This window comes from Periophthalmus magnuspinnatus, chromosome 7 (assembly GCF_009829125.3).
Source record: "Periophthalmus magnuspinnatus isolate fPerMag1 chromosome 7, fPerMag1.2.pri, whole genome shotgun sequence".
Lineage (NCBI taxonomy): Eukaryota > Metazoa > Chordata > Actinopteri > Gobiiformes > Gobiidae > Periophthalmus > Periophthalmus magnuspinnatus.
In genome coordinates, this window is record NC_047132.1 from 16,317,508 (window position 1) to 16,436,119 (window position 118,612).

The 118,612-nt window shown below is 39.0% G+C and overlaps 1 protein-coding gene across 1 annotated transcript; it reads right to left on the bottom strand.

The window, feature by feature from the left end:
• Positions 1-2,491: 2,491 nt before the first annotated feature.
• Positions 2,492-110,673, bottom strand: soga1 (suppressor of glucose, autophagy associated 1). Its single transcript, XM_033968835.2, has 24 exons — positions 109,476-110,673; positions 97,659-97,760; positions 97,464-97,586; positions 77,809-77,958; positions 30,407-30,469; positions 23,568-23,735; positions 22,248-22,401; positions 21,517-22,063; positions 21,044-21,371; positions 19,989-20,207; positions 17,073-17,195; positions 14,755-14,847; positions 14,369-14,599; positions 13,117-13,215; positions 12,875-13,042; positions 9,363-9,506; positions 8,937-9,050; positions 7,874-7,938; positions 7,584-7,707; positions 6,064-6,582; positions 5,550-5,811; positions 4,190-4,399; positions 3,489-3,820; positions 2,492-2,811 (listed from the first exon to the last, which is right to left on the bottom strand). The coding sequence occupies exons 1-24, from the start codon at positions 110,409-110,411 to the stop codon at positions 2,665-2,667; spliced, it is 5,421 nt and encodes a 1,806-aa protein (XP_033824726.1). The 5' UTR covers positions 110,412-110,673; the 3' UTR covers positions 2,492-2,664.
• Between the last annotated feature and the right edge of the window lie 7,939 nt (positions 110,674-118,612).

The window sequence follows — 118,612 nt, forward strand, 5'->3', positions numbered from 1 at the left end:
TCCTTTGCTCTGACAACAGTTTTGCATATATTTTTCAATAATGCTGATACAAAATCGAGTCCAAACTGTGTACTGTGTGCTGTGCTCCGTGCTTTACTGTCTGGTAATTGGTAACTTTGAAAGGGTTGTGCACTTTTTACACATTTTTGTGAGAATGCCTAAGCCTGGACATGTACACCAATGACTCACCAAAACTCCCTGTTGGAATAATAGAATAAATACCACCACCAAAAATGACAAAAATGCTTATAATGAACAAAAAACTTCCTGAAATAAGCCATTACTGGCGTAAAAGGTGTTCTGTGTACAGACCCATATGGTACAGAATGGTATTAAGCTATATACAGCAGAATGTCTATAAATATACTTAAATCCTAATGCTATTTAGTTTACACAAGGCCTGTCCGGTTTGTAGATGAAATCCTGTTTTGGTGTGAGCTGAAAAACTTTGAAATGACAGGCACTTTCAAATATCAGGAAAGGAACAAAACATTTACATAAAAAAAAGAAAGAAATCAAATCCAAATATGGTCTGTGAAATGAATAATATTTAGCTTGTGTGCAAATGTTAGTACTAGTACAAATTTTCACACTTAAGTGAAAAAATGGCCCTTTATAAAAATGAAATCTAATTTTACCATAAAACAATTATAAAACAATTATAAAGGTAGTTTGTATTTGGAAAGCTACATTCAATCACTTGTTCATAAAGTAGCCAGACAAAAAAACAAATATGCAAAATCAAAGGTAAAAAAAAAACCCAAAAAACAAAAACATAAATATATATATAAAAAAATTAAATATTCCTGAATGGAATGTGTAAAAAAAAAACACCAACAAAAAACAAAAAAACAAAAAAAACAAAAAAACAACAATTCATGAATAAAGTTAGCTATGCATTGGACCCACCACTTTGATTAAGGAGATTTTTTATCATTGAAAAATCTTTGAAGGGTTAAAAATGCCCAGTAAAATCTCAAAACGAAATCAGCAGAAAGTTAAAATTTGCAAATTCCGAAAACAACATTTTCATGGTACCAATGCAAACCCAACCTGCACTTCATAAACCCAAATCTTGTACAGAACATGATCATTCAAGTAAACATTTTTTGCACTAGAAACAATTAAAATGAACAAAAACGTATAAAATGTTCCAAATCAGAACATGGAGAATTCCGGTTTGTGAAAAGGTAGGTCCATTTTGTTTTGAAGTGACATTAAAAAGAGTTCATAGAATACCTATAGCAATGCATGCTTTTCAGAGTAATAATTAGAAGCCATATGCTTTGTGCTAATTTCATTTAACCGTCCCATAAAAGTTTGTGGAGAAAGTCTCATCCTGCTTATTACAGATGGTTGAAAATCCAACATGGCTGCCAGTCCAACAATGCTAAAAAAATCTGTAGATTGAGTGTAGTCATGGACTTTGACATCTTTGTAGTTGATGAGGTTGTGGTTATGCTTCTGTGCTGCTGGTAATAAAACAAAATCAGATGTACAACCCAGTCTTCTCTGACTTATCTGCAAATGATCTTTGATAAATCTGATGTCCCCAAATACGAAGTAGACATGTCCAAATCAAATAGAGTTTTTACTGATAACAATTCTAATGCTGATTTATTCTGAATTACAAAAACACTGGACATGATGGTGAAGTTGTTTGTTTTATAATTTGGTGTTTTACTTCTCAAGATGATTATCCAATCATAAAGCAAAATGAGCCTCACAGGAGTCTCTCATTTGCGTTGCCAGTTTCAATAATGAAATCCGGTTGGTTTAAACCTAAAATGATTGTGAATACTCATTACCTAAACCCCAGCACTTGCAGCCAATCACTAATCAGTGCCTCTACTGCTGCAGTATATGCTGTCCATATGGTGGGGATGAGAAAAACTCTACATGCAGCTTAAGGCAACCCAGGTTCAGTTGTGACAGTACCCTTTATAAAACTGTAAGACAGCAGGCTACATACAGTTCCTTTAAGAACCTAGTATTTTTGTTCAGTACCTTTTTAAATAATAAAAATAGTCGGGGGGGTATCTGACTATACGTATTTTCTCTCTGCCAACAATAGAAACTCCAAAAAAATATATGTAATAAACAAAATAACATTGTTAGAAAGCTGATTTAGTATATATTTCTCCTTTAAACAGTAAGAAACACTATCTATTTTTCTGGTGGAGGTTCTCCATGAAGATGTTACTGCTTTGCCTGGAGTATGCCACTGTATGGCATTAAGGTAGACACCACCAGGTCAAGTTACAAGTCAGATCTGTGGATAATAAATAGATACATATGTTTAATGCAGTACTATGGAACATTCCAGGCAAAGCAATAACACATCTATGGAGACAAGCAGAAGACAGAATCCCCATACCTGAAATTACTTGAATTGAGCAGTCCATTGGAAAACTTATTTTGCCCATTTTATAATAACTAGTAATAATAATTAAAATAGCTTCACCTATGGAGAAAAGTCAGAATGTTTTGTTAAGACTGGGTTGCCAGATCTGATGTTGCATGTCCCGTTGTCAGTATGTGGCAGTGCGCTTGTGAGTGAGCTTTCTCTAACACTGGCAGTGCGTTTGTGTGGCCTAGTCTGAGGTTGTGTAGCAGTGGCAGTGGTGTATTGCTCAGGTGCACAATGGTGGGAGCTGGCATAAGTCACTCAGTACTGGTCTCCCCTTTCTCCTCTGCACATATGCTGGACAGGGAGGGGGCGGAGTCTTGGAGGCGGTGCTTGCATTGACCCAGAGAATGGCGTCCACTGGATCTCGACGGCCGGGAGAAGCCACAGTCACACAATGCATCCTGGGAAAAAAGGTAAGACACATTATAGCACAGCATGGTTAATAATTATACAGTTAATCTAATTTAGTTGTTCTGGATAGTCAGGATTAAAATCAAATGACTATTTTCTGATGATAAAGGGGCTGTACATGATTTCTTTTCCATGTATTTGAGCAAAATGTGTTGTGCTCCAGTACAGATATATGGTTTAAGCAGCGTTTGATGTCAAAGTAAGTCAGCTGTGTAATATTTGCATATAATAATGAAGTGTTTTACTGTCTGATAATCAGGAAGTCCACTGGTAGCATACTAGTTGTTCTTAGCATTACTGCTCTGCCTTATGAAAATGTGAAAAACGTTCAAACTCTAACCTGGCTCATGCCAGATTGATGCTCTGTGATTGGTCTGCCCGCTGCTGGGCGAATTTGAATCATTCTCGCGAGTTTGTGAACTCACAAATACAGTATCTCCAGATCTTGCTGTGCAAGGTAATATTAACTAATTTATTTATTTATTAACCTTTATTTAACCAGGTGAAAAAAAACACTGAGACTCGGACTGTATAAGCTAAGTGAGGAATAACTTTGGACCACTGCACACTGTATATATAATGGTTATGTAATGTACTTTTTTAATATTGTGTGATATAATTCACATGCTCTGTAGAGGACATTACACAGTACTAGTTTTATTCTCACCTCTGCCCCAGCTGTACCTCCTCCCATGATGCAGCCCATCTCCTCTCCGGCGGTCTGCCTCATAAACCTCTTGTTGACGATGCGTGTGACTGGGTCTGGAGCTGCCCCAAGTCCTGCCAGTGCCCCCAACCCCACCGCACTCGTCCCTGCTGAAAGGCATTCCGGCTTGGGTTCATCTACCCCTACCAGAGCCTCCCGCTGGCACCTCTCCCCGGACCCGGACAATCCTGCCTGGGTACGGCCACCAGACACGTCCCTGTACATGTCCTGGAGCCCACCGTATCGTTCTCCAGAGGGTTTACCCGCCGCAAGGGGCTGACGAGCTGGACTCACTGTTGGATTCAAAAATTGTGATGAAAAGTGGCTTAGTGATAATAACAATAACAACAACAATACTACTACTACTACTACTACCACTACCACTACCACTACTACTAAATGTATTAATTTATTTATTACATAAACGCCAAAAGCGTTTCACAACTCTTTTATATCTGCCATGTATTGTAGACTCTGTATAGTCTAGATAATGGCTAACAATTAATAAAATAGTCGATTAGTACTGATTATTCAGATTAATTGTCACAGCCTACCTATATATCTATATTATAGATATTTGATTGTATAGAATATTTGACAAGGTAAACTATTTTTGTGAGTAGTGTTGTTTTTGTTCACACTTTTATTATGGCCTGATGTACCTGGCTCTCCCCTCCACAGGCTCTCAGTGCTCCCTGTGTGCTCCACTACACTGAAGAGGCTGGAGAGGCCGTCTGTTAGCCCACTCAGGACGGGACTATCCCGGGTGGTGGTGGAGCGGGCCCAGGCTGAACCTCCAGGTCTCTGCTGCAGGCTCCATAGGCTCCTGTCTCTGGACGAGGAGGAGGATGTATCCAACCGCGAGGTGGAGCCTAGAAATTAGATGTAATAAAATGATTTGTTTTAGGAAATATGGAAAAAAGTTGGTGATTTTGATTTCAATTCTTGCCATTTTGCTAAGGTGCCTGACCAGACAACCCCTTCTACATTCTGTTCCATTCTGGGTCTGGAATCGGAGCATGTGCCTCAAATGTGGAAGATATCTCATCTTGAAAATTTTCATGTCATTCAGAACAAAATATATAACCTTTTTTTTTTTTTTTATTGATTAATAAAATGTATATTTTATTAATTATAAATAAAGAGTTTGGTGCTTCAATTGTTGATTCTGAAGAATTCCACAGTGTTCCTCTTCTTTCTGGCTGGTCAGATAATGGGTTAGTACAATAGGCAAATAATGGTGGGTGTTACATAGCATTCTTCTCAATTTGCATGTTTTTTTGCATTTCTTTGCATCATATGCTGATTTCCTCAGGTTGCTTATATCTCCCCTTTAAAACTAAAACAAGCATACTATGTACTTGTGAGAAATATCCTGGGTCAAGATCTGGAGTTGCAATGAGATCAAATGAGGAGAGGTGACAATAATTTTCTCTACAGGGACAGAAAATGTATTACCTTAAGTTTTTATAATAAAATCTTACTACCAAATCATGACACACAATTCATCTTTTTTGGTTTGTTTTAGTAGCATTGCATTTACTAGTAATAATAGGAAATGGCTTGAATTGATAGTTTAGAAACTAATATGTAGTACATTCAGACCAGTTTGGGAAATTTTGTTTATCCAGTTTATTTGTGCATGTTTTTGAACCTCAGATTAATGGAGCAAGATCAAGAGTCTAACCCACAACCTCCTAATTGAGAGGAGGAGACATGGTACCAAAAGACATTCACATGGTAAAATGTTCAAATTTTAAAGCCGGGGTTTTGTCTAATTATGGAGAATTGCTACATGGGAGCATGGGTGATGGGCTTGCAGGCTGAATCATGGATAGAGTCGTACTGCTAACCCCGAGGAGGGTTTGAATAGTGCCCGGGAGAGATCACAAGATTATTCAAACATGCAAAGATGACAAAACTACCTCAGGCATGTTTTTAATTAGGGACATTATAACACAGAAGAAATTTCCTGAAAAAATACATATTAAAGTTCCTCATCTAAAACAAAAGTACAGAGACCTGAAGACACTCGGCGCTGCAGTTTGGGTGACCCGTATTTCGGTGAGCAGCAGGGTCTTTCGATGCGCCCGTGCACCTTGTCCAGGGAGGTGGAGATGTGCCTGGAGCGGGCTGAGGCTAAAGGGTTAGCTGTGGAGGTGGTGGGCCGTGGAGACCAGACTTTAGACTGGAGCCCTCTGCTGGTGGGAGGGCAGTCAGTCTGCAAAGCCACACTGACGCACAGGAGAGAGGTCTGGGTGGAGCGTGACGACGTGCCAAGGACCTAGAAGAGGAGAAAAGGCCATGAAAATAATAGTGTGAAATAGTTATAAAGTCTACAGAATTTTGACTTCTAACTTGTAAGACATTTTGTGATGTGGTGGAATCATACTAGGGCCGCAAACAATCATTGTTTTGTTTGTTTTTTGCTAGCCATATTTGTTTTGATTCGGACAAACCGGGCATGTCCCTGATTGGCTAATTCACCTGTCAATCATGTCCATCTGAACTCGGGGAGATACACCATTGAACATACCGGACTTCCTGGTTCCTTGCTGGACTTCCTCTCCAATGAAGACGAGCGAATGGCCTGACGCACACAGTTGGTCATCTCCTTCATGTCGTCGCTAAGATTGGCTGAAATCTCTACCATTTGGAAATCGGAGAACGGAGAAGAAGGAGGCAAACCGCTCACTACACTGTTAGCAGAAGCCGGGACTGACATGGCTCTGCTCTCCAATAACTCCTTGTGATGCGTGGACAGGGAACTAAGCCACTGCTCGTATGATGAAGAACCTTGGACATTCAGACCTCTAGACCCAGATTCCGGAGCGGTCATACCCGGAGAGGAGCAGCCGTTCTGCGCTGGCAGCTGCTCAGATAATCTCTGTTGGCTCCGGAGCTGTTCCATCCTCCGGACAGTAGGGGGGCTGTAGTATATGCGGATGCCAGTGCGGTCCGGGGCTGTGTAGCTTCTCTGCGCAGAGTCCAGATCCTGCTCTGAGCTCAAACTGGAGCCGTCCCAAGTTTTACAGGTGTTGCCCACTTCTGGAGTCTTTAGGAAAATATAAGAAAACAATACTTTACATACATTAGTAAGATGTACAATTGATAAATGGTTCTGATAATATTTTTGGACTTCCTTTCGTGGTTGAGCCACTTTCTTATCTTAGTGGAGGTGTTATTGATACTTTGCAGTCACATCATGTTGGGGGTGTTCTACATGCATGTGTATGGCGGAATGTTCAAGTTTCCATGGTGACACAATGCACACATTAGCAAACACTGCCGATTTTCAACCACAAATGTGAGAGTGACGATCTGAAAAACTGTTGGCTAAAGCTAGATAGCGTGTAACTGTAATGTTTTTGAGAGGGACTTGTTTAAAGGCAGAGGAGTGCCTACAGTTAGCATCACACCCCAAGGTGCAGCTGTATCAATTGTTTTGCCCAGGATGTACCACAGTATGACATATTTTGAGTGTTAAAAACACCCATATTGGAATAAATGATAGATTACATAACAAAGCAACATCCTCACAGACCAGCAGGTGGCGCCCACCCATTCGCTAAGTCAAAGTTTGTGACTCATGCTTGTTTGAGTATTCCTTATTTTATTTCTATGGGGTAGTAGCTGCTAACACGTAACATATTTAGATCACCATGTTAACATTTATTGTTTAGAAAATGCTCTATTCGCTGAAAACAACATATTAACATGTTTTATAATTTGATTCGCTTTTTTGTACTGAGTCTCCCTTCCCTTTACTCTCTACATTAAGTTACTCCCCTTTTGCTATCACAGCACAATCAGCATGCACACTGCTAATGAAACTACTGCAGATTGCATCAGGTTTGTCAGTTTGTTATGTACATTTTTGTTTCATGCTTTTGTATATTTAAGGAGGATTGTCATGTGGGAGCCTGGATGATGCAGACTTATGAGCTGAGCATTGCACGGGATCTTACAGCTAACAGCTCTTTGAGCACCTAAGCCAAGAACATACAGAACAGTGAAAGAGTGAAGAAAATGTACATTTAGACAATAATCTCTCACCTCATTGGTCAAATTTGTCCAATTCTTCCTGGTGATGTCATAGGGCTCTGGGCGAATCAGAAGAGACATTTTCTCCAACTTTTCCGCTGCCCCATTCACCTCCAGGTCTGACATGGATTTGGTCCTTATTTTTTATATAGAAATGTAGAAAAAGAAAGAAATATTCACAAATTTAAGTGGGGAAAAATATGTTTCAGACTTTTATTTTTCTGACCATTTAAGACTATTTGCATGTATATACAAAAAACTAAAAATATTGTCTACATAATTTCAAATTGTTTTAATATTACCTTGGAGAGGCAGAGCCGTTTTGGATGAGTCCTTCAGCAGACGAGTCACTGCCTTGTGACTTAGGCTGTTATGAGACACAAAATCTTACTATTCATTTTATTTATTTATTACAGCATTTGCCTCGACTTTTTACACACATGCTCAAACACAAAAATAACTGTTACTACTATATACTATACTATAGTACTATATAAATTGGAATTAAAGGTAGATTATGTAACTTCCTGGAGATGGCACATCATTTCCATGATTCCATGATTTCATGAATAGAAATTTTAAACCATACTTTGGAACATTCTCCAATAAGCACATACATAACAGATTTTAGCCATTGGGACAACATTTCCATGGAAACAAACGGGAGGAACCCACCTCTAAGCCACATGCTAGCTCATTTCAGTCAACAAAAATTTAAAAAAGGGGTAAAATGTTACTATGGCTTTAATTTAGGATGGAATAAAAGTAAGTTCTTATTTGTCACTAAACATGCAAGGTATACAACACAAATACACATCAGTTAAGGGAGTTAGTTCCTTGTACTGCACATGGGGAAAAAAAATCTGCACAAACTACGTGCTTTACACAAGACATGCCTGAAGAGGGCAGTATTGTCCTGTCTAAAATATTTCCAATTCTGAGATATGGCATTTCTCATTTCTGAGCCAGACTGGACAGAAGAAAAGCAAATCTGATCCATCCATCCATTTCAGTTTGTATATTTGGTTCTCTCAGTGACTAGTTATGGTTCAGACCTGATGTAATCTTTGTTTTCTTCTCTAATGAGCTAGTCAATTTAGACCAATGGTAAAATGACATATGACAAGATCTTTGTCTAGCGTCTCTATTTTCAAGTAATGCAAGGAATTACTGGCCGTAGTTATAACATTATCTAAGGGAACTTAAGTAATAAACGATCAAATACAAATTAGATCTCAGCAATAAGTGATGAAGCTCAACAATTTAACTACATTAATGCCCTGTAACTACATTATTGGCTTATTACCATATTCACAGTCATTACGTAATCACGGGTAGAGAAGTCCGATGGTCCATAGACAATACCTTGTGGTGTCCTGTGGCCTCCCTGAGTCTCTGCTCCCACTGGGCTCTCTCTGCACCAAACCTCTCCAACAGGTCCAGCTTTTCCCGGCTCCAGTTCCTCTCTCCGATCTGGAGCTGCACCGGCAACAAAATAAGAATATCTTGTTTGAGTAAAGCAGACAAACCAGACAAAAACTGCAAAGTTAAGTAAAATAGATAAAATTATATAAATATTACAGGTATGCTTGAACACATTTCTCATGGATAGCTATAACACTGTCTAAATATTGTTACTAGGTTATAAAATATTATTTCTGTCAATATTTCCCAGTCCTATTTATTTATGTTATTTGTTGAAAAAAGTGAAGAAAAAAAATGGACTCTTACTTAGCTGAATGTGAGTAATGCATATCCCATGAGAAAGAATGCAGTTGTCACTTGTCTCACCTGTTTGGTCAGGTCCATAACTGCAGCGTAGGACTCTGCTAACAGGTGCTGGTGCTCCTCGCGTTCTTTCTTTAGCGCCACCTTCAGGTCAGGGGCTTCCACAGCATCAGCAGAGCTCAGGGGTTTACCGGCTTTAGTCTCCAACTACAAGACAAACATTGACAAAAAATTTACACAATTAGATATGCAAATTGAGTTTGTTTTTAAGCTTTTAATTATAGTAAGACACAGAGTAAACTAACCAATATATATATTTTTTGATTATATTTTCTGAAATAAATAACCACATACACACACACACCCCCACACACACACTAATCAAAGGTTAAATGTGCATAGAAATGTAATTCAATTAAAATGATTAAAGGTCCTGCAATGGATTTTTTTCCCATGTATTTGAGCATATATATATATATATATATATTTTTTTTTTTGCTTTATATTGTATAAGCAACTCTTGAGGTCAAAATATGTCTGCTGTGTGCTGTCTGCATCTAATTGGAAAGCATTTTATTGTCCGATAATCAGAAGTGCACTGTTAGCATATTAGTTGTTAGCATTACCGTGACAGCAAAACTCCGCACTGGTCTCTGAGAGTTGCGAAAAGCACTTATAAACTCATCGAGGTGAATAACTAAGATGTTCGGAATGCATAAGCGCTGAATAACTTTGGACCACCGCAAACCGTTTAAAATGAACTTCTGTTTTTCATGTTTTTAAGACAAAAATCACGCACACCACATTTAGTACATATATATAATGTGTATGTGTGTTTGTTACTGATAAGATTTTCTAATAGAGACAAACCACACAAAATGACTTCATCTGTCATACGTGGACACCCTGCCTTGTGGTGTGGTTATAGCGGTTACTGCGTTTTTCTGATACAGCCTATAAGCTCCGCCCCCTTCCTCTTTATCTACAGCCGGTTTCATTTGTGAAGTGGTTTTGATGAATGAGCCCCACGGACCACAGCTGCCCCCGCACTGAGAACAGGTGCTCCAACATGGCAGATACCCACAATATGTCAACACAAGAAACCCTCATTCATCTTTAATCGGATTTTCCACTAGGGTATTGCCACAACAAATCACTGAATACTGCGGTAATTTATGCATTAAATTTGGGCTTACAAGGGAAGCATGGGAACCCAAACGCATTTTATTTGCTTATTTAGTTGTAGAATTGCTCATTAGATCTAGCCCTGCTGTTCTAGTACAGGGTTATGCTAAAGAAGTATATGAAATAAACTTTATGTACTTTGATCTCTACTTTTTTAAAAGGTAATACAATCAAAACATGAAGTTGCCAGTGCCTTAACCTGCAGAAAGAGGACACATACAATTCTTTTGTACCAGGCCTAGTTAAAAAATAGTCTAATCTTTTGTTATAATATTGTAGAATAATGTCCTCCACAGTACATCAGCTTCAGAATATAAACCTGATGTACTGTGACAGAGACATTAGATGAAGTTTTAGCCCGTTTCTAAAGCAAAAGACAAATTCAAATCTGTCAGCTTCATTGTGATAAAAGAATTAAGCTTCCAACTTTTTCCTCGAAATTGGATCGAAACGGAATATGTCATTTTAGCATCGTGACAACACTATTCTATCTGTCAGTGATTTCAATATAATAGAACTGGGTTGTGCAGCCAATTTAACAACATTCACTTTCATTTATTATCACGGTTACTGCCAAATGGCCATCAGGCTAAACTTGACGGCCAAAACATAACCAAAATGCCAACTCTCATCACTTCTTCCTTCTAAACTGCTCGCTCTAATCTAATCTTGACGCCTTGATGCCTTGTTTATGGAGGTGAACAGTGTCGATAATTCCCCTGTCTGTTCCAGTGTGGAGTTTTTGGATTGAGACGTGGGATGGGGAGCAGCAGAGGGGAGGAGGAAGGGAGGGGCTGGAGCAGAGCCAGGAGGCGGAGGTGCCGATGATGTGGTCGGATGAGTGGACATTTATCAAATCTCTCCAGCATCCATACACGCGTTAGGTTTCTGTTCTATTTGGGGACATTACATTGACCTACATTAATGTCCTGGAGACTCATCCTTACCTTAATCATAGTTGTTGATCTAATAATAAAAGACTTATGTCATGTGTGAATACAAGATGTAAGTGTTGGTATTTATCCACACTGTGATAAATACCCACACACACACATTCAGTGCAGATACAGGGGGAGAGTGGTGCAGCTGTTGTCTTTGGGACAGGGTTTGCCTACACTGGTGTTTCCTAAGAAGGGGTAGATAGTGGATTTTTTAAAGGTGCATTATGTAAATTTTCTTATGAGGATACAGGCTTGACTGTTTTCCATAGAGATGTTATTGCTTTGCCAAGAATGATCAACATCATGCTGAAACACACAGCTGTAAACACAATCAGGCATTGAGTTGTTTGTTGCATGTTTAGAGCCGGAGTGACAAACCCGAGGCGAGCGAGCCACATGCAGCTTTTTCCCAATCAGAAGTGCCTCATACTAGATTTGATAAATGTTTTCCTCACTCAAGAATAATACGTTTGCAGTCTGGGAATTACTTCTTTTAAAAAAGATCATAAAACTGAATAAAAATATTACATTTAAAATGCCCTTAAAAAAAATACCTGCTTTGATTTTATAGTCCTTCATTTTTCTTTAATGCTTTTTGTAATATAGGACTTGCCTCAATAGTTTTAGGAGTCTGTGTTGTGAATAATAATAATAATAATAATAATAATAATTCAGCACTATAAAAAAAAAGAAATTAGTATATGGTAATCCACAGTTCTCCCACAACGTTGGATGAGCATAAACTTTCCCCGAGTTACTCTACTAATGAAGATTCGGCAGTGTGTATGTGTCTCCCAGCCCCTGGTGTTGGCAGAGAGTCAGTCTGTGGTGTGGCTCTTTAAACCAAGACAGATTAAATTTTGGCTTTTGGTCACTGAGCAGTTATCCACTCCTGGTTTAAAGAGGCTTAGCCCCCAAATTAGGAGGCTGGTGTTTTGATTCCTGATCAGATGTGTGCCTAATGTCATGTCCATGAGCAAGACAATTAATCTAATTTGCTTAAAGAGGAGATATTTTACTTCTATGGGGTATTAACTGGTAACAACACATTTAGATCACTGCGTTACCTTTTAATGAAAATGCTATATTTGCAGAAAACAACAGCTCTGAATCTCTCTTCCCTTTGCTCTGTGCACTAAGTTGCTCCTCCTTCAGAGCACTATCACAAATGCATCTCACTAACAAAAACATCGCATCAGGTTTGCCAAGTTGCTGCGCACAGTTTTGTATCATGCTTTTGTATATTTATGGAGAATTGTCATGTGGGAGCATGGATGACGTAGGCTTAGGGCCCGGGAGAGATCGCTAAATTACTGAAAACATGCATGGATGACATCTAAAACCTCTTCAGGCATGTTTTGATGAGGGAACAACGTTATAACACATTAGAAAGCTCAAAAAATGCATGTTGCATAATACCCCCGTCTTTAAGTAGAGTCTATACTGCACCTGTAAGATGATATTTTTCAGCTCGGCACGCTCCACTTCCCATGATGCCTTAGCCTTAGCGAACTGCTGTGTTAGCTCTTGGGATCCCTGTCTTTCCTGATGTAACTCTCCACTCAGGTCCTGCAGCGCCACCCTCAGGTCAGCCAGCGTACTGCTCACTGCGCTTGACTATAGGAAGAAACAAATAAATTGGTTAGTTTAAGTACTGTAGACATGATAGCGCAGTGAAGTAGTATTTGTACCTTTATAGTAGGACTGACAGGGTGTGCGTCTGCCGCCTGGTGGGAGGGGCTACAATTCTCTTCATCCAATAAGAGATAGAGGTCCTTCAGGCTGTTTATCTGAATAACAAATCAGAACGTACATTCAGTTACAAACATTAAATCTTCAACAGTGGAAATTCATATTTTTTGTTTTAGTTTTGTTGTTTTTTTTCTAATTATGACCGTCGTGTATGTTATATTGTTTATACATATTTTATATCTATATTTTCCAATTAAATAATATAATATTTATGGAGGTAAATATTTACTTTGGCTTGAGTCTCTTCCATCTATTTGGTACACCCTGACGACCAAAAGGTATTTAGACAAGACAACCAAAATATTCTCTTTTTTGGATGGTCAGTTGAAACCAATGTAGAATGTTTATTATTTGAAAAAAGTGGTATATAAAGGACATATGCAGTTTGTCAATTTCTTTTGTCATTTCGACTTCATCATTACAAAAGCACAAGTCAGATACACTTCATACAAAACAAACTGAATTATCACCAAATGTACTTTTTTGTCTTACTTAGAGGAGTTATTACCCTTCTATGGGGTATTAAACTGTAACACATTACATATTTAGATCACCACGTTACTTTTTATTGTTTTGAAAATGCTATATTTGCCAAAAAACAATATATTAACATGTTTAGTAAGTTTCACTTTAATTTTTGATGCTCTGAGTCACCTCTCTTTGCACAATACAATCAGTGCACGACCTGATAATGCAACTACCACACATCAGGTTTGTGGAGCTGCAGTGTATTGTTTTGTACCATGCTTTTGTATATTTACGGAAAATCACCCCACGGGAGCATGGGTAACGCAGGCTTGTGGGCTGAACATTGAACAGAATCATACTGCTAACCATGAGGAGGGTTTGAATAGTGCCAGATGACAATGACAATGCTGCAAATCCTTGGCCTTCTCTCAATGAACTTCGTGATTAAATAACCTGAAAAAGTTTTCACTTCACTGGTGTGCCTTGGCAGGGTCACAAAATTCCAAAGAGTGCACAGTAGTGACCAAAGCAAAGGATGGCTATTTAAAAAAATCTAAAACATGTTTTTTTTTTACTATATTACATATTAATTTATAGTTTTGATGCTTTAAATAATAATCTACAATAAATGGTAATAAAAATAAAGAAAGAACAAAAATGTAAAAGCCTCTCCAAACTTTTGATTGGTAGTCTGGGAAATGAGGACATTGTTTAAACCCTGACCTCCAGCACGTCCTTCCACTGGGCGTCCTTTCCTCCCTGGATCCTCCACTGCTTGAGAAGGCAGCGCAGCTTGAGGCTGAGCAGAAGTAAGGTGTGTTTGAGGTGCTGGGACTCCTGAAGCAGAAGGTTCCTCTCCTGGGCCCACAGCCTCTGGTGCAGCCGGGCCTGCAGACCCACGCTCTGGAGCTGGAAGTCCCTCCTCACCAGGGCCTTGTGCTGCTCCTCCTGCAACTGGAGAGCCATAACTTCAGTGTGTATGATGTCTTTTATACTGTTGACTCTAGAGATGGTATCACTACACAGTTTGTTCATTGAAAACAGAAAAAAAATGTATTTAAATGGCATAGTATGTACTAAACATGCACTAGGATTACTTGAAAACTGACCTGTGTGATTTTATGAGTGAGTTCTGTGTGAGACAGCCTCTCTCTCTCCAGCACCTCCTGAGTCTGGGACAACTGCACCTGAAGATCTGAGCACTGGAAGAGAAAAAGCCACGATATCAATGTGGAGAAAAACATTGATTGAAAACAGATTGCAGTGAGCTTCAAGTGTTTTTTTGTTCAATTTCCATTTGGCTTGTTTCAAAGTTAGCAAGTTCCACAAAAATGAATTGTGTAAATGTTTGATTTCTAAAAACAATTCTAAAATGTACAAAAATAAAATATGACATCAGCTACCTCTAAGCAGGACAGAAAGTCAAATATATTTCATTGCATTTTTTTCATGTAATAAAGAAAACAATTGTTTAGCCTTAGTATATATTGTAAAGGCAGCTCAGGGTCAAAATGAGACAACTATGTGCTGTCTGCATCTAATTATAAACCATTTTATCATTTGCAAACCAGGAAGAAAGGAATGCTAACAGCACACCATGGTTAGCATTACCATGGCGGAAATGTGAAGTTGTGAAAAGTACACATAAACTATTTGAAGTGAATAATTAGGATGCTACTAATGCATTGTGAACCTTTTTTTTTTTTTAAAGATTCACATAGAACTAATACTTGTGTATTCTAATGCATACTACTAAACAACATTTCCTTGACCCACTTATTTACAACAGTGTTTGTGTCCCCATACTACAACCTAACACAAATAGCACAAGAGGGGGTCATGTAGCAAGTCATGTAGCAAGTCAGAAAGGTTCCGCAGTGGTCTTTAAATCACACCTCTGTTTCCCCCCTAACCTCCCCACGCCTGCACATGGAGCATTAGCTCTGGGTGTGATCTATCGACCCAGCCTTGCACTGCTAATGTTCCCCCTTCACCCCATGGGGACAAAATGTACTGACACTTTCAGCAAAGAGGCACCACAGCAAGATACAGCTAATAAACAGCTGCTTGTCTCCATGGAGATGGTATTGCTTTGTCTGGAGGGTTTTCACCGTATAGCATTAAAATGATCTATATCTTGCATTTATTCAGTTGCAAGTGTTTTTTTGTTTTTTTTTTATCCCATGAAAGGGTCAGACTCACCTCTCTGACCTGTAATCTGGAAACATCACCTACTTGTTTTTCAGGAAACTAACAAGTTAAAGCCATACTGGGGAACTTAATGAAGGTGTAGTTGTTTTAGTTATCATATAAACTTCTCCAACAACCACATTTCAAACAGAGCTGCTAAACTCTGCAGTGCTCGTGGACTTAAGAAGAGAGGGAGTGCGGAGCCGGGTGTGGTCTGGACATATCAGGAACAATGTGATTGGTCTAACAGGTATGCACACTTCAAACTGACTGTTCATATGATTTATTCATCCAGAAGAACATTTTCAGGTAAGAAAACATTTTGTGAATGCCAAAAATTTTCACAAGAAGACCTTAAGTACAAATTTGTTTGTAAGAAGCTTCATGTATGAGGCTCAGTGCAATTAAAACACCCACAGTGTAGTTCCACTTTAATATCCCTCTCTTTAGCATCTTCTCTTTTTAGTATCTATTTTGTCTTATGATTCAGTGCCATTCACAATCCCAGTGATACACACACACACACACACACAGGCTGGTTACTATAGAAACCGCCTGCAAAGGTCAAACAAACAGAGCCCTTGATTTGCTCTGAGCGACTGTGCTTAATGATGACAGCTCTGTTTGTGCATGAGTGTCTGTTGCTGAGACAGAAGTGTCCCACGTGAGCCACCGTACATGTGTTTGTGTACAGATGAACTTTAATAACCTTTGTGCATAGTGAGAATACACTATAGTACAGCATAAAGCTAGTATTTCAAATAACATCAGCATTTTCTTGTAATTATTTTAGTGAGATGGGGCAAGAAATCTACCCAGATAAAAAAGTAAAAAGATGAGATTTTATTTTTGTAAGTTTCTTATGAAAATATGATTTAATTTATTATATTTTCCCCATTTGAGAAACAAAAACTATTGGACGGTTAAATTAATATCAACAGTATTTTGTATTTTATAAAGTTTTGATGCCATACTGCTGGACCAGGCAACATCCCCATGGAAACAAGCAAGTCAAAAGTTAGTGCACCTATAAACACTGCAAAACTCCTCAAGTTTTCCTGCTACTTTTTTGCACTGCACCAAAAAGAGATACAGCTACTTTTCAATGCCAAAGACTTTTCCAACACAGGAAAGATGTATTTGTCTTGCTCAAAGGCACCACAACAATACTAACTGCAAACATCTATGTAAAAACAACTACTATGCTTGTAATTGAGTTAATTCCGTTAGAACCTACCTGTGCGTTTTCTGACTCTTGCTCTGGTTGTACATTGTCCAAATCTGGGGCCTCCTCTGATTGGCTGCCTTCCCGGCGTTGACCTCTAACATCCGGTTCTGATTGGTCCCTAGAGTCAGGCTGCTGTATGCATGCATGGGCACGTTAATGACCAAACAAAACGAGACAGAAATGTGTAGGAGGAACCGTGTGAAATTAAAAGAACCGAGGGAGGGATGACCAAAGTTAAACAAAACAAAAAGTCAATTAAAAAAAGTACAAAATGTAATGTGAAAATTTTTTGAAATAATTAAAAATAAAACAAAAAGGGGTGATCATCACAAGACAAAAAACAGGATGTAGAGGAAAAAGATTTTGGTCAGAGACGAGAAGGAGAGAGTGGAGAAAAGGAAGAAGAGTAGGATGGACGGAAGGATGAACGGCTGAGGAGAGAGGAGACGAGGACGACAAGGAGGCAAGGAAGGAAGGAAGGCATTAGGATGAAAGTCAGAAAGGGACCGATGACGGGGCAGAAGCGGGGTCAAAGGTGACATGGTGAGGAGAGGTGAGGAGGGGTGGGAGAGGAGGAGTGAGACGCAGCCCAGCCACAGACAGAACGAAAGGAGCGAAGAGGGAGAGAGGAAGGGAGAAAGGAGGGAGGAGAGGAGAGATAGCAGGGAGTTGGAATTGGCCTCAGATGGAGCAATTAAGAGCGTGTTAAAACTGGATCCAAACCCAGTAAGAAACTACAAAATTCAATCACTGTTTGTCATTTGAACATTAGGCAGATTTTGAAGAGTAACAATTTTATTTTGTACATTTAAATTCTACATGTGTTTTTTAATTTAAAAATACTAGTCCACATAAAAAATAAATTAAACTGTTAAATAAATATAAGGATAAAACAAAATTTACAAGAAAACATTTGGAACTTTGAGTAATTATTGGCTATCCGAATAAACATCCTTTCTTCAAAAATTTGAAAGAAATTAGCACTTTTTAAACTGATTAAAAAACAATTGTATTTTACATTTTTTAATACAAACAAAACATGAAGCCAATAAACTCAACTCACACATTTTGTACTGGTTCATCAATCTTAGTCTTAGTATATAATCCCACCCTATACATTGGAAGACAAATGGTTTTCATCACAAACGTGAATGTGACTCGTTCTATATAAGACATATTGTGCATTTTTCATACTTTGTTCATACTTGATACCATTGTACTGAGCCATAATACTGGCCTATTGCTATGTCTTGGTGCAGTAAATGATGTGTCTATAGCATGCCTGTTATGATGGAGTGTTTTAATAAAGCCCAGATAAAAAGTAGCTGTGTGTGGACAGTTGGCCCAGTGGCTCCATGTGAGGCTCTAAGTGCAGGTCAGGGGCAGGCCATGCAGAGGACACAGGTGTACGACTAATACAGATTTACAGTACTGCTCAAATCAAATATAATCTAGCTACAGATAAACTGAGACTGATGGAGCGTATTTGGGAATGGCAGAGTTGTGCATAATCCCAAAAGTTAGCAGTTCTTTTTGCAGCTATTGACATTTCATATACTGATGTCCTTAGGCGAGACACTAAACTTAAAAGCAACATATTATGTGCAATTGAAGATTTTATTTTGTTATAATGGGTATTTTACTCAGAGTTGTATTTTAAATAAATTGCATGCTGTGTTTCAAAGGCTGATCACATCTAAGTAATATATAAAGCTTTTTCAGGGACTGGCCTCATGCTGTTGCCCAGAGTCCGAACTAAACAACAGTGTTTCAGTTTTATGCAGCTGGACAAGTCTTCCTGAAAATGTGAGACAGGCCTCTAATTTCACAATGTTTAAATCCAGGCTCAAAACAGTTCTGTTTAGCTGTGCATATGACTGAATCATTTTTATTCTGCACTCTTCTCTTTTAATGTTCATTTTATGATTATTTATGTTTTTATTTTTCTGTACTGTGATTTTATTGCCATTTTTATTCTGTAAAGCATTTTGAATTACATTACATTGTGCTATACAAATAAACATGCCTTGCCTTGAAGCTTTGAGTTTCTATAAAAACACTATTTGAATAGCCTTTGTGCAGTGTGCTAGCTCGCTCACTGTGTCTCAAAGCAAATACGAGCTTGTATTCAAATATAAAATATAAAACAAATAACCACACTGTGGGTCCATTAACTTATATTTATATTGTCATTGCATTTTTTTTGTCTTTCTAAACCTTTTTTAAATACATTTGTTTAGATTTGAGCATGTTATGTAAACCACTCTGCACTGGACGAACTGAGCATGTGCTGATGAAAGCTGTTAGTCGGCCACAACTCAAAATATAGCAAAAGGTTGAAGGAAAAAATATACAGTGCTAAAATATATACTAACACAAGCAAAATCTAGAAATAAAATAAAATAATTATAATTTAAAGTGCATATGACAATTTTGTATCCTTTTTTTTTTTTTTTTTTTTTTTTTAAATATAGACAAATCAAATCTGGTGAACTTTATCATTTTACTTCCTGGTTGGACACAGCAGCAGATGTGACATACATAGAGGTAACTCCAGTATAGCATATCTACCAACCATAATGTTAACAAGGGCCAAATCTTGTCTATATAACACAATAGTTATCATTAGACAAATAAAAACTGATAAAAAAACGCCTCTATTTTGTTAAACTGATGCTCATAAATTGTCCCTACATTTGAAATAGAATTATCTGTGTTGACATAGGTAGAGGTATTAAAAGGTTTTAAAACTTCTTGTTTTTTGTAGTTTTTGGATCAACTTTTTTCTACAAACTCCAAATTAACTGATGTAAAACTAATATAGTATACATATTTACCACATTCACTGTTCCGCTAAACCTATATATTTAGAAAAACACAAAAAACTGTCATATGCACTTTAAGTATCTGGTGTTTCGCATGTACCTTATGAGCAGCTATGTTCGCTTCAGAGCAGATTGTAGTGGCAGCCAAAGAAGCGTCCTCTGGTGTGATAGTGGCTCCTGACCCAGCTCCAGGAGGGGGCGCTCTGCTCAGCCCGTCCACCCGCTCCACGAAGGCCTGCAGCTGGGAGTGAAGTGCCTGGAGCCTGCCGGTCAGGGCTCCCACCAGGGGCCGGTCAGACAGGTCAGACAGCTCAGAGATCTGCAGAGGAGCAGAGGTGTCAGAACAGAAGAGAGATAAAAGAGGAGATGATACAGCTGAGGAATGGGACAAGTAGTGAAACAAAAATATAATACAGACAACTGTGCAAAAGGATAGCTCTGAAGTTTATCAAAGTATCTGTCGATCTTAGTGGGTCCATCATGATGAGATGATGGACAAACTTTTATTATGGCTATCTGTGTAATCTCTCAGTCGTCCAGGTCTAATCCATAGCAAAAGAAAAAGAAAATCTGCCAACTGGACAAATTGTAGGAATGAAGACGTTTTTATGAGCAGTTTTCACAACTTTCAGAGGTCAGAGTGGTGTTTTGCCCCGGTGGTAATGCTAACAACAACTGGCATGCTAACAGCACATTTCCTGGTTGTGATGATTCTGGAAATCATAACTGGAGTTTTTACCCAGAAGTCAGCAGATTTACTAAAAGGAGTGCACCTGATTTTTTATTTAATCTTGTCAAAAAATGCGCTTTTTACATCATGCAATGGTAAAAGCTGCTAAATAAGGAAAACGATTTACATAGTATTTTGTGAGGTAATAACTAATACAGACAGGGTCACCTTGTTTCATCTAATCAGGATTGTTACTAAGAAATGATTCTTAGTAACAAGGAAACCAACTGCCTGACCACAACATGACACATTTTTGACTCATGGTTTGAAATCAGGTATGTGGCTTTTAAGTCAATGTTTGTACTTTAAAATGCTTCCACATATGAAAATAATGATCCACAGGTATCATGCAGTACAACTATATGGAATATTAGTGCATATTACTGTCCAAAGATTATGTCAAGCTTTCTCAAAAAAAATTATACCTGGCTGTTGTTACTCTGCGATTTGTCCTGGTCACATGACTCAGCTTCCTCCTCCTGATTGGCTGCCCCTTCTTTGCTCTCATTGGTGCAGACCTTGTGGTAGAGCGACGGGGACTGGAGGCAGCTGGACTCTGGGGAGATAAGGAGCTGGATCGCTGTGGAGACCAGCCGAGCCTGGTCCCTCATGGAGAGCAAAGCATCATGGTCCTTCTGCACCAGCGGAACAGGAAGTGAGGAGGAGTCAGCGCTGTCCTCGCTCTTGCGTTTGTGTTCTTTCAAGTCAGAGGGGTCGGTCTCACCCCCTACTGGCTCACGACGAGATGGTGGACTGGAATAAACATTCACGGAATTATTTGTACTTGATAAGGAAAAGTAAACACAGGATACAAAATAAAAGTAGTAAAATAAGATAATACAGAAATGGCAAGCAAACAGCAAACAATACAAATTTAATTATGATTTTTCTTGTTTACCTCGGCAGACACTCAGCGGAGTCCCCTGCCTCTGCGTCTGTCTCCAGGTTGAGTCTCAGGGTGGAGGGGGCAGGGGAGGAGGTGGGGTTATAAGAGGCCAGGTCACACCTCTGCAGATTCGACAAGAGCACTCTGTTCTCGTACTGCAACTTCTTCACCTTCCCACTCAACTCCCCGATCTGTAACCGAGCCAATCGCAGCTCCTCTTCCTGCGAGGGGGCGTTGACATTTATAAGCACCGCCCCTTCCTGTATGGAGTGCACCGGGCTATCGTTGAGCAAGCCATCTGTTAAAGAGGCCAGTGAGTTGGATGACAGGGAGGGCGGGAGTTCGGATTTGTAGCGGTTGATCTCGTTCATGAGAAGTTTGTTCTGCTCCTCCATCTCCGTGAGGGAGCGTCGTAAGAGCTCTGCCTCCTCCTCGACGAACTGAAGGTGACGCTGTAGCTCCATCACGTTTTCAGAGGAAGCTCCGCCTCCGAGAACCATGGCCCCGCCTCCAATGCCGAGTCCGGGGCTGAGACTTCCTGTCAAATCTGGAGAAATGTCTGGAAAAACACGTATGAATATGATTTGTCTGTTATTGACGTTCATATCTTTAATCACGGACAAAATAGTGAAATAAAAAACACCATGATGTAGAGTGAGTTAATATGAACATTTTAAGACCAAAATGCTGAGGCTCTAGTAGTTTAGCTAGGTCCATTTATAGATACAGTCTGTGGTTCCTACCCTGTGGTCCCTTCATGTCATCCATCTCTGCTCGGAGCCCTCTGTTCTCAACCTCCAGCTCCACAATCCTGCGGCTTAACAGATTCGCCTCCTCTTCCACCAGCTTCAGGTGAACGCGCACCTCGGCTTCGCGCGTGTGTGGAGAGTCTGCCACCTGCACACAGCAAATACATATGTAAGTGAGCAGTCTATTTTTACTATTTAGTGCTTTTGTTGTGCATCAAACATTGGTTAAAAGATTGAATGAGATTTGGAGAGGTTATTTTATAACTAATGCTTTCCTGACCTGCCAGTCCCTTCTATACTTTGTATCCAGAAGTGTATAAAAGGGGGCCGAGAACATGAAAAACCTCCATTCTAACTTTGGACGGACCAGCCACAGACGCTAATTTTTAACACGAAAAGCTCTCAAATCCAGAAGACATCTCCTCTCAAAAATCCTCGTATCATTCAGAACAAAATGCATACTGTGTCTTAGTCCTCTACCTTGTTTTTCGCCCTGTAAGCTGCCATGTTTGGTTTGACACAAGCGGAACATGCATCTCTCTGATTGGTTAATCTGCCTGTCAGTCACGCCCAACTGTAATTGAGGAGATAGGAAATGACTCACCAGACCCATTCGTCTTTGTAAAGTGTTTAAAGCTTGTGGTTCTGGCTGGCCAGGTAAGACTAATGTGAGATTGATCTATGTAGCTGTCAGTAATGGAGAACGCCATGGCAAATAGTCCAAGCTGATTGGTTGAAGCATCCCAACAGTGCAACAAGCCAGAAAATCCAGTTTTTGTTAAATCCATTAGAGAGTAAAGCGAAGACATCTTTCCCTCCACAAATGCACAGAGCACTTCCTTCTACGTGCTTTTCAGAAACTTAATAGTCTGAATCTCTGCTAAAAGTACATCTGTCTGTATCGCTCTGTTTGTTTTGATTCGTTTGTGCACTTCACCTTTGGTTTCTGCCCAAACCAAAATGCTGCCTTGTGATTGGTCTGAACCACTGGCTAACTGGGCAGAAGTTCAATTGTTCAGTTTGATTGTTTGATAAATAATCTTATTTTATAGTTCATCTGAGACAATAAAACCTAGCTGCAGTCTTCACACCACACACATAATAATTATTAGCAAATTAAATTATTAAATCCATATCTGGACCTCCCTCTCTCCTCTTGACCAGTTCTTGCCTTGTTCTCTTGTATCTCACTAATTCTCTCATTAATCTTCACCAGTGCTTACATCTCTCTCTGTACCTCTCTCCACACTGCCCCCTTCAGTCATAAGCCCTGAACTGCTCGGTATTGTCGGTATTATCAGCACATGTGGTCACCTCCTCCACAGTGAGGCTGGCGTCCACGTCTCCGTACAGCGAGCGATACTTGGACAGCTCCTCCCTCATGGCCTCGCTCTCCTTCACCAGTTTGGTCAGCTTCTTGCACATCATGGCCGACTCCTCTTTGGCAAAGTGCAGCTGGCATTTCAGGTCTGAGCTGTCCTCCTAGAATACACAATGAGAGAAAAAGATTGGATGTAATTAACTGTAGAGATGTAGTTGGTTAAAGGGACTATATTACTCAAATTTCCTCATCAATAACAGACCTGGAGTTTTGTTTTCTCTCATTTACACATGTTTAACACACAAATCCTGGATATTTAGGCTGAGTTCACTCTGCGTCCTTGTGATGCTATGTGGTAGTACATTACATACAAGTGCTCCACTGTGTTTTCAAACACCATACACCTTCACAAGAATCATTTGGATGATTTCAGGTCTCCGGGTGTGTTTTTAGATGGGGTAACATCATAACATGGCTTAAAGCTCACAAGAATCCATTTTGTGTATAAATCTTTTAATTTATATGTTGCTGCATTGGAATAATTAGAAAACTGATTTATGCAACAGCTTGTAACATAGCGTTCTGTTTAGATATTGTGTTAAGACATTCAAAGTGAGAGATTAAAAACACACAAACGCATTAAAGGCATTTCCATGGAGACAAGCAGGTCTGCGGAGAGGAAACCCTGCTCACAGTACGAATGCATGTTTCTGAAAGTTGTTTTTAAGCAATAAAAACACTCACGATAAATGTAAAATATATAGGTTTAATGGCATCCTGTGAAACATTCCAGACATTCCAGGCATTATTTAACATGGGTAAGTGGGAAAACTTCATTTTACTGTACAAAGCTGTATATGGATGAAAAAATAACTTCTATAACTCAACATAGATACAAACATTAATTCACTGCAGTTCCTTTAATAATACTGTAGATTTCTGATAGTTTTCTGAGGATGATACAGCTTTTTTGTTAATGTTTCAGTGGCATGGCTTTACTTATTGTCTACTATCGTTAGAGGCACATATCACGATACATGTATGCAAGTGTAAGTGCTTATTAAGTTTTGTTGTTGTTGTTTTTTTTGTTTTTTTTTTTCTATTTCCATTGCCATCGACGTTATAACTTTTAAGGTTGTCTCCCTCTCTACGAAACATATTTTACTTTTTGCTTTTACTATGCCTCTCTCTTTACTTTGACAACTACAAACCTCTGTCTTGTATCCCATATTTAACCCGCTTTGTAGGACCTTTTAATGTTCCTTTCTCACATGTACCGTAAATTTCGGACTACAGAGCGCACCTTGATATAAGCCGCACCAGCTAAATTTGAAGAGAAAATCAATTTTGTACATATATAAGCCGCACCTGAATAAAAGCCGCAGGTTTTCATATTGTAACATGAGACATTTACACAGAAAGACGGTGCACCGACACGCTTTTTTTTAAAACTGTGCCTGAAAATTGGCACCAACACGACAACAACACGGGATGAACACATCTGCAGGTTTAGAAAATAAAGCTGCACCAACACGGAAAATCTGCTTTTATTTCCTCTGAAAACTTTTGTCGTCTTTTTACATTGACCAAGTTGGATTCATTGATGTCGAGCTTACGTGCAGTGGCTCTATTTCAGGGGTCGGCAACTCGCGGCTCCGGAGCCGTATGCGCCTCTTTCAGTCTTATACTGCGGCTCTGCGTGGCTTGGGAACTGACACAGACACAGCTCACAGTCCTGCGTAAAGAGCCCTGATTTTCAGACGCTGTGCGCACAGGGGTCAGGAGCAACTTTGGCCCGTCCCTAATGACACACTAATAAGCTCGTCCGTAGATGTATCATGAAAATCCTGCTGGAAATCGCCACAGAAATCTATTTGATGTAGTAGCAAGTTTATTATCTGCTCTTGTCTCCGCGATGACGTATCACGTATAACACATCAGACACGACGCACACAAGTAGAGCCACAAGCGAGTGAAAATGAGCCAAAACAAAAGTCTTTGGAGATCTTTTTAACAAAGGGGAAAAGGACAACTGAGGAGCCAGAAGAAGAGACTACGACCTCCAAGAAAAAGAAAGATAAATTTAACAGACAATGCCTACTTAAAATCTGGGTTTGTCGCTACAGGTGACTCTCACGCACAGTCCGCTCTGCGTAACATACGGGAAAAGCAAATAAGGCAATGAAACCTTCAAAACTGCTTTGGCACATGGAGAATAAGCACCTGGGATTAAACGATACGCTACGAGTTTTTTTGTTGTTGTTTTTTTAAAGAAACTGCGGAGCAGAGTAGACATAATCACATAATCAGCACAGGGCTCCCTCTGATGCAGCGGTTTGGTGAGTTGTATTTTTTTAATGCACTTAAGTTGTTTTTGCCATATTTATCTGCCACGTGTAGAAGGCTTGTCCGTGAAAGTAAAACCTACATTATTCCGTTACATTATTGTTATTATACAGTGTTATCTTCATTTTAGATGTCAAAAAGTATTTGCGGCTCCCAGTGTTTTATTTTATGTGGAAAGTGGGTCCAAATGGCTCTTTGCGTGTTAAAGGCCGACCCCTGCTCTGTTTCCTTTCTGTTTCTTTATCTTAAAAACTGCATCATATCCATTTCATGATGCGCAAAATGATCGTTCAAAATCAAAACTAGTGAATTCTTCAGAGCAGAATCTTTCCCCACGTCTGTCTCACTTTTACGTTTACAGCTAGAGAGCGCCCCCCAGGGGCCGTTATCCAGTATAATTCCATATATAAGCCGCACTGCTGTAAAAGCCGCAGGGTTCAAAGCGTGGAAAAAAAGTAGCGGCTTATAATCCGAAATTTACGGTAAATATGCACTCTATGCTGTAAATATTCATGTTTGCAAAATAAAAAAGATACAGGGTCAACAATACAGGATGTCCCAATACATGAAAGTCCTCTAAAACTAGTATTAAATGTTTACTAAATACTTTTTACAACCCTTTTACATATTGGTGGGTTTCAGATGACATTACAGCATCCTATAGGCCAATAATAATGAATACAGATGAGGGCAGCTAAAATTATTATTGCTAAATTGCAGATTGTTGTAATACTTGCAGTTCTTGAGTCTAGTCGCTAATAGAAATAATAAGGTTAAACATTTGTACATTTATGTTTTGGATATTTCATGACAAAGTACAATGTAATCCATAGGAAAAACTGTCTCTTGCCTCCATCTGGAAGTATGACATCATCGCCACTAGTCCTTTTATTCCCGCTGTGGTGAACGTTTAAACAATAATTTACTATAATTGATACGAATTTGAAAATGTGCGGGCATTTCTCAATATTATTAATTTTAAACACTGTTATTGTGTCGCTCTCGTAGTATTTTGTCCAGTGACGATGCCTACGGTGTGTTGGTTGAAGTGAGCGCTGTATTTGTTTAACAGTGCAGTCTCCAGATGTTTGGTTCCATTTAAGGCAGTGGTTTGGATCAGACCACAGACACAGACGTCAGGGAGAGAATTCAACCCACAACTGACCTACTAAATGTTTTTATAGATATTTGAAAGAGAAGAGGTAACTATTAGGGGATTTGGGTTTAAAGTAATATGTTCCAGGCAAATGGGAGGTTGGATGTTTCCCACTTGGACCAGAGTTCTGACTTAAAGGAGCTGTACCTGACGTCTTGAAATGTGAAAAACACTCATTTATTTTAACTGGTTTGCATTGGTCCAAGTTATTCCTCATCTTATGCATTCCGAGCATACAAATAATTCAGTCGCTTTACACAACTCTGAGAGACTAGAGCGGAGTTTGCCTTCACGATAATGCCAACAACTAGCATGTTAAACGTGCCATTCCTGATTAACAGACCATAAAGCGCTTTATTAGTAGATGCAGGCAGTACACAGCAGACTTATTTTGACCTTAAGAGCTGCTTATACACTATAGCTGTACAGGTCCGAGACAGTTTGCTCAAATACATGGTAAAAATCGGTTCAGGCCCTTTAAGAGAGATTCAGATTGGTTGATTTTGTATATAAACATGGTTAATGCAATAACTGTAACATAGTTTACAAGTAGGAATTATGAGATTGAGACTGGTATCCCAGAAAAGCCAATGATTCAAAATTGGAACTACCACAAGGCCCAGTGGATAGTGGGAAAATAACTGTAAAATCCTTGTAAAAAGCTGTGGTAAAACTGGCTTTTGAATAAGACTTTGGGTGCTCTAATGCTTTGTTCATAGTTACATGTTTCTGAAAACTTTTGATGTGTATTGGCATTGTCGACGTACACATTATACTGCCTACTACACACTGGATGAGTACTGTGCAGGAAATATAAACTAAACATTGAGCAAATTATCAATACATGTTTGGTGAAAAGGGGGTTTACGGAATGGAAAATGGTATAAATGCTTCCATTGTTCTTAGGATTTTGGAGTTGAGACAGTAACACATTAATTTTAAGGCTTGAGGTAATAATTTGCTCGAATAGTGGGGCCAGTATAATAACAATTATAAATGGTCTGATAAGGATTTGTGAGACAATACCGATGTCTTGTCTGTTTGTCTTGCTTTCGTGGCTGATAACCGACATTTGCATTGTTATTATGGTTTTAAAATCTATAACAAAGACTAAATTTCTATACATTTATAGTGATGTTTAAAAATGGACTTATCGCTCTTGTAAAAATCATAACAAAATTACTTTATCTGCAGTCTGAATTCATATTGTCTGCCAAAAAAGACAATTCTGATGCACTGAGGACAAGCTGAAATGACACATGGGCGCACAGAGAATGGGGCAGTACAGATAAAATACTGGGGCCAAATATCGGCAAAATTCTTGGACCGATACAATACAATTACAATCCTCTGAATCAGTGGTGGAAGAAGTGCTCTTTTGTTACTTAAGTGAAAATACAGATACTGGAGCAAAAAGATACTCAAGTAAAATAAAAGTATCATGTGAAAAAAAAAAAAAAAAAAAAAAGAAAACTTAGATAAATGTATTACCTGTACTTGAAAATGTACTTAAAGAGTAAAAAGTAAAAGTATTTCACGCATATTTTGTGGTCTTCAAAAGCACTGATTTTGATAAAGATTTGTGCTGAATTTTGTTAAACAGAAAAAATATATATGATAGCCCATCCCTACCAACAATTATGTGTAGTATTATATAAATATTACTTTTATTACTTTTAAACCATGTTATAGCAATGTTCCCCATCATTTGCCTATTCAGAGTTGTATTTTGTGAACTACACTAACAAGTTCAAGCAACATTCAATAAGTCTTGCCCATGGACAAAATAACAGCTGACAGCAAGGATCCAACCTCCAACCCTCGAGTAGTAAATGTGCAAATGTCCAGTCAAAGTATCCTTACAAACTGGAATATTTCATTTGTTTTTAGTTTAAAGCTAGATGCCAGTTTATCAAAACCTCTCAGAAAAAATATTTTAAAAATCCTTCCTGTCCCATATCTAAACTTCCAAACAGAGGAGAGGAATCATGTTAAACCCAAAACCTGGAGATGAGCTGAAAGATAGCAGGAAAAAGAGAGGAGAGAGGAGTGGAGAGAAGGAGAGAGATGGAGAGGGACACAAGGAGAGATGAGGGTGGAGAAAGCAGGAGAGAAGAGGAGAGAGAGGGAGAAAAGGGGGGAGAGAAGGGGAAATAAGGACAGAGTAAAAATGCTGAGGTAGAGTCTTCCTGCCGCCTCCCGCTATAAGAGAAAAGATTAACCTGAAGAATACAGGTCATACACAGGGGACATTATTGAAAACATCCAGTGACCCAAAACAACTTCCCACCATGAAGCCAAGGATATAGGAACGGACAGACGACAGGTTAAGTAAGGCAATGGTGTGCAAGACAAATAGACTTAAATAGCATCTTTGTCACTAAGTAATTTGTCCTTTGCATTTGACCCATTTTTTCATCTCAGTTCAGACATCAAGTGAATATTTATTACACAACATACATGCTTTGAAGAACATACGTTAAATGTCTGCTCGCTAACTGGTTTAAAAAAGTACAATCACAACCAGTGTCTGAACTTGCAGATAGAGGATAAACACATTTTTTAATTTTCATTCTCAGTGTATAGACAGCCCAAACCTCGTGTGAAAGTCGAGAACTGGAATTCACTCACTGAGCTGCTTCATGACTGTCCTGGGGTTTAAGTAGTGACCGTTCAGATCCGACAGAGTCCTTTTAGGTTTAAACCAGATTTCAGCAATGAAACTGGCAGCCCAAATGAGAGGCTCGTGATGAGAGAGGCTCATTCTGTTTTCTGATTAAATGTTTTATTTAATTTCTTTTAAAATTAAGAATAAGTCAGCATTGCATTCATTATCAGCTATACTAGATGTTTACCTCATATCTAGAGACATAGGTAGGCCATGTGTATGAAGTTTGAAATAAAAATGCTAAACTTAAGAGCATGTTAAATAAACAATGGTAGCTGCAAAATGAAGGACATCATAACTACCCCAATACTTGTAATCCAGTAAAAACTATATTGTTATTACTGGTACTAACCAATTACAGTAGGGGTCGAAAGGGATGGAAATAGGACAGAGTGGTTCTTAAAAATGTGAAAGTCTGAGGTTTAAAACATTTATATCACACAGACAAAACTATACAGTAAGCAAACTGAAACATCTTTTGATTTCCAAATTTAAAGACACCAGTTAGCCAGCATTGTCTACTAACACCCAGAGATCCAAAACACCAATATCTGGACGAGCAGGGTCTGATGTGGGTTAGTATTTGAAGTATCTAAAGGTCTTGTTGTGTGCTGCAGTCTGAGGAGGTTTATCAGTAAATACAGCTGTGTGGATGCACCCACCTGAGGGCACGGCTTCTTCTCTGCTTTGTTGTTGGCTCGTGCTCCTCTTTTTTTCTGGGAGCTCTGCAAAAGATAGAAAAGAAAAGTTTAGCTTAAAATATGGTTTCAAACAACCAGGGTTATATTTTTAAAGATGCATTATGTAACTTTTTTTGCTAGAGAGAGAGACAGAGAGATAGAGAGAGAGGCAGACAGAGAGAGACAGACAGAGAGACAGAGAGAGAGACAGATAGAGAGATAGACAGACAGAGAGAGATAGACAGACAGAGAGAGATAGACAGATAGAGAGAGACAGACAGACAGAGAGAGAGAGAAAGAGGCAGAGAGAGAGAGAAAGAGGCAGAGAGAGAGACAGAGAGAGACAGACAGACAGAGAGAGACAGACAGAGAGACAGACAGACAGAGAGATAGACAGACAGAGAGAGAGAGAGAGACAGACATACAGAGAGAGAGAGGCAGAGAGACAGACAGACAGAGAGAGAGACAGACAGAGAGAGAGAGAAAGAGGCAGAGAGAGAGACAAACAGACAGAGAGACAGACAGACAGAGAGAGAGAGAGGCAGAGAGAGAGAGACAGACAGACAGAGAGAGAGAAAGGCAGAGAGAGACAGACAGACAGACAGAGAGAAAGAGGCAGAGAGAGGCAGAGAGACAGACAGACAGAGAGACAGACAGACAAAGAGAGAGACAGAGAGAGAGGCAGAGAGAGACAGACAGACAGAGAGAGAGAGAGAAAGACAGATAGAGAGAGAGAGAGACAGACATACAGAGAGAAGAGAGAGAGAGAGAGAGAGAGAGAGAGAGAGACACAGACAGACAGACAGACAGACATAGATCTGACATGTAACTTGGCCTATTAGTTTTTTGGTAACTTTGCAGATTTCTAGTCAAAAACTGAGTGTGTGCTGCCTCCAGTGGTCTCTGCAATTTTAAGTACTACGTGACATCACACAGGACTGCCCTGATTAAAGCTAGGTGTTTCTGATTAAACACCTGGCTGCAAGGCAAGGTTTGAAATGTGGATACCTGTTAGACCAATCACACTGTTCTTATACCATCAGACCCCGCCCCACCACTCCCCACACTCTCCCCTTTAGTCCTCCAGATACTTCCCAGTTTAACAGCTCTATTTGGAATGTGGTTATGGGGGGAGTTTAGGTGTGTTTAGTCCCACTTTAAATAAATTCAAGTTCTCTCCATATCCTTCCAGCTTCGCAGCAGAAACGCCAACCTCTTTATTTGCAAAAAGAAGGAAATGGAGACTAAATTCCCAACATCCTTTGTTTTTGCTAACTGATTGTGGCAGCGTCAAAACCATTTACAACAAACGCATAATCAACTTAGCAATAAAACTATATAGCGCAAATGGCTCACATGACAAATATGCTAATGGCTAATATGGCTAACAGTCCCCAGCCAATCAATCCTGTGGCGATGGTGTTGAGAGGCTAGCGTTACAGAGGCTAAATGGAGCGTTGCATTTGAGGCGCAAAGCAATAAATGTAAATGCGAGAACTGTGAATAATAAAATAATAAGACCACGTATAAATCATGCTTCTTTATTGGAAGTGCACACACAGAGAAACGCGCATTATCACTGCAGCCTCAGCATCCTTCATCCTTCCTCCGGCCTCCCGTTGTCATGGAAACAGAGTCGGTCCTCGGCAACCGGCGCGGCGACAACAAAAGAAAAGGCATGCGGAGACGGAGAGGAGGCGAGAGGTGAGAAGGGCTGTCTGAAGCGGAAATAATGAGCTACTTTAGCCTGATTAGTAAATAAAAGCAGACAGAAATAGCTGGGTATATGCACGAGAGTGAATAATTGTTGTTTTGACAGTCTTTTAAAGCAAATGGTGTTCCCAAAAAGTAAAAAAAAGGCTTAGTTTGTGCATGTTTGGACCATGTAAGTGTAGGAAGGAGAGTGGAGATTTAAGAGGGGTCAAAAATACAAGTATGGCAGCCTCAGAGGAACACATCTTGAAATTCCTGGGTGGGGTATTTCAAGGAGAGTAAAGGTCTTATATTAAACAAAACTGACTCTTGTGAGATTTAAGCCATGTTAGAATGCTGTTACCTCCTCCAAAAACAAAACATACCTTGAGTTGTGTTTTGTTTCATTCACACATGTTTAAGTAATTCTTTATTATTAGGCTGTCTACATCTCAAAAGCTCAAAATGGTCTGTTCCAATTTGTGATGTCATGAAGGGGTATTTTTCAAGTTAACTGCTCCTTTTACATTTTATTCAGTAGAGACTGGCATTTCCAGGGCTGAAATCATCCAAATGATTCTAGTTGAAGTTGTATGGAGTTTAAAAACACAGTGGAGCACTTCCTGTATTACCGCATGACATCACAAGGTGGAACAAAGTGTTTTCTGTTTGAGAGAAGAACTCAGCCTAATTCTGCAGGGTTGTTTGTGATGAGGAAATTATAACACATTATAACACAGATCAAAAACCAGTTTAATAAGGGCGTTTTAAAGCAAATTGTGTTTCCAAAAACTAAAACAGCCTTAGTTTGTGCATGTTTGTAATGTGTAAGACTAAGAAAGACATTTCAGAGGGGTCAAAAATAGAAGCACTACCTTCACCCAGTCAAAAAAGCAACTTTCTATTAAGGCTGCAAGATTTATCACAATCGAATCAGAATTACAATTTAGCTGGACATAAATAGCGAGTCCCAATGGCTAACTGGTAACCCTGCAGTTTAGATCAATAACATGTTCTGAAATGTGATTCGTGTATTAGTTTGTCAGTTCAGATTTCTGTCTTTTTGTCGGTTCTTCTGGATGTTTAAAATGTGAACTTTGAACTGAATCCTATTATGAAAAAATGAACTGAAAATCGAATCGCAATCACAACACTTGTCGGGAAAAAAACGCAATTAGATATTTTTTCCCAAGTCAGTCAGCCCTACTTTCTACGCTACTCACATCTAGTGCTAATAAGTAGTTAATAAAACCAGAAACTTTACAATGTTCCGCATGTAAACTTTTGTTTGTAACTTATATCATTCTCTTAAAATTCGCTGTTAAGCACTGAAACTCTCCACTAAAATTGACTTCGATGATTGTCATTTGTGAGTCAGCGTTTTGGTGGAGCTATAATTGCAGTTCTTTGCCCCTCCAGCGTCAGCAGCCTGCAGACAGCTGATGGACAGAGCGCTATTACAGGGCCCAAAATACATGCTACGGCTAGGGCCATTACTCTGTGGTCAACCAGCAACTAGACTGTGGCAGGGTTACATTCAGTTTACAGGAGTTTGTCTGGGGTAGGCCATTAGTAATGTCTGTAAGCTCCTGGGATTCAGATGACATCATAACATTCTATAAACCAATACAATTTAATACAGAAGGTGGACAATGAAGGTTTTTGTTGTAATACTGTGGGGTTTTTGGGGCTAGTTACGAAAAGACATAATCAAATTTACTTTTTGGATATTTCATGACAAAGTACAATTAAATCATTAGGGTTCTTGCCGCCATCTGAGGATATGACATCATACTCTCAGATGATGTCAAAACCACCGTCATCTTGTGTTAAATTATTGCAACACATCAAATAAAGTACAAAAAGTCACTGGCCCAAAAGTCACTGACAGCTGAAAAAAATACGTAACCCTTTTGTTTCTAAATATTTTAATTTTATTTTTTTCAGAGCATTTAGAACGACCCTTCTGACATTAATATGAGCAAATACAGCACCGAGGAACGAACCCTCATTGTACAGTGGTACTTTGAGTCACATGGGTCAAACTCAGAAACCCAGCGGTGTTACAGTCGACATTTTAATACCAGAGATGCCCCAAGTGTAAATGCCATTAAAAGAATAATAAGTTGTGATCAATAATAATAACATATGTGATCTCCCAAGACCTGACTAGTCCCGATTTTTCCTGTGGGTCTATCTTAAAGAAAAGGTGTTTGTGAATAAATCTCAGACAATAAATGACTTAAAACGTAATATCGAGGATCAAATATGAGCTATAAGCCCAGAAATGTTTTCAAATGTTATGCAAAGTGTGTTGGATCGGGCTATTCAGTGTGAAAATGAAAATGGTAGACACTTAAAAAACATTATTTTTAAAAATTTGTTGAAGTAGTTTTAAGTTCAAGTGTAAGTGAACAATGACACAAGTACAATAACTTTTTGTGTAACTTCTGGTGGCAGGTATGCTTGTCTCCATGGAGATGTTATTGCTTTGCCTGGAATGTTCTACAGTATGGCATTGCACTTATCTTATATTCAATTGCAGGCGTTTTATGGCTCAAAAAGGCCTAGAAAAAGATGCATTCTGGGAGTGAAAAAGCCTGACCTGTAACTATTGCTGTGCTCATGTGGTCCTTGGGAAATCGAGAAAATGTTTTTCCGTGTTGAAGAATACACATGAACGCAGCACAGGTCAGAAAAACAACGTGGGAAGTCGGGTCAAAACCTGCTGTCAGACTTCCACACCTGATCCACAGCGTCCACAGCTCAAAAACACAACATAAGTGACTTCATGATGGGTTTACTATCAGTGGTCCATAAGATCAACACATCTGCGCACGAAAGAGCCGACACTACCATTTCAATCACTACTGATCTAGAATTAACATTAACTAGCTAAAGTGAACAAATACTAAGCAAATACAACAGCAACAATTCTCATCAAAATCTCGACTTTCAGGATTTGGGTTTTTTGTGTGTTCTGTGCTGTTTTCCCGCCTCCCTTCTGTGTTTGAGCCTGGAGCTGGGCGGAGACTCTCGTTCCTCCCACACACACCTGCAACTCATTATCAATTAAGCTGCACCTGTGACCATAAAAGGACTGACGACCCCACACTCGGTGACAGATCGTCTTGTCATCTCCCGGTATTTCCACGGGTCGTCTTTCGTGTCATGTTCCAGTTTATTTGTCCGTGTATCCACCGTGATCCCACTCCTTGGAGCCACTCTGCGCCTCCGTCTCCGACCCAGCTATCCATGTCCGGTACGAACACCCCAGCCTCTGGCCCTGCGACCCGCGACCTGCTCCAAGACGACTGCCAACTGCTCTGTCTACCTTCATTCACATTCCTGTATCTGCAAATAGACTCTGTTCTAACTGTTTTCTCGAGTGTGTGTCTTTACGACACTTTCCTACACAAAGCACGTGATCTTGAAAACCAGAGTTCGCGAGGAGCACAGGAACACAATAATATAAACAAACAGAATAACATTTAGGTTAACTTTTTTGTTTGTTTATCCTGCACATAAGTTGCAGTTCTACCACTAAGCGACACTGAAGCGCTTTCAACGTAAATAATTTCACACTATGCATCTGACGTGAAACCTTTTCTTTCATAGAGGAGAGGAGTGCAGTGAAGTCTGAGGGCCAACAAGCACGAGCCAGACTTAATTTAGTACTAAGCCAGGGTTAAACAGAATTAGCCAAGTCTAAATCCAACTTTGATTGGGTCAGCCTGCTTAAAACTAAATTAAATTACCACTTCATTAAATGGCCAAATAAGATGATTTATCAAAAAAGAAATTTGAATTCTGAGCCCCTCCCAATGGCTCCCACTACAGATTTATACATTTAAATCTAACTTAACTGAACCGAGGTCAAAAATCCCCAAAGTTTAAATGTAGTGGTCAAACTATCAGGTCTTTGTTATAGGGAAAAGACATTACTTTCAAGTGTTTGCCTCCACAGTATAATCAAATGTGTCCACTCTACTCTATGGGCCCCTCTTCCTCCTCCTCCTCCTCTCTTCCTCTCCTCCTCCTCTCCTCCTCTTTCTCTACTCTCCACCAGGACCAGCACTGCACGGGAACAAAGAACAAAGAGTTATATAAGCCCCAAGTGATGGAGAGAGAGAAGGAGGGTGTGAAAGAGGGAGAAAGGAGAGAAAGAAGAGGAAAGAGGAATACAGAAAGAAGTGGAGAGGGGTGACAGAGGCAGAGAGAGAGCGAAAGGACGGGAGAGACCAAAGAGGAGGTTAAGAAAGCAATAAATAGAGGAGAGAGAGGAGAGAAAGAAGACGAAAAAGGTGTACCAGAGAAAGGGAGAAGGGGTGAAAGAGGGAGAGAGAAAGGATAACTCAGGAAGAGAGATATATAAAGGCAGAGAGAGCTAGAAAAAAGAGGAAAGAGAAAAAGAGAGAGAGAAAAGAATGGGTGGAAAAGGAGAGAGATAGAAATTGAGAGAGAAACATGGAAGAGAGAAAAATGAGAGAGGGAGGGACAGGAAGAGAGAGGGGAGAGAGTGGTAAAAATGGGAGGAGAGAGAGGATAAAGAACAGAGATGGAACAGAAAGAAAGAGACAGAGAGAGGGAAAGAGGAGAGAGAGAAGGGTGTAGGGAAAGGAGGGACCAAAACAGTAATTAGACAGAAATACGTCTTTAATCCCCCATAAAACAAACCTTAACTCCCTGAACAACGCCCAATAAAAAAAAGTAATTACCTTTCCACCATTTTCTGCGTTAATCCAGTTTTTTCCCGCCTTTCAATGGAGTTTACGCAAGCAATATTTTGTTTGTGCCTGCGATTGTTCAGTTTGGAGGCGAGCAGAGCCGGGGATAAAAGCTCCTAAACCCGGCTGGAGTATAGCTCATTAGTGAAGAGCTTTGACAGAGAGTCCCTGTAGTTTTCACACCAGAATTCAGAGCTGTAACAGGGAATTAGTGTCTAAGGATGAAAAACATGTAGGCAACAGGATTTTACAGTATTTTTACATAATACTTCTGAGTCCTGTGTGGTATGTTCTATTGAAATCCCCCCATACAACATTCGTGTTCCAAATAGGAAGTGATCATGGGCGCGTTTCTGACTCCATCGACTCTGGCTTCAATTCGCTTTACGCCGGAAAACTGTCGCCCCTCCCTTTGTAAATGCTGCAGTGAGATTCGTCATTCTGATCTTAAAATGTTCGTATTAACCCGCTCTACATGAACCTGGGATTTTATTTCGCTATTGCGTCCATGAATCAAGATATGAACATTAATAACAGACAAATCAGGCGCCTTCTTTCCCTGAGGTCAATCCCGTTAGCAACAGGTTTGATTGACAGTGTTGCTAAGTGCCAACTCCATGCTAAACTCTGCATTGGCTCTTTGGTTGCTATGATACTCATGCTTGGAATTCCTAATATGGAACTTTGTCCAAATTGGCCCCTGTAACTGTCAACCTTGATGAGCTTCATTTGACTGGAGCTGAACGATATGGGTGACGTCACAATCACTTAGTCCACTTCTTTATACTTTCTGTGTTTTTTTATCTTGACATATCTTCAGCGTTTTTGAGTCCATATACTTTGTTATACTCAGATCTTTTTAGCACTTAAAGGGGCACTATGTAACTCTTCTGGTAGATTGTCCGCCACCTGCCCATCTCCATGGAGTAGTCATGTAACAATATACAATTTTTGTGTTACGATTATTGTGACATTTACAATTATTTATGATTATCAACAGCCAGCACTTCATATTTAGGTTCACTTTTTTCACTTTTTAAGAGTAACAAGCTTATTTTTGCTTACAAAATTCTCACAGTTCAATAATTTCTTAGTTTTTTCATTACAATATAACATAAATCATCACAATTATCAATTAACTTAAAGATCCTGACATTACTAAGTAAATGTTCTTGCTTTGTTTGGAATGTTGTACTTGTGTTTCTTCATAGAGACAAGCAGGTGATGCCCCCCAAGCCAAATTGCCGGTCAGATCTGTGAAATGGTGAGCTTGCTTGCAGTTAGAAAAGTTACACATTAAATCTTTAAAGCAGACCAAATGTGCAAAATCGAGCTTTGCCCTCTCGAAGTTGTATTTGGAGATTTGGTGATTCATGCATGTTAATCGCTAATTTTCAAGATGTCATATTGCAGTTCAAACACCATTTTCACTGCAACCCGCGTACAGTAGTATAGTTCTTTTGGTACAAATGAAAAAAAAATCTGCTACTCTCGAGTGTGATCTGCAGCTATCCATCAGAAGTGTCGACAGATACACGGCTCTTTGTCATGATCATGTTTACGGCGATGCGAGCTCCCATTGGGCACTGCAGTTTTCTAACATGATAGAAAGTGAAGTTGTCTGCAGTATTACATAATGATCCATGGGTGTCATAGTTTATAACTATGCAGCAGACAAAAGCACAATAGGTCTTCTTTAAAATTCATTATGAAGTAACTGATCTCTTAGCGTCATTAGCCACGCTGCTAGTTAGCTCTCACAGCATATTCCATACCCACTGTTACCAGCAGAGGGCAGCAGATACACCAATCGTTCAGTGTGAAATTGTAGTCAAGCCAAAACAACACATTCTCAGTATCATTTTGTTTTGTAAATGTGCTTTGAATGCCCCCAAAACTGTAAACAAAACCTAAATTACCTTTCCCCCCCAATCCTCCCCATGAGTAAAAACTACACTAAACAGTAACAAAACAAGACAATTTTTGATATGAAATTCTCTACCAAACAAACAGAGATGGTACAATTTATCAATTGCTGCTGTTCACAGCCTTGAAACGATACTGAGCCTGCTGTACAAATAGAGTGTTAGTATGAAAAGACATGTAAGGTTCACCTGCAGAAAAAGCCATCAGGAAACATTGATTCTTCATATGGGATCAATACTGTGTAACACCAAACACTGTTCTCTATGTACATTGACATTTAGCCCTGGGTAAAGAGAGAGAGCGTTATTTTGAAATGACAAAATGTCAAGAAAGGCTACAATTTACAACATGAGTACAGAGTAAAAGAAAAATTCTAATCTGTCAGATGGACGAAAAGCTGTAGGACTGAAGAACTGAAGAAGCAGCTCGAAGGGAAACATCTTCACTCCTACAACTTTTTCTCCAGTTGACAGATTTGAATTTTTCTTTTACTATGGATCATTACGGGACGACTGAAGGACTGCACATACATGAGCTCAGATTAAAAACTAGGTGTGAATTTACAGACTTTGTGGGAGTGAAATGGAATTTGATACACAATACATGGCTCACAACAGTTACATTTTTTGATCAAACATTTAACATCAAAACCTTATATTTTGAACAATTTCACTATAAGACAACTATTTGCAAAAAAATATGAATGTACTATAGACAATATGCTCAATATGTTGGGATGTATAGGACTTTCGGCTCCTTCATGGGTGCTTTTTGGATCTGTTCCTTTGAAAGAGCAGTTCAAAAGGCTGGCTTTTACTATTTATTTACTTATTTATATGACGAAGCCAATGTGATAAGTCATTTTAACAAAAAAATAATCAGAGAGAAAGACCACAGCTCAAAATGGTTCAAAATGAGAGTTGGAGAGTGTTTACCGTTTCAAATTATGAATAATCTAAATAAAACACTCCACTACAATGAAAATAATTTAAAAACTAACTGTTAATATGATGCCAAATGTTTGTTTTTTTGCACAAAGCTCTGACTCGTGTCACCTGCTCTGCTTCTGTGCTGATTATTGTGTTGGTTCAGTGTTATTCAATATACATCCAGTCCTTTTTCCTTTTAAAAACTGAGATCCGGTTCCATCCGTTCACGTTAAGGAACCGTACAAAAGAGCCAACTCACTCACTAACATCACGTTACTATTTCAGGGGTAATGGTTGCTGCTAGTCTGCTTTGGACGATATGAGAAGATAAACTGCAGTTGCCTTAACCACCAACTGAACCGACAAACTCCACCTTAAAATGGAAAAAACACAAACGTTCACTAGTATTTACTGTAACTTCTAGATGTTGCTGAAGAAGGACAGATAGCCACACATAGTTGGTTCATTAGAAGTTGCTTAGCTCCAGTGCCCGGGGCAGTAGGACCCGGAGGAGGCACTGAGGCAGATGGGGGATTTTGAGGGGGAGGGGTTGAGTCCACACATCAACAAAAGCAGCACACACACACACACACACACACACACACACAGAGACACGCAACATGAATAATGCAAACCTATAGAGAAAACGTTCAATCTTATAAGGTCAACCTGCTGCCAGTCACAGCCACAACCACCTGCCAAAGACACATTAACAACAGCGACAACTAGTGGAGAGAATCAGCAAATACTCAAATAAAAATATAAAGGGTCTTTCATTACTAATATACAACTGTGGGGATGGTAAGTATTTGTGTATTGTAGTTTTGGACTACTTTGCGATACCAAATACAGTAGTGATTCTTGGAAAATGTGAGACAATTTTGGTTGAGTTTCTACAGAAAAGATACAGTTTTAAAATGTATCTTTATAATGAGTCTATTCACAGACAATTACATAGCATTTGGAAGTTTGAATCAGATCTTCAAAACTAATAAAATAGTCAAATATCTGATGAGTAATTTGGGGAAATTTGAGTTTATTGTAAGTCAATTTAACTTTTTTTCTTACTTTTCTCAAAATGTGGGCTTTGACATGAAATATTACTACAACTAATACAAGAATCTCATGCATTTCTGAACATGTGACAGGGTTTGAAGTGTTTACAATACCTCATTAAAAACAGTATATTCTCCATAGATCACACTATAGCACCGAAATAATAGCATCATTTATATAGACTTTGTTGTTATATGAATTGCTATTTCAATTGTATGGCGATTTAACATTCAGCCATTGTACACAGCACAACAAAAATACTAAGAATTCCTGGTTTATTCACTAGGCATCCTGTGTTGTTTGTAGGTCTGGACGGGGCCAGAATAACCAGGAGGAGCTGGGGTTCCCTCCATCTGTCTGACTGAAATCTACCAGAGAACAAGTAAACACAACACATCCAAGTCTTTTCTAATCACCATCTGGAAGACGATGTTAGGCAAATACATGCATTTTGACTTATACATACTAATTATTTGATTGTACACCATTGTTGTTTTTTGTGTTTTAAAAAGCATTAATTACCTATTTATTGGCTAATATATTAACTCTCCTTGCCTTAACAATTAACCTCACATTATTACTAAATGGTAAAATTGCTAAGAGAACAGTGTTGCTGTGTACAGATTTATTCATTATTCACATGTATCTGGAAAAATGTGTCTTGCTCCAGAACAGATATATTTTATAAGCTGCTCTTGAGGTTAGACTAAGTCTGCTGTGTGCTGTCGGCATATAATTATAAAGCCTTTACTGGACGAGGAACAGGAAGTGCATGGCTAGCATGCTAGTTGTTGTTAGCATTATGGCAAAACTCCAAAGTTGTAAAAGCACTTATAACCTCATCATGGGGAATATTTAGGACGCTTGGCGTGCATAAGGTAAGTGAGTAAGTATCTTAGGGCCATTGCAAACCATTTAAAATACACTTTTTTAGTTAGCTTGTTTTTAAAGAAAAACAAAAATATGGTACAGAGCCAGTTTTTGGTGAGGCTTAATAAGTAGCCACAATGTGTTAGTTTTTCATTCTTTGTAAAACCATAAAACATATAGAGAAAGTATAAATTCAAACAGCAGAGTAAACCTGGTACATCCAGTGTCCTGGACATTAATATTTCATTCAGCCGTTGCTACATTGTGTCTGTATCAGGCTCCTCCCTCTTTCTGCTGCAGCATCCTCCAGACGATCACCACGGCAACCGCCGCGTCAGGGTCGCCACGGAGACGCTGGAGCCACTGTAACCGTGACGACGCCGGCGACTGATGGATGGAGTTAAACAAAGGGGGAGGAAGTAGGAGAAAGGGATGTTTATAAGACCGAGAAAATACAATGGAGATCCTAATCGTAATCAAAATGAGAAAAAAATCTAAAAGTCAAATTTCATTACTTCAAAAAGCCTTGAAAATCAGGCATTTCTACTAGGGCTTCAAGATTAATCACAGTTTAATCGAAATTGCAGTTTGGATGGATGCAATTAGCATCCATCCAACTGCATTTTTTGTAACATGATGTCCTGCACAAACAACTAAATACCCTGTCTTATTTAGCTGTAGTTTAGAGCTGTTCAAACATGTTCTAAAACATGATTCTTGTATTAGTTCAGTAGTCAGTTCATGGGCCTATTTGAGTAAATTCTTCTGGACCCAATTAAAAAGTGGACTTTAAACAGAATCCTACTATTTGAATATAAACTGCAAATCGTTCAGCACTAATTCCTCCAGTGAGTGAGGCTGCCACTCCACAGATCCAACTTGTAACTATTTTTAGCTCTCTTAGTCCTTTCTCACTCACCAAACATTGATATTCCGTCACTGTTATTTCCTTTTGCTTAATATTTACTTTCTACGAGAAGCACTGTTCACCAGACACTTTCCAATATTTTTTCTCCTCGCTGCAAGATATTACCTCATAGATCAAGTTATGTCGCTTCTGCAGTGTTTCGTATTAAAATTATTGCTCCGGCCCATCTCCACGTGCACAAAAAGAAAGGGGGAAAAAATAAACATTACTCAAAACCCAGACATTTTTCTTCCCTTGCTTCACTGACAGTCATTTGATTACTGCTGTAGAGTTGTGGACTTTGTTGATAAATAGCTGTGTTTAAAATGGAACTTGTGGTTATTTCATTGTGGTAACAGTTCAGTGGGTTTCGGAAGATTCAGAAATAATTTTAATTAATTTTTCCTGGATGATATTTTGGTAAATTGTACGTGTCGTCTGGCTAGGCTGGCCATTAGCAGGTTTTCATTAGCTGGCTTGCTTCACTTGCTACATGGAGGATCTTAAAGGTGCAGAAATGTAACTTTAACTGTGCTTTTGAAATTGTGGGTTGTCTTGAAATATGTAAAAAAAAAAAAAAAAAAAAAAAAAAAAAAAGTTGACTAGCAATTGGTTCAACACTTTGTAAAATTTGTCATAAAAAAATAAAAAAACAAATCTGAGGCTAGGGAGACATTAGTTCAGTTGTTTTTTGTGTTTGTCCACTGATCAGAAGGTTGGTGGTTCGAATCCCGCTCTCGACATAAACATCATTGGTTGAGTGGTCAGATCGGCGATTGGTGATTTCAGCTCCCACAGATGAATGCTGTTGTGTCCTTGGGCAAGACACTTTACCCACCTCTCCACCAGTGTCTGCATACTGTCGTGAAATTTCTAATAGTAAAAACAAAGAGCTGTTGTCTCTAATAGTGTCGTCTCGCCCTCTGACAAATGAACATACAGTGTATTTATACCATTAAAACAAAAGTACCAGTTTAGTCTAGTCCAAGTGGCTCGAGGACGCTGGACACAACAAACAAGAGATAGAGATTACGAAGGTTAGGTTTGACGCCAGCAGATGTCTCCATGAATAAACATTTAAAGTAAAGACATCCATAACAATACAAGTAAAAATGTAGGGTAAAGGAGACCCTAACAGTACAGTGGTGAATGAATGTGTGTGTGTGAATGGGTGAGTGGTTCTTTGATGTAAAGAGCTTTGAGTGCCTTGAAGGAGGAAAAGCGCTATATAAAAATGTGATCATTTACCAAATTATAATTGAAATCACAGTTATTCCAGTCATTATTTGTTTAAAACGAATAGTTGATACTGATGAGCTGATTTATCTGAATACAAGTAATAGTTGTAAACAAAGAAAGGTACACGTAATGAGCAATTTATTAATGTTAATCTTACTTTTAAAAATGTAATCAATCGTAATTGTAATTGAAATTCGATAAATTGCACAGCTGATGGACCTGGCAACAGAAGCATCGAGCTGAAACTTGCAGACACAGGGAGAACATGCAAATTCAACAAATAATTACCTCACACAGTTTGGAAATACAACCCCTGAATCTGTTGACTAGGACTGCAACTCATGAATATTTCTGTAGTCAACTAGAAGTTTTAACCAAATACAAGGTTGAAATATGCTGACTGAAGGCTTCTAAATAGTTTCTAGAGAATATTTATGAATAAGCTTAATCATATTTTGACATTTTGAGTTAATAATGCCACTGTTTTTGTTATAAAAGGTTTGTGCGTAAGTGTTAACGATCATTATTATTATTAAATACCACTATAATAATACAGTACTACTATATACTCTTACAGTTCCGCCATGGCCTAAGACAGGTCTGCATTCTCCCTGTGCAGAGTGCTACATTTTCCCTGGTAACTCTTTCTTTCCGGTGACAGTGGTCCAAAGCGGTGTTAAACCTGATCTGTTCTCCTGGCTCTGCAGCTGCCAGACTGAGGAGCATATGTGTCTCCTGTCGCCCACTCACTCTCCATCTGCCCCCACTGCTGCACTAGCTCCACTCTCACCTGCTACACAGGAAATACAGCTATGGTCTGGAGGAAAATCATGGACAATGAAAGTTACGATCTGCAAAAGATACAACAGAAAATGTAGTTTGTTCAGTCACAATCCATTTCTAAGTACTATTTTGGAAACACACAAATGCACATCTTTTGGAAACATACTGTATATGCTCCTATATTATGCTAGACAGGATATGTTAGCAAAACAGGATGCTTTTATAACTTCGTAATCGCGACTATGAAGACTATGGAGAACTCACAAACACGCCCCTTTGTCCTTAAATCCCTCACTAGTACAAAGAAAAAGCATCCGCAATAAATTCTGACAACCAAAAATGATCGTAATACATGCTGCTCATCAGTTTCCGGATTTAACAACAGCACAGAGCAGCGAAGGTGACGGAAGACAAGGGTTCAAAACTTGTCTCGCTGTCTCTAGTCCATAATGAAAGCAAGCGTGGATTCAATGTGTGTTTTAGAGCAGGGTTTATTCATTGTTTTGCACTTATGAGTAACATCAGCGCAGAATGCACAGGGCTTGTATACTTAAGTCGTGTGTGGGCGCGTACATGAGCAACTGTGCCGTGCTTTGGCCCACCTTACCCAACTGTGCCGACGTACCAACCGCGTCGTGCTGGACAAACATACTACGCTTTAGGGGGTTTCCGGGATTGGGTTAGTGTGAGGGCGCCCTTAGCCACATGCCGAAAGAATTTGCAGCGGTGGCATTAGCGTGTTCTCCCCATGTCTGTGTAGGTTCCGTCTGAGTACTTCGGATCAATAAAGAGCACCTTAAAAAATATGTTTTATTTATCAGAATTGAAGTTTTTATTGCCATTGTCAGTGAATACAGCTCACAAACTGGGAAAGTGCAACATAAAAACACAACAAATAAGGGCATGCATAAAGTTAAAAAAGATATGCTTAAAATAAAAAATACTTAGACGTAGAAAATATATACAACAGCAGCATCAGAACAACAATGCAAACATGGCTTATTAAAGTGACCGGTGTTATAAAGTGTCCAGTTTAGTGCAGATATTATTACTACTATTAGCCATTATACATTGACTTACTGTTCAAAATATGAAAGCGGGAACAATATTTTTTGGGGTTAATATTTATCATGTGTACTTTTTCTTTGTACTACTGGGATTTGTGTGTTGTTTTTGGTCTATATGATAAGGTTTAAGCTGTAAAAGGTTGAATTAATAACTCGAATTCTTCATTATAGACGCAAAAGTACTAAAGTGCTTTATTTTGCTATTGATTTATTGCAGCTCATGATTTTTTAACAAAAAAATTGTTTCAGTGTTATTGTTTATCGTCTATATTTACTTCGCCAATATATTGCACTTAATGGTATTTGACATTTTGCTCTCAGCTAGCAACAAATCTTATAGCGTTTAACCTAAAGATATGTTCATTTTAACTGAGGCTGAAGAAGTACATCATGAGACAGTATTACAGGTGAACATGTGGCTTGATTTGTATTTAATAAGCTGTGGGTTCATGAGTGTCCCATTGATCGACAGTGAGCTACAGAGAAAGAGCTGATTTTCACTAACGCTCCATTGATTTGTGCCTCTGAGTAAATGCATTCAGGAGACTCAAACTTCCCCACAAGCATTTGGAAAAAAAAAAAACACAACACTAACCTCATTATACTCAAGTGCTCTGTTTAATTCTGGTGCTTTGGGGCTGAGGTTAAAGCAAATAAACTCAGCATTTGTTTCCAGTAGTCTCCCTGTTGTATTTTTTCATCCCGTCTTCGATCTTTTAACAAACCTGTTCTTCTAATCAGGGAGTTGTCAGTTTGTTCATTTGTTGCTGAATTATACAGTTGAAGGCCATTGGATCTGCTGGTGAGGTGTTGTTTGGAATAGAATACATAAAAAAAGACATACTGCACTTGTGTTTACTATATAGTTATAAGCTATGACGCCCATGGATCACTACATTATGTTTTATGCTCATTTTAAATTGCAATGTTGATCAAAAATGACTTAAAAAATTAAACAAGTCAGCTGATTTCCTGGTGAAAACTGCGATGTTGATTTCCACCTGCCTCTTATACGATATAAGAGGACATTACTCAAACACGCATACAAAACAAACATACATACAACTTCAAGAGGGTAAATGAGAAGGCAAACAGCTAATGCGCCGCTGTCCACAGAGCCACATAACGTAGACAATAACCAGCACGTTTAATATACAGCAGAGAGCAAAGGTGCATTTTCCTGAACAAGAAGTAATACACATTAGGTAATACAATATAGCAGATGTTTTGTGTAATTCAAAGATGAAATATTGCATTATACAACATATTTTACGACCACTTTGAAAGCACGTTGTGTCTGTCCTTGTTGTGTAGGTGACTCCCTGTTCTATAGAGTCTGCGTGTATAAGGTTAGGAACACAGGATCACAGCTGGAGGGAATGCACTCGTTACCACAAAGTACAAAGCTTAAGTTCTGTTGTGAATTCCTGTGTACATCTGCACTATAGACCTTTACCTTGTGTACACTCACCTTCAAGTATCATCATTTTATAAGGTTCTGTTCTGTTCAACTTGCATATAAAGGAATTGGCTAGAATATTTTCAATTTCCTGAGTGATATGAAGAGCGCTGCATTCTCGTGATAATCCATGGCACTCCGCTATGGCTTTAAAGTTGCACGATGTAACTTTTCTGGTGGAAAGCCTGATGGAGGGTAATGGTCCATACTATGATTTTAAAGAGCCCATATTACACTATTTTGCGATCTATGTTATATTATTGTTTCCTCATCACAAACAGATCTGGAGTTGTGTTTTGTGTGTTTCATTCACACATGTTTAACACACAGACTCTGCATATTTAAGCTCTGTTCCACCTTGTGATGTCATGTGGTAATACAGGAAGTGCCCCACTGTGTTTGTAAACTTCATACACCTTCGCTGGAATTGATGGATAATTTCAGCCCTGGAATTGCCGATCTCTACTGAACTATAGCGAAAAGGTAGCGGTTAACTTGAAAACTACCACTACATGACATCACAAGGTGGAACAGAGGATTTCGAGATTTGGAGATGTTGACAGACTAATTATAAAGAATTACTCAAATGTGTGAATGAAACCAAACACAACTCTGGCTATGTTTTGGACGGCTTAAAACTCACAAGAATCCATTGTGCGACCTTAGACCTTTAAACTTTTCTATCGCCATGGAGACTAAAAAGCCAATCAGCAGCCATGATGAAAAATGAACCCACTATGTTAGAATGCATGCTTTTCAAGGTATTTATAGCAACACCTGTAAGTGCAGGTGTCTTACTGTGGAGAATTCTGGGCTATGCAATAACATCTCCATGGATACAAGCAGATGGTGGACTGGACCCTTCACTGGAAAAGTTACATAGTGCACCTTTAAAATACATGCACCTTAATGAGCCCATATTACGCATATTTTAAAATCTTTGTTATAATGTTGTCTGCTCATTAAAAACATACCCAAGTGTGTTTTGTTTCATTCACACGTTTAACACTCAAACACTGCATATTTAGGCTGTGTTCTTTTCTCAACCTGAAAACACTCTGTTCCACCTTGTGATGTCATTGAGTTGTGGTACATGTGCTCCCATGTGTGTGTTTTAAGAGCATCTGGAGTAGTAAACAGTCTAATAATGCAGGATTTCTCAAACATGTGTCAGTGAAACAAACCACTGCAGCATTCTGCGTTCAGGTCTTCTGACGTAACTCTGAGGTGAGATTGTGTGAGCCAGTCTCTGTAAAGCCTGGATTAATAATATCAGGTGTGAGCAGTGATCCAGAACAAGAAGCTATGGTCATTTCACACTGTTGAACTCTGCAGTGTGCGAGGAAGAGTGACTGGCCTTTGACTGGAACAAATTAGCTCTGCTCTGAGACAGTAGCATGGGTTGTACGTAACATGGATCATGACCACTGATAATCATAACTGAATACTCATTTCAATAAGTCTAAATGTTGTCATGTATTTTTTTTTCATAAGGTTTCAATTATTATGCTAATATTGTAAAATGTAATAGCAACAAACAAGCCGGGTTCAATTTCAGAATCAGAGAAACTCTAGGATAGAGTTGTCAAAAGTATCGCAAAGAATACTAAAACTACTAAAAGTACGAGTTACTCATTTGAGCAGGTATTGATACAAAAAGGCACGGTCACAGGACAGAAATGAGCCTTTCCTTGAATATCTTTAGGACGATCTTGAGCGGTATCAGAACAAATAAGATGCCCATGGACCACTATGGAACCTACCTGGACGACTGAGGGATTACACAGACATAAGGCCACATGGGAACATAAAAAAGTACTATTATTTAATGTTGAAAAAGCCATTCCATTGTCTGAATAGTGTTTTGTTTTTTATTATCATCGTGGAATCAGAATTGGTATTGAGTATCAAGTCTATTCCTATTCGAGTCTAGTATTGAAATTGAGTGTGGCATATTAGTATCATGACAACACTACAATAAAGTATAACATAACCTTGATATTGAGATGGGTTAGAATAAAGTTTATTAGAGGAAAAAAATGCTTTTAAAAATGACATATTCCTGCTAGTTTTGATGTCATTATTGATGTTTTTTTATTGTTGTACTGTTTTTCCTTTGTTGTAGCTTCACACTGTAGCACTTTGAGATTTGTGCATTATAAATATGTTTTTAATACGCTCTGTGCACAGCAGCACACCAGCTAGCTCACTGTGTCTCAAAGCCAATAGTCACTGTCATTAAAATTGGAAAACATAACATAAAAATGGTAAATGGACACATTTTTATTTAGCGCTTTTCCATCTTCAAGGCACTCAAAGCATTTCACATCAAGGAACCACTTACCCACCCACACACGCACCCACACATCCACACACACACACGCACACACATAAACCAGTGTACACAAACATTGGGGGCAAGATGGGTTAAGTATCTTGTTGCCCAAAGACACAATGTCAGGATTCATTTGTGGGAGCTGGAATCGCACCGCCAACCTGTGGGTCAGTAGATCTGACGGCTCTACCAATGATTTTATGCTGAAGACAGGATTCAAACTGCCAACCAGTGGACAAACGCTTTACCAACTGAGCTACTGCCACCCAAACTGCCTATTAAAACTGAAATAAATTAAAACAAAGCAACTCAATTATTTTTATTTGTAGAATACTTCAGTTTTTCCACTCTTTAATATACATTATGCATCATAAATTTGCATTAGCTAATGTCCTCCAGTGAAGTATTCATTTTATTTGTGTAGTGTTTAACATGTTGTCAGTGACTGCAGCTCCCTGTCCACTGCCTTATCTTTAAATATTCATTTCGCATTATTATTGAAATTGTTATACACAAAAATAACTTGAATCCTATCACAACTGAAGTAATCATACACTATTTTGCGTGACATAGTTTCCCCTGTTACTATTGCTCCAGTTGAAAATAATTACCTTCTCTCCCTCCCAGTCCCATAAGAGTGATCTCAGACAGTAACAACCCTGAAAAACATGTGACACTGTTCCTTTCATTCAAGCTTATCTGCGATCAGGGATTTAACCATAACTCTAATAAACAAAAGCCCCATACACAACATAAGTACTCTCTGTTCACTAATATAACATGTGTACTGTTATGTGTACTGTGTCAATAGAGGACACTGAGACACCACCAGTCACTTCAGTAGACAGAAAGTGGGACAGGAGAGGAACTCGGTCAGATCAGGTCATAACATAAGAACAGATCTGTTTTTAAGTCAAAGTGACACATCCAAGGTTCAGTCAATCAATAACAAAGACACTACTATATGTGTGCGACAAAACAACTTGGTGTAAAAATCTACTGAATTCATAAGAAAGGACAGTCATGGTATTATCCTCTCATGACAAAGTTTTTCCAATATTTCTAGATACCAAAAGGAGGAATAATTTTGTATCCTCCAAGAACCAGGAAGTAAAGCTGTTAGCATGCTAGTTGTTGTTAGCAGTGGTGTGATGACAAAAGTCCACTCTGGTTTCTGAAAAATGTGAAAAGTGCTTATAAAGTCATTGTTTGTAGTTAGTAAAGCTATTGCAATTTACAATTTGTACAATTTGTAATTTGCAATTGTACTATTTGAAATACACTAGTTCTGTTTTTTACATTTTAAGATCCTAGTAAAAATACAGTGTAGTGTCATACCAAACTACCATCTTGAAAAAACAAATCATGCCAAAAATGACAAAAATACATTATTATTTCAAATTTATTTTCAGTGTTGCCCATTCATGGATTTAGATTCCTGTTATATGCAATATATTGGGAACTTTTGACCATTAACAAACAGAATATATTGTTTTAAATTGCTAATTACTATGGCAACTGTTTTCATCATTCTGAAACTCATGGATCGCATTGTGCAAGGGTTTTTGTTTTTTTTTTTGGTTTTCATTCTGATAACTATTGATAATAACACAATTTAACTTGAGTACTTTGACCCATACTTCAATTAATACTTTAATTGTACTATAGTAAATGGCGTCCGTTACGATGTGCTGTCTGCGCTGCTTTGGGTCCGATGATTCCTGACACACAGGCTATAATGGTGTGACGTGTCTCTCCAAGCCAATTACAGCAGCTTCGGACCTGTCAGACACACTCCGCTTCACTGTGCTGGTGTGAACGCTCCTCTGGCACCTCTCAGCCCAATTAGAGACATGTTTACCCACAATCCCCCTCTTTACCCACAATGCACCTGTCTGAATGGAGTCAAACGGAGGCCGCGTGTACAGTTGACAGTGAGGATCAGACGACTCCTGTCATATTAGAATAAAATGAGTTCAGTTTTAGGTTATGTAAGATGGGGGTCAGTAGATTAATCATGTTTTTGAGGTTTTATGACGGGTGTCTCATATCTCACTGACGTTGATGATAAAAGATTTTTTGATTCTGATTGACAGTTATTGTGATCAAAGTTTCAGTTAGATAACAAGCGTCCTAACAAGTAAAAGCAGTAATGGGGCTCAATGCAGTAAAAAGATATTTTTAAAGAAGACAAGTCCACTGATTTCCATGTTATAAAACTGTGATGTCCATTCGGAGCTGACATCGGCGTAAACGTCATCCTAACAAAGAGCCGTGTAGGCGTCAGCCTCTACTAGGGATAGCTGCAGATCATATTAGGAAGCAGCAGAATTTTATTTTTTTCCCCCATTTGTACCAAAATGACTACGTGACGCAGCTGATTCCTGCGCATATCATCACTTAAGAAAATAAAATTGAAGAACAAAGTAAGTACAGAGCAGTGGGTGTATGCCAGAGGTGGTGAAAATGGGGATTTATTGGCAATATGGCGTACTACTCAAACCTGCAAGAATCACTCCAAATATAACTTCGAGAAGGTAAATGAGAATGAAAATGAAATGAAATGAAAATATAACATAGTTAAAAGGTCTGAAAAGTTGATTTTGCATAATAGGCCTGCTTTAAATTTAAAAAATGAAATGTCCAACCATACATACGTTTTGGTAGATATTTGTATCTGATCATGACACTAATAATAATACCTTAGATCTATAAAGTGCCGTGCAGGATATCCAAAGTGCTCTACGGTGCTCTGCTTTGTATTAAACACAGTGGTGGTGTTATACTACTATACTATACTACTATAACCACAGCTGACCTGACGTAGACTGACAGACGCAAAGCTGCCAGTTTGTACGATATTCTCCTCCAACCACCAATACTCACACATCACATTTATACTAGGCAATGTGGGTGAATTGTCTTGCCAAAGGACATAACAGCAGCACTAGGGCAGTGGTTCTCCAACTTTTTACATCAAGTACCAGTTCAGATAATATTTAGCTTTCCGAGTACCATCTAATCTAAACCCGGTATTTATCAGGACTAATTTTGGGCTAAATCAGGTCTAAAATGACACTAAACCCTTGATTAGGTACATCAACAAATACTGAAATTGTGTTTTTGAGTATGTTTTAAAATGTTGTCTTGCTCCTTGGACGGTGAACGGACATTTGGACATAGTCAGAAATGGGGAAAATCAGAACATCAAAAAAATGACACTTTTTTTTCTATGAACTAATATATAATATATGGAATGAACATACATTTTACACTTCCATGCCAAACGCTATTCCGACTCGGGCAATCAAACCTACTGCCCTTTCCAAACCATTTATCTCTGCAGTCCATAGACCCAGGCGCCTGTTACATAAGCTGTCCCTATGCAGCTCCTGCCACCCCATAACGCTAACTGTCCATCCCATAATACTAACAGTGCCCCGTGTGCCAGATTCCATTAAACTGTGCCCCCCCCCCTCAGCCTTTCTCTGGGCTTCCACTCTGCACCATTAAGCAGCAAACCACCATGCGACACTCCACGGATTAAAACACAATTAACTTCTACCTAAATCATGCCACTAGGGAAAATTAAACGAATGTAACTGGACGTTCAAGGCTTATAATCAATGTAATGCAAGAATATTAGACTGCTACATGGGTAGGAATTTAGCACACAACATACAAATTGAATGGCTGATATTACAATGGATTGGTCGGTTCATTTTTAACAGTTTGTAATGGTCCAAAGTTATTCCTCACTTACTTTCTGCATTCCGAGTACCCACATTTTTCACCAAGATGAGTTCAGAAACTCTTTTCACAACTTTCAGAGACCACAGCAGAATTGTGTTATCATGCTGACACTTCCTGGTTCATGGAGGATAAAACGCTTTATAATGAGATTCAACCAGCACAGTGCCTCAACTTGTATATGAAAATCAACAATATATCACTATTTTTGAGCTAAATAAATTGAACTAAATACATTTTAACAACATTTTAACCTTGTTAAACCACTACCTGTACAAACTTCATATGAAATACACCAACAAAACAGTGAATATGTTAAATGTTATCCATGAACAGGTTTCCTTTCTCTATACAAGAAAAAATCCTCACGATATGAATTTATATATTTACACAAACAAATTTTGAAGCAAGATATATTGCTATAGAGAAATACTACGGTGAACAATAATATTGAATTGATTAAATGATGCAGATTAATCTCAGGAAACCATCTTAAACAAACTGTTTCATTAAAAGATGTGAGCTGCAATAAATAAATAGCAGAATGAATAATAAGTAGCCATAAAAGAGACTTATTCACCCCTCCGCAGATCAATCTGTAAACCGACATAAGGCCAGCCCAAGTGGCCTTACATCGGTGTAATCTTTCAGGTGCTCAGGTATGTTCCACAGTGGTCCGTCTATGTGGTCTTCTTCTGATACAGCTCATTCTAAAGCTATTCAGTTAAAATTCATTTCTGTCCTGTGAATGTGCCTTTTTAGTATTGATACCAGCTCAAATTAGTATCTAGTTTCTATATTAGTTTTTGTATCCCAACATCTTACCATACCATACAATACCACCCTACATCTTACCATACCATACAATGAGCCAATCAAGACATCTCCAAACATTGGTCTGAAGTTCTAATGATGCAGAAAATCTTTACACGGCTGTATCTTGTCTTACATAACCCGCTGATCAGAGCGCTTTAGTTCATTCATGAGTAAAAAGATGACACATTGATTGTAGTATTGTAGTAGACAGTAATTACCTCACTTATCTTATCTACAGGGGATTTCATACAATGCAGTGTAAGTGATCTGAGAACAAGCACCAGCTCTATTGTTCCAAACAAAGCAAACAGAAGGAGGGTTGTGGAAAAAATATCAATCCAGTTTCTATTGAGGAGCGTGAAATATAAAGTGTGAGTGAAAACTGTACACCAGTCATGATAACACATTTGGAAGTTTGATATACTGTATTGCTGAAGTAAATATAGACGATAAACGATAATATTGAAGCTAATTTATACCACTGACACAATAACCCAAGAGCAGATTTAAACCACAAAAACTATTCTAAAAGTACAATTTTGTTTAAAAAAAAAAAAAAACGAGCTGGAATAAATAAACAGCAGAACGAAACACTTCAGTACTTAGTCTGTATGTGTAATGAGACATAGAGGTTATTAATTCAACTTTTTACAAGTTCAATCTTATCATAACCAAAGAAATACAAAAAATTTACCAGTAGAGCAAAGAAATAGTACACAAGATAAATACTGACCCCAAAACAAAACCGTACAGAATTGGAGATTGAACTTTCCTGCTGGGTGTTTGATTGTAACCATGGAGAATGTGCCAAAGTACTGCATTAAACATACATTTATTAAATTACAGGTTTGATTACTCTGCCATGCATTTATACAATTATAGCTGATCCAAACATAAGTGGGACCGGGTTTCCACACCTGTAACTTGGTATGAATGCAAATTGTGTGTACCGTTCTAGACAAAGCAACAACATCTCCATGGAGACAAGCTGTTGACGGACCAAACACCTGAAAAGTTGCATAGTGAGTCTTTAATTACCAAAAAACTCCTTATAAAAGTGCTATATTTTTACTTTTTTATATACAGTACACTGCAAAACTCCCCATTTAAAACTGACAGACAGCAGTTATGTAACAAAATGATATTCCCCTTGGAGAAAGTAGAGCAAAAAGTTACAGTTCTTATCATTGGTGACCTGAACACTGATTGACCCTAATGCTAAGCTGATATAATGGTAGTCTACTATAAGACTGTATTACATAATAGAAAGCGCAATATTACTTCAGACCAGCTCCATTTCACTAGCCCAGAGACCTATAGTCCAATGGGGAGAGTTGTACAAGCAGTTATGATCTTAATATCAGCGATTAAGGCCTATCAGTTCCAAGTGGATGTTCTCAGGTTAGGTTTTAGCAGGTCCATTAAAATGATAATATCTGAGTGAAAGTACAGCCTAACAAAGTGATGTGACAGTTAGAAAGAGATATGAGGATTAAACAAGACTCTGGGTCCAAGTCAAACTGAAAGCGAGGAGAATTTTTACGTTAAAGGTGCGCTATGTAACGTTCCCGGTGGAGGGAATGCACTTGTTTCCAAAGAGGTGTATTAAATGATCTATCGCCATGACAAAACAAGCAGGTCAAGTTACAGGTCCGATCTGTGGAGAGGTGATTCTGCTTTTTCAGCGATAAAACCAACTGTATACGGATGCATGCGAGGTGTATAAGTTTAATGCCATACTGTGTAACATTCCAGGTAAAGTAGTAACATCTATTTAAATGCACACAAACAGGATTTGATTCCAAGATTAAGGTTTGGTTTACATTTTTAAAACATCCAGCATATTTTAACACGTTTTTAAGAATACATAAGGATTTGAATTGACAACCTTCCCATAGTTTGCAAATATAAAAGACATCAAATATATGACGTATGGAATTATGTAGGAGTGTGTGTTGGGGTGGGGGGTTGTTTGGTTATGATTATTGATGTGTTGGGGTTGGGTTGTTGGGCTGTCGGGTGGCTGGGTGGGTTTGGTGGGTGGGACTGATTTTAATGGTTTGTAAAGCACTTTGTGTTACTTTTTTTTTTGTATGAAAAGTGCTATATAAATAAAGTTTGATTTGATTTGATTTGATGTAGTAAAGAAACAAAAGAGAAATAAATCAACTCAATATTTTTACATTTTATATTCAAATTCCCAAAGTATCCACCCTTTACTTCACAGATGTGCCTTGTCAGGGTCAACAAATGCCAAAAGTGCAAAGCAGTGGTTAAAGCAAAAGGTGGCTGTTTAAAAAAGATCTGAAATCTAAAATAAATAGAAATAAACTATAAATTTTGAGCTATTTTGAGTTTTTTTCTTATTTGCTGCATTCCATGTGTCCATTCACAGTTTTGATGCGTTCACTGAGACTCTATCATGCAAATAATCATGAAAATAAAGAAGAACCAAACAAATAAGATAATACATTTGACATAAAAGACGTTCAAATGATCAAAAAGCAGAGTGATGAAATTCTAAAACCTTACAAAATCATCCAGCATATACCTAAACCTGCCTAATATTTAGTTTCCACTCCTGCCTCTGTCTCCTTCTCTCAGGTCGAGCTGCAGCTGCTTTCAGGGCCCCATACCGTAACCATAACAACGGGAGCAGAGACCAGCGCCAAATTCGAGACACGTCTCAGCTTCCACATCACACTGGAGGACGGGCGGGCGCTGATGATGTCACAGGGCCAAACAGGAAGTGTAATGTGAAGGGGAGAAGGGCAGATGGAGGAAATATGAGGAGAGCTGGAATGTTATTGTAATGGAGAGGTTTAAAAATGGCACAAGGAAAGGAAGAGCGCTTGACTAGACCTAAACAAAGAATGTGACTTGATAGTTACATTAGTTTCACAGTGTAGGTTTCTAGTCTGGTTTATGTAACTAGATAGAAATTCTAAGGGAAACATTAACATTATAAGTACTATCAATATTACAGCTGTTGCTAGGGCTACACGGTTTGGGAAAAATATCAAATTGGTGATTGGTGACTACTTCAAGGTGTCTGGATAGGCCTGTCACAGTAACACAATTTGAAGTGTGATATATTGCTGAAGTATACACAGACAATAAATGATAATATTGCAACTAATTTATGCCACTGACACAAAAACACAAGAGGAGATTTAAACCACAAAAACTCTTATCTACAATATTGTAAAAAATAAAATAAAAACAAAACATGCATGAGCTACAATAAAAAAAAAAGCTGAATGAAACACTTTAGTAGTACTTAGTTTGCATGTACGATGAGAGATAGAAGTTATTAATTCAACCCTCTACGGTCAAATCTCATCATATCACCAAAGAATAACCCAAAATTTCCCAGCAGGACAAAGAAAAAGTCCCCACGATAAATAGTGACCCCGAAAAATATTGTTCCATCTAACATGTATAGAACGATATAGTAATTATCGTGACAATAAAACCATTTATCGTGATAAAAAGAGTTGCCAATAATTGTTCGTGGGACTTTTTATATAATCTTGATAATCGCCAACAAAGATAATCACTATTATATCACCAGAATGTGCAGAAAAAAATGACTTATCCACAGGGGAGTTGACGGGCGGGACAAAGGGGCCCAGAATTGAAGCCTCTTCCTATTAATTTGTTTTTGAGGGGGGCCCATGTGTGGCTTATTGCCCCGGGCCCAAATATCAGTCGACGGCCCTGCTTATCCATAATATTCTCTGCTAAATCATAGTTGTTTTCACTGCATACAGTACTATAAGAATTGTTTGAACATGGAACTTATTCATACCATTAATGCTAAATAAAGTGATTCATATTCATGTCTACAACATTTTTAAACTGTCAGCAACTTTCATAATTACAGTGATACAATTGTTAATTGCAATTATTCTGGCCATGATAATTGTCACACAAAATTTCAATTTCGTCCCATCGTGCCAAGTCTGGATACCAAAATATTTGTATTTATTGACCTTTACTTGACCAGGGTAGTCAATATTGCTTCACATTTTCACCTCATTTTCTAACCTCTAATTACATTTTCTAACCTCCAGTTGCCAGTGCCAAGTACCTGAAGTGGACAGCCTTGAAAGACAGACTATATTCCGTACTCCCCAGCAGCTTGAGTTTATCGGACCACCATATTCCCTAATCATTTGCACTTTCTTCTTCCATTTACACTAACCACAGTCACACTCCCTCTTGGCCTTTCTCGCCTCCACACCCAAACCAAAGCTGACACACTGAACCCCCAGTATCTCTCTCTCATTTGGATTCTGCGAGCTGCTCTGGTCCACTCCTCTTCATCTCTGTAATGCAGTCAGATAGAGCCGTGTTTATGGAGAATACCAATGGATGTAGGCCAGTTCATTTATCATTCGCACTCCTCCGTATCATAAATCAAACCAATATGTCCGCCGTCACCTCTCATATAAGGAGTTAAGGTCAATGGAGGAATTAAAGGAGGAATCACGGAAGGGAATTTAAAGTGCATGTGACAGGTTTTCATATGTTTTCTAATTATAACTTGGTTTGGTGGGATGGTACCTGTGTTAAATACTTATCATAGTTTTACATCGGTTAAAGGTGCTATATGGCACAGAATGGACTGTTGTGAGCTTGAAGCCATGTTATAATGCGGTTACCTCCTTAAAAACGCAGCTGGAGTTCTGTTTTGTTTCATTCACACATGTTTGACTAACCTTTATTATTAGTCCGTCTACATCTCCAAAGCTCAAAATGCACTGCTCCACTTTGTTATGTCGTACGGTCATTTTAACGCGAACAAACACTATTAAACAAAACTGTGCTCATTTAGATTGACTGTTACACTGTTGGTGTATGTCAACAAGTTTTAATTCTTGAAACTACTCTGTTTTTAAAGTCCCGATATCTTTTTGATCATTTCAGCACAGAAATCGCCACCACTTAACAGCTTTGCAACTTCGACACTACCTACCATTGTTTTTAGCTTGATACAAACTACTTTCATCTTCAGTGCACCAGCAGATGTAGGTCTAGTGCCCTCTGCTGGCATTTTGTATGGAGAAACTCAAAATCATTGTTTAATATCTAGCGTGGTCGGTGCAACTTCCTCTCAGCAAGAAAGTAACGGGTTCAATTTTAAATCCAGGCTCAAAACGATTTGCTTTAGCTGCGCATTTGACTGAAAGGGGTTTATTCTGCACTCTTCTCTTTTAATGTTAATTTTATGGTGATTATTTATGTTTTGATTTGTTGTATTATGATTTGAAGCTCTTTCTTATTCTGTACAGCACTTTGAATGTGTGTGCAAATTGTGCTATACAAATAAACCTGCCTTGCCTCGCTAACTCCCAAATTGTAGGTTTGGAGTTTGCATGTTCTCCTTGAGTCGTTCTTGGTCATTTAACTCAACTTAAAACATGCACACAAGACTAAATCCCCACTGATGATGATAACTGAAATAGAAAAGAACATTTTTCTTTGCTTGCGGACAGTATCTTAATCTGGGACCTTTCAACACAACTATCAATTACTTTATGAATTTAACTACATCAAACTTAATATACAGCAAAAAATGTAATAATAATAATTAGTTTAAGTTAGGGTTTTAGCACATTTGACAAACTATAAGTCGTATTCCTCAGCACCGACGTTCTATTTTGGAGTTCATTTGACATTTGAACAGATTGGAGCGACTTGGGTGAAATATTAAGTGTCTCTAAAGTGTATCTCCCTGTGTGGCCGTTGGAGTGCTTTAGTCTGAGTAATAGGCCTCTTTACCTCTGTGTGTGCGTGCATGTGTGTGGTGTGCGCCCATCGATTTGAACTCTTACATTTTTAAAGAGAGCCCGAAACAGAGGGCTTAACGGCTTCGCACTTTCCAAATTGAAAAATCGGTTTAGGGTGGGGACTAAGCGGCGATAAGCGCTTTTTTTTCTCTAATGTATAGGCTGAAATTTTCTGTATTTATTGCTTTTGTAGTTTAACACAAATATTAACACCCTGCTCTTGAATTATGTGACTATGTAACTTTTCTGCCAGGAGATATCAGGTGACTCTTTACCAGAAAAGTTGCATAGTGTACCTGTCCTTTAACCTTCCATTGTGTTTCATTTTGTCTATTTCGTGGCTTCTTGAATGGGTTTTTGACTGCCACCACTGACAGAGTATACTATTGTTGTGTCTACGGGCAAGATTCACCCACCCGATCTGTGTAAATACTCGTCATAGGCGCACAACTGCACTTTTGAGTATGTATCTCCATGGAAAATGCTTCAAAGAATGGTTTTAACTTTCTATTTCCATGGAATCATGTTGGTGATGTGCCTCCTCCTGAAATTTACATACTATACCTTTCGCTTTCGAGAATGTATGAATGTATTATGCTGAATGTTCTGTCAATATTCATTAAAAGATATTATATCAGCAGAATAGCTCCAATAATCTATACCTTGTAGAAAACCCGGTAATGTTACAAGGTGTGAAAGCTTTTAAACATGTCTTCAGCCTTTCCCAGCGGGGCCTATAAAGACACCATTATCCTAAATCCATTTAGTCCCAGGTGACAAATAGCAGTACTTCAACCGCCGTAAACCTGTAATGTGCTCTGCATGTGACTCCCCGCTCCCCTCCTCTCTTCACCGCCTGCCTATCTATTTTCTATTCTGTGCGTTGTATCTTGTCCGCGCATGTCCTTTAGTTACAGTATAATAGGAGCAAACAATAGCAAAATCCTCTAAAGAGCGTGCTTTGTTATGAGCTTAAGTTGGCCGACTAATGTAGTGAGATCATACTCTCAGACACAAGACACACTTTTACCCTATTGATTAAATTGTACTTTGCCATGAAATATCCATATGTTGAAGCCATACACTGTATATATTAATGGACATAGCTAACGTGCTAGCCAGCGTGTTTCAAATAGGAAGTGCTCATGGGTTTGACTTCACATTGAAAAACTGACCCCTCTCTCTGTAACTGCTGCAGTGAACCTCGTCATTTTGGTCTTAAAATATTCATATTAACCCGCTCTACATGATCCTGATGTTTGTTTTTCACTATTGTGTCAGTAAATCAAGATATTAACATTAATAACAGAAAAATCACGCGCCTTTTTTCTTGAAGGTACTTCCACTAGCGTTAGCAACAGGTTTGATTTACCCTGTTGCTAATTGCCCACTCTCTGCTAAACAAGCGGTGGGGGTGGTAGGATCGTTTTTATACAATAAATGGTTCAATCTGATCATTTTGATTAGTGACTAGACCCAGACCTCACTATAATATAACAAAAATCTGCATTTTAACAGTTTTCATTCTGTCTATCTCCATCTGTATTAAATCACACTGGCCTATAGAAAGTTGAGATGTCATCTGAAACCCAGCAATAGTCTAAAAATATTGCTACTGCAGTAACTGAATATGAGGACTATTGCAGAAGTAAAGTAAAACTGTAGTGTTACAAGTTACAGGTCAGGTCTGTGGAAAGGTGCTTGCAGTAAGAATGCATGTTTTTCAAGTTTGTTTGGGTTTTTTTTTCCAAACAAACCCCTGCAATGTTGTAATGCAATATAGATAGGTTTATTGCCATAATATGAAACATTCAGGCTAATTCTCCATGAAAACAAGCAGATGACAGACGTTGCACCAGAAAAGTTACATAGTGCACCTTTAAGAGCATAGTTGGATAGACACGATATAATATACACAATGGTATTTAAGGATACAACCTAAAAATTAGAAACATGAAGCTAAAATATTAGTTCTTACAAAAATAGAGGCGTATTTTAACCCGATTTTTTGACTTGGGACAGAAATAAACAAAATAAACAAAAACGATGAAAAAAAGATGTATTTTAATTTCACCACTTTTGCTTTTAGAGTAAAATTAGACGTCACTTGGTTTTGTTTGTGAAATGATTTTTAATACCCCTTAAAGCTATACAATTTGTTGAAAATGGCTTAGACAATTTTGTAAATGCAACAAGGCTTTTCAAGATGATACATCCGAAGCTAAAAGCATAATTTTGTTTGACATTTTCACACAAATTACAGGGTATGATCTTTGCAAATGTTGCTCAAAATAACAACAAACTGACTTTCTACACAGTCATTTGGAAAAGAATTATGCTTTGTCTACCGTTCCTTGTCCTCTTTAGCAATTTTAGTGCAAACTGGTTAAATCTGAACCTTTGTGCTACCTCCAGAGGCCACTGCAATTTCAAGTACTACGTGACATCACTCAGGACTGCTCTGCTTATAGCCAGGTGTTTCTGATTACAAACAATTGGCCACAGCAGCAGAGTTTGACGTGTGGACAGCTGTTAGACCAATCACACCGTATCAGATACCCTCAGACCCACCCCTCCACTCCCTCACTCTCTTCTTTCGTACTCCAGCTACTGCCCAGTTCAGCAGCTGTATTTGTAATGTGGTTGTGGACAAGGTTTAGGCGTTTAGTTCCACTTTAAAATGTGAACATGTTATATACTACTAGCATGGAAACAAGTATTTAAATAAGTATTAAAGTATTAAAATGTAACTCTAGGTGGAGCAGGTGTTGTTTTGGTCCATGTTGGGACAATTTGGGGACACTTGAGTTTAAAACCTGAAAAAGAATGGGACCATATGCTGCCCACTAAATCTGCAATCTGTCAGTGAACAAGGCCTCTACGTTTAATCCAAACATAAAGGGAGTGATTATTGGGTATTATGTGCAATTATGTAGCGTTAAGAATGTAACTAGAGAGCGACGAATATGGGTTTTTTCATGAACGATGCTGATACCAATTGTTTAGAATCCAGAGTAACTGAGAGCCTATAAGATCTACTGATATTTTGGGATGATTTAGATTATTTTTCCCAAATTATGTTATTTAAATATAGTAAAAACTCATCCACAAACCTTTTTTTTACCACAACCCTTTAAGAGTAGTCACTTTTTTCCAGGGTCTTCTTCAAAGTTAAGTGTTCAAATAAAGCATGATTCATATTCTTTATGCAGTAGGTTGACCAAAACAAAATATCCGAATATGTGGGAAATGTAAAGCCGATAGTCGATTCGCTAAAAAGTGCAAATATTGGCCCGATATATGGGTGGGCTGATATATCGGGCCAATATTTGCACTTTTTCTATCCCTAAATATAACAATATTCAACTCCCAAAGTATATTGTATAGTATTATTATGATGGTAAATTACTCACTGTTCAAGGCGCCAAACTTAATTTTTACTAATAACAACTAGCATGCTAACAACACACCAGAAATGATTACTTCCTGGTTTGTGGATGATAAAAATGCTTTATAATTAAATGCAGAATCTCATTTTAACCCTAAGAGCTAATCTATCCAATTATAATCTTTGAGTGTACAACTTTTTTACACCTTGCCTTGAGCTAATAAACACCACATATCTACACTACATTGACTTTCATGCAATATGTAATACTGTCAAATATCATATTAGCATTCACATCATATCAATATTATCGGTGCATACATTTTCCATCAATTTCCCAAAAGCACGATCATTCTTCCCTCTTATCAGTAATTTATCCTCCCTCTCTCTCTCTGTCATGTCATGTTCCCGTTACTCAGCCATGAAATTACCTTGGCAACCAGACCCCCACCCCACCCCACCCCCTCTCCACTGTGTACCCCCTACTCCCAGTGCTCCTCTGCAATACTCAACAACCACTATAACTCTAATATTAGCCCCAAGGACGAATGGGCGGGACAGGGGACACATACAACTAGTCTTCATTATTAAGTATATTATTGGACTATATGGAGTATATAAGAATTCATGGACACATTTTGGAAATATGCTGGTATTCATAGATTTCAGTTTCCTCTTCTATGTGACATTTTGAAGACTTCTCATAATTCAAAAGACGTAGGCAGACACTAAAAAGATTTTAAAAAATCAAAAAAGGCTGGAGGATGTCAAAACATGTTTCATAATTTAAAGCTGTATTGAATTTGTGTCAAATTCCAAATAGAAAAAACATTATAAATCCAGTTTTATTTTGTCAGTTTATTACAAATGTATTCACTTTGCAAGGTTATTTTGAAGGTCACAGCCTGAAAAGTTTGACAATAACATAACAACGTAATTTTACTCACATTTTTATAGTAGGTCAGTAGTACGCTTTTTCTTTTTCTTTCTCTTTTCTCTTTCTTTTGACCTTGGTATTGGATCTGTTTGCCCTGGAGTGAGGACAATAGTAAAGACTGAATACCGGTGATTGTTAGAAAGTTAATGCCCTTTTTCTGGGAGTTCATACTGGCTAAAGGGCACGGTGCAGCAAACCTACAACACTTCTTTGGCTTGTTAGCATGTTGACAATAAAAATAACTTCAAAGTAATAAATAATAAACCACAACTGTGAACACTCACTGAACACATTGCGTGGTTAACGTTCCAATAACATCTGTTTTAGTGATGTGACGTCGGCTCTTTTCAACGGTTCCTTAACGTGAACAGCTGGATCTGGGGCCGCATCTTTTTCTTTCTAATTTGCGTGCATTTTTACACTGGTTAACACAGGACCATCACAAGGATCAGTACAAAAGCAGAGCAGGCAACATGAGTGAGAGATTTGTGAACAAAAACACAAATTTGGCATCATATTAACAGTTAGTTTTTAAATTATTATTATTATTGTAGCGCAATGTTTAACTTAGATTATGCATAATTTGGAAGGGTAAACACACGGCCACTCTCATTTTGAACTATTTTAAACACATTCAAGCCTTGGTCGTTTCTCTCTGTGATTAGTTTGCATAAAATGAGTTCTCATATTGGTTTCTGTCATATAAATAAATAGTAAAAGAGCCAGTCTTTTGAACGGCTCTTTGAAATGAACGGATCTAAAAAGATTCGAATCCCATAAAAGAGCTGAAAGTCCCATGTCTAATCTGTTTAAGTTTGTCAGATGTCACAAATGAAATGTAATTTGCACATAAATCTTGCTATATATTCTTGTTAATATGGTGATTTTTACTGTTTAGATCTAACAGTCATCAAAGCTGGACGGATGTTTAAAATTAGAACTTTTTTCCAAAACAACAAATCAATGCATCTGGTTTGTCCGATGCAATTGCTAAATCCATATGAAACAAAAAATATAATGACTTAGAATTTGTATGGTGCAAAATGCAATTATTTCTATTTAATATTGTTTATGGATTGTGTCAATATCATTATAATTACGAAATGTCCATAGTAAGTACAGACTAGGAGTGGGTGATATGTCAAAAACCAGATCAGAATTTTGGTTTTATCACAATTCGTGTAGATTTAGTATCTTTGTCTTGCCTTTAAGAGCTAACTCAAGTCATCTCCAGCTCTTGAGAGTGCACTGTGATTGGTTAAACTCACTTAGATCATGACATTTACGGGCCAACGGGAATAGTGGGAGGGGAAAGTGTCTAGTTTTTGAAACCTAGATCTACAGCAATTTCATAATCAAAAGGCTGAGATCACAATTCAATTTTTACCATCACAGCCCAGTCTTTGCAAAGTCTACATTTGAACAATCATCTCAAACAATCCTCTCATCCTCTTTATCATCCGCTTTCTAAGTTTTCTCCCTGAAGCCACCGCAGTAACCCTACACCTAAGCACGCTCATTGTTACCTCATACCAAAGAAAAAAACTATCGCTCCGTAGACATCCGAGCCCGGATCCTACCCAAGCACAGGACACCTATCTCAGTGTTGTCAGGTGAGTCTCGGGTGAGTTAGGGCCCTGTGTACAAGTCAATATAAAGCTGTCAGAACTGCCCTTGTTGTGAAGGTTCTGACCCTGGCAACATGTAGTGGATATGAGAGCAAAGCACACAAGGGAATGTGAGCACGCAATATATAGGGGCAATAGTGTCAAATGGGACTGGACCATGTCATATTGCTTTTGCTCGGGAGCCAGAATATGCACCTCTTCAATACTTTATGAATATGTGTGTCTGGTCACTGCTGAATCTCAAAACGCAAAACAAATATGGCTGATTACAGGGGAAAAAAGGAAACAAACACCACAGGGGATGGAAAAAGTCGCAGATTTTTGAAGAATCAATGAGCTGAAGGAAATGTGATTTTGTTCAGAATGATAGATGACCAATGTGCTTCTTTATTTGATCATGCTGTCAGATTTTTTTACAACTATCAGAGCAAAAACTGACAGAGGTGCAACCTTTAAACACAGACTAGCTGCTGCAATTTGTGCACAGATAGTACATTTAATATTGATTTTAAATGCTTCAAAAAGACCAACAAGGACAGAGAAGATAAAAGCAGGTTTTCAAACTCTGCAATAAAATATAAACTCTTTATCTGCAACACTTTAGCTTCCACAAGTTTTCCAATGAACCAGAGCATTCCACAGCAGCTGTCCATCAAACAGGGCTTATACCCAGTTTGTGCCATGTCCTAAAGACTGTCCCACGTCTTAAAGTGGACACTGTGGGGTCCAGTCACCACGTACAGAGATCCTAGATGAGGCATGATGTGTGTCCTGTCTCTGGACCGTTCTGATGACACAGGTGTATCGTCCACATATTTCCGTGATCACGCGTTTGAGACCGAAGCGAAAATGATAACGCTTACCTACTGTTTTAACGGGACGGTCCTCGATTAAATGTGGGACAAAAGTTAATTTGCAATAACACTTTCAGTTCAATAGCCCATAGGAGCAGAGGCACAGACTTTTACACTCGCTCCATTCTCTCATTTACATATCAGTTTTGCTGCAGAAATAATATGTGCACTTCCTGCCCGCTGGTAAATCACACAACACACCCACAAATTGCGCTTGTTATTTTTCAGTTTATACTCGTAGTTTAGCTCCTGGGTTGAAAACTGAGGCCCTAAGTAACAGAGAAAGGATGTGAGAAGTGGAAGCAGAACGTACAACTCTATTACCCTGAACCATGTTGGTACAAACATTATAAATTATGAACTGTGACATTTGATATTTGATATTCTTAAAGCCTATACCTGTATTTCCCCATGCATCTGAGCGTAATTTGTATAGATATTTTGTACAAGAAGCTCTTAAGGTTAAAATAAATCAGCTGTTTATTATCTGCATCTAATTAGATAGCACTTCCAATAATAGTCCAATAATCAGGAAGTGCGCGTATGCTATTTCGTGTTAGCTTTAGCATCACAGCAAAACTCCACTCATAATTACGTCACTCTGAATAACTTTGGACCACTGCAAACTGTTTAAAATTAGTTGGCAGTGGTTTCTTGCGTTCTGAAGACAGTCAAAATCAGGTACAGCACTTTTAACAAACATCTTTTAACAAAGTACATCACGTTGCTCTTCCTGGACGAGTTTGTTCTAACCCAATAAACCAAATGGATAGATATAGTTAATACACCAAACCTACTTTCCTTTTTTCCTTTGGTTCACTTATTTGCCAAGGATGTCAGACTAGTTCTACATTCAATTTATCATGAACTAAATCAATTTCCTACTAAAATGGTCTGAAAGGCTTTCTGCTAGCTGCTTACTTGCTAATGGTTGTTAAATAGGTCACTAAGTTGAGAGAAGACCCCAGTTTGTACCTCGGTAGTATCTGGGTCACAGAACGAAGACTGCTGCAGACACGGAAAAAAAAAACAAAAAAAAAAACACTTGAAAAAGAATCAGGAATCTGACTTGAACAAGATTTACTCTAGAGGTGCAAAGAGGCCAGACGAGAGGAGAGGAGCAGGTGGTATCTAACGGACTTCAAATCAGGCAGGCTACAAGTACCTTAGCAAGAACCATGTGTGTTGGATATTGGTCAATGGAAAATTTTAAAACTGAAGTATGTGAAAATATCTGCACTCCAAGACAGATAATTTATCAAAAATCATTATCATACTGTTATAGTACTATTTTTCAGTCACATTACTTTATTTCTATTTTTTCTTTAACTGGAGAATATGGATAAAACTTATAAGTCTATTTTGTAGCACCATAAATACATCAGTACTTTATAATTTAATCACAATATTTACTTCATAATTATTGCAAAACTGTAAAGGGGTTCCCGCTACTTTTATTCTAAAATATTCATTGAGATCAGAATGATGAAAAATTAAGACTGTTGCCGCAGCGATTAACAATTTAAAACAAAATATTATATCTTTATAACGCGGAAAAGTCCTCAAAATGTTCCATATAACAAGAATCGGAATGTTTTCTTAATCCTGTTTAGTAAGTCCACTCCCTCTGACCCCTTAAAAACATGAAATTTTGAATTTCCCAGTATTGTTACATCATAGGCAAAAGTCCGGAGTCTCCTGTGTGTCATCACCAGACTCTTTTGACACATTTCTGATGACAAATCATATTCATTAGAACAGCATGTTTCTGTTAGCATGTGTTACTGCTACAAGTAATGTGTAGGAACAAGGTGTCTATTGAAAGTGTCTAGATTGAAATTTTGAAAGGTCTGAAACATGAAATGCCAAAGCAAAAGTACTCAAGGGCATGTTTAAAGGTCAGTAACTACAAACAATGCATAATATTTGTCCTTTAAGTTATTTATACAGTTTAAACAGTTTGCACAAAGACCATTGCTCATTATAGCCCTGTCTACATTCTCACCTCTAAAACTGTGTCAAAACCTAGCCCGGTGCCATGCGTCGAACCGGAGTTTTTTCTGGCAGGAGTCAACACATAATAAAAGTTAGTATGGAGACGCCCAATAACTGCTCATGTTACGCATTCTCTCCACAAGACAGCTGCAACAATGGCAGGAAGAGCGGACCGGCTTCCTATAGAAATAACATTGAGGCGAGGGAGGGGTTAAGTGCATGTGAACTGCATTGTAAGAAAAGGCAGGCTTGGTCAGCAAATAGTGAGGTTTTCCAATGGGCGTATTGTTGTTATTTTGCACATGGGGCAAAGATATAGTTAGATATCGTTACCAAGCACATTGAAGACTGCGTGTAAGCTAATTCATGTGAGTCTTTCAGTTTCTTATAGCTTATGTTATGAAAAATATGTAGGTCTATAGCATCTGTTGAGCTTTGGCCTATGAAATAAGAGATGTTTTGAGTATATGGAGAACAGAGAGACAGAAAAAAGTACTTAATCTGCTTCATTGTACAAACATCTCTCAAGCCTGCAATTAAGCTGTGGAATTTCCAAAAGCGCAAGCCGCTAGCAGTAGCATTAGCCATAACACTAGTGTAGCATGTGGACAAAGCTAACTGAGTCAAAATCTTTCAACATCAAAACAACAACAACAAAAAACTATGAATTTGCTCAACCTTATGACAAAATTATCTACACAGCTGTATGTTAACTGTATTGCTAACTTGCACAATTACACGCACAATCATGTCTTGACAATTTTCCAATCCTTTCAAAATTTCCTCTTTTTTTTTTTTCGATTTTTCCCAATAAAATGCTAGCTTACTCTTTACACCACCGATGTAGCCACATGCCTGTATCCCACTTTCAGCTGTATATGTGTCACTTCAGACAGTTTGACCTTATCTCGCCTCATAGGAAATGAGGACAGCTCACACCTCGGGAACAACCTTCAACAAGAATTAGACCCATACTGAGAACACAAAGGGGGCCATTATCCAAAATCGAGCAGAAATTGTTTTTTTTAACCAGATATCAAGCGCACACCTAAAGTAATAACTGCTTCATTTGCATTCAATTAATCTTATCCAGTGCAGAATGGGTTTGTGCTTTGCTAATTTCAGTGCTGTAATATATCTTTTATTAGCGTACCAAAGCAAAATTGAGCACATGCACAATAGGTAAAATCGTCCAGCTAAGGTCGTCCTAACTGAGCCTACCTCAAGATCTAGAGATGGGTCAAATTCAGAGACACATTTCCTTACGGGGACAGTAAAAAGGCTGACCTAAGCTAACCTAACCTTAGCTTAAACTTCATGTGTGTTGTGTTTTGTTGTCAATAAATAAACGGTTACAGTTACATATTAATATCTGACATTTTACTAAAAAAAAACAAAAAAAAACGCATTACATAAAATATTCCTGAATTCAAACTATAATGGCCTGCGCCGTGTTCCATTATCCCCGCATTTAAGCTGCTATTTGCCGCCCTCCTGCTAAGAGCCACGTGGTACAGTCCTTACAAACGTCCTCTACCTTGGTTTTGTCTCCCGTTGCTAAATCACTATCCTTGTCCTTATGCATTTTTCTCCTTTTCGTCTCTGTAGGATTCTAGTTCATCAGAGCATTTCGGTCCTCCTTGTTCTAACCATATATTTGGGTTCCCGTTGGGTTAGACCGGGCTGCAGGCGATGTGGCCACAGCTGCTGCGAAAAACCTGAACAAAAGAACAAACGAACAAAGGTGTGGAGAGGAGGAGAGGAGGAGGTGAGGTGAGCGGAGGGTATGTTATAATTTGCATTTGTTTTATGTGTTTAAATTGATTTATTCCTTATACTAGGAAAGGAAACATTAAAATCCAAATATTTCCCTTGTTTAGTCATATTGTCTCAGCTCAGTTTTAACTATACAAAATGGTAGCACTTCATAAGTCCTACACTTTAATTAATCTTAATAAAGCATGAACAAAGACTTAATTCATAATGAACAAATAGATAAAGAGTCCATATTACGCTATTTTCTGATCTATATTATAATGTTTTCTCATCAAAAACATACCTGGAGTTGTGTTGTGTTTCATTCACAAACGCACAAACCCTGCATATTTACGCTGAGTTCTTCTCTCAAACAGAAAACACTCTGTTCCACGGTGTGATGTCATCATGTGGTAATACAGGAAGTGCTCCACTGTGTTTTTAAACTCCATACACCTTGACTAGAATCATTTTGATGATTTCAGCCCTGGAATTGCCAATCTCTACTGAACAAAAGGTAGAAGATAGGAAGGCTTTTAACTTGAAAACTCAGAGGTGCCGGCTCTTTGTTGTGATGACATTTACGCCGACCTCATCTCCCACTGACCGCCGCAGTTTTCTAACATGGAAGTTAGCGGACTTGTTTCTTTTAATAAATCGTTTTAGATCAATATTGCGATTTAAAATGTCCAGTTTATAACATAATGCTCCACAGGTGTCATAAATTCTAACTATATAGCAGACACAAGCACAATACGTCTTCTTTACCCTTTTATCAACCCCATTAACTAGAATACATCAATTTCACTATATCAGCCATTGTGATTCTAACATCAATGCCACATCTAAGAAGACGCCCTCAGACCATTATTCAGCCCCCCATTCAAAGCGCCCTCCACAGGTCAAGGTCTCTATCTCATTATTCTGTGGGTTGTCCCAAGGTTTTCATTTCCTTTGGTGTCAACTATTCAATCCATCACAAGAGCATCCATGTTAGAGACGTCACTCCACATGTGTTACAGGACTATTTTGTTCCAATTTACGGCCAGTTTGATTGGTGGTTCAGCCGTCTTGTGTTGTAATAACTGTACAGGGGAGGGGCGGATTGACAAGGAGTTACTAGCAATATATACAATTCAGTGTCAATTAGAAATGTGCCAAAGAACGCCTATCACAGTTGAGGTTCAAAATTCACATTAAATAGTAAAGTATAGTCAAATAAATTACAAAATTGAGAAATATATCCTGATTATACTGAAAGTTACAGTTTTATCCACTGACTATATTAAGAAGTGGACTAAGGGAGTGTGACGTCACCCATAGCATTCGACAGTCAAAGCTCGTCGAGTCTAGCACTTACAGGGGCGAATTTGTAGCCTGACAGCAGCGTTTACGGAGAGAGGGGTGACAGCTTTCAAATGTAAAGGGAATTAGAGCCAGTGAATTTCAGTCAGTTTTTCTAGCTTTTTGGCTGTTTTCATAAAAAGTACAATATACTCCACATTCAAATTTGACATTTGAAAAAAATAATCAAAAATACTATTAATAAAATAATACTAAAAAAACAAACAAACAGTAATGTATCCATGAGTAACATAATATTTTGCTTGTGTTTGGCATTATCACGTTGTCCACCAAAATGTGCCTTTTAAATTTCATGTATTCATATGAATTCTTTCCATTGTAAGTGAGTAAATTGACATTCCTGGTCGAATAAAATGTAAGTAAATAAATAAATTATTAAAAACAAAATCATGGCATGTTTTCATATCATCATTCATTTTCTGTGTTGTGCCAGTGACCGCTACAGCTCCTTTCTGAACCAAAAATGAAATTGAAGCCAAAAAAAAATAAGTCCCTGCCGTGTTTAAGCCAAGTAGGCAATATATAATCAACAATATTTAAATCACAATTTTCATATCAGACAATACAACAACAAATTAAATATAAGTTTTTTGTTGTTTTGCTGATTTTTTTTTTCCTACTTATTTTTTACTTCACTTTTTCCATCCCTTTTCTCATTCTGTTCTTCATTCATTACGACCTTGTCTCCTCCAGGTCAAATATCTCTGGTGAAAGCGATCACTTTTAGAAGGTAACAAAATGGACACGTGCGGTCATAATAAAGCAATAATAAAGAGAAAATCCTTATACAGGCATCTTCTGTAGCCATGTTGTATAATGAAGTAAAAACCTAGGAACAAGATATACAAGACAAAGTGTATTCAGACGTCTTCTTCAGTGTTAATTACTCTTCTTCTTAATTGTGTGGTCCAAGCCGTTATCCACAGGGCTTAAACAGTGGATATATGTGCTGTGTTTCCTCTATGGGGAAATTAATGGACCTACAAACAGCAAGTGAAATACAATGTAAACAGTGTCTGCATTACCACTGAGGATTACTGCAGCAAATATTGAGGAAGAATTTTGAAAAAAAGCATGTATAACAAGGCCACTTGTGCTGAGATGGTCGATGGTGAATACACAAATGACTACAGTAGAGTTGTAATAAACTAGGGAGGGTCTCATATGGATTTTTTGCTGTGGGCAATAACTGTAAAAATAATATTTGCCGATACTGATATTTATCTTTTAAAATCTATAGTAAGTGCTACGAATGTATATTAAGTGGAAGTAAATATAACAATTTCACTTTTGCAAAAATATATTGGTGTCAAACATTGGACAGTTTCACACCTATATCTGCAGAAACCTCCATGTCTGATATTGGAACCCATCAGTTCACCCATCCCTATAATACACAAACATATAGCTGAGGTGTCAGTGGCTTAGGTGGTAGAGTAGTTGCCCTATAACTGGAAATTTGGTAGTTCAAATCCAAATCCTATTTTTAGCGACAACACGTCTCACAGTAGAAAGAGGTTGCAGTTGTTTAAAGCTGACACGGTTATAAGCGTTTATCTATGGTTATGGTTAACTGTGACAGAATGTACAAGGAAGGCTGAGGTAGTGGAATATATATGTTACACTAGATATTGACTTTATTATTTACATATCTGATACAATTTGTGGTTAAACATACGCTTTTAACTGTCTCATGTTTGACAAATAAGGAACAAAAGCAAAGCTAGAAATCAGCTGTGAAGTTCCTGCTTGGACCTGGAAGTGACATCATCACTTAGAAACTATATACCGTATTTTCTGAACTATACGTCGCTCCGGAGTATAAGTCGCACCAGCAAAAAAAAAAGCATAATAATGAAGAAAAAACATATATAAGTCGCGCTGGACTATAAGTCACATTTTTGGGGGAAATTTATTTTACAAAATCTGAGACCAAGAACAGACATTTTATCTTTAAAGGCAAGTTGTGACAAAAACAATAAAATAGAGAACAACAGGCTGAATAGCAGTACTGCACGCTAACATAACACATTTATATTTATTCAGCTACATGAAGCATAGACAGCGTACTGAATATGTGTCTGGTTTGTTAACGTAAGATATTAACAGTAAATCAGATAATTAAAGCATAAAAAACAACAGGTTTACTTCGATCTCACTCCAAATCACTAAATCCATTGAATTCTTTCTCCCTCGTGTAGTTGTCAGTGGGGCAATAACAAAGATGTGAAATTATATATTTTAATAATTTTACATATAAGTCACAACTGAGTATAAGTCGAACCCCAGACAAACTATGAAAAAAAGTACAACTTATAGTCCGGAAAATACGGTCAATGCAATAGCTTCAAGACAATATTATTTTATTACGAAATAGCAAATGAATAATGGCAGAAGAAATGTACAACTTATTTCAATAATCACTCAAATATGAGAGTAACGTGTTTTTCAAAATGATATTTACGCCTTTTGCCCCCGCAACAAAAACTAATTATAAGAAACAACAATTGTATATTAGTTTATGTTCCAAATTAGAGACTTATTTCTCCTGCAGTGACTCCTCAGTCGTTTGCTATCTGCAGAGAGTGATTTTGTGTGTCTCACAGTCAGAGGGCAAATTAAGTCTATAATTGTCTCTTGTATTATTATTGTTTTTGCCTTTGTTTGAAAAATGTAATTACACGCACACTGTCAAGTTTGGTCATGTACAGTCAGCTAGATGAATACACAAACATTTACAAACAAGTAAAAAGATATAACTTGACTCAAAGTAAATGCATTCATGTTCAGTAATAGTGCTACTACTAAAACCTCCAAAACCAGGTCTAGTATTGCCTAAAAAGCCTCCTACATGCTGTTTTGAATCCACAAGGGTCTAGAACCATAGGTGTGGGACCACAGACTGTGACAAACCTCCATCTTAACTTGAGGCGATCCAACCACAGCCACTAATTTGTAGCATCTTCTCAAAAATTCTCGTATCAGTCAGAAGAAAATACAACTTCTTTTATCTGAGTTTAGTGCTTCGCTTGTTGATTCTGCAAAAAAATACTTACAATATTGGTGGTTTTCAAATTCAAGAATGTGATTATGTTGTACTCTCAGATGGAGGCAAGACACAGTTTGTTTTTTTGGTTTTTTTTCCTATTGATTACGCTGTGCTTTGCCATGAAATATCTAAAAGGTAAATTCACAAACATTGAACCTGATCATTTCTATTAGTGACTAGACCCATTAAAATCTTGTACAACAAAAATCAGCATTTTCACAGTATTCATTTTAGCTGCCCCAATCTGCATTAAATATTATTGGCCTATAGAACGCATCGTCATCTGAAACCAGTGTGGTGTACAACCTAGTAAATTATTTCAAAAACTCATGTCTTGTCTTGTAAACATTTGGTCTCATCCTACCCTTACTTATTTATATAAAACGCTGGTCATATTTTGAAGAAAAAAAGAAAAAAAAGCTATAAGAAAACATTATTATTGACTCAAAAACTTGACTTGGAGCCCTGTGGAACCACTGAAGTATAGTGCTTTGATTTGAGTAGCTTTGCATTCTCCTCTGATCATTACATTGAAGTCTGAATCTCTCTCTCTCTATTCTCAAAACCAACACAATCCAAGGTTCAGATTTGACCAAAAACAAATCACTTCAACTGCAAATTCATTATCAACTTATGGTTATTCAATTTTCACTCTCGCTATCTGACCTGAGAGCTGAGTTGAAGAGCAGTGTTGGTGGATTTTTGTGTCTTAAAAGAACATTGATATGGACCAGACAGAAGCTCGCTGTGTGAACTCAATCAATAAACCACTCTCTCTGCACAAACACATGAATCCAAGAGGCCTGAAAACTCACACTTAGCGGTCAATCTACGCCTCGATGTTTGTGATAGCTTATTTTCTAAAGTAGTACATTTTATGGCAACTTAAGTAGTTGAATTTGTTGTAGTGCTTTGTTATTAATGAAATCTGAACCTTGGAATGTATTGATGCTTGAGAATGGAGAAAGATTCAGACGTGAAAGTAATGATCAGGAGAAAACGGAGTGTGTATTCAAAGCAAAGTACTAGAGTTCAGTGGTTTCATAGGGGTCCAAGTTAAGTTTTTTGAGTCACCGTTTTCTTTGAGCTTTTTTTTCCTTCAAAATATGATCAGGATTTTATATACATAACATATTAAACTTTGTTGGTACTGTTAATTTGCAGTGTATGAACTTAAAAACATGACCCCCTAGATTTTTGCGCAAACAGAAATTTTACATAATCCCTGATGTTTAAACCAAAAATATCCCTTGCTTGAGATAATAATAATAATGGCTTACACTTGTAATGCGCTTTTTCAAAGCCTCTCAAAGCTCTACACTACAGTAATTATTCATTCATTTCCGAAAACAAACAAAAAACAAAACTTTCTCAAAACGAATCACTTTAAATCATGTCGTAAATTAAAAAGTTGTCCATATGAAGAAACATTTTGCTGCATAATTCATAATTCATTGTGGATTCATGCAACTAAAACCACAATTACCAATAATTCATTAATGCTTGGAACATATCAAGATGAATTTGTAAACACATACATCCAAATACGTCCAAAGCACTGCCAATTCAGTCAAAAATCTGGAAGAAAAAATAGTTATTTTGTTACCACTCTCTCCATAATCCACATAGAAAGATCCAAACCACTTGCCAATGACCCATCCATCCATCCAAATCAATCCCACTTTTGGAGTCTCTTTATGGGCCAAGGGCGAGACCAGCTGCCCACCTTTCCACGTGGAGACCATCCAAAAAAGCTAAAATGTATTTTTTGATTCCTTCAGAAGACAAGAATCACTGCCAATCTGCTCCTTGTTCAATTTCTGAAGTGCAAAGTCATCTTGCTTTCTCAAATTGTTTTTTTTTTTTCATTGTGGAGTGTTATTGGCACCGACTACAGCTTGGGAGTCCCACGGTGAAGCGAAAGTGGCAAAGAGATGAGAGCACAGGAAAAGGCCTACAGACAAACAACGATTTCCTAACAGGACCACGAGGACCACATGGTAAACAGGCACAACACAAAAGCAGCGAAATAGCAGAGGAATACTAAAGAGAACAACAGCCGATTTCTGAATAAAAGTGACAGTGATTAATACAATACAAAAAGCTGTGGCAAAATATAGTGAATTAAAGTATGAGTTTGGTTTAAAAGGTGCACAAAGTCAAATATTACACAGCCATTTCAAAATACAACATGATGTATAGAAAATATTGTACATGAATTTAAGTGAGCAAGAGGCTAATTTTTTTACGGTAACTTTTGCAGTCTATATATTTGTATTAGAGAACCTAGCATTTACAAATTGCCTTGCTAGCGCGATGTATGCACGTTGCATTCAAAAAACTAAACTACATTTACTGGCTTCTGCTTGCAGTGATCTCATTTTTCATCATTCTGAAACCCCCTCTGAGACTACTATGCATATTTTGAAAGCAAAACGCAACAAAAACATCCACGAGCCAACCGTTCTGCCCATGCACTTTCAAACCAGCGTTATGATATTAGCATTAGCCGTTATCATGTCGATCTCCTGCTGCAGCACTTGTTTGGCCACCTCTATGAAGTAAATATAATAATAATTTTAAAAAAGAGATTGTTTACTTTGCTACTTAGATATGTAGTGTAACACAATCTAATAAAAAAACGGAAAATAATCAATTTAATCCCGGTTTATGCCACATTGTATCACTAGATGGAGTCAAGAGCTAAAGCATTTGCCTGTTCATTGCTTTCAGCTTCCTGTTATATGCAACAACGAACTTTTTCCCACTTTTTTTTGTCACTATGGCAACAGTCCCGTTTTTTTAACAATCTGACCCACTAGGACTGACTGATCATATTCATATTTTGAAAGCAACGCTCAACAACAACATCCACCACCTTCCCACCCACGGAACTTCAAACCAGCGATATGTTATTAGCATTAGCATTAGCATTTACCATGTCAATTTATTCATATTTTGAAAGCAATGCCCGACAACAACCTCCACGCGCTAGCCTCTCCACCAACGCACCTTCTAAACAGTGTTATGATATTAGCATTAGCTTTAGCGTTATATGTTACCTTGTCGATCTCCTGCTGCAGCACCTGTTTGGCCACCTCTAGATCCTGCAGCTTGTTCCTCAGCTCCTCGTTCTCCTCTTCGAGCCGAGTGCGTTTCTTCTCTCCCCCCTCCAGCTGGCTGTGTAAGCGGATTGAGACGTCCTTCGCCACCTGAAAAGAGCAGATAGCAAAACATGCGTTAGAACTCAAATCAAACACTCTTTAGCTTTGAATACTGTATGCAATCCTACCACAACAAGACGAGGACAGCGTGTGGGTTTATTCAGGATTTTGCTTTAAGTTTCTGTTCACGGTTTGGAGAGATAATGAATTTATAGTTGGTTTATTCACAATTGCCGTGACAACCATGAGCCTTTGGAGGAGTACGCATAGGAAAACTATTCACTTTACTTACTGAAACAGACAGATAAAAAGCATTGCATTGTACGTGTAGTTTACTTTTTTGGCGGTGTAGACTAAATTTTAATCATGTAATGTTCTCAAAATGTTTTATTTGTTAGTTCATTCGACTGTTGTGACCTTGTCAATCATTGTTTAACCAAATAATCTATCTTCATATCAGTCGATTGTGTTGTATAATAACATTACTAATGGTATTCTAAACTGGATCCAATGCATTTCAGTGTATATGTGGGATTTATAAGCACTCCATATGCTCAAGGTAGCTTAAGAGTTTCAAGCATCTAATTAATACCCATATACTTGGCCGTAAACTGTTTTGTAGCCACAGCTGGCCTGGGGTAACCTGAAGCCACTGACCACAAATCACTCACACACCGCATTTCAACATACTTAAAAAATAAATGTCTCACCCAAGGACTGAATTACTGTATTCAAACCTGGGATCGAACCCTTGCAGAGTATGAAGAATCTGCATTGCCATCTAATAGTCATCTTATATAATCAAAGTGAAACCATTACACAACTGTCTGCTATCGTTACTGCAAATACATCGTCTCATCTTAAGCGTAGCACACACATCTATATGGAGTTATGAGAATCTGGCTCTAAACAAATTCTTTTTTTAAACCAGCACTGACGGGAACACCTTTCAAACTGCTTTATAACTTGCGCCGTATGTTCAGGTAAGGCTGGGATCGAGATGAAAATAATCCAAAATGTGTGCCAAGCCACAAAAACAAACTGATAATTTATGTATAGAGTTTGACAGCAGGATTTCTCAGCTAGAAGCAAGACACAGACTGGGAGGTTGGATCAAATATTGCCTGAATATAATTAACAAAATGAGCTTTCTATAAGTCACCTTGAATTTCAATGTCAAAAGGTATTGGATGTAGTGGAGCGAAGAAAGATTATACACTATGATGGTTATAGCAGCTACTAGGCCTGCACGAAAAATGTCTACTTGCGGATTTTCTGACAAGCATTGTGGTTGCGATTGTGGTTATGTTTTCTAGCACGACTCTGTTCAAAGTCACATTTTAAACACATCCAGAAGAACTGACAAAAAGACTGAAATACGAACTGACAAACTAATGCAAGAATCACATTTCAGAACATGTTCGTATCAATCAAAACTACAGTGTTAGCAGTTTGTACGCAGAATGAGTTATTATATTTTGTTGTTTGTAGAGGAAACCATGGTAGCCTTTGAGATTTGCTAATTGTGCCCATTCAAATTGTGATTTTGATTCAATTGCGATTCATCTTGTAGACCTAAAAGCTACAATACTAACTTCTACTGTTATGTAGTGTACTGTATGATAACTATTATTTGTTCGACTGGCCATTTGGCAAAGAATGGCAGCCACATCTCTGAAAGTCAAGGCATATGCGACACCAACTTCGCCAGTGTCAGGTTCGTCAACTAAAATATTTCGTGATAAATGTCTAATTTTTGCAAGCTAAAACTAAATCCAACTAAACCAAGTGTGACCAGTAATGACTAGACTAAAATAATATGATGTTTTTGTTGATATTTTGATATTAAAGTCATGATCATCTAATTAAAACTTCTCACGGAACAGTTGAAAATTGGCTTTATATTTTAGTCAACGCTAGACTAAAACAGAAAAAAAAAACTGCAAAAAGACGACAAAAATTGGTTGTCAAAAATCCTACTTACAACTGTCCACCAATGTATGACAAAACCAGCGAAGAAAAAAAACTATCCATGAAATTATGAATTCACATTAGTGGCTATGGCTCCACAACAAATCCATATGTTTGATCTTTTTCACGGGAACTAATCACAAACCAAAATTATGAAATGCAAATTAGTTCTAATTAGTTTCGACACAACGATATTTTAATCAAAGAAAGCGCTTTAATAGCTAAGAATAACTAATCCTTGTGTGATTACTCAGAGCCTGATTGTTGTGTCATTATTCATTTCTAACAGCCTTGTTACAGCTCTAGTTATAATTGTCCGTTTGTGTCCCTGTGTAAAGTGTGTTCTAGAGTCTAACTGTGCATACTGTTGTCTAAGTTTGAAGCCATGCCAGTTCGCAGGCAGTTACCCACAATGCACCAGTGTTCGGCCCACACGCCCCTCGCTCCCTTTCATTCCTAAACTATTTCTATGTGTGGACTCTTTCTAATCTAACATGCAACGCCTTGAAAGAGGTATCAGTGTTTTTTAAAGGTTCCATATTATGCTAAGATAACTTTTTTCAAATATATGGACATTTTATAATTTATATTTACCAAATGTACCCAAAGTTGTGTTTTATTTCAGACATATCGGGTATGACTTTGATGACTTTCAACAACTTCAAACCCTCTGTTCCACATAAGATGATTGAAGTTTTCATCAATGATTTTAAAGGCCACACACCTTCACCAGACTCATTTTGATCAATCCAGTGCTCAAAATGCTAAGATGCAGCTCTACTTACAATCAATATATCAATCAATGTACCAGAAGAGGAAAAGTCCTTGCGTCCTCTACTGAAAACTTGAAAAACACCATTATGATATGATATACTAATGTTACCCAATTATTATTACTGTTAGGTCTAAACTACGGGGGCCTCATAGGGTCAAAACTCAAACAGATCCTGCTTTCACTTGAGATTGAGTGCTGTATTCTGCCGCACGCAATTCTGTGGTGTTGATTGCTGACACTCTCTTTGTCTTGCGCATGTATTTTGGGCACTGGCTTGCCGGAATACTAATTAATCCCTATAGTTTCCGGGTAGACGTTGAATGGCCTTACATTCCTTCATGTGAACCAAATAGAGCTTTTCTCACAGACACGAGGCAGATGGAGGAGTTTAAAATGACCGCAATGAAAGAAGAAATAGGAGGGCCCTGCAGCGAACAAATAGTTTATAAAAGCAGCATTTCATTTCAGAGCTTGGGATCTACTTTTTTGTATGGGCTGCAATAGCTTAGATGGATGAGCTGTATAACCTGCAACTTAGCTTTACTTTAGTTCAGGATGGCGCTGGGCAAGGCACTTTAACTGTCTTGGGAATAGGCCCTGGTATTGTTACTATATGGCTGCAGTGATTTATTGGAATAATCGTGATGAGTCGACGAGTTACAGATCAGATCTGAAGAGTGGGATACAATGTAAAACGACTCTAGAGAAATAAATGATAGATAGAGATGTTTAATGCATAGACTGTATATATAATTGAGCATGGGTGCGCTTCCGGCTCCATTGGCTCTGGCTCCAATTCACTTTACGCCGGAAAACTGTCGTCCCTCTCTCCATAACTTCTGCAGTGAGCCTCGTCATGTCGGTCTTAAAATGTGTGTATTAACCCGCTCTACGTGACCCTGGTGTTTCTATGTCACTATTGTGTCAGTATCTCAAGATGTGAAGATTAATAACAAACAAATCAGACACATTATTTCCCCGAGGGCGCTTCTGCTAATTGACAGCTTAATTGACGGCGTTGCTAAGTGCCCGCCCCCTGCTGAATCAACAGCCGCACTCCAGATTGGCTCTTTGGTTAGTTTAATAGTGTCAGTCGCAATTCCTCATCTGCAACTTGGCTCCAAATTCGCCCCAATAACTGCTCTAGCCTTGATAAGATGAATTTGACTGGAGCTGAACACTTAGTCCTCTTCTTTATACAGTCTATGGTTTAATCTCATACCGTGGAACATTCCAGTCAAAGCAATGGCATCAAACTTAGAAATAAGCATGCGGCGGACTACTACCTGAATCGTTATGTAGCTCACCTTTGAATTTGAAAATTTTTGTCAATACATAACTGAGTACTTGTATGAGTAATTACACCAAGAATAATAGTGAGACGGGTCTGACTAAGAGCGGTTCAGAAGCCCATCATGAAAAGAAAAAGAACAAGGCCAGTTACGTCGCCCGGACTGGCGTTACCGGGGCCCCACCCTGGAGCCAGGCCTGGGGTGGGTGCTCGGCAGCGAGCGCCTGGTGGCCGGGCCTTTCCCCACGGGGCCCGGTCGGGCCCAGCCCGAAGAAACGACGTGGGGCCATCCTCCCGTGGACCCACCACCTGCGGGAGGAGCCATGAGGGGCGGGTGCGGAGAGATCCGGGTAGCAGTCGAAGGCGGGGACCTCGACGACCGGATCTCCGGACATGGAGACTAGCTCTGGGGACATGGAATGTCACCTCGCTGGGGGGAAGGAGCCTGAGCTTGTGCGGGAGGTTGAGCGTTACCGGCTAGATATAGTCGGCCTCACCTCCACGCACAGCTTGGGCTCTGGAACCCATCTTCTTGAGAGGGGTTGGACTCTCCATTTCTCTGGCGTTGCCCGCGGGGAGCGGCGGCGAGCTGGTGTGGGCTTGCTCATTGCCCCACAGCTCAGCCGCTGCGTGTTGGGGTTCACTCCGGTGAACGAGAGGGTCGCGTCCCTGCGCCTTCGGGTCGGGGACAGGTCTCTCACTGTTGTGTCGGCCTACGGGCCAAACAGCAGTGCAGAGTACCCGGCCTTCTTGGAGTCCCTGGGAGGGGTACTAGACAGTGCACCAACCGGGGACTCCGTTGTTCTCCTGGGGGACTTCAACGCCCATGTGGGTAACGACAGTGACACTTGGAGGGGCGTGATTGGGAGGAACGGCCTCCCCGATCTGAACCCGAGCGGTGTTTTGTTATTGGACTTCTGTGCTAGTCACAGCTTGTCCATAACAAACACCATGTTCGAGCACAAGGGTGTCCATCAGTGCACATGGCACCAGGACACTCTAGGTCGGAGGTCGATGATCGACTTTGTTGTCGTGTCATCTGACCTCCGACCGCGTGTCTTGGACACTCGGGTGAAGAGAGGGGCTGAGCTGTCAACTGATCACCACCTGGTGGTGAGTTGGATCCGCTGGCGGAAAAGGAAGCCGGACAGACCTGGCAGGCCCAAGCGTATTGTGAGGGTCTGCTGGGAACGTCTGGCGGAGCCCTCTGTCAGGGGGGTCTTCAACTCCCACCTCCGGGAGAGCTATTCCCTGATCCCGGGGGAGGTTGGAGACATGGACTCCGAGTGGGCCATGTTCTCCACCTCTATTGTTGATGCGGCTGCTCGTAGCTGTGGTCGTAAGGTCTGTGGTGCTTGTCGCGGCGGCAATCCCCGAACCCGGTGGTGGACACCGGAAGTAAGGGATGCCGTCAAGCTGAAGGAGTCCTATCGAGCCTTGTTGGCTCGTGGGACTCCTGAGGCAGCTGATGAGTACCGGCAGGCCAAGCGTGCCGCGGCTCGGGCAGTCACAGAGGCAAAAACTCGGGGTTGGGAGGAGTTCGGGGAGGCCATGGAGGAGGACTATCGGACGGCCTCAAAGAGATTCTGGCAAACCGTCCGACGCCTCAGGAGGGGAAAGCAGTGCTTCACCAACACTGTTTACAGTGCGGGTGGAGAGCTGCTGACCTCGACTGGGGATGTTGTCGGGCGGTGGAAGGAATACTTTGAGGATCTCCTCAATCCCACTGTCACGTCTTCCGAGGAGGAAGCAGAAACTGGGGACCCAGAGGCGGACTCGTCCATCACCCTGGCTGGAGTCACTGAGGTGGTTGGCAAGCTCCTCGGTGGCAAGGCTCCGGGGGTGGATGAGATCCGTCCTGAGTACCTCAAGTCTCTGGATGTTGTGGGGCTGTCTTGGCTGACACGTCTCTGCAACATCGCGTGGCGGTCGGGGACAGTACCTGTGGAATGGCAGACCGGGGTGGTGGTCCCTCTGTATAAAAAGGGGGACCGCAGGGTGTGTTCCAATTACAGGGGAATCACACTCCTCAGCCTTCCCGGTAAGGTCTATTCCAGGGTGCTGGAGAGGAGAATCCAACCGATAGTCGAACCTCGGATTCAGGAGGAGCAGTGTGGTTTTCGTCCTGGTCGTGGAACACTGGACCAGCTCTATACTCTCCATCGGGTCCTCGAGGGCTCATGGGAGTATGCCCAACCAGTCCACATGTGTTTTGTGGATCTGGAGAAGGCATTCGACCGTGTCCCTCGTGGTGTCCTTTGGGGGGTGCTCTGGGAGTATGGGGTCCGGGGCTCTTTGCTAAGGGCTGTCCGGTCCCTGTATGACCGGAGCAGGAGCTGTGTTCGCATTGCCGGCAGTAAGTCAGACCTGTTCCCAGTGCATGTTGGACTCCGCCAGGGCTGCCCTTTGTCACCGGTTCTGTTCATTATATTTATGGACAGAATTTCTAGGCGCAGCCAGGGGCCGGAGGGGGCCTGGTTTGGGAACCACAGGATTTCATCTCTGCTGTTTGCAGATGATGTTGTCCTGATGGCTTCTTCGAGCCAGGACCTGCAGCAGGCACTGGGGCGGTTTGCAGCTGAGTGTGAAGCGGCTGGGATGAGAATCAGCTCCTCCAAATCCGAGGCCATGGTTCTCGACCGGAAAAAGGTGGTTTGCTCTCTCCGGGTGGGTGGTGAGTCTCTGCCCCAAGTGGAGGAGTTCAAGTATCTCGGGGTCTTGTTCACGAGTGAGGGAAGGATGGAGCGTGAGATTGACAGGCGGATCGGTGCAGCGTCTGCAGTGATGTGGTCGCTGTATCGGTCCGTTGTGGTAAAGAAGGAGCTGAGCCGGAAGGCGAAGCTCTCGATTTACCGGTCAATCTACGTTCCTACCCTCACCTATGGTCATGAGCTTTGGGTAATGACCGAAAGGACAAGATCGCGGATACAAGCGGCTGAAATGGGTTTCCTCCGCAGAGTGGCCGGGCGCACCCTTAGGGATAGGGTGAGGAGCTCGGTCACACGGGAGGAGCTCGGAGTAGAGCCGCTGCTCCTACACGTTGAGAGGAACCAGCTGAGGTGGCTCGGGCATCTGCTCAGGATGCCTCCTGGACGCCTCCCTAGGGAGGTGTTCTGGGCATGTCCCACCGGGAGGAGGCCCCGGGGAAGACCCAGGACACGCTGGAGGGACTATGTCTCTCGGCTGGCCTGGGAACGCCTTGGGGTCCCACCGGAGGAGCTGGAGGATGTGTCCGGGGTGAGGGAAGTCTGGGAGTCCCTGCTTAGACTGCTGCCCCCGCGACCCGGCCCCGGATAAGCGGAAGAAAATGGATGGATGGATAATAGTGTTTTGAAGTGACTTATATTCAAATTCAACTGTGAACTCAGCCCAAGTCTACATCAAACTAAGCTCCAAAAATGTTTTCAGTTTTTTTTTTTTAAGAAACTATGAACCTGTAACTAAACCTGGAGTAGAACAAGACCAAACCAAGTCCACATCAGACCACCAGGACAAGTGTGAATGCAGTCTACATAAGTGTAACTTCCCAACATATTTTCTCTCTTGGCGGTTTATTAACTTCCTCACTCAAGCACATATCCTGTCTATGATACCATCTTCAGTTTGTCGTTATTTTAAGCAATGGCCGTTTCTTATCTCCTGTTAGATCAAACACACTTCTCTGACTTGGAGTTCCTGTTTTTCTAACGGCTCCTCATCTAAGTCCTTGTTTATAGGGCTGCAGGTATTGATTATTTTAGTAATCGAGTAATCTATTACGATGATTTACTTTGATGAATTAAGTAATCTTTACATTTATTGAATTAAAGTTATGGTTCATAGTGAAAACCAATAAGTATTGTTTTTTTCGGGTTGAAATAACACATTTTATTCTTAATTGCAAATCAATAGGTCCCCAAAACAACAAAATTTCACTCTAGATAAATGTCCCTAGAATCTTTAATATAATTTGCTTGTTAACAGGTGACATTAAATCTGAACTTCAGTTACAGTTTCTATGAATTCATTTAAATTTTAGAGCGGAAATGTTTTTTACATGGTTTGAAATACTATATAATAATAATTAAACAAATCATCAAGCCAATAAAGTAACAAATGAAGCTTTTTATTAATCAAATTACTTGATGCACTTGATTAATTGCTTCAGCCCAACTTGTTTGTACCATGGACAGGTTTAGGGTTGTTAAAGGTCCTGTTGATTTAGAAGGCTCCAAGGGGCTGAAGGGTAATTCTCCATGTGGACGGTTAGGGCAGATTTACGACATCACGGCTGTGGTTTACCAAAGGAACAGTAAACACACATATAAAGGGTATTTGGGACTTAAAATATAACTCTCAAAGCCAGTTGTCTGGAATAATGAAGATGGGTTCCGCTGAGAACAATACAGCAACATAAAACTTTTTGATTAATGTCATACAACACATGGAATTCTGTATTAAAGAAGTATAAGCTGCTTAATGACATTCTACTGTCTAAATAAAGGGTGTTTTTTATCATCATCATCGTCATCATATCATCGGAATCAGTATTGAGTTTCGAGTCTATTCTTTAGAATCAAAATCGACTTTGAAATTTTAGTATTGTGAGAACAAGAACTGTATTTAAGACACTATACCAGATTTTTACAATAAAACAGAACTGGTTCATTTTTAAAGAGGGGGTATTATGCAAAATCTATTTTTGAGCTTTCTACCATATGTTGTTCCCTCATCAAAAGCAAGATGTTTTAGATGTAATTTATGCATGAGATTTCTGCCAGGCCCTATTCAAACCACTGTAGGATTCCCATGCTCCCACATGACAATCTTCCATATACTATTTACAAAAACATGATGCAAAACTGTACACAGCAACTTCACAAACCTGATGCATTGTGCAGTAGTTTGATTAACAGGATGCACGCTGATTGTGTTGTAGATGTCATGTGTTAGCAGTCAATACTAATAAACTAACTAATAAAAGTTTTTTAAAAAAACCCTTTAAACTGTTTGTAGCAGTCTGAATGTGCAATCCTAACATAATTATTCACAATGATAAGCCTGTTTCACAACTGCCAGAGGATGGCAAAATGGCTAGATTTGATAAATTATGTTAGTTCCACTCACTCGGTCCATTCTCTCACTCTGACACTGAACCATAATAGAGAAACAACTGTCTGGGATAGTGACATGCAGTTGTTTACACATGGTTCTCCTCAAAATGTCTTTGAATGGATAAAATAGTCTGTCCCTTGTATGACATTCTGTCATATAAAATGCACATGTAGAGGATGTTATTGCTACAGTGATCAATAGGATTAACACCAGTGTTTATGTATTGGACCTTGTGACTCTTCCTGCCTGTGCATTAGCCCTGATCCAGGCCCTGTTACATCATTCTAATCCAGGCTATATTTAACACCATTAAAAGCAGAGGGGCCGGTGATGAGACAGCTGCCGCATCACAACAGCTTAGGCTATCTTTGGACTCGGATAAAAGCAAGATGTCATTCCCACAGAGATTAGCAACATCACTGAGAGAATGTGTAGATTAACTTTCTTGGACTTTAGTTGTAAACATGATATAAAGTTGTTTGCACCCATAAAACTTAAATTTAAAAAATTAAATTAAATTAAAATTGTAAAATTGTAATCTAAATGGAAAGGGGGAACATTTAATTTCTTACTATTGTTTAAACATATATTTCAGATGGACAAAGTAGTGTTAGCACCTATAGAATTGCAAAAAAAAAAAAAAAAAAAAATACTGAAATATGTAATTAAAAATAATTCCATAACTTTTTTTTTTGATTTGGGCAAAAATGTGTCTTGCCTCAGTACAGATATATTGTATAAGCACCTCTTGAGATCAAAATAACTCTGCTGTGTACTGTCTGCATCCAATTATAAATCTTTTTGTTTGTTTTCTGAGAATCAGGAAGTGCACATTTAGCATACCAATTCTTAACTTTACTATGGTGGTAGAACTCTTAAAAACTCATCATGGTAAATAATTACGATGCTCTGAATGAATAAATTAAGTGAGAAATAACCACTGCAAACAAAACAATGAACTAGTTTTTCATGTTTTAGAATCTTTAAAACAAAGGTACACCATAACATGTACTACTAACAAGTGGGAAGAACAAAACATTCTAGAGATACACCGAGATGGACTTTTTAGAGCTCTTATTCATGTTATAGCGGTTTCCCCTTCTCATGTACCCTCTTGTATTTGTATTTGGAGTGATTCATTCATGTTTGAGTGATCTTTAATCACTTACTTTCAAGACAGTCAATTCCCATTTTAACCACCACCGACATACTGCTCTGTTTTTACTTCATTCTCCAATTTTATTTTCTTAATTGGTGATATGCCTAGGATTCTGCACCATTGCGTAGTCATTTTGGTACAAAAATAAAATAAAATCCAATCCATAGGAAATGCCGACAACTTCACAGCTCTTTGTTGTGATGAAGTTTACGGCAACATCAGGTCCCATTTTGCACAGCAGTTTAACGCGGAGGTAAGCTGACTCGTTTCTTTTATGAAGTCGCTTTAGATGAATATTGCAATTTCAAATGTGCAAATTATAAAATAAGGATCCACGGGTGTAAATTATAACTATATAGCACACACAAGCACAATATGAGCTCTTGAAAAACTTTTTCTTAATCAATACAACTATTGATTTTTACATATAAAAGTTACAAGACAGAACGTTATTAGGTTGACATAAAGATTCACACTTGAAAGATCTGATTTGTTCAGTACAAATTGTACCATGATCTCACATGTTCAGAGGCTGCATCATTAATATACCAGCACTGCTCAGCACACAGCCTCACACAGGGTCTGTTATAAAAGTGTATAGTGTACAGAACATGTGGAAATGGCAGTCAGATCAATGGAGCACATTTTCTGCTGCTTCAGGCTTTAATCATATAGTGCTTACGCTTCTACTTATTTTATTCTGGCTGTATACGCACTTGGATCTCTGCAATGCATTGGTATTTCATCTTTTGTAATGTATTTTTTATTTACTGTCTATAATGGAATCAGTATAGAACTTTAAAATGATCCACTCCCAGAGTTTTTGTCCAGGCCAGAAACACAGCATTTTTTATATTGTGAGAAAGAACAACAAACCACGTCGCTAAAATAAATACTAGCTTTTGAGTTTGCTAGATGCCATTTAAACTTTCTCCTCTGTGACCAGGCCAAACCATTCACCAACTATGTTAGTGGCATTACACTGGTCACTGGAGAACACATTCAAGCAAAAAAAAAACAAAACAAACTGAACAAATTAAAGTTTATTAGATTATTCCATTTCTAGTTGAAGGGCTGTACCTGGAAGAGTGAGGGGAAAAGGGGGGGTGGGATCTGGAGGTAAAGGAACAGTTCAAACTCCCTGCAGCCAGGTCACCTGTCTGTGATCAGAGCAGTCCTGTGTGATGTCATGTAGTACTTGAAATTGCAGTGGCCACCAGAGCCAGCACACACTCATGTTTTTTGACTAAAACGATGCAAATGTACTTAGTTTGCAGAGTTCAGTAGCAAAAAAGTTGATTTAGTGTTTAGTTCCACTTACTAATATGCTCAACAAGTATTTAACACGTAACGGGCCTGTCACTAGGATTATGTCATTAAAACAAATGTGCTCCGATTATATTTATATGAAGCCTATGGGAGTTATGACGTTATAGCTGTGTCTATATCACCCTACCACTTCTAGCATTCAGATTGTCCATAAGCAGCAGCAGTAAATACATCACTTTGCCCATAAATCCACCTCTGCTCCAGACGTGTGAGCAGCTCCTTATTTGGCAACGCACTTCACTCACTCCCTCTGCCACTCTGTTTTTCCAGAACTAAAACAAAAATGGAGGAACATGGCATTAAGCAGCTGCAATTAAAAACCATTGGACTTATTTATGGTATGGACAGAACAGTATGGTTTAAAACTGTTGACCAAAGTAGGAAGTCAACAGGGCAGAGGTACAGTTCTTATTGTAAATGATATATTTACTATCAAAACTATCCGCAAAGGTGTTCACTCAGGTTATATTCAATAGACCAGGCCGCTGTGGTAGTAAAATGTTTATGGGACTATTATTAAGTGGTACAGCTCCCTAAGGAACAGTTAAATCTAGCCTATAGTTCTATTCATAAACCTTATCATGGATGTGCGATCACCGTTTAGTTCAGTCGGCTTGTCAAAAACCAGAAGCTTAAATATTGATACTAAAACTGGTATCAACATTGATTCTTAAAAAAAAAGTAAAATTTGAGAAAACTTTCCTGACTAGCCTTAGAACGGCCTTGATCTATATCAGTACTATAAAACCACATGGTAATATTAAAGTCACACTGAGTAACTTTCTAGAGGTGGCCTGACATTGAGTGACTCCATGGAAACAAAGTGAAACCATACTTCAAAACAGACGATTTATGTCATACTGTGGAAGATTATAGCCAAAGAAGCATCAGTATTGAAATTGAGTTTGAAATTTTAATTCTTGTGGCAATACTTTTAAAAATACTATATATAGGATTTTTGTATCATGCATGTACAGTCTTAAATTATTTTATTTATGAAATTCCCCAGGTGTGCCCCATACATCAAATAATGATTTTATTGATAACTAATGTATTAGATTGGTAAATTTCTTTTAGGTTGATTTGAGATTACCCAAAGGAAACTGACTGAGACACGGGGAGAACATGCAAACTCTACACACAAAGGCCCAAAAAGCATCCTGGTGCCTTCTGGCTCTGAGGTGGGAGTTCTAGCCATAATGTACCTTGGCTAAATCTTGTTACTGGCCCTTTAAGATTAAACCAAATCCCATTACACCATCCGTCACTGATGAGTCGAGTCGGTGAGAATTTTTCACAACCACTTCCTGCCCTTGTCCAGATGTGTCCATGTGTCCAGATGTGGGAACCAGGGAATGGGGTGAGTAGGACAGGAAGTGATGTCACAGCCCCCTGGACCTCTGACCTTTGCGTGTAAAACAGACAGTCACATGAGGGCGAGACAGTGGAGTTTCCAAACAGACTCTAAAAACAGCATGTGATGTGGCTAGTGAAGTCTTGCCACAAATGTTCACATGATGGACAATATCTGTCACTCAATCTATTCACTCTATTACCCAAAATAGAAAAAGAAAGATTTAGTGTGTAGAGAAAGTAGGTCAGTGTGGGGAAGCTGGCCCAATGTGGTTAAAATAGGAGACAGACAAGGATAAAAAGGGGCTTACCAGACAGAAATTGATTAAAAGACGACTTCGGTTGGACGCCAAAATAATTTAAACTGTTCATAAAAAAAAAACAGATCATGAGAACCTTAAACTGAATCTGCCAAACAACCACATGCACACAACTACACCAAACCCTTCCCAAAAGACTGACTGGCTTAAATACCCTCTTAAGCAGGAAGCACCTCCCCCAGGTATACACCATCTACTTTACAGGTGATGTAGGTAAAACTTTTAGCAGGATCTTTCCATCAACTGCATCATTTGAGGGCCTAAGGCCGTTTAACTGAAAAGTGATTAAAAATAAACTATAAACACTTAAACATTGAAACAAATTACAGAAAGCAATTGAAACCAAAAAAATAAGAACTTAAACCAGTTCTCCCCTCCACATGGTGCAGCCCACGACCACACCCAAGCCTTTAAAAATGGCCGACATAGGCCACGCCCCCTCTTTGTCTGGACCATGTGGAGATTCAGGTAAGAATGGCTGCATGTGTGTTGTAACTGAACTGACTAAATGTAACCAAATAAAGCAACAGGTATAAGTGTGGACTTATAAAGACTAAACACAAACCTGATATAGTTGTGTTTAGTTGAATATTGAAAGATTTTACTATGTGATATGGTACTGCACACGGTTATAGAAAGGTTGCAATGTAAAGTAGTATCGCATTTTAAGTAAGTTCTGAAAAGCTTTAGCTATTATTTACACTATTTTGTTCAAGTTAACGACACTGCACCTGATTCTTACAGCCTTAAAAACGGGAAAAGCAGAACTAGTGCTGATACCAAGAGCCGATACCACTTACCTGCACCACATTGACGCTCACAGCTCGCCTCTCAGATGACCATTTAAGAATGCACATTTACTGTTCTGTTCAATAAACTCAGCTTTCTGACAGACTAAATCACTCGTACAGGAATAATAAAACATTTAACGCTCATAAATGCTTTCTTTGTTCCCCAATGTTATCAGTGCAGTGTCTGTCTGTAATAGTAGCATGTCATCATTGCTAAGTGGTGCTGATTCTTTGCTTGCGGCATTGCGTGCGACTTATGTTAATTGGAAAACAAATTTAGCAACTGAAAAGAGCAGGATCTTCGGTTTATTTATTTTAAACTCCTCTTTTCTCCTTTTCAGAATATTATGCTGCTACAAAAAACGTTGCATGTAAATTAGACGAGCGCAGATAACCTTTTCCTTCTGCCGTTTCAGTCACAGACAAAATCTTGTTACTATTTTTACAATGTTAATATTAAACATTGTGTGACTGAACTGAAAACAGCAGTTTGAGGACAACTAATGTATCGCATGTCTATGAATAATTATCTTCACAGCTCACATTTGCCTACAACCCAAAGTGTCTGTCCCATTTAAAAGTGTTGCCTCATGCTTCCTGTCAGGGGAAGTGCTCTCAGCTGAGTCACACCGCATGGCCACACCAGGATAGAGACATTACACCAGCCAGGGGAGCAGCAAGGCATGATGGGATATGCACATGGACAGAGGAGAGAAACTAGACACCAGAGAAAGCGGGCAGAAGTCAGGAGGTCAGAGGTCACGGGGGTCAAGCGGCAGATCTACAGGGAGTTCATGTTACTGCTAAACAAAACAAGTCCCTGTTGTCTTAATCTATTTCTCACTTACTGTAGTCTGTTAATATTTCAGGGCTAGTTTTCGCCGCTTATTGTCAGTTCCGCCATCTTATAGTATTTGCATTGTTTATGAGCTTGTTTGCAAAGTACTCTGCTGTTTTTAAATGTCCAATACACTCAAAATAAAAAACTTAGAGATGGTATAATGCATTATGGGTATTTTAGCTTGTTCCCTTATCAAAAACATGCCTGAAGAGGTTTTAGATGTCGTCCATGTATGTTTGAGTGATTTAGCGTTGTGCTGATTGTTTCGTGATACTGCTCTGAAGAGGGAGTGGCTTAGAGTGCAGAGCAAAGGGATGGTCAGTGCGTCAGAAATGAAAGTGAAACTTAAATTTCTTAATACGTTGTTTTTGGTGAATATCGCACTTTCAAAACAATACAAAGTAACATGGTGATTTAAATATGTTATGTGGTAGAAGTTAATACAAGCTAGAAGTTAAATACCCCCTCTCAAAATATGTAGATTTGAGTAAATTTGTTGTTTTTTTTTTTTATTTCAAGTGCTTCGTTCCACTGCGTAGCGATGTCTCTATACCATTTTTTTACCCAACTGATAGTACTTCATTTTGATTATTCACTGATGCAAAGGGAGTATGATGCTTTTTTTTTTTAAGGCAGTAGTACATTTATTCAATTCATAGGATTTTTATGAGCTTGTTTGGCTTTTGAGCGCTAATTAGGCTTGTACATTTATTATTTCTTCTAAAATAAATATGAAAAAAAGTATAGTAGAGCTACTTGTATATTATTTTGCCTATGTATTGCAAATGCTAAATGCTATGGAACAACTCTAACCATTGGCACAATTGCATCTCTTTTAAAAGCTCTGTATATTTTCTTTGCAAAAGTGGAGTTGTTGTTTTTTTGTAATATAAGATTTAAGGTTGATTAAATAACATCTATGGCAACGAGAAGTTTCAGTATTATCATTTATTGCAATATTTATCTGTAGCAATATATCATTCTTCAAAATTTGTTATGACAGGCCTATACATGACTTTTGAAAACATGACTTTCAGAGATGAGACAGACGGATATCTGTGCTTGGAGAGATGAAGAAATAAGCAAGTTTGGGCAAGTTTAAGTTTTACCTGTGAACACTTTTGGTAAGAATTCCAGGTAAAGTTTTATAAATGATTTCCCTGATCTTGCACTATTCAGTTGCTGGGTGTTTTAATCAAAGTACATTAGTAAGCATGAGCAAGCAAGGATTAGCCGGCTCCACTATCACTGTAAACACAAGCACTGCACTGATATCACTGAGTCACTCTGAAAACATTTCTGGGTAGGCCTCTATTTATCTTACCTTCTTGTAGTCCAGACAAAAGTTTTCAGATTCCCCAGCCCTAACTACACATAGAAAGTTTTGCTTTTTTATTTGTGATCTTCTTACAAACCCACTGATTCTTGATTTGACTGTATGATTTACCAAATTCAAATCATGTCCCGCCTAAACCCTTTGCTCCCATTGGCTCATTTAAATTTAAACCAGCACTATCTGCCCTTTTTGTTTTCACCCTATTTTAAACCAAAACACAGGAAGTCCTCTGTGCCTCCTCTCTTCTCCTCTTGTCTTTTCCACATCCACACATACTGCAGCTGCAGCAGTCATTTCCAGGGCTACGTCACTGTCTTCTCACCCCATAAAGAGCTCTTTGTGTCAGGAAGAAATGTTGGAAGAACGCGGCACTTTCGGCACATTTGGCACAGGCGGACCTGGGTCTCTGTGTGCACTGCTGTTTGGGTTTTCAAAGGGATTTAAGTGATGGATTGGACCAAGATAGCAATGTCTGAACAGGGTCACAGAGGAGCAGTGTGGGATAGTTACAGTTAAACTTTTTTTTTTACCATTTCTGCAAATGCCAGAAATTTGAAATCCATGGCAAAAAATTAATGGAAAATAGAAATATCAGATAAGTTAATGTGCTTTTACAAGGCAAAGTCACAAATTAGGAACTATTTTTTTCAGACTTGCTTGTGAGTCATATTAAGTTGCTGGAAAATCCCCCTCAAAAGACTGAAATTTGAGATGAATTATTAGAAAGCTCCTTGAGATGTACCATCTTATTTTAAAGGGGGGTCCAGACAAGTCAAAAGGTGCAAAAACTTTAAGAACTGTTTATTTAGACAGGAAAATTCAAATAGTTGCCATTGTTATAGATTATTATGTTATATAAAGATTTTTTTTTATTACTGTAGTTGACTAGTCAAACGATTATTTCTATTGTACACTGAGATTTATCAAATACATTTTTAAACTAAAGGTCGAAATATAGTGACCAGAGGCTTAATACATACTAATACTAATACTGCCACTATCTTTATTCTAAAAAGGTCTTTCCGCATGTGTTTTACAGTCTGTATAGCCCAGATTTTTATCATTGAACAGTCAGGTTTAGTCATTTAATCGCTGAGGCCCTAATGTTAAATACAATAAAAATCTGACAATTACTGCTACTCTTTGCTTTCAAGAGTAAACAAAAGATTCTATGACTCCATACAAAAGCCTGACACACATTTTCTGTCTTTGCATGTGTTTGTGTGTCAGGGTGTCTGTGGGATAAACTGAAGCCGTGCGACAGTGAGGGGCTTAAACAGGCAAATTCATTTAAACAAATTAGATCACGTATGACCCTGGTCCTGTCCCGTGACACAGGGACAGCAGCAGATGCCATAAACAAATACTCTATGCAAAACTACTCGTACTAACATAAATGGCACACTTTACTGTGGCTTTAATTCTGGGGCGTTATAGAAGCTCAGATAATGCAAAAAACGACACTAGCAATACAAATATGAGACCAAGAAGTAGATATGTACTTCCTAAACTGTGAATGTTCATAATTAGAATGGCCTGTCTCCATGGGATTATATTGGCAACATTGAAGTTTGGACATTTACTTTAACAAAATATATCCATCCATCCATCCATCCATTTTCTTCCGCTTATCCGGGGCCGGGTCGCGGGGGCAGCAGTCTAAGCAGGGACTCCCAGACTTCCCTCACCCCGGACACGTCCTCCAGCTCCTCCGGTGGGACCCCAAGGCGTTCCCAGGCCAGCCGAGAGACATAGTCCCTCCAGCGTGTCCTGGGTCTTCCCCGGGGCCTCCTCCCGGTGGGACATGCCCAGAACACCTCCCTAGGGAGGCGTCCAGGAGGCATCCTGAGCAGATGCCCGAGCCACCTCAGCTGGTTCCTCTCAACGTGTAGGAGCAGCGGCTCTACTCCGAGCTCCTCCCGTGTGACCGAGCTCCTCACCCTATCCCTAAGGGTGCGCCCGGCCACTCTGCGGAGGAAGCCCATTTCAGCCGCTTGTATCCGCGATCTTGTCCTTTCGGTCATTACCCAAAGCTCATGACCATAGGTGAGGGTAGGAACGTAGATTGACCGGTAAATCGAGAGCTTCGCCTTCCGGCTCAGCTCCTTCTTTACCACAACGGACCGATACAGCGACCGCATCACTGCAGACGCTGCACCGATCCGCCTGTCAATCTCACGCCCCATCCTTCCCTCACTCGTGAACAAGACCCCGAGATACTTGAACTCCTCCACTTGGGGCAGAGACTCACCACCCACCCGGAGGGAGCAAACCACCTTTTTCCGGTCGAGAACCATGGCCTCGGATTTGGAGGAGCTGATTCTCATCCCAGCCGCTTCACACTCGGCTGCAAACCGCCCCAGTGCCTGCTGCAGGTCCTGGCTCGAAGAAGCCATCAGGACAACATCATCTGCAAACAGCAGAGATGAAATCCTGTGGTTCCCAAACCAGGCCCCCTCCGGCCCCTGACTGCGCCTAGAAATTCTGTCCATAAATATAATGAACAGAACCGGTGACAAAGGGCAGCCCTGGCGGAGTCCAACATGCACTGGGAACAGGTCTGACTTACTGCCGGCAATGCGAACACAGCTCCTGCTCCGGTCATACAGGGACCGGACAGCCCTTAGCAAAGAGCCCCGGACCCCATACTCCCAGAGCACCCCCCAAAGGACACCACGAGGGACACGGTCGAATGCCTTCTCCAGATCCACAAAACACATGTGGACTGGTTGGGCATACTCCCATGAGCCCTCGAGGACCCGATGGAGAGTATAGAGCTGGTCCAGTGTTCCACGACCAGGACGAAAACCACACTGCTCTTCCTGAATCCGAGGTTCGACTATCGGTCGGATTCTCCTCTCCAGCACCCTGGAATAGACCTTACCGGGAAGGCTGAGGAGTGTGATTCCCCTGTAATTGGAACACACCCTCCGGTCCCCCTTTTTATACAGAGGGACCACCACCCCGGTCTGCCATTCCACAGGTACTGTCCCCGACCGCCACGCGATGTTGCAGAGACGTGTCAGCCAAGACAGTCCCACAACATCATACGACAAAATATACAACCAAATAATCCAAATAGTTGTAATGATGTTCTTTCTTCCAAAGCCTTGGGTGGTAGTTAATTTAGTAACTTTAACACAGTAGGCAGTTTTTGAAAACCAAGAATTATAAAGCTAAGCAAGGAGAATGCATAAAGCACATATTCCCAATCGCATATTTTCCAATGCGATGGAATGGGACAATCATTTAAAACACAGTATTTTATGGGAAGTATTGTGGTGAAGTCTTACTTTGAGGTCCTGTTCCAGAGTCCGGATGAGTTCTCCGTCAACCTGTCCAGTTTGGGCCACTCGTAAAGATCGTCGCTCTGCCTTTCGGAGGCGGTACTGTAAGATACGGCACGTCTTGTTGGCCTGAAATAGAAAAATAGAATAAAATTAAATCCATATTCATTTTATATTCATAGTAAAAAATGCAAACATTACCTGTTCTAGTTGCTGTCTCAGATCTTGGAGTTGGTAAACGTCTTCCTCCATGTACATGTCTCTCATCTCCAGCATCTCTGACCTCAGCTCCTCCATCTCATCCTAAAAAACAACACATTTTTTTATTTAATATAATCTTTCCCAAAATGTATAACGTTATCATAATTACTTTGAATGGCCTTCATCTATATTAATGTTGTACAAAACTGGCTGCAAGTAAGAGGCTCCCCAAGGACACTGAGAGACACTTCTGTACTAAGGACTGTTACTCTCCTCAAACAGCCCTGACACAGGACCCTACCTAACCAAGCGTCCTGTTAAGCTGCCATGAGACTTTTGTTTGAGCTCTTCTATTGTTGTTATATTTACACTGCTCAATATGTTTAAATTGTCTTCGGGAATAAATAAAGTTACATTGAATTGAATTGAAGTCAAGATTGAATCCTCAGTTATTTAAAATACAAAATTTCTGTCTTAGTATGTGTAATCTTGTATTAGTTTAGCAGTTCATTATTCAGTTTGGGGCTGAACAATTTGGGGAAAAAAACATCCAACTGCGGTATTTCAAACAGTGTGATGTATGCTTTAATAATAGGATTCTGTTCAAAGTTCACACTGCAGCACTATTTCCGTTTACTCTCAAAAAGGTTAATGCTATTGATCATGTTTAAAATAAAATAAAGAAGCGATAAGATATTTTTTTCAGATTTTGGCTTTGCGTTGTTCTGAAAATGCCTGATTGCGCATGAATACGTTGACCCTCGGGCGCCATCGTAGCTGCCCTAAGTGATTATCTGTCATTATAAAGAAGTGCTGGTCATTAAAATGATTTGGAGGTGGATCTGTTTTTAATTTTTTTATCGCTTCATCAGAGTTCCTTGTTAATCTGTTGATATGATTGTCTCATCCATCAGTGCTCTGCCGGGGAACATAATGCGTTAAGATTCCATTAGCAGAATTAGCATCATCAGCGTATTTGAACTGTGTGGTCAACCGTATAAAAGTGAGTATTTTTACATCATGTACGTGCAATAAAGCAGTGTATAGTATATTGTGTTTGAGAATGGTAGATATAATAAAGTGAATAATAGTTTCTGTAATATTATCATGAGGTTTTATACCAATTCTAAGCTAGATGAAGACTATTTAAACTACGCAGGAAAGGTCAACATTTTTTCCCTCATTTTCGAGACCTCTCCAAATGAAAATCTAGTTTCAACATTAGCTTTTATACTGATTAGGTATAGATTTTTTTTTTTAACTAATGCTAATTCAGATGTGAGTTATGTCTGTCTACAAGATAATATACTGAGATTGTTGTGTTAAGGATAAAATTTGAGTAATTCCAAACTTTAAAAAAATACATATGTTGAAAACAAAAAAGAAGCTTGCAAAATCATCTTAAAAATAGCACATGGATTGCAAAAATACATTATCACTATCATTGAGATAATCAAAAACAGAAATAATCTAGATTTTTTTTTTTTTATATCACCCAACCCTTGCTACTGTTCATGGTTAGATTCTCTAGTCTAGACCAAAATTTTAGAATGATCATTATTCAACTAATATACAACAAATTGTTCTATATAGAGCTACAGTTGCTCAGTTGGTGTTTGTCCACTGATCCAAAGGTTGGCAGTTCGAATCCCACTCTCAACATAAACGTTATTGGTTGAGCGGTCAGATCCACTGACCCACAGGTTGACGGTGCAATTCCAGCTCCCACAGACGAATACTGCTGTTGTGTCCTTGAGCACAACGGCAGCCCAAGGACACACCTCGCCCCTAGTGTCAGTGTACACTGGAGTATGACTCTGACTAAATGGGTGAGTGATTCCTTGATGTAAAGCGCTTTGAGTGCCTTGAAGGTGGAAAAGCGCTATATAAAAATGTGGCCATTTACCATTTATACAATTCATTCAATACAACGCAACACTACCCATCGTATAAATTGTGTGACCTGATGTGCAGTCTCAGCAGTAGCAGTCAGTCAGCCAAACCCACTCTCCTCCACTCAAACCAAAAATATGTAACAATATTTTATCTCCATATGACGAAGGAGATTACATCAGATTTTCACTTCAACTTTACTGGATTACTAAACACACATTATGAAAAGTTGCAGGTAATATGGTGAAGCGTTCTGTCCGAAGACACAACAGTAACAGTAAATATTGCATCATGACAGAAATTGAACTGCCAACGCTCTAGTTAGTGGGCAATCTTCTTTTGAACACTGCCCTATTACATCACCCACTGAATGCAAAGCATAAATGCTAACTCACCACGCCTCTGTTGACAAAATACTGGGTTGCTAAGTGTATTCTTGACTCATTTTTGAATCCCATTTTTATATATTTGATAATAGTTGAGTATTGCTAGAAAATGTAAATAAACAACTGCAAATTAGATTTTTGAAGTTGTGGGATAGAAATATAGTATAAAGGTCTGTCAATAGTTTGTGAAAATGTTAAAAGCACTGTACCTGATTTGTATGGTCTTAAAAATGTGAAAAACACAACTAGTACATTTTTAAATAGTTTGCATTCCATGCTTTACTGTTCTCTCTGGAGAACACTAAAGCAAACGACAACTAGCATGCTAACACACACCTCCTGATTATCAGACCATACAATGCTTTCTAATTAGATTCAAACAGCATGCAGCTGACCTATTTTTAACTCAAGAGCTGCTTACACAATATATCTGTACTGGGACAAGGCAAATTTTGCTAAAAGGCATGGGGGAAAAGGGTACAGGGCCTTTAATTAAAACTAAGGCCAAAAACTGCAATGTTGTGAATTTTTTAATTGGCACAATTAGCATATGTTGAATCCCTCCGACATGTTACATGTCCTATTACACCTCCATGATCTTGTTGCTAGGCTTGGTAAAGATCGTATGGTGCTTGGGGAAACCAGAGTGTCCAGAGGAAACCTACCCAGAAACAGCGAGGCACAACTCCACACAGAAAAACCCAACCTTCTTCCTGTGAAGCATGGGTGCTCGCCACTCAGCCACTGTGCCGCCAATAAACATATCTATTTCCACAGTGACAATCATGTCGTAAACCCTCTACTATCAAAAGAACCACTATCAACAGCGTCTTTGCTTATGTAACTTGCCTGTAAGCCCTGAATTTCAAAGACATTTTCCCCATGACTAGAAAGCCACTGGTCTATTTTATATGCATGAACTGTGCCGAGTATCCTGCTGATCTGACAGCCAGTAACAAGCGGAGGAGGAGTGTGACTCCTACTGTAGTACTGGATGGAGTAAGTGGGTGTCTAATAGTGACTGTTTGTATTAGTATTTATAGTAGTAGTAGTGTAACTGTTGCAGAGGAAGTGCAGCATAATTTGTCCCCTGCATTTGACCCATTTTCAAAGACCTTTATCCAGATCTTAAAGGTGCAATATGTAACTTTTCTGATAGAACATTCGCCATGTGCTTATCTCAAGGGAAATATTATTATTAGCATTGCCTGGAAAGTTTTACAGATTGGGGTCCCGAGGAGCTCTCCCAACCATTCCATGTGTATTGTGCTCAGTGTTGCAACAGCAGCAGGAGTTGTTTAAGGAGTAGTGCAGTATAGTGAAAGTATTTGGCTGTGGATGTAATGCAGTAGTTTACAATTGCTCTGTATTTGATGCAGTAATCCCTGTATTAGTAATAACAGTTAATGTAGTCATAGTTGTAGCATACATTGACTTGGGTGAGTGTGGGATAATATAAGACATTTATACTCCAAATATTTTAGATTGCATATGTCACCATAGCAACAATACAGTAACAGCAGCAGCAGTAGTAGTCGTCGTAGTCGTGGTAGTAATACGTAGTACATAATAGTAGCAGCAGTAGTTGTATTGTTTGCATTGTTGCATTGTGACCTTCAACATAGTATTGTTGTCCTATTAGGAGTGCTCAAAGCAGTGCAGTGCTCTAGTGTATTATGGTTATTGGTAAAAGTATTAGTAACAGTAATAGAAAAGTTGTAGTGAAAGTGATGCAGTGGTTTTCTATTCCTGTGAATGTGGGTCAGTTGAAGCTGCTGCTGATCAAACAGAAAAGGCTCAGGGGACAGGACTGTGAGGGGAATGAGAAATAAGATAGAGCCCGGAGACGTGGGGTGTGCAGGGATAGGCTCTTCTAAAAGTGCTTCAATTACAATGTAGTACTTATGCTGTAATTCTATATTTGATGTTCTTTGCACTTTCAGGATTTCAGATGGCAGCACTTTGAATTTGAGACAGGCTTCTACTTTGACAATGTTTAAATCCAGGCTCTAACACTTCTGTTTAGCTGTGCATACGACTGAAAGGTTTTTATTCTACACTCTTCTCATTTAATGTAAATTTTATGATGATTGTTTATGTTTATATTTTTTTAGTATTGTGATTTTAATGTCTTTCTTATTCTGTAAAGCACTTTGAATTACTGTGTACAAATTGTAATGACAAAAATAGGGAAGAATACTTAATACTTAAATACTGTTTATGCTATTTTTGTTTAATGGTGTAATAAAACTTGTAATATGAAATGAAGGTCAGTGCACACTACGAAATTAGCATCTGTTTTGTCTGCCATTCCCCTCAGTTCTATAATACAGGCTTGGAGAATAACATCTAACACATAGTACTTGCAAAGCCTATTTTAATACTGCATGTGCTACAACTGAAATAGTCATTTTGTTTTCAGAGTCTTACACTGGCAATAGGACTTGTTATAACTACACCTGACACAATAATTGCCATGATGACTTATCGTTTAATATATAAAAACCAGAATGATATATTTTGGAGCTCAATATTTATCATCTGCACATTTTCTTTGCAAAAATGGGGAGTTTTTAGTTACTTTTGTTGTAGTAGTAAGTAGTTTCAATATTCGGGTTGTGTTATTTTGCATGGGGCTGCCGATCTGGACAGCAAAGAAGTTCTACACAGACTACAGAGCTGAATAAGGGGGGGGGCGGAATAAGGTCAGTATATAAATAAGTTATTGTATTTTTTGTGGGTGCTGCCCCATTCTCTGTGGGCCCATGTATCATTCCCAGATTGTCCTCAATGCATCAGATTTGTCTTTTTAAACAGACTCATGAGTAACAATGGAAATAGACATTTACAGAAAAAACATGTTACAAACAAACATGTAAGTTCATTTTTGATCTTCACTTCAACTTAAGATAAATTTGTGGGCCTTGCTATGCATTTTAAAAAACAAATATCGACATCTGCAAATATCAGTTAACAGCCACAGCAGCACGTCAAATATTGGATATCAGTACTGGCTCAAAAAACCCATACCCCAAGTCATTATGTTATGCTTGATCCCTTGATATTAAACCAATCAACCCATAATATAATGCCAGGCTGTGATTGGTCGAACAGAATCACAACACTAACCCTGTGGCTCCCAGTGAGTTGGATGTGAGGACAGTGAACAAGGGACCAGTGCTGTATAATAATACTGATCCACTGACCTGTTTCATACTGCGCTAACTACAGCAACTGCAGAAAATCAGGAGACTGCAGCGACCAATCACGGCTCACCTTTTATAATTATGGCAGGCACCAGCCAGTCAGCTCACAGCTCTAAGGCAGCCTGATAATTATACAGCACATCTGCCGTAGTATTAACTTCCTTTGCTTGAGATACAGGGGAGTGGATGAGTTCTTGTCTAACAGTGGGATGTGAGGACAACCTACAGCGGTCAGACAATTAATGCAAGGACAGGGAATAATATATCAGGCTATATTATGAGACTTATTGGGTATTAACAAGGGGTGTAAGTGATTAGAAATGGGGGAAATGGTATTGTCGCTGTGACGCTAACCTCATTTAGAAGATTAAAGCTAATTTATGAAAAAAAAGGAAAATCACTGAATAGTAGAATCTTTCCAGTGATGCCAAAACTTCCCCCTCATCATTGACTGTAGTGAAAAGCGCTAATAATCTCATCACAGTGAAAAATTACGATGCTTGTAATGCATAAGGTAAGGGAGGAATAACTTTGGACCACTGTAAGCCATTTAAAATAAAATTGTTCTGTCAATTTTTTTTTTTTTTAAACTGGTAAAAATCAGATACGCACCTTTTAAAGTTGTTTTAGACAAGCAACTTAAAATGTCCATGTCGTAGATTATAACTATACAGCAGACAAAGGATTGGAGTTTTTCTATTGCAAATGTACTACACTTTGGTCACTACAGTCAGTAACTACTTTCATGGCAATACTGGAATGATAAATGTTGAAATCCAAATCAATTCACTAAATTCAATTGATGTTCCTCATGAACCAGCAATAAAGATTACAATGAACTATTTGTACTTGATCTAAAACTGCTGCTTACAAATTCTATGATCTAATCAGCTAGTACTAGTACCCAAATTGAGACAGTGGCTGGCTTAAAGTTCAAAACAAGCAAAGCAAAAAGTCATAATGAATTGTCACATACAGCAAATTACAGTCACAAGACATTCCTCCAGATCAGGGCCAAAAAGACCCTCTATGTGTCCAACTCTGTCCCACAAATACCAAATACAAACTAGCCAATTGATTCATTGCAGCTGATGTCATCAACATTCCCTGTGGGTGTGATGCTAACTGAAAGCTTTGCTCTGTCTAACGCTCAATTACTCAAGTTAGACTTAAATCTGGGCTTTTGTTTTAAACCAGTCTGACCATAAAGAATTGAATTAGTTGGAACTGCAACTAGTGAAATGATTTGTGCTGTTAAACATTACATTACAGTCACAAGGTAGCTAGCATTTGCCATCATTTTTCAGTTAATCGCTCTCATCTTTTTTGTCAACAATCACCTGAACAGGACCATGAATGCTCATATCACAGACACATGAAAATATGGGGTTTAAATCAATTGTGGATTTTTCCTTGAGTTTTCAGCCAATCTAAAAACATACTTGTCAGTGTTTGCTAATGTGTGCATTGTGTCACCATGGTAATTGCTGAACATTCTACCACAGACATGCATGATGTCGCTGAAAAGTATCAATAACCCACAGCTGAGCAGTAAGCAAAAATACTGAGTAGAGTTTAGTTACTAGGTGTAACAGGTTGTAAGCCGTAATTTCTACAAACAAAGTGCTGTTTTGCAGTGTGTTTACAGACATGGTACATAATGACAGGGGCTCCGTGCACATCATGTTTTGCATTTCTGATCCTCGTCCAGGTGTTGCTGCAGCTGCTGATTTCCCATGAGGGTTTGGGGCTGGCCAATCTGATTTCTCACAATCTGCCCTACATTCACTACTGTACAAGAGTCAGGGTGGAATACATTCACTATCCAAGCAGAAAATTATTAAACAGGATAATTAGGGTGGATGTTTCTGGAATGTTTCAATCAAATTTACAGCTGTGTAGTTTCTAGTGGCAGAATGTATTCCATGTATTTGAGCCAAATCTGTCTTTCCCCAGTATCTCTTGAGGTCAGTGTAAGTCAGCTGTGTACTGTCTGCATCTAAATATAAAATCAGGAAGTGCATGGTTGGCATGCTAGTTGTTAGCATTACCGTAATCGCAAAACTCTGCAGATGTTTCTGAGATTGAAAAAAAGAGCTTATACACACATTGAATAATTAGGATGCTTGGAATGCATGAGGTAAGTGAGGAATAACTTTGGACCACTGCAAACCATTAAAAATGAATGAAGACAGTACAAATCAGGCCTTTAACACAAGACAACGCATAGTGTGAAGTAGTAGACTAAGGCTACTCAATTTTGTTACAGTACAAGAGCAAAAAAGCATCTACTAAAAGGCTATTTCTATCTAAAAGGCTAAAGAAAATCTACAAGAATAAATGACATTTTGAGGATATAATAGTAGATGAGTTGTGCTGAGTTAAGCACTTTTACTTTTCTACTCGGTCACTTTCTACCATCTCTATTTAGCTTGGTACCAGAATAAACATACTAAACAAAAAAGTAGATTACGGTTAAAGTTGAACTTGGAAACCTAAAGTAAACTTTATTTTCAGCACTTCAATGTGCATTCGATATTGTTATTTCCTCCAACTTTCCAGCTAACTAACCAACATCACTAAAGAGGTACAGTGCACAATACTATGTTCTTTCCTGTAGAACCAGCCCCTGCAGATCCATCATCCTGGATCAATGACCGACAGCCCTGGTCTTGTCTGGTCACTGTGGTGGTTCTAACAGTATATCGACCCGCTCCCCAATCAATCAGACCGGAGGAGGAGGAACAGACAGGCTGATCGGTTGAAGTACTTGTATTAGCAGAAAACAGGTGGAATAATGTGGCTGTGATGAGCAGAAGACTTACCCAGCTATCGTGGGTCTCAGTGGGGGACAGAATGGATGTTCAGTGGAGGTAGTTGAAGGTTTTTAACACATTGACAAGCAATTTGAATTCTGTTATCATAGTTTTTGTTGAACATTGTAATATTAAAATGCTCAAATAAATACATTAAATGAGAGATGCCTGATAACGGCCTTGCACCTGACTTTTACTTGTCTTAAAAACATGAAAAACAGAACTACTCTATTTTCAACAGTTTCCAGCGGTCCAGAGTTATTTCTCACTTTCCTAAAGCATCCTAGCATTCTAATTATTCACCGCAATAAGTTTATAAGCGCTTTTCCCAACTTTTACAGACAGAGTTTTGCCATCATGGTAAAGCTAAAAACAACTAGCATGGTGATAGCGCACTTCCTGATTCTCAGACAATAAAATGCTTTATAATTAGCTGCTGGCCGTCTCATTTTGACCCCAAGAGCTGCTTTTACAATACATCTGTATATCACGGGAAAAACAAATTTTGCTTAACTCTATACAGATAAAAATCAGGTACAGTTTGTAGAAATATATTAGGTCTAAATGACATAACAGTACATATGAACAACGATTTAGACTGCATTGTTATATCGACAAAGCATAGCATACAATTATCTAGCACAAGACCCAAATCACGTGTTACAAACAAGCATTTAGCCACACTGACTCATCAGACCTAGAATACTATTACAACCACACATCCACTATTGCTGGCTGTAGCCCACTCTCCAACACACAGAGCTGTCGGAGTATTCAAAACATCATCCTCGCTTGCATCGTAGTGAGTTCCTTTGGCTGCCGTCCAAATCTATGTAGACACTCTGAGGAGAGAGTCTGCCAAATAAAGGCAACATTTACTGAACTGAACAACTGCTACAGCGCCACACTGCACTCAGGGTACTCAGAAAGATGAGACCAAGAGAGTGGGTGTAATATAGAGAAGTAGTTTACAGCAAGTGGTTCTCAAGCAGAGGTACTGTATGTCCTCTGCCCTGGTGAGACTTAGTTCTGATTTTGTACTGTAAGTGCTCCTCTTGGTTTAGACCTGGCTTTGTGTTTGGACTTATTGGCACATCCACTTTGCTTTTTATTTTTGTGGACAACTAACTGATTTATTGCAGTCTTAGACATTAGAAACAACATAGTGTTTGAAGCTATAGTATGTAACCTTTTTCCATAAACTAAAATAAAGGCAAGTATTTTTTTTCTGTTGTGTTTCTTTTTGTGCATGTTTGTTGCAATGAAAAACATTTGTCTACTCTGAGCGGGCTTGCATCTTCTCCACAAACCTGACACTTATTTGGCCTGGAAGAGGACATCCTGCTTGTTTCCATGGAGAATGCTGGTATTGGTTAGCATAGTTTAGGCCCATATAGGACTTATGTATCAAGGTATTGAAACCTGATAGCAAAAGAAAACATTTTACACCATTCACTGTGATAACTGCATCACAGCATTATAACTTCCCTATATATGTGTGTATATATATATATATATATATATATATCACCAAAATGCTAAGAATTTGTTTAATGAATGGCATGTTCTATGTCAACAAAATTAACTCATGAAATGCATTTAAAGGTATTGACATTCTGCTACTTGCTATCAAAAGTGATACTAGAAAAGCTTGCAAAATAAGTAGGTAGAATGAAAAGTTTGCCAAGTTTTCTCTAATCTATAAAATAAAACAATAAACTAAGTTTGAATGGTTTCTATAAGTCTGGAAAATTGGCCGTACAGCTTCCAGTAGTTTTAATGTAGCCTTAATGATCCCTTCGGTAGGTTAGCGACTTTAAGGAGACATCCGAACAATAGAGGGAAGTGAGTTCATTCTGTAGCAGCAGCACATGTAGGTCACCGCGGTGTAAACACTAGCAGTAAGAGCCATTCCAGCTGTTTTTAAGCTAATTGTTTATCCAGACGTTTTAGCTTTGCAGGAATAAGCTAGCTAAACTATCAAATGTAATTGCTGTATGGGCATAATGCATGTTTTGACATGAAAAAATATGCAAAAATGTGGCAAATTGATCACAAAATTACAAATTATGTGCTACTACATTTGTCAGCAGTTATGGTGTGATAGTTATTACCTTATTTTGGACGTGTCTGTAAGTGGTTCATTGGAGCAGTGTATTAGGGTTAGCAACTAACCCTAATAGTCAGATTTAACATTTTAAAAGGTAAGACGTATGGTAGTCAATGAAAATGAAACAGATATTGTAACTACAAAAAAAATCTGTCTCTCATTTGGAACCCAGTTTTAATGCTGAAATCCAGTTGGTTTAAACCTAAAATAACTCTCTTTTTCAATTGTCACTACATAAACCCCAGCACCTGCAGCATCATTAATTAGTGCTAGTGCAGCCTCTACAGCTCAGTGAGTGAATTCTGCTGGTTCTGAGCTTCTACATGAGACATGGCCTGTCAAAATGAGAAAAACCTGCATTTGTGCATGCAGGTTTAAGCACTGGCAACCCAGGTACAGCTGTGAATGTTGTACCTTTTTTAAAAGCAGTAAGAACGCAGACTCCATGTCACATGCGGTCTTGTATCAATGCTTCAAAAGAGCATCTAGTTTTGATACTAGTTTTAGCAGGCTATCAATTAATACCTTTTTTATGACAACCCTATACCAACCAACAAAGTATTACATTCAAATAGATTACTTTTACTTTGTTACCTAGCTACAAACTTGCAATATGGAGGACCCAGATATGTCTACTACTCTGGTAATGTCATTGATTCATACATTACATTACTGATAACCTTGGTCCTCTCAGTACATTGCCCTTGGTCCTAATGCACCAACCAGTCAATATACAGTAACAGTAGGCCACAGTTATACCAATTGCCCTACGGTAAACGAATGGCCAATATAACTGTAGAATAGACCTTGGACTTGTGTTAAAGAGGACAGGGATAATGTAAACTGCATTTGGTACTTAGTATTTAGTACTTTTCTGTTATTGACTATCCCCTGAGTAACCTGGCTGTTATCATACTGTTGTCACAAACTAAGCATTTAGATGGTGGCTGCCCACAGTCTTGGCAACTTCATGTAGGTTCGTCAACGTACAATCTTCTTGTACAGATGTTGCCGAAGAGTTGAAAATACCTGTATTTTGGCAGAATATCTAAGAAAAGTCAAACAATCATTTGTTCTGCAAGATTGACACTAAAACCATTTATGGCTTTTGCATAGCCCACAGTTTACATATAATGAACTAAACAGGTCTTGTGGCAGAGTGGATATCCTGTCTCCTGTCTCTAAGTATGGACTAAGGTTGTGGGATCTTAGAGTGGAGTGTGCATGTACTCTCTAAATTCATGTGGCAGAGTGGTTACCCTATTCCTTTCTTTCAGAGTGGAAGATGGTTGAACTTCAGTCTGTTACAGTGAGTGTGCAGCATGGCTTGACCTCTTTGCATTAGGTTCACTTTTCACCCTTCAACAAAATAACATATTGTCTAAATACCATGTGCCCGTACTCACTTTGAGGTAGTCGTTTTCAGACCGGAGCTCCTCAATCTCCCGTGCATACTCCTCATGCACACTGTCCATCAGCTCCTCGGTGAGGTCAGAGAAGGCCAGGGACGTGGAGGCTGGGACCCGGCTATCGAACGAGGTCAGGGACTTCTCATCACCGGGGGAGATGCTTCCTTCCCCGGTCTCGATCCCCCCCAGAGAGAGCCGGTCCTTATCACCCGCCTCCCCCGTGATTGACATGGGGATGTTTCTCATGTTACCGGCGGATGTAACGGCTCGATGGCTGCTTCTGTCCGCCACCGCTGCATCCCTGAGCGGCTTGTGTTCTCCCTCCGCCCCGCCGCGACTGCTCCGGGACTCGGTGTCGCTGCTGAAGGCGTCCGTGGAGAGTTTATTTTCATCGGAGGGGCAGTCAGAGAGCTCGGAACTGCTGTCTGTCGGGGAAAGCTTTTCGGGAGCACAGCCAGAGTCCTTAGACAAGTCTTCAGACCCGGTGCTGGCGTCTGACACCTTCCTCCGGGTGTTTTTAGCCCCCTTCCCCGTGGAGCTCTTAGCCGCGGACGAGTGCTTTCCCGCCGCTTTGCTAGCTCCATCCTTCCCGCTGCCGAGGCTTCCCACGGGGCTCCGTCGGGAAACGCGGCTCCCCAAGTGAATCCCCCCTGGTTTGACGCTCAGAGTGGGGGTTCCTATCCCTCCTCGTATCTTCGTGAACGACCACCCGGGCACATCCTTGGGGCGAGCCGGCGAAGGAGCGCGGTTCACCCCCTTCTTCTTTCCCGGGGCGTCGTGCTTCGCCTGGCCGCCCTCGGTGCTCTCCGTCCCGCCGCCGCTATCCATCTTCACCCGCTGCTGGAGCTGCTGCTGGAGCCTCCGTTCCTTGGGCGAGGCGAAGAAGAGGTGAGCGGGGGAGTTGTGCACATCAACCTCCTTTGTTTTGGTCATTCATTCATTTTAATTTGAGCAAAAAATGCGATGAAATAGTCCCCTCGCCGCGGAGATAAACAACCGCAACAAAAGAGGAAGACCAGGCGACTGCTCCACACTGTGTTGCTCCAGGAAGCGCGGTGAAAAACGGTGAAAGACGGCAGCAATCCGAATGAAAATGCAAGTATTGGCTAAGTATTCCGTTTTGTTTTGATAGATCCCGTGTGTTTTGATCTGGGTTTGCAGGGAGTTGCAGAAGTAAGCTGCCGGTGTGTGTGGAGCTGTCTATGGGGAGAAGGAGAGGTGGTGATCGGGTACGGGCAGCGCTCTCTCTCCGCCCTGATAACGGATCATCTTTGGAGCGGAGCCCGGGCTGGAGGAGAGAGAGGGGAGAGGAACAGGTTTCTGCGGCTCTCCAGCGCTCCCGGTGGCTGAAGTGAAAGAACGTGTAACGTATGTGTGAAGTGCAGATGGCAAAACAAAGACATGCTGCAAGCAATGGAGTGGGTAAGTGGATTTTTGGTTAGGATGCATGGTTCGTTCCTGTCTGTATGCAAAACTGAAAATGTAAACAAACAAGTAAATACTGTATGACATATGCAGTATTGAGAATTATGGGGGGAAATGAAAAAAATCTAAAATCAAACCATAAAGCCATATTTTCATATCATATTTCGAGGGATGGGAGGAGATCTCGCGCTACGAGACTGAAAATTCTGCATATTTTGCATACTACAACAATAATTGATTTAAATAATTGATTGACAGTCACAGTATCTAACATTTTCAGGAAAAAAGTAGACACAATTAAAAATATGTGTGTTTGTTTTGGGGGGTTTATTTTATGTATTTATTTTTCATTTTTTCATGTTTATTGCACAGAAAAACATTGGTCCGTACTAGGACCAGGCTTCCATCTCCACAAACCTGACTCCTCCTGCTTGTTTCCATGGAAATGTTGTTCCGTTAGCTATAAGCTTCCACAGTGTTGCATAAAATGTATCTAGCTGCAGAATGTTCCAAAGTGCAGTTTTAATTTCAACTTCCATGGAATCATGCGGGTGACATGCCACCTCCAGAAAGTTACATACTGTACCTTTAATTACATTGTTTTTTGTGACATTTGATTTGCATCATGGGGGTCATAGCTGTTTTGACCCTATACTTTTATGTGGTAAGGCTTACATAATCAAATTGTATTCACGATTATTTAAGCAAAGTGAATATTAATCTACAGTGAGTGACTTCAGTACCATAAAGATACAGTGTACAGATACAAGATAAAGTGTTTTGTTTGGAATATTCAAAATGTTCCCTACAGGTTAACATTTGGCAGTAAGCAGCCCTATTTTTTACATAAACATCACCCAAATAGTTTTGATTATGCTTTTCTTCAGCCGTACCATGTAAGTCACACTGTACTCGTCTGAAGAAGTGATGGGATGAAAGTGAAGTTATATCTGAGGTGAGCCTCCTATTTGCTGATTCGAATGCTTTCTCTCGCTCTCTGTCTCTCTCTAGCTACCGATCTCTTGTCTTATGATCTGCTTTACAGCTGACTCACACAGTATACAGTATCCTTTACGAGGCTGCCCCCATCATCTTTTATTCACTGTTTTTAAGGCAGGGGAGGACTCAGATCACATGACTCGCTGTGGGGGACACTGGAGCGCGTATCAGGTGACATGCAACTCATAATGCACAGACATTAAGAAATATACTTTATAATAACTACACTTTTAATAGCATTGTAATGAGCTTAGTAACTACTTAATTACAATCCTAACCCCTTAATTAAGTTGTAAGCTGGTTCAGCATTTGTGAATTTTTGTTTTAGATATTTCAGCTAATCAGTAGCAAAAACTGACTCTTGCCCACCTTCTTAAAGTATGATATCATTACATTCTAGAAACAAAAAAAAACATCAATATGTATTACTGAATGTACTTTATCATAAAAAACATTTAAAAAAAACCCTACTGTATCTCAATTTCTGACCTTTCTAGAATCTTCCTACTACTACTATTACTGCTAATAATAATAATAATAATAATAATAATAATAATAATAATAATAATAATAATAATAATAATAATAATAATAATAATAATAATAATAACACATTTTATTCATGAGCACCTTCCAGAACACCCAAGTACACTATACAGAACAAGTTAAAAACTGGTGGAAAAAGCACACACACAACACAATACAAAACTAGATGATGGTGTGATTGGTTATGTGGTGTACGATTGTCTGAACAGGTAAGTTTTGAGTCATGATTTGAAGATGAGGAAGGGAGTCGATGTTGTGGAGATCAAGGGAAGGTGTGAGTTCCAAAGCTGAGGAGCAGAGCGACTGACAGAACGACTGACAGCTCTATGGTGAGAAGACGAACAGAGAGAACAGAGAGCTGGAGAGAGTGAGATTGGGTGACAATGTGGAGCAAGGTTATGAATAGTTTTGAATGCGGAGAGGAGAGTTTTGAAGCTGATTCTTTCTTTTATGGGAAACCAATAAAGCTGTTGATGTTAGACCTGTCACAATAACAAACTTTCAAGCATGATGTGTATCGCTCCAGAGAAATATTGTGATAAACAATGGTATTGAAAGTACTTAATGCCACTGACATAAAAGAAGATAATCCCAGTGAACCTATTTTTAAATATACCGTATCATTAAAAGACCTGAGCTGCAACAAATAAATAGCAGAATTCATTCTTAATTAGGGATAGGAGTTATGTATTCTACCCTGTATAGCTTAAGTCTTGCTTTATTACAAAAAATAAAAAATGCCACAGTCTATGGTAAAGAAAATGTTGAAGGAGCTGCTCTTTGCACTCGAATTTGTCTTTTGTACTATCCAAAAATGGCATCAACATTTACCATGCTATAACAACAGTGCCCTTCCACTTCTCCCACAGATACAGAAGTCATGTGATATGCAGATCCTGTGACATTGAGGACAGAGGGAACCCCCAGGGAGATTCACTAATGTCCTACTGTCCTCTGGCTGGGGAGAGCTGCACTCTTCTACTAATGGTGAGTGTTTCTAACAGAGCAGACTTAGCCTTGACAGCGGGATAAAAATTAAGCTCAATTCAATACAGTCAGGTCCAAACAGAAGCTAAATTAAACTTGTGTTATGTGTTAAAATGACCAACAAAAACAGCTCGACAAAATTGTACTTTTACAGAGGTGTTTTTTAATTGCACAATATTTTTTCTAGGTTTAAAATGTGAAATAAAGGTGTACTATGGAGGTTGCGTTATCTGTGTGTGTCCATGATAGGTTATTGCTTTGCCAGGAATGTTCCAAAGAATCAATAAATGTATCTCCATGGAGACTAGCAGATGACACCACCCGGGCAGGTCAAATCTGTAGAGATAATAAGAATACATGTTTTTCCAAGGCATTTTAGACCAGTGAAATACCTGCAATTTAATAAATCAAACACTTCTATACAGACAAGCAATTTGTATTAAAAGTTATGTAGTGCAGCTGTAGTGTATTTTTTGTAGCCAGTTTGTATGTCAGTTTGAAAAAAGGCATTTCCAGTTTCTACACTTTTTTATTTTTCAGTCTTTTTCAAAATTGTCCAATACTTAAATCTCAAAAGATATTTACTAGCAAAAAATTTGATGAACTACAAGAAAATAATCTCTTTGATAAACGAAGATTAATGAATGTTTTTAATCAGTAGTAGTAGTAGTATTGCCTGTCACTGCTTGAAAGGCATTTGCTATAGTGGACTAGGTCTGCCTGTCTGTACCATCAGAAGTGACCGCAAAAATATATCAACATACCATTTGCATTATACTGACGCGTTATAAAACTCACTATTTGTTTTTCTCCTGCTCACATACTCCTTTGTTTTATAGATAATAAGCATTTGTATTGTCTTCTCCACAGCCCAGTTGAAATCTGTGTTTATATTCAGGACTCCCAGCATGCTTTGCACTGGTGGTGAGTATAGAGCGGTGATCAGGAGCTCAAACGGGACTGATGTGCCGATACGCCTTACCAAACCTCTGCATTATTTATGAGAGGAACTGAGCAGCTCCAGGTTACACTAGCTTCAATACATTTCACCACCGCAGAAGGGTTAAAGCCACAAACAAATCAATGTGGTCTACTCCATTCAGTGTAGTGAAGACTGCAGTGAGCGTTATATTGGAGAAACTAAACAGACACTTCATAAGAGAGCTGCTTGGGACCCCAATCGGCTGTGCATCTCCACCTCAAAGCCACGAACCACCCCTGTGAAGATAGTGAGGTACAGATCTGAGGAAAGAAATGGTTTGAGAGGGAAGTTAAAGAAGCAATTTTGGTTAAGAAAGATAATCCATCTTTGAACAGGAATGGAGGCCTTAGACATCATTTAGACCTAAAGCAAAACAAGGAAAACAATAGGAAAACAAGGAAAACAAATGCTAATATGTGTAGGGGAACCATTAGGGGTCTGAATGATTATGCTAAATATGACTTAAGCACAGTTTACACTTAGCTCGGTCTATTGAACTGCACTAACAAACAGAAACTGTATACAAATAGGTGTGTTAGCTTCAGTGTAATTAACTCCCTTCAGATAGATATAAGGCTGTGCAATTAATTTATAAGCACTTTTCACAACTTTCAGAGACCAGAGGTGAGTTTTGCCATCACCGTAGTGCCAACAACAGCCAGCACGCTAATTTCATAGTTCACAGAGGATAAAATAGCTTTATAATTAGATGTAGACAGCACATAACAATCTCATTAGGACCTTAACCCTATAGAGGCGGATCCTGTCGTCACTGATAGAGCGCGAGTGTGGACTTTTCTATTACTGTAACTCTGCAACCATGTAAATTCAAACGGCATCTCAAAGCAGAGGCGTGGAGCTCTTTAAATATTTTACTGTCATTACGGTAATCTGTCTCTGTTGTCCCTCGAAAATGACGAATGAGAGCGCAGGTACCGCGGAGATTTTCCCAGTCACTTATTCAATGCATCAAAGAAAAAATACGGATTGATATGTAAAATAGAGGTAGTGTGGAAACAATGCAGTATATTCTAATACTTCCTTTAACATGATTTTTATGGCTAAAAAAAAGAATAAAAGTCTAGGTGAACTATACTGGTCTATAGTGTGCTCAGTCCTTAAAGGGTTAAGAACTATATTTTCACAATATGTCAGTACTGGGGCAAAACAAATCTTACATAATTTGTAAAAATGTGTGAATAACGACGCATTACAGAACTGAACAGGTCTGATGGGATGAGAGAACCGTTTTAAACCTTACACTTCTCCTTTAACCTCCTTGTTAGCACCTATGGAAGCCTTAAAGGAACATAAGAGCTCTTTGCAGTTTGCATAACAGGGTGCAGGTTTATTTTTACCTACATGACTGGGGACATCCTGTACACTGAACGCAGCTCATGCAAAACTATCCTCAATCAATGATTCAGGAGTCTGCATCTCTGCTCCTGTCTGTAGATGTGTTTAAGTGTACATCCACATGTTACCGACTTAGGAGGACTAGGTGTTCTGCAGGCAACCTGTACATGCCACTCTGTCAGGTTACTGTGGCAGAGTGGTTAGCCTGTTTCCTCCCATCTCTTCTGTCTCTCAAAAAGACGTTTGTGATTTAGACTTGATCTCTTACATCTCTCTTGATCTCTTAGAGTGGAGTTTCCATGTCCTCTTGTCACTGTGTCAAAGTGGTAAATGTTTACAGTTAAGGCACTCAAAGAACTTTACATCAAGGAACAACTTGTGGGACGAGATCTCGCGAGATCAAATTGTCATGGGACTGTGTGCACATGGGAAAAACGATCCCATGAGATTTATTTCTCCATCTCCAGGCATGAAAGGGTTGTTACTCACTCAGGCTCTTGAAAGTTGCATGTCTTTGTGCAGCTGAAGCTAAAACACTCCACAGAGACTTGTAGCTCACATATTCAGACAAAAAACACTTTAAACTCCGCCACAGTTTTTATTTCGTAGTTATAGGACCAATACTGAAGCAAATAATTATAATAAGATGGCAAAAAAAAAAAGACCCTGAAGCAATACACAGTAACCAAACCTACAAGGACCACATGGAACATGTTGTGTTTTCTTCCCTTGAGTATTGTTTGAAAACGGTCCACAAAGAGATATTTAGGCTTTCTTCATCCATAACTTAGTTTAGAGCAGGGGTCTCAAACTCAAATTATCTGGGGGCCACAGGAGGCAAAGTCTGGGTGAAGCTGGGCCGCATCAGGTATTCCACAAAAAAAGCTTTGTTAAAATCTTCTATAAAGTCATTGCTGTTTTCAACATACATGAGGAAATATGCCAATTCTTGTGGATTTTATGGATGTACATCGTTATTTGTTGAATCTTTTGTGACGGGTGTACGCAACACAAGTGACACGTGTGTTTGGGGTTTACCGATTTGACGGAACTTTCTACACGCAACATGATAATGCCACACTAACATTAAACTTTCATATTGTCCTGTGGGCCACAAAATATCGTCCCGTGGGCCGCAATTGGCCCCTGGGCCGTGAGTTTGAGACTCCTGGTTTAGAGTAAAAAGAAGATAGACTATATTGTAATAATCAGTAGTGGTGCATGTGGTTAAATAGGCTAAAGGCTAAAGTTATAGGCTAAAGTTTGATTGAAGCATAAAGGTTGTTTAATGCATTTGAGCTATTAAAGGCATATGATGAAAATGCTTATAACATATATCAGCACATAAAAATACACTGACAACAAAATATATAAAAATTAAGCATATATAAAAAATCATGTGACCAAAACTGTAAATTGATCTTATTATTGTAAATTATTTCAAAATCTGGTCTCGTCCTGTTCTTGTGGACCCTATCTTGTGAGTCGTCCCACCCCTAGTGCACACAGACACTGTTTTGCACAAGGACACAACAATATTCACCGGTGGTAGTTACAGTATCAAGCCTCCAATGTGGATCTGCTCTACCAATTTCCTCCTCTCACTAAGCAGGTTGTAGGTTAGATTCCTGCCCTCTCTGAGTGGTGTGTGCATGTCCTTCCTTTGTTACAGCGGCAGAGCGGTTATCCTGTGTCCTCTCAGTAACGAGGTTGTGGGTTAGACTCTTGATCTCTCTGTGTATGCATGTCCTTTCTTTGTTCCTGTGGCTATCCAGCTCCTGCCTCACAATAAGGAGGTCGGGACTTAGACTCCACTGCCAAATGCCATTAACTTTTCACTTAATCATTTGCTGTTATTTATTAATTACTGCTTAAAATACATTGAAATACACACATTTGTACTATGCATGGGATCTCTTCTTTATAGACCTGCTTGACTCTATGGAGATATTAACATACTGTGGAGAATTCAAATCAAAGCTATAGCATCTCTATTTTGACGAGCAAGAAGCAGAAAAGTAACATAGTGCAGCTTTAATAAAACTTGAGCTTGTTTCATTGAATTTCTGTGGCGACAAACACCTGTACAATCATGGACAGGGCTTCCATTTGTTTGCGAAAGAAACTAATTATAAAAGAGTGGTGACATTTAAAACAATAAAAGTCTATTGATCATCTGTAGCCTCTGGGTCTTTCTCGCTCCCATCATGTTTACAGTCCTGTTTACATAGTGTTGTAAATCCTTAATGAGCAGGTTTCTCTGAGCAATTAAGCACAACAACAGCTCGCACTGTGATAATACATTGTCCATATTTAAATACAGAAAGGAGAAATAGAAATTGTGTTTATTTCAAAAGCACAGAGGATTGATACTTAAAAGGCTATTGAAACTCATTAGGGTCCTGTTCCTGGTTTGAGCCCAGTTAAGTCCATGATGTAGACTTGGTTTGGTCCTGTTCTAGTCCTGGTTTTGTCCCAGTTCTTGTGTATGCTATATGCACCCATTTTTTGTTAGTTTTTCTTACTTTAAAGTGTCCATCTGCAAGTTTATGTGATTTTTTTTTTACATTTCACCTGTGTTTTTTGGATTTCTTCCATCAGGGCAAAGCTGTCACACTATCACTATCACAACAGGGGTGGCCAATATAATTACAGATGGTAGTTTAAAGCCCAACTGCGTAACTTCTTCACGATAAAACAGCATTTTGGATGTTTTTTATTGCTCTGAAAAATGTAGAACAAACACAAATGACTCACAAATTTGACTCTTACTTCTCCTAATTGTTTCCATGGAAATGTGTGCGATAAAATTCTACAGTATTGCATAAAACATATCTAT

Bases quoted from the DNA above. Each gene is read 5' to 3' on its own strand.
- soga1 (XM_033968835.2), bottom strand. From the start codon at position 110,411: ATGACCAAAACAAAGGAGGTTGATGTGCACAACTCCCCCGCTCACCTC. The intron at 77,959-97,463 runs GTAAGACTTCAC...TGCTCTTTTCAG, and splicing joins CTCTGGAACAGGACCTCAAA to GTGGCGAAGGACGTCTCAAT. The intron at 23,736-30,406 runs GTGGGTGCATCC...TGTGTATTCTAG, and splicing joins AGAAGAAGCCGTGCCCTCAG to GAGGACAGCTCAGACCTGAA.